Raw genomic sequence first — 144,179 nt, 5'->3', positions numbered from 1 at the left:
ATCATATCTGAGAAAGAATTTGATATAATCAGGCAGTTGCTTGAGAAAAATAGCTTGGTTTTAAGCTGGAAGAGAGTTCAAGGAACTTCAGGAAAGTTGCAAGCATTTGGCTTTTATGAGTACAAACCACCAGAATCTGTGAGCGTTAAGGTTATTGATTGAACTCCGAGTGGGAGACAAAAAGCTGCTTGAAAAAGTAGATGCAAAGACCAAAGCCCAGCTGGATAAATGGAAGGCCAAATAGAAACTGATCAATGGAGGTATTAAAAGAGAGGATTCCTCAGATGATGTTGCGAATGAGGAGACCAAGAGGAGAGATCAGATTGTAAAGGGAGCTATAGAAGAATTAATGAGAGAATACTTCAGTGAACTAAATGCATCTTCACAAGATCAAGATGTACATCCTAGAAAGAAGAAAAAGGAAAAGAGGGGGGTGACTGAAGAAGAGAATAAATGAGACCTAATTTCTTGAGAAATTAGCAAATTCAGAGATACTCACAAGAAACTAGTAAACAGAAAGTGAGATAATGAAAGACAAGAAGTAGAAAAGGTGAAGAAAGGTGTCTAGAGCTGTCAAAACCACTTCTTGCGTCTCAGAACCAAATTCTTCGACCACCACAGAGGAGGCCCTAGAACCTGAGATTGTTTCATAACTACAAGTCTCACCTGCCAAGCAGAGTGATTCCTCTTGCCAGGAAAGAAGTTACTCCACAAGAGTAAGAAAGCCTCCACAGCAATTCAGTCTTTTTAGGCCTGAATGGGACAATTTAAATTTTACTATGCTGTGGTTGTCTCTACATAGTAGTTGTTTTATATAGTATATGTATATAAGTTGAGATGCATTCTATATTGAGTTGGAGTTTATAGCTAAGCAGGGAGGTATGTTGTGTATTAAATATTTCAGTAATATTTGAGTAAATTTGTAAATATTTTGTTGATATAGTATCCTTTGTTTAAGTCATTATGGGTTATATTTATGGGTTATATGTGAACTGTGTTATCCCATGATACGTGTGCATCTCGCTTTAAGTAAAGTACAACCTAAGACCCATTCTCCTGGGTTCACGTCTTTTTCTTATAATTAGTTTTTACGTTTTGGAGTTACAAAGCATAATAGTCACATGGGTATCAAAACATTGAAACATGCAGTGAAATGTGCCATTTGCATCAACATCCAAAACAGTCTGAAGCTGTGCTGGTCGCAGCCATGCTTCCAGCATCAACAAAGCACTCCCACAACTTACTAATCCTGACCTGTGCATCTTTGGAATATGGAAAGAACCTGGACCACCCAGAAGAAGCACAAGCAATCACAGGGTGAACAAACAAACTTCTTACAGACAGCAATGGGAACTAAACCTTGATTGGTAACCACTGGTGCTAGAAAATTTTGTGCTAACCACTACACAACTGTGCCTTGCTTAGCTGGATCTAATGCCAGGTCTTACTTGCCTGGCAGCATCTAAACACCCACTGGCTACAACTCCTGTGATGTAGCCAAATGGAACAGGTTGTTGGCTTATAAGTTGCTTGAAACTCTTATGAACAATATTGGTCATTATATGAAGCTCAGCTTTGGAGAAAAAAATTGCTCTGGCTGAAGTTCATTGTGGAATGATAACTTGAAGATAAAGGTTCACCATCAAAATAGGAATCTGAAAAGTGTATCACAGGGTTGAGAATCACAGGTTTAAGGTGAGAGGGGAGAGATTTAATAGGGACCTGAGGGTCCGCTTCTTCACACTGAGGGTAGTGGGTATATGTGACAAGTTGCCTGAGAATGTGATTGAGGCAGGTACAAAACTTAAAAGACATTTGGACAGGTACATCGATTAGAAATGTTTAGAGGGTTATGAGGAAAATGGGACTACTTAAGATGGGCATCGTGGTCAGTATGGATAAGTTGGGCCAAATGGCCTGATTCTATGCTGTAGTAGCCGTAGCAAGGTGGTCACTTGAGTCAAGTATGATGTTCTCCTAGGGGATTGTCTATTGTGAATCCTTAGGAGACTGTAGAAGCGGATCCAGGATCCAGATATCTGAGATGTTAGGGTGGATTCCCCTCATGGAGATGATTTTGTTTAACATGGAAAGCTGATGCAGGGCAGCCACTACATGGTCCTTGACAGATTGGGGTCAGAGTCCAGTGGCACGGATTACAAAATGACTGGGGACACGTCACTGCTGTAGCCTTCTTCCACTTTCACTGTCATTGTGATGTGTCATCATCTTCTGCCAGCTCCACCATTGAGGGCTTGGTTCTGAACCTTACCTCCATGGGTGACCCTGTAGGGTAATGTAATTGGTAGAAATGTATCTATTTCACAATCACTGACATTGAGTTGTGGTTTCACTTTAAGAGGCTGGACTAACGTGATGATGTAGTCACATAAAGTTCTTTTACCACGCTTTGTGTTCAGTGTTTGGAGTACAATAAATAAGTTGTTATGGTTTTTCTTAAACATAAAATGTGTCTGCCATTTTTATTTGGGAAAACCTACAATCCTACAAGGAGTTAAGTGGCAGATGGCTACACTCCAAACAGCTGATGAGAGCGGCAGATAAATGGTTTTGGCATGGACTAGATGGGCTGAAGGGCCTGTTTCTATGCTGTACTTCTCTATGTCTCTATGTCTCCTGGAATTTCAGGAAATCACAAGCTCTCCTCCATAGTAAGATGATGATGCACGGGAAACTTCTGTGCTATATGACCCTGTGGTGGAACCTGGAGTTAGTTAATGAGAATGCAGGGAGAGTAAAACAAGGCAGAAATGCATTAGGGTAGATGATAGACAGTATATGGTCAACAACAGACAGAGATAGAGGACCTTCATTGTTGCCCTAAATGTCAGCAGCGTAACGGACAGGAACTGGGGTGGATGACATACTTAGTTCTGACTTAGTTATATCATGGCTGATTTGTATTATAAAACTTTCCCAGTCTCCAGCCATTGATACCCCAATCTAAAAATAAGAAAACAACACCATTTTCTAGATTTTCAATTGGTCCATCCCTAGCTTCAAAATCCATTCAGAGAGACAGGTCCTGATATCTGTGACTCTGCATGAAGACATGTTTCCTGCTATTACAGTGAATGATCTAGTTCTGGTTTTTACATTCACCTGCTGCAAATGGCAATTGATCTTAGAACCCAGCAGGGAGATGACAGGACAGAACTTTCACAACAATATGCCATGTGCTTTCCTGTAATTCAAGACAAGGACAATCATGAAAACTAGTTGCGGTCTTTTCCAGAAAAAGCTAGGAATAATCTTTGGAGGTTTTCAAAACTCTGATGTATGAAACCAGAATGTAGAACAGCACAGGAGCAGATGTCTCAGCCCACAACATCTGCCCACACCACAATACTGCAGTAAGCCCAATCTCTCTGGCCAGACGGGTGGAGGAGGGGAATGAAATAAAAAGCTGGAAGGTGATAGGTGGAAAAGGTATAGGGCTGAAGAATTTGATAGAAGAAGAGTGTGTCCATAGGAGAAAAAGGAGGAGGAAGGGCATTGGTGGGAGGTAGGGAGACGGTGTGATTATGCAGACAAGGAGAAGATGTAAGAGGCCAGATTTCAGAATTAAAGAAGTGGGAAGAGGGAGGGAGAAATATTACCAGAAGTTGGAGAAATCGATGTTCATGCCATCAGGTCGGTGGCTATCTAGATGGAAATTGAGTGTCTGTTCCTCCAACCTGAGAGTGGTCGCATCATGGCAGAAGAGGAAGCCATGAACTGACATGTTGCAATGAGAATGGAGATTGGAATTAAGATGTCTGACCACTAAGAAACCAATCCACACTTTGCAAACTTACTCCAGAAGCTTATTTCACTCTGTGTCTTGAGCTCCTTTGGCACCTGTGAGTGGGAAATGGTCATTCACTGATTGTAATGCAAGAGTTGTGTCTTCAGTGGCCACATGGGACTATTCATGTGTAGCTTCAGTATCAGTATTCAGTGCTTTGACCTAATCCATTTCTGGACTGCTTGCTGAATAACAATGTTCATGCTATGTAGTTGGCTTCTACAACAGGGAATTCTCATTGCTGACTGTAACAACGCACCATACAATTTATTTGCCTGGCTACCTATCATGCTACCTTTGTTGATTTGATTTGATGTAAATGAGAAATTTCACAGTATGTTTCAATCTGCATGTGACAATAAAGCTAATCTTAGAACAAGCTTCACACCTGTAGATTCTGTGACTGACTGTGCTCTGTGTTAAATCTAAATACATGGATGTCTTATCATAGGTATCCTTTCTCATGATGGCAAAATGGATGTTGTGTTCATTTGTAGCAAAAATACACTCAGTGGCCACTTTATTAGGTACTCCTATACACCTACTTGTTAATGCACATATCTAATCAGCCAATCACATGGCAGCAACTCAGTGCATAAAAGCATGCAGATATGGTCAAGAGGTTCAGTTGTCATTTAGACCAAACATCAGAATGAGGAAGAAATTTTAACGGTGGAATGTTTGTTGCTGCCAGATGGGATGGTTTGAGTGTCTCAAAAACTGCTGATCTCCTGGTATTTTCACACTCATTCTCTAGAGTTTACAGAGAATGATACAGAGAAAATAAAAAATATCCAGTGAATGGTTGTTCTGTGAGCCTGTTAATGAGAGAGGTCAATGGAGAATGGCCTTACTTGTTCAAGCTAACAGGAAGGTGACAGTCACTTAAATAATCATGCATTACAATGGTGGTTTTCAGAAGAGCATCCTTGAATGTACGACATATTGAAATTTGAAATGGTTGGGCTACAGCAGCTGCAGACCATAAACATAAACTCAGTGGCCACAAAGTGTATCTTACTACAAATTTTATTGCACCAATAGCTTGCACTTGTCCATCCACATAGATACCATGTCCACTAAAGGGTAGCAGTGCCTCTACTTACACAGGAGGATAAAGAAATTCAGCACATTCCCATTGACCCTTGCCAATTTTTATAGATACATCACAAAAAGCATCCTGTCTGGATATGTCATGGTTTGGTACAGTAACTGTTCTGCCTAAGGCTACAAGAAACTACAGAACGCTGTAAACCCAGCTCAGCACACCACAGAAACCAATCTTCCCTCTGTGGATTCAGTTTCTAATTCTTACTGTCTTGGAAAAGCAGACAACATAATGCAAGACCCCACTCACTCTAGGCATCCTCCATTCTCCCCACTTCCATTGGGCAGAAGATATATAGCAGGCATGCTAGGAGCCACACTCACATCCCCATCTACATCAACGGAGCTGTAGTGGAGCGTGTATCAAGCTTCAAATTCCTTGGTGTCCACATTTCTGAGGATCTCACCTGGTCCCTGAACTCCTCCATCCTGATCAAAAAGTGCAACAGTGCCTTTATTTCCTGTGGAGCATCAAGAAAGCTCATCTCTGTCCCAGGATACTGACAGACTTTTACCACTGTATCATTGAGAGCATACTCACCAACTGCACCTCAGTGCAGTATGGCAATTGTCCCTTATTGGACCGCAAAACACTCCAGCGGGTGGTGAAAACTGCCCAGCGGATTATCGGCACCCAATTGCCCACCATTGAGAACATCTACCATAAACGCTGCCTGGGCAGGGCGAAAAGCATTATCAAGGATGCATCTCATCCTAACCATGGACTTTTTACTCTCCTCCCATCCAGTAGGCGCTACAGGAGCCTCCGCTCCCACACCTGCAGGCTCAGGAAGAGCTTCTTCCCTGAGGCTGTGACCCTGCTGAACCTCACATCACAGCGCTAAGCAGTATTGCACCCATATTGTACTGTCTCAGTACTTTTATATTTGTGTGCTGTAGCACTTACTTTTTACTCACAGTTATTTTATAAATAACACTATTCTTTGCATTTCTGGTTAGACACTAACGGCATTTCATTTTGCTTTGTATCTGTACTTGGCACAATGACAATAAAGTTGAATCTAATCTAATAAGAACCTGAAAGTACGTAGCACCAGGCTCAAGAACAGCTTCTATACCTGCTATGTACCTCCTTAATCCCACAGCTTTAATGTCTCTTGAAAACCAAGGTTCCCTACTTTTGTTATCTTTGCCTTTTATTCTGACAGGCACACACAAGATTTGCACTCTCAAAATTTCACCTGTGAAGGCCTCTGACCTACCAAGTGCACTTTTGCCAGAAAGCAACCTGTCCCAATCCACACTTGCCAGATCATTTCTGATACCATCAAAATTGGCCTTTCTCCAGTTTAGAATCTCAACCTGCAGATATTTTCCTGCTAATGCTACCCTCCTCTTTTAATTCCTCCTGCTCGGTCACATCTAAAACAACAGAACTGCAGAATATTGAGATGCCAATCCTGTCCCTCCTGCAACCAGGATCTCACTAATGGCTGCAATGTTGTAACTCCAGTTCGCTCAGTTTTTCCAGATAAAATATGTTCTTAGTCCAGGAAGCATCCCAGTAAATTTCCTCCGTACCCTCTCAAAAGCTTCCACACTTTTCCAATACCGAAGCAATCAGAAATGAACAACATACACAACCTCAATCACTACCTCTGATATCTCATTCCAAATACGCACCACTATTTGTTTGAAGAAGCTGCCCCTGATGTAACTTTTAAATCTCTTGCCTCTGATTTTAAACCCTAGGACCTCTGGCTTTCAACATATCCCCTCTGGGATAAAGATGTTATGCTTTCAGCCTGTCTATGCATCTCATGATATCAGATCACCCCTCAAACTCCCACATTCCATTAATGTTGCTGTTTGTAGGCAAGCCTGTCAGGAATCCGACAGCACTTCATTCACACATGGCTGATGCTTTCCACTAATACTCTTTCTCCTTAATACACTTGCCAATCTTCTCAAAATCTCCTTTACATCAAAATATAGCAGGATATAATTTGATGCATGATGGGTTTTCATAAGTTAATCTATGATTATGGTTTTCAATAACACGAGGTGAAAATTGGTTATCTACAAACAAATGAGAAATAAAAGGAACACTTTGAAATAGAGACAGGCACCTCTGCTTGTATCAAGGAGATGGCTGAGGAGGCTGCCATTGCACTAAGACCATAAGATATCAGTGTGGCATGGTGTAGCGATTAGTGCAATCACTTTATAGTGGTAGCAAGCAGAGTTCAATACCTACTGCTCTCTGTAAAGAGTTTGTATGATCTCACTGTGACTGTGTGGGTTTCCTCCATGTACTCTGGCTCCCCCGCCACCCCACCACATTTCAAAGATGTGTGGGTTAGTAGGTTAATTAATCAAATGAGTGGCGTGGCCTTGTTAGGTGGGAAGGGCCTGTTATCATGCAGTATATCTAGATAAAAGAATAGATAAATCACAATGAGGAATAAAGTGTAACATCGACATACATGTGACAAATAAAGATAATCTTTAATATTTAACTATACCCATTTAATTAACTTTTTAACCCATATGTATTTGAAATGCAGAAGTGAACTGGAGCACTCTGAGTTAAGGTCATGAGGAGAACATGGAAACCCCTTCCAGACAGCAGCAGAATTGAACCGATGCTGGCGCTGTGGTAGCATAACGATAACAGCTGAGCTACCATGCCACCCCAGATAAATGGCTAACATTGCTGCATTCAAGCTGCAACACTGTTTGTACCTTTAAATGGCTAATAACAACATTCAAATCACAGCAGAGAAATTATAAAACTATTGACTGTCAAGTACATGATTAGCCACTCAAGACGTTTGCTGGAGGAACTTTGTAAGTCAGGCAGATCTATGGAGAAGAACAAACAGAATCAGAATTAGGTTTATTATTACCAGCATGTAACATGAAATTTGTTTACTTAGCAGCAGCTGTAGTCTAATGCAATACACGATAATAAAGAAAGAAAAAGAGATAAATAGGTAGATCAATTACAGTAAGTATATATATGTAAAATAGATTGAAATATTGCAAAACAGAAACATTATATATGAAAAAAAAATTGAAATGGTGTTCATGTTCATTTTTGAAAAGGATGGCAGAGGGGAAGAAGCTGTACCTGAATCGCTGAGTGTGTGCCTTCAGGCTTTTGTACCTCCTTCCCAACAGTAAAAATGAAAAGAGAGCAAGGTCTTGTTGATGGGGGTCCTTAATAATGGATGCTGCTTTTATAAGGCACCACTCCTTAAAGATGTCTTGGATACTACGGAGGCTAGCACCCAAGATAGAGCTGATTTTACAACTTTCTGTCACCTTTTTCATTTCTGTGCCCTAACCCCACCCCCCATTTCAGACAGTGATGTTATATGTCAGACTGCTCTCCACAGTACATCCATAGAAGTTTTCAAGTGTTTTTGGTGACAAACCAAATCTCTTCAAACTCCTAAAGAAATCTAGCCACTGTCTTGCCTTCTTTATAGCTGCATCAATATTTTGGGACTAGGTTAGATCTTCAGAGATATTGATACCCAGGAACTTGATATTGCTTACTCTCTCCACTTCTGATCCCACTATGAGGATTGATCAGTCAATGTTTTGGGCCAAGACCCTTCCCCAGGACTGAAAAGGAAGGGGGAAGAAGCCAGAATAATAAAATTGGGGAAGAGGAAGAGTACAAGCTAGCAGTAATAGGTGAAGCCAAGTGAGAATGGGGAGAATGGGGAATGAAATAAGTAGTTGGGAGGTTTTGGCATTAAAATTCACACCTGAAAGCTATTTGTGCAAGTCACATAACAAGAAAGAACTTCAGTTACAAAATTACATGTCTATATGACTGGGTTTTCTTGTGTAAATTTGAATTGAAACAGACATTCTTTATTGATGTGTTGCTTGTTCTCACAGTTGTTACACAGCAGGCATCTGTCCTGTGGCTGTATTTGTTGAGCTTACATCTCTATACATTAAAATTCCTTTAATTCTGCACACCAGCAGAATTTCAGAACTATTAAATGCTATTTCCATTAATACCCCAGTTACTATATGCCACCACACTCAAGTGCAATTCCTACCCTGGTGTTATATAAATAATACTGTGTTGTCAATTCCTTGAAAGTGAGTACTGTATATGGGTTGTGGATTCAGTTCAGAATTGAGGTGGGTGAAGTTAGCCATGCTGGTTCAGGAGCCTGATGGTTGAAGGATAACTGTTCCTAAACCTGGTGATGGGGGACCTAAGACTCCTGTACCTCCTACCACAGTAACGTAGTGACACTGGATTGATGTGTTTTCCTTCACAAACTAATAGAAATCCTTAATCTTTTAATGACAAATGATATGTAATTTGATAACTTATCATGCATGAAAGATCCTACACATCCTGCTTGAGGACTGTTTGTCCCACTTGCATCAGGACGGAGGCTAAGTAGCATCCACACCAGGACAACTAGCCTCAAAAACAGTTACTGTCACGACCTCAGAGTCTACCATGGAGTCTGTGTCCCTTCGCAGGCAGGCTGCAGAATGTGTTCAGCCATCACACTTAGAAGTATGCACGCCAACCAACCAGTGTTTAACTGTGATGGTATTTAACTCATTTCCTCTCATTCCAGTCTTTTTGAGATCTGACCAAAGGCACAGCATCAACGCTCCCTGCTCACCCTCATCCTTGTTCTGGGAAAAAAGACTGATGTTTAAATTATCACTGTAAAGGAGCAGTATTCATTTAGTATTCAGTAACTGATTCCTAGCCACTGTGTCAGTCTTAACTTTCAGCTTGAGAGGTTTAGTTAACAGCTCTGTTGGCTGAGCATTTGTTGTTTTCCTTTAATTCTGAATAGTTCTCATTAAAAGTCAATGAAATGTTCATCCACATCAGTGCCTTTCCCCCTGAACCAGGCCATAACTCCACATTGTTTCAGTTATTTTCCCCAAGCACTACGGCTAATCAATATCTCCACTCACTGACACATCCCACCATTCCTCCACCCCCAACACCACTACTGTATCATTTCCTGCCAGTCACCTCCTGTGCCTGGCATCACTTAATGGACATACAATCAATCTATGTATATAAACTATTTTATGTATTTATATTTATTGCATTTTTCTTTATTATTTTGTTCTAGATAGATAGATAGATAGATAGATAGATAGATAGATAGATAGATAGATAGATACTTTATTCATCCCCATGGGGAAATTCAACATTTTTTTTCCAATGTCCCATACACTTGTTGTAGCAAAAACTCATTACATACAATACTTAACTCAGTAATAATATGATATGCATCTAAATCACTAACTCAAAAAGCTTAATAATAGCTTTAAAAAAAAAAGATCTTATTCTAGATCTTATTCTGTTTTTTTGTGCTGCATCAGATCCAGAGTAACAATTATTTTGTTCTCTTTTACACTTGTGTACTGGAAATGACAAAAAAAAATCTTGATTCTTGAATCTTGAAACCTGAATGTACTTCAATATTTAAATATGCAACAATTCCAATAATCTGGCATGCCAAGCATTTTGATGGTGTCTGACTGGCAGATTTTCCAGACTATCAGAAGTATATCTTAATTCTCATTTACTAGTCTTTCCGATGTTACACAGCCGTATAATAAATTTTCCAGTAAAAGAAAGTTAGTGTCCTGGTTAGTGTAACACTGTCACAGCACCAACTGTAAGATCAAGGTACGGTATCCACCACTGTCTCTAAGGAGTTTGTGTGATCACCCTGTGACCTCGTGTTTCCTTTGGGTGCTCAGGTTTTCTCCCACATTCCAAGGACATTTGAATTAGGCTTTGTGAGTTGTGCACATGCTATGTTGGTGCCAGAGGCATGGTGACACTTGCAGGCTGCCCAGCACAATCTTTACTGATCTGATTTAGCATCAATTTTGCATTTCAGTGTATACTTTAATCTCCCGATGTACATGTAACAAGTCACGCAAGTTAGGAAATGGGGTGTTGGTGTTTTTCCAAGGGAGCATGGTCAGAACAACTTCTCTCCTCCACCATCAGATTGTTGAATGACACATGAACCCATTATATGCCTTTTGCACTATTTATTTAAGTAATTTTACAGTAATTTTTATGTCTTGCACTGTAGTGCTTCAACAAAAGAACAAATTTCACTGTGTATAAGGCAGTGATAATAAATCTCATTCTGATTATGGCCCAATCCCACAGCTAAAAGAATATGAACTAGTCAATGGTTAGCAACATTTCTAGCTGCAATGTGATAGGTTTACCTTATACAGGTGCTGTACAAGTGTAATGAAGTGCATGCTCATGCCCTTTGGTAGAAGGAATAAAGGCATAAACTATTTTCTTAATAGGGAGAAAATTCAAAAACCAGAGGTGCAAAGTGACCTCTGAGTCCTCGTGCAGGAATCCCTACAGGTTAAGTCGCAGGTTGAGTCACTGGTAAGAATGGTAAATGAAATGTTAGCATTAATTCTGAGAGGACTAGAACATAAGAGCAAGAATGTAACGCTGAGGCTTTATAAGGCACTGGTCAGACTGCACTTGTGAGTATTGTGAACAGTTTTTGGCTCCTTATCTCCTTGCTTTGAATGAACCCTGCATGGGAACCTTACCAAATGCTTTCCTGAAATTCATATATGCTATATCCACTGCTCTACCTTCATCAATGTGTTTTATTACATCCTCAAAGAATTTAATCAGGCTTGTAAGGTGCAAACTGCCCTCTACAAATCCATGCTGACTATCCCTAATCAGATGATGTCTCTCCAAATGCTCATAAATCCTGCTTCTCAGGATCTTCTCCTGAAGTAAGACTCACTGGTCTATAATTTCCTGGGTTATATCTACTCCTTTTCTAGAACAAAGGAACAACATTTACAACCCTCTAATCCTCTGGTACTTCTCTCGTCCCTATTGACGATGTAAAGATCATTGCTAGAGAGTCAGCAATCTCCTCCCTCACTTCCCACAGTAGCCTGGGGTATATCTCATCCAATCCAGGCAATTTATCTAACTTAATGCTTTTCAAAAGCTCCAGCACATTTTCCTTCTTAATGTCTATATGCTCAAGTGTTTCAGTCCAATGTAAGTCATCCCCACAATTGCCAAGGTCCTGTTCTCTGGTGAATACTGAATCAAAGTACTCACTAAGTACCACATCAACCTCCTCTGACTCCCTGCACGTTTCCACTATCTCACCTCATTGGACCTATTCTCACATGGCTCATCCTCTTGCTCGTCACATACTTGTAGAATACCTTGGGGTTTTCTTTAATCTGGCTTGCCAAGACCTTCTCATGGCCCCTTCTAACTCTCCTAATTTCATTCTTAAGATCCTTCCTAGCAACCTTGTAATTTTTTTAGAGCTTTAACAGTACCTAGTTTCTTGAACCTTTTGTAAGCTTTTCTGTTCTTCTTAACTAGATTTTTATGGTTCTTTTACCCTACCATCCTTTCCCTGCTTCAATAGAACATGCCTATGAAGAATGCCATGCAAATGTTCCCTGAACATTTCCCACAATTCTGCTGTGCATTTCCCTGAGAATATCCACTCCCAATTTATGCTCCCAACTCCTGCCTAATAACATCATATTTCCCTCTACTCCAATTAAATATTTTCTCAAGTTGTCTGTTCCTATCACTCTCCAGCGCTATGATAAAGGAAATGGAGTTGTGATCACTACCTGCAAAATGCTGTCCCACCAAGACATCTGAACCTGACCAGGTTCATTTCCCAATACCAGATCAAGTACAGCCTCTGTTCTAGTTGGCTTATCTACATATTGTGTCAGAAAACCTTCCTGAACACACCTAACAAACTCCACTCCATCTAAATCCCTTTCTCTAAGGAGATACCAGTCAATATTTGGAAAGTTAAAATCTCCCATCACAACAACTCGATTATTATTGCATTGTTACAGAATCTGCCTCCTTATCTGTTCCTCGATGTCCCTGTAATTATTGTGGGGTCTATAAAAAACACCCAGTAGAGTTATTGCACCCTTCCTGTTTCTGATTTCCACCCACCCTGACTCAGTAGATAATCCTTCCATGACTTCCTCCTTTTCTACAGCCATGATACTATCCCCGATTAGCAATGCCACATCACCACCTTGTTTGTCTCCATCCCTGTCCTTTTTGAAACATCTAAAACCCGGTATGTTCAGCAACCATTCCTACCCCTGAGACATCCAAGTCTCTGTAATGGTTGCAACATCATAGCTCCACGTATTGATCCATGCTCTAAGTTCATTCGCCTTGTTCATGATACTCCTTGCATTAAAATAGACACATATCAAACCATCAAGCTGAGTGCATCTTTGTTCTATCATCTGACTACCCTTCCTCACAATCTCCTTACAAGCTGTCTCTACTTGTGCACCAACCACCCTATCCTCTGCCTCCTCACTGCAGTTCCCACCCCCCTGCAAATCTAGTTTAAACCCTCCCCAGCAGCATTAGCAAAACTCCCCTCCAGGATATTGGCCCTCTCAGATTCAAGTGCAACCTTTTTGTACAGATCACACCTGCTCCAGAAAAGGTCCCAATGATCCAGAAATCTGAATCCCTTCCCCCTGCCCCAATCCTTCAGCCACACATTTATCTGCCACCTCATTCTATTCCTATCCTCACTGTCGCGTGGCACAGGCAGCTACTCTGAGATTACTACTCTTGATGTCCTGCTTCTGAGCTTCCTTCCTGTTTTCTGCTATTGTGGCCTCAATGTGACTACCCGCCTGTAGCTCCTATCAACCACCTTTTCACTTTCCCTAACAAGCTGAAGGTCATTGAGTTGCAGCTCCATTAGCCTAACTCGGTCTCTAAGAAGCTGCAGCTTGATGGCCCTGGTGCAGATGTGGCTATCAGGGAAGCTCTCCAGAAAACTGGCCTTGCAGTCATACCCACTATTCTTAAGTTGCAGGAAGAAAGAGATCTGAAAGCAACTTACCTCCTTACCTCCCCTAAGCCTGTCCTTGCCAAAGTCCTAGTACTCTGACTCATGCTACTCCGACGACCGCTCCTTCAACAACGAATCCGCTAGGCTGTGTCTCCTTTTTATCATGGAACCTTCTCAGCGGCCTTGCGTGATGATGAGCTGCTGCGTTGGTGCACTTTTCCCAATCAAATTTCCTGCTGAAAGAAACACCACTTTCCTCCCACATTCCAAAGACATATGTATTATGCAGCCATTGGGATGAATTGCAGTGCAATCAATGCAAAAAGTACCAAATACTGGACTTAAGGTGTTATACTTAAATGCACACAGCATAAGGAATAAGGTGGATGATCTTGTTGTACAGTTACAGATTGGCAGGTATGATACTGTGGCCATCACTGAGACGTGGCTAAAGGATGCATGTCTCTGGGAGCTGAACATCCAATAGAAAAAGCTTGCCAGAAGGGCAGTGTTATGATAATTGTAGGGGATTTTAACATGCGAGTGGATTGGGAAAATCAGGTTGGCACGGATATCAAGAGAGAGAATTTGTAGAATGTCTACGAGATGGCTTTTTAAAACAGCTTGTTGTTGCGCCAACTAGGGGATCGGCTGTACTGGTCTGGGTATAGTGTAATGAACCAGAGGTGATTAGAGAGATGGAAGTGAAGGAACCCTTAGGAGGTAGTGATCACAACATGATTGAGTTCACTGTGAAATTTGAGAAAGAGAAGCCGAAATCCGATCTGTCTGTATTTCAGTGGAATAAAGGAAATTACAGTGGCATGAGAGAGGAACTGGCCAAGGTTGACTGGAAAGGGACACTAGCGGGAAGGACGGCAGAGCAGCAGTAGCTGGAGTTTATGTGAGAAGTGACGAAGGTGCAAGACAGAAATATTCCAAAGAAGAAGAAATTTTCGAATGGAAAAAGGATGCAACCGTGGCTGACAAGAGAAGTCAAAGCCAAAGTAAAAGTAAAGCAGAAGGTATACAAGGAAGCAAAAATTAGTGGGAAGACAAAGAATTGGGAAGTTTTTAAAAGCTTACAAAAGGAAACTAAGAAGGTCATTAAAAGGGAAAAGATGAACTATGAAAGGAAACCGGCAAATAATATCAAAGAGGATACTAAAAGCTTTTTCAAGTATATAAAGAATAAAAGACAGGTGAGAGTAGATATAGGACCGATAGAAAATGATGCTGGAGAAATTGTAATGGGAGATAAGGAGATGGCGGAGGAGCTGAATGAGTATTTTGCATCAGTCTTCACTGAGGAAGACATCCGCAATATACCAGACATTCAAGGGTGTCACTGAAGAGAAATATGTGCAGTCACAATTACGACAGAGAAAGTACTCAGGAAGCTGAATAGTCTAAGGGTAGATAAATCTCCTGAACCAGATGGAATGCACCCTCGTGTTCTGAAGGAAGTAGCAGTGGAGATTGCGGAGGCATTAGCAATGATCTTTCAAAAGTCGATAGATTCTGGCCTGGTTCTGGAGGACTGGAAGATTGCAAATGTCACTCCGCTATTTCAGAAGGGGGCAAGGAAGCAAAAAGGAAATTATAGACCTGTTAGCTTGACAGCGGTGTTTGGGAAGTTGTTGGAGTCGATTGTCAAGGATGAGGTTACGGAGTACCTGGAGGCATATGACAAGGTAGGCAGAACTCAGCATGGTTTCCTTAAAGGAAAGTCCTGCCTGACAAACCTAGTGCAATTTTTTGAGGAAATTACAAGTAGGCTAGACAAGGGAGATGCAGTTGATGTTGTGTATTTGGATTTTCAGAAGGCCTTTGACAAGGTGCCGCACATGAGGCTGCTAAACAAGATAAGAGCCCATGGAATTACAGGAAAGTTACATACGTGGATTGAGTGTTGGTTGATTGGCAGGAAACAGAGAGTGGGAATAAAGGGATCCCATTCTGGTTGGCTGCCAGTTACCAGTGATGTTCCGCAGGGGTTTGCCTTTGGGGCCGCTTCGTTTTACATTGTATATCAACGATTTGGATTATGGAATAGATGGCTTTGTGGCTAAGTTTGCTGATGATACAAAGATAGGTGGAGGGGCCAGTAGTGCTGAGGAAACAGAGAGTCTGCAGAGAGACTTGGCTAGATTGGGGGAATGGGCAAAGTGGCAAATGAATTACAATGTTGGAAAGTGTACAGTCATGCACTTTGGTAGAAGAAATAAATGGGCAGACTATTATTTAAATGGGGAGAGAATTCAAACTTCTGAGATGCAACGGGACTTGGGAGTCCTTGTGCAGGATACCCTTAAGGTTAACCTCCAGGTTGAGTCAGTGGTGAAGAAGGCAAATGCAATGTTGGCATTCATTTCTAAAGGAATAGAGTACAGGAGCAGGGATGTGATGTTGAGGCTCTATAAGGCACTGGTAAGACCTCACTTGGAATACTGTGTGCAGTTTTGGGTTCTTTATTTAAGAAAGGACATGCTGACATTGGAGAGGGTTCAGAGAAGATTCACTAGAATTATTCCGGGAATGAGAGGGTTAACATATGAGGAACGTTTGACCGCTTTTGGACTGTACTCCTTGGAGTTTAGAAGAATGGGGAGGGACCTCATAGAAACATTTCGAATATTGAACGGCATGGACAGAGTGGATGTGACAAAGTTGATTTTCATGGTGGGGGAGTCTGGTATGAGAGGACATGACTTAAGGATAGCAGGGCGTCCATTCAGAACAGAGATGCGACAAAATTTTTTTAGCCAGAGGGTGGTGAATCAATGGAATTTGTTGCCACGGGCGGCAGTGGAGGTCAAGTCATTGGGTGTATTTAAGGCAGAGATTGATAGGTATCTGAGTAGTCAGGGCATCAAAGGTTATGGTGAGAAGGCGGGGGAATCGAATTAAAGGGGAGATTGGATCAGCTCATGATGAAATGTTGGAGCAGACTCGATGGGCCGAATGGCTGACTTCTGCTCCTTGGTCTTATGGTATTAGGATTGGTAAATTGTGCGCATATTATGTTGGCGCTGCAAACATGGTGGCACTTACGGGCTGCCCTCAGCACATCCCTGAAATGAGCAACACATTTCATTGTATTTTTGTACGTTTCAACATATCTGTGACAAATAAAGCTAATCTTTAATCATCAAAATTCCTGAATAATCGGAGAGCAGATTATTAGGATTCTGCTGTACAAATTGTATAGACAATAGGTGCAGAAGTAGACCATTCGGCCCTTCGAACCTGCACCGCCATTTTGAGATCATGGCTGATCATCTACGATCAATACCCGGTTCCTGCCTTGTCCCCATATCCCTTGATTCCCCTATCCATAAGGTACCTATCTAGCTCCTTCTTGAAAGCATCCAGAGAATTGGCCTCCACTACCTTCCGAGGCAGTGCATTCCAGACCCCCACAACTCTCTGGGAGAAGAAGTTTTTCCTTAACTCTGTCCTAAATGACCTACCCCTTATTCTCAAACCATGCCCTCTGGTACTGGACTCTCCCAGCATCTGGAACATATTTCCTGCCTCTATCTTGTCCAATCCCTTAATAATCTTATATGTTGCAGTCAGATCCCCTCTCAATCTCCTTAATTCCAGCGTGTACAAGCCCAGTCTCTCTAACCTCTCTGCGTAAGACAGTCCAGACATCCCAGGAATTAACCTCGTGAATCTACGCTGCACTTCCTCAACAGCCAGGATGTCCTTCCTTAACCCTGGAGACCAAAACTGTACACAATACTCCAGGTGTGGTCTCACCAGGGCTCTGTACAAATGCAAGAGGATTTCCTTGCTCTTGTACTCAATTCCTTTTGTAATAAAGGCCAACATTCCATTAGCCTTCTTCACTGCCTGCTGCACTTGCTCATTCACCTTCAGTGACTGATGAACAAGGACTCCTAGATCTCTTCGTATTTCTCCCTTACCTAACTCTACACCGTTCAGATAATAATCTGCCTTCCTGTTCTTACTCCCAAAGTGGATAACCTCACACTTATTCACATTAAACGTTATCTGCCAAGTATCTGCCCAGTCACCCAGCCTATCCAAGTCACCCTGAATTCTCCTAACATCCTCATCACATGTCACACTGCCACCCAGCTTAGTATCATCAGCAAATTTGCTGATGTTATTCTCAATGCCTTCATCTAAATCATTGACGTAAATTGTAAACAGCTGTGGTCCCAATACCGAGCCCTGTGGCACCCCACTAGTCACCACCTGCCATTCTGAGAAACACCCATTCACCGCTACCCTTTGCTTTCTATCTGCCAACCAGTTTTCTATCCATGTCAACGTCTTCCCCCCAATGCCATGAGCTTTGATTTTACCCACCAATCTCCTATGTGGGACCTTATCAAATGCCTTCTGAAAATCGAGGTACACTACATCCACTGGATCTCCCCTGTCTAACTTCCTGGTTACATCCTCGAAAAACTCCAACAGATTAGTCAAGCATGATTTACCCTTGGTAAATCCATGCTGGCTCGGCCCAATCCTATCACTGCTATCTAGATATGCCACTATTTCATCTTTAATAATGGACTCTAGCATCTTCCCCACTACTGATGTTAGGCTGACAGGATGATAGTTCTCTGTTTTCTCCTTCCCTCCTTTCTTAAAAAGTGGGATAATATTAGCCATTCTCCAATCCTCAGGAACTGATCCTGAATCTAAGGAACATTGGAAAATGATTACCAATACATCCGCAATTTCCAGGGCCATCTCCTTTAGTACCCTAGGATGCAGACCATCTGGACCTGGGGATTTGTCAGCCTTCAGTCCCATCAGTCTACTCATCACTGTTTCCTTCCTAATGTCAATCTGTTTCATTTCCTCTGTTACCCTATGTCCTTGGCCCATCCATACATCTGGGAGATTGCTTGTGTCTTCCTTAGTGAAGACAGATCTAAAGTACTTATTAAATTCTTCTGCCATTTCTCTGTTTCCCATAACAATTTCACCCAATTCATTCTTCAAGGGCCCAACATTGTTCTTAACTATCTTCTTTCTCTTCACATACCTAAAAAAGCTTTTGCTATCCTCCTTTATATTCCTGGCTAGCTTGCGTTCATACCTCATTTTTTCTCCCCGTATGGCCTTTTTAGTTAAGTTCTGTTGTTCCTTAAAAACTTCCCAATCATCTGTCCTCCCACTCACCTTAGCTCTGTCATACTTCCTTTTTTTTAATGCTATGCAATCTCTGACTTTCTTTGTCAACCACTGTGGCCCCTTACCCCCCTTTGAATCCTTCCTTCTCCGGGGGATGAACTGATTTTGCACCTTGTGCATTATTCCCAAGAATACCTGCCATTGCTGTTCCACTGTCTTTTCTGCTAGGATATCCATCCAGTCAACTTTGGCCAGCTCCTCCCTCATGGCTCCATAGTTTCCCCTGTTCAACTGCAACACTGACACCTCCGAGCTGCCCTTATCCTTCTCAAATTGCAGATAAAAACTTATTATATTATGATCACTACCTCCTAATGGCTCTTTTACTTCAAGATCGCTTATCAAATCCTGTTCATTACATAACACTAAATCCAGAATAGCCTTGTCCCTGGTCGGCTCTCATACAAGCTGTTCCAAGAATGCATCCCATAGGCACTCTACAAACTCCCTATCCTGGGGTCCAGCACCAACCTGATTCTCCCAGTTCACCTGCATGTTGAAATCCCCCATAACTACTGCGACATTACCTTTGCCACATGCCAATGTTAACTCCCTATTCAACTTGCACCCAATATCCATGCTACTGTTTGGTGGCCTGTAGACAACACCCATTAGGGTCCTTTTGCCCTTACTGTTCCTCAGTTCTATCCACACAGACTCTACTTCTCCTGATCCTATGTCCCCCCTTGCAAAGGACTGAATCTCATTCCTCACCAACAGGGCCACCCCACCCCCTCTGCCTACATTTCTGTCCCTACGATAGCACGTATACCCTTGTACATTCATTTCCCAGGTCTGATCTCCCTGCAGCCATGTCTCCGTTATCCCAACAACATCATAGTTACCCATTCGCACCTGAGCTTCAAGCTCATCCGCCTTATTTCTGACACTTCGTGCATTCAGATATAGAATTTTTAGCCCATTTCTCCTCTTTCTGTTTGAATCGCTGCCTATTGTGCTTAACCCAGCTCCCTGAACTCCCATCGGGCTATACGCCCCTAGAATTTTGTTGTCCTTCCTAAATTTACCTATTCTTTCTGCACATTTAACTCCATGTTCCGTCAGACCATCCTTCTGTACTTGTGTCCTCCTTATCACTTGTTCCGCCTCACCTTTCTCTACTACACACTTAATATTCCGGAACCGTGTAGTCCCCACCTGTCCTTTATTCTTCCTCTCGCTATCCTCTCTCACATTCTGGATCCCCGCCCCCTGCAAATTTAGTTTAAACCCCCCCCCCCCCCCCCAAGAAGCACTAGCAAACTTCCCTGCAAGAATGTTAGTACCGCTCCAGTTCAGGTGTAAACCATCCCTTCCCTTCGGAACAGATCCCACCTTCCCTGGAACAAAGCCCAATTATCTAAAAACCTGAAGCCCTCACTCCTGCACCATCCTCTCAGCCACGTATTAATCTGTATAATCTTTCTGTTCCTTGCCTCATTCGCACGTGGCACAGGTAACAATCCTGAGATTGTTACCCTCGAGGTCCTGCTCTTCAGCTTCGCACCTAACTCCCTGAACTCCCTACGCAGGACCCCCTCACTCATCCTACCCACATCGTTGGTCCCTACATGGATCACAACATCTGGATTCTTGCACTCCCTCTCGAGAATAACCTGCACCCGATCTGAGATGTCTCGGACCCCGGTACCAGGGAAGCAACATACCATCCGAGACTCCCGATCTTCCCCATGAAATCTTCTATCTGCCCCCCTGACTATAGAATCCCCTATCACTACCGCTCTCTTCTCTTCCCTCCTCCCCTTCCTAGTCGAGGGTCCAACCTCAGTGCCAGAGACAGGACCACTGCAACTTGTTCCTGGTAGGTCATCCCCACCAACAGTATCCAAAACGATATATACTTATTTTTGATGGGAGCGGCCACAGGGGTGCTCTGCTCTCTCTGTCTGCTCCCCCTGCCTCTCTTGATTGTCATCCATTTGCCTACCTCCTGTCTTTTCGGTGTGACTACCTCCCGATAACTCTTATCTATCTCTGCCTCTGCCTCCTGAATGATCCGTAGTTCATCCAGCTCCTGCTCCAATTCCCTAACTCGGTCTGATAGGAGCTGCAGCTGGATGCACCTTTTGCAGGTGTGGTCATCAGGGACAACTGTGTTGACCCTGACCTCCCACATACTGCATACAGAGCACACCACTGCTCTAACTGTCTCCCCCATTACCTGATCCCAGATTAGTCAGAATAAATGAAAAAAGAACCTATTATTATCTCTATTATCTCAGGAACCCTATCTATTATCTCTGTCACAACACTGAACTATAAACATTTTAAAGTTCTTTTTCTAATGCTGCTTACATTGTAATTACATGCTGGTTTTTAAGTATTTATGCACATTTTATTCAATTTCTGTACTTCAATAGAACAATCACTCAAGTTGAGTATGATGTTCTCCCCAAGGTTTCTCTTAATGGGGGACACCTTGTGTGATTTTGTTTAATGTGTGGAGGCTTATGCATGGGGAACCACAATACAGTCCTTGACAGATTAGTGTCGTGGTCCAATGGTATGGAATGGAAGATGACTGAGGACTCTACAGTCCTCTACTTTCAATGTTGTTGTGATGAGCCATCATCTTCTTCTAGCTCCACCAATGAGGTCTTGATTGGCTCGCTCTTTGTCTGAAACCTTCTCTTTGACCTTACTACCATGGATGACCTTTCATGGATGGGTGGCTAAACTCTAGATAGCATTGCTCTTGGGATCTCAGGAACTCACAAGCTTCTCCATCACAACAAAGTGACGATTGTCGAAGAAGACTTCTAAATTTATTTCTATATAATTCTTTATTCTGCATAATTGTTGAATGCTGCTGTTTTTTGTTGCATTTTGCGCCAACACACCACAGCAAATTCCCAATGCATGTAAATGGTGAATAAAGTTGATCCTTGACTGTTGAATGGAGGGATATGGACCAAGCACATTTTATTCCATAGCCATTCTTTAGTCTCAAGCACTATCTTTCATATAATTCTTCATTTTCATAATTGTTGAATGTTGTTTTTTTGCAGATCATGGCAGCACATGGCAAATTCCTAATACATGTAAATGTGTCTGATGAATAAAGTTAATCCTTGATTCTTGATTATAGTTGTTAGATAGTGAAGTCCATCACCCCTACTGGGGCATAGGCTGCCGACAACAGCTCGCCAGAGTCCTCTGTACTGGGTTAGTCTTTTGAATTTTTCCAGGTGTAGCCATCTTCTTAGTGCTAGCTTCAAGGTCACATCACCAGGTGTTCTTTGTCTGGTCTCAGGTTGATCAGCCTTGTGGCTTCCAAGAACTTGAGGCTTTCAACACACAACTTTATATGTCTTCTAGGTGAAGATCCTTCCTCTCCCTCGGATGAGGTCTGTGGAGCTTCTTTTGGAATTTTTGTAGCTTGATGTGTTTATGTGATGGGGTTGCTAGTTAAACGTTTTCATTTTGTTCCCTTGGTCACCCTCTCAGACACATTCTCTGTGAACTCTGTTTCTCTCTCCTCAGAAGCAGCCTGACCTGTTGAGTATTTCCAGAATATTGTTCTTATTTTGCAAGACACAAAGTTGAATTGTACAGTATACTCAATGACACTGTAATAGGTGCACCTGTACACCTGCTCATTAATGCAAATATCTAATCAGCCAATCATTTTGCAGGAACTCAATGCAGAAAAGCATGCAGACATGGTCAAGAGGTTAAGTTGTTGTTCAAACCAAACATCAGAATGAGAAAGGAATGTGATCTCAGTGACATTGACCATGGAATCATTGCTGGTGTCAAAAAAAGGAGGTATGAGTACCTCGGAAACTGCTGACCTTCTGGGATTTTCACACACAACAGTCTTTAGAATTTACAGAGAATGGTGTGAGAAACAAAAATATTTCTTAAATACTGTACTTCCTACTTTTCCAAATTTTGTGTCTTCAGGTATTTTGGAGAATTTGTTTGAACTAAATCCGTTTCAGAAAGGGCTAATATCAAAACTTTACAATATAATTATGAAGACACGTTCAGAGCCCTTTTATAAGACTAAAAATGATTGGGAAAGAGAACTTAACCTTACTATCCCTATTGAGAATTGGGATAAAATTCTTCAATTAGTTAATACGTCATCTATATGTGCTAAACATTCATTAATACAGTTTAAAGTTGTGCGCAGGGCTCATATGTCCAAGGATAAATTGGCTCATTTTTATTCCTATATAAATCCTATTTGCGACAGATGTCATTCTGAGATAGCGTCTTTAACTCATATGTTCTGGTCGTATCCGCTCTTGAAAAAATATTGGAAAGATATTTTTGATATTATTTCTGCGGTATTGAACATTGATTTACAACCTCATCCTATCACTGCAATTTTTGGTTTACCAATGATGGACTCACTCTATTTATCCTCTTCCGCTTGTAGAATGATTGCATTTCTTACATTAATGGCTAGAAGATCTATTTTGTTGAATTGGAAAGAAATGAATCCTCCTACCGTATTTCTCTGGTTTTCTCAAACTATGTTATGTCTAAATTTAGAAAAAATTAGAAGTGTTGTATTTGATACTTCTAGTAAATTTGAAAAGACATGGAGACCATTTATTCAATATTTTCATATGTTGTAATATGACCCTGTTCCAAGCCTATTTGTTTTTCCAGTTTCGATTTTATATATGTTGAGAGGATCAGAGTTGACGACACTGATGATTTTGTATTTTTGTGAGGTATTATAAACAGCCCTTTTTTTCATTTTTTCTTTTTCTCTTTTTTCTTTTTTTGTTGTTTTTTCCTTATTAGTTATTAGATTATTAGATTAGGTTTTTTTTGCATAATTTTTTTTCTTTTTCTTTTTTCTTTTTTTTAATATATGTATTATGATATACTTAGGTTTGCCTTGTTTATTTGTATATTGTATCGTTTATGATTTGGGAATACTCATTTATACTGTAATCATTGCTTATGTATTCTTTCATGTTCAGATGAAATGTATATGTTTATAATCCCATTATCTATGTATCAATTTTGTTTTGTTGATATTAATAATAATAATAAAAAGATTGAAAAAGAAAAGAGAAACAAAAATATCTGGTGAGCCGCAGTTCAGTGAGTGAAAATGCCTTTTCTTAATGAGAGAGGTCAGAGGAGAATGGCTAGACAGGTTCAACCTGACAGGAAGGTGACTGTAACTTAAGTAATCATGTATTGTAACAATTGTGTGCAGAAGGGCATCACTGAACACACAACAAGTTGAACCTTGAAGTGGTTAGGCTACAGCAGTAGAAAAACATGAACACACTCAATGGCCACTTTATTAGGTACAGGAGATACCTAATAAAGTGGCCTCTAAGTATATTTAATGAATATCAGTAACAATTTTATTTTGCATATGGCAATCCTTGCTAATGCAGCTAATTTAAAGCTGTTAGTAAACTTGGAGTAACTTGGCTGTTGGAGAGTTGGGCAGAATTTGGCAGATAGGATTTAACATCAGGATGTGATTTAGTTTGATGGCATACAGAGACAGGACACACACTGCAAGAGTAGGGCCTTAGGGTGCGTTAATGAACAGACAAACCTTGTGGTACAAGTCCATAAATTCTTGAAAGCAGTAACACAGGTCGGGGAGAGGTTTGTTGGTTAAGGGGCATGGAGTGCTCGTCTTCATTGCACATGGTACAGGATTTCACAGCTGGAACACATTCCACTTCATATTTAGATTTATTTGTTACATGTACATTTATTTAAGATGTGCAAAAGAAGACAGATTGTACAAATAAAAAATAATACTGAGAAAACAAGTTGTAAAGAATCCTTCACACTGAGTCTGCAGGCTGTGGAATCAGTTGAGAGTTGAGGTGAGGGTAATAACTGTTCCTGAACCTGGTGGTGTAGCAACTAAGACTTCTGTTCCTCCTGCCCGATGATAGCAGAGAGAAGAGTGCACCATCAAGGATTCCCGCCGTACATCCCTCTGAACTGATTCCACTAACTGCTTGATTCACTTTCAAAGAATTCACAACTCATGTTCTCCATATTATTTATTAATACATTTAATTATGTTTACAGTAATTATTTGACATATTTTAATTTGTACAGTTTGTTTTCTTTTGCACCTTGGTTGTTTGTCAGTTTTTGTGTGTAGTTTTTCATTGATTCTGTTGTATTTCTTTGTTCTAGCATGATTGCCTTCAAGAAAATGGATTTCAGAGTGGTATATAGCGATCTTTATGCATGTTGATAATACACTTACTTTTAAATTTGAACCATCTCAAGTCAAAGCAGCATCCATCCATACAGCATCAACACTCTCCTGTGGCAAGAACAGTGTTGCTCATACAGTAAAAACTGTGAACACCCACTGTCTGACTGTTTGGAAATCTCGATGATTTGGCAACTGGTTCCTCGGGTGATACCTGTTCCTGCTTTCCCTTCCAACTCATTGTGGTAGGTTTCCATACCTTCTGTAAATGAAACAGGGGTCTATTTGCTGAGCTCCACAAATCCTACCAGGTATACTTTCTATGGCTCTGGTAAAATTACCGGATTCCCTGGAAAATCTTTCCTTCATCATGTAAAAAAGAAGTGCACTCTGTAAAAAAAATAGTGAATACTTGTCATAGAGTTATACAGAATAGAAACAGGCCTTTGGCCCAACCCACCCTTGCTGAGCAATATACCATTTCCCTGAGTTTGGTCCATATCCCTTTAAAACTTTCCTTTCCAACCAACTGTTCAAAAGCAGAATGGGCATTGGTTCATTATTGGCACAGACTGAGATACAGTGAAAACATTGCCTTGCATACTGTACATAGAGATCAGTTTATCACACAGTGCATTGAGGTAGAACAAATTAAAACAACAACAATGGGGAATGTAGCGTAACTGCTGCTGAGAAAGAACAGTGCAGGTAAACAATAAGGGTCAGGATCATAATGAGGTAGACTGTGAGGCCAAGAGCCCAACTTCTTTTACAGCATGGTAGCATAGCACCTTAGAGCACTAGCTGTAAGAATGTGATTTGCTTCCCACTGTTGTCTGTAAGGAATTTTCACATTCTCCCAATGACTGCATGGATTTCCTCAAGATGCTCTGATTTCCTCCTGCATTTCAAAGACATTCAAGTTAGAGTTAGTAAGTTGTGGCCAAGCTTTGTTGGTGCCGGAAGCATGGTTAGACTTGTAGGCTTCCCACCGCAAATCTCAACCTAGGTTGGGGTTGCTGATGCAAAACGGCATATTTTTCTGAATGTTTCAATGTTGGGATGTACGTGTGACAAATAAAGCTAATCTCTAATCTTTTCTTATTTTAGGGAACTATGTGATAATCTTATAGTTGATATGTAACCAGAACAATATCACTACAAATAAATTCCAAAACTCCCAAAGGAGCTTCTCATGTTCTTTCAGGTGAATATTTACAATATTAGCTTGCTTCACAATAAATGTGAAAATGGTTTGGCCCAAAGCATACATTAACAGAAGCAAATCAACTGTGAGCATGATTCTGCAATGAGAATCCTAAAGCTGTCACATTCACTAAACATCTCTTTGATGAATAAATGTATCTCCAGCATTTTGCTTCTTTTTTTTTCGAAGTAGGTCTGAATTTGTCATTGTGATCTATGGATTCAATTCAGAATGGTGTGAGCACAAGGTGTCAATGCGTTTCAATGTTCAATCTCAAAATTTAAAGTAAATTTATTATCAAAGTACATCTATGTCATCATATGCATATTAGTAATATGCCAGATGTTCAAGAGTGTCAGGCAGCAGAATTGAGTGCAATTGTTATTATGAGGGAGAAGCTGCTTGGATGCTGAAAGGTCTGAAGGTGGATAAGCTACCTGGACCAGATGAACTCTACCACAGGGTTCTGAAATAAGTGGCTGGGAGACTGTGGAAGCTTTGGTAATGATCTTTCAAGAATCACTAGATTCTGGCATGGTTACACAGGACTGGAGAATTGCAAATGTCACTGCATTCTACAAAAAGGGAGGGAGGTGGAAGAAGGGAAAGTGTAGGACAGGTAGCCTGATCTCAATGGCTGGGAAGCTGTTGGAGTCTATAGTAAGGATGAGGTCTCAGTGCATTTGGAGGCACATAATAAAATAGGCCAAAGTCAACATAGTTTTCTCAAGGGAAAACTGTGCCTGACAAATCAGTTGGAATTCTTGAGGAAATAATAAGCAAGATAGACAAAGAATGTTGTGGATGTTGTGTACTTGGATTTTCAGAAGGCATGTGAACAGTGCTGTGCACGAGGATGCTTTATAAGATAAGCACATGGTAGCATGGGAAAGATACTAGCATAGATAGAGCATTGGCAGGAGGCAAAGTGTAAAACAAAGGGCATCTTTTCTGGTTGGCTGCTGGTGTTCTACAGGGGTGAGGATTGGGACCACTTCTTTTTACGTTATATGTCAATGACTTGGATAATGGAATTGATAGCTTTGTTGCAAAGTTTGCAGCTGATACGAAACTAGGTGGAGGGAAGGTAGTGTTGATAAAGCAAAGGGTCTGCAAAAGGACTTTGATAGATTAGGAGAATGGACAAAGAAGTGGCAGATGGAATATGGTGTCGGGAAGTCTATGGTCATGAACTTTGGTAGAAGAAATAAAAGCATAGACTATTTTCTAAATGGAGAGAAAATTCAAAAACTTGAGGTGTAGGAAAAGATGTGCTGGCATTAAAGAGGGCTCAGAGGAGTTTACAAGAATGATTCTGGGAATGAAAGAGTTATTGTTTGAGGAGCGTTTGATGGCTCTGAGCCAGTACTCGCTGGAATTTAGAAGAAGGAGGAAGGATCTCATTTAAACCTATTGAATGTTGAAAGGTCTAGATAGGGTGGATGTGAAGAGGATGTTTCCTATGGTGCGGGAGTCTAGGACCAGAGGGCATAGTCTCAGAATAGAGGAATGTCCATTTAGAATGGAGATGAAGTGGAACATCTTTAGCCAGAGGGTGGTGAATCTATGGACTTTGTTGCCACATGCAGCTCTGGGGAGTGGGGTTGAGAGGATTGATAAATCATCCACAATCAAATGGTGGCGCGGACTTGATGGGCTGAATAGCCTAATTCTGCTCTTATGTTTTAAGGTCTTATGCACTTATGACTATGTAGTCAGTTCCTGCTCTAACTCCACCTACGAGTTTGCAGATGACACCACCATCATGGATGCATCTCAAATAATGATGAGTGGGAATACAAGAAAATGATAGTAAGCTTAGTTACATGGTGGCAAGTAAATAAGATTTCCTTCAATGCCAACAAAAGAGCTGGCTATTGACTTCAGGAAGCAGGCTGGATCACATGTCCATGCACGTGATGCTGAGGTAGAGAAGGTTGAAATCTTTAAGTTCCTTGATGTAAATGCCACCAATAGCCTGTGCTGGGCCAACCACATAGACACCATAGCCAGGAACGCTCACCAGCATCTCTGTTTCCTCGGAATGCTACAATGGCAACCCCAGTCTCCTCTGCTCCAGGAAAAAAGCCTCAGCCTATCTAGTCTCTCCTTATAGCTCAAGCCCTCCAGTCCCAGTAACATAACTGTGAATATTTTCTGCAATCTTTCTAGATCCTAAATAATTTTGCTGTCTTCTTCACTGTCAAATTTATTTTTCTGTGTTGTGCTGTTGACAGACTTTGAAATTGAGGACATATGTCAGAGAAGCAGTTATCCTGATGCAATTTCTTTCCAAGGTGAAAATAACTGTTAATTATATTTTTGCTTTCTGTCTTACATAATTTCTTTTACTACTTTGCACTATTTCAAACTATAAGAATCAATTTTGTTAACATTGTATTTTATCTATCACTTGACTCACTTTACTTAATCCGATCACCTGTACTGGGTCATAGGCGACCAACATCAGCTCTCCAAAGTCCTCTGTCCTGGGCCAATCTTTCAAGTTGTTCCTCAGTGTAGCCCATCTTCTTGGTGTCAGATTCAAGGTCACATTGTCAGGTGTTCTTCAGCTGGCCTCCAGGTTGATTGGCCCTGTGGTTTCTACAGACTTGCAGCTTTCTTTGCCAGGGATGAGATTTTTGGAATTTCGGATGGTATTTCTATAGCTCTAGGTTGACCCATGCCCAACCTTTTACATTTCGCAGCTGAGCTTGGAACTGAACCTGGTGGAAGTTTTATCTACCACGTTATATTTCATTGAATGTTATAGAGCATTGCAGCATGGAAACAGGCCGTTCAGCCCATTGAGTCCATGCTGACCATCTCAACTCATTTACACTAATCTTACATGAAACTCCTTGCATTCACATCAAATTTCCCCAGATACTATCACTCACCTACTTACATGGGGCAATTTTACAGGAGCCTTAGGGCCCACACCACCAGAAACAGCTATTGTCATGTACCCTGGGTCATCTTGGATAACTTCACTCACCTCAACTCTGAACTGACTCCACAAACTATAGACTCAGTTTCAAGTACTCAACAACTTAAATTAACTTTTTATTTTATTATTTGAATGATTTGCCTTTTTTGCACATTGATTATTTGTCAGTCTTCATCATTTATAGTTTTTCATAAATTCTATAGTAGTTCTTTATTTTCCTGTGAATGCTTGCAAGAAAATGAATCTCAAAGGAGTATAATGTATAGTGACATAAACATACTTTTATAATAGGTTTACTTTAAACTGCTGGTGAATGTACTTCTCTGGAAAATAGAATTGAAGACATTGGAGCAAGATGGCTGTACCAGAGGGACATCAGGGACTGGTGTGTTCTTTGCTTCATGAAAACATAGCTATCCCCATTGATTTCAGATGCTGTGCTACAACTCAATGACTTTATGATTCTCCACAAAGACTGGAGAGCTGAGACTTTTAAAGGCAGATATGGTGGAGCATGCTTTATGATTAAATCATCATGGTACACAATTAACTTATGGCTTAAGATGGAAATACTGAAGACGAGTGATAATTTACTGGCAGTTCCCAAAGCAAGAAGTAAACCTGAAGACTTTATTAATAACACTGTTTCTAGTGGAAAACGATTACCGCAAACAATGAAGAGGCAAGTGAAAATGAGTCTGATTCAAGGTGTGGGTGTGACATAAAATTGCAGTGAGGTATAGGAAAAGTGCTTGGAGTGAGGTCGAGACATAGTTGAAAAGGAGTTGGAGCTATAGACAGAGTTGGAGCAAGCGAAGTGGAGGAGTTTCAGAGCCTGTCGTCTGAACCGAGTGCAAGGTCTGATTGATCGAAGTGCTAAGCCAATGAACACCACCTCAGTATTTTTCTTCCCTTTTTGCACTACTTATTTAATTTAATTTTTATATGTTTCTTATTGTAAATTATAGTTTCAATTATTATGTATTACTATATACTGCTGCCACAAAACAGCAAATTTCATGACATATGCCAGTGATATTAAACTTTAAACTTTAGGACATGGGGGGAGACCAGAGCACGTTCGCAATAATGTTCCCAGGAACATTAAAAGATTAAGAGTGTTTTATGGATCTGGGCCTCTACATGCTGTAGTTTTGAAGAATTTAATTGAAACCCACCAAATGGATGTGGAGAGGACGTTCTCAATACCGGGGGCAACTAGAACCAGATGGCACAGCCTCAGAATAGAAGCATGTCCCTTTAGAATAGAGGTGAGGAGGGTGGTGAATCTGTGGAATTCTTTGCACACAGATGGCTGTGGAGGCCAAGTCACTGGGTATATTTGAAAACATATTTATTATCAAAGAATGTATAAATTATAATTACACCTTGAGATTTTTCTGCTTACAGACAGTCACAAAGCAAGAAACCTGAGTAACTCAATTTAGAAAAAAGACCAAAAGTCGAGAAAGTGAGGGGAAAAAAACACAAATCATGCAATTAATAGAAGCAAGCCAACAGCATTCTGAACTAGACTGAGTCCCAGATCCGCTCTTGGAGCAGCCAGAGTAGGCCGAAGCCTCGGTCCCAGTTCATCACACCAACGGAGCAAAAACGCAGAACAGCTGAATCAGTTCACAGCCTCGGCACCATGGAGAAAGGAATGAACATTTGCAGGCCAGCAAGCTAAGTCAGCTCACCCTTCGCCTCCGTTCCCAAACTTGGGCTTCCAGGCTCACTGTGCCAGCTTAAAAATTGTCTAAGCACTTGGCTGTGCCTTGTTCTAGGACCTGGACCCCAGCACCACAATACCACTTGTGCCATCCAGCCTGAAGCCATTCTTGATCTCACAAAATCAGCTTGGCACTTGGAGCAATCCAATTTAGCACCCAGGTTAGGTGAACTCCTCTCCAAGTTGCTCACTCCATCCGTTGAGGAAGTGGGGTGGAGCACATGCCCCCTCTATATGGTACTGAGGTGGATGGAGATGGTTGAGAGCTTCAAGTTCCTCTGTATAAATGTCACCAATAGCTCATCCTGAGCCACTCACATAGATCCCACTGCCAGGAAAGCTCCCCAGTGTATACGTTTCCCCAGAGTGCTAATGACATTCTTTGCCCCTCATGATCTTATAAACCTCTATAATGGCACCAGCAGAAATGTGTGATAACATTTGCAGGCTTCCCTCCAGCATATTGTGAGGTTGTGTTAGTTGTTAATGTATGTGACACATTTCACTCTAAGTTTCACTGTGCATAAATGCATCTTAATCTAAATACTTGAGTTCATTCACCAGCACATTAACTTGATGTAAATATCCCCAATACTGAGCAGCGCAGTGACATAACTGTTCAAAGCTCAGTGTTCAAAGTAAATTTATTTAATATAGTACCTATATGATGATATATACAGTACTATGTTGAGATTAATTCACTTGCAGGCATTTATGGGAAAATAAAGAAATAACAAAAATATAAATAACAAACACCGACAAACAAACTGTGTGCAAAAGAAGACAAACTGTACAAAAAGTAAATAAAGCTACTGAGAGCACGAGTTGTAGAGTCCTTGAAAGTGACTCTATAGGTTGAGGAATCAGTTCAGCATTGCAGTGAGTAACTGAGGCCTCACAATTCCTCGCACTCATTTCTGACCTCAGCTGCTGTCCGAGTGGAGTTTGTACCTTATCACCTCACGACAAGAAGGATGTGGAAACCATAGAAAGAGTGCAGAGGAGACTTACAAGGATGGTGCCTGGATTGGGGAGCATGCCTTATGAGAATAGGTTGAGTGAACTCGACCTTTTCTCCTTGGAGTGACGGAGGATGAGAGGTGACCTGATAGAGGTGTAATAGATGATGAGAGGCATTGATCATGTGGAATGTCAGAGGCTTTTTCCCAGGGCTGAAATGGCTAGCACGAGAGGGCACAGTTTTAAGGTGCTTAGGAGTAGGTGCAGAGGAGATGTCAGGGGTAAGTTTTTTATGCAGAGAGTAGTGAATGCATGGAATGGGCTGCCAGCAACGGTGGTGGAGGCGGATACGATAGGGTCTTTTAAGAGACTTTTGGATAGGTACATGGAGCTTAGAAAAATAGAGGGCTATGGGTAACCCTAGTAATTTTCAAGATAGGGACATGTTCAGCACAACTTTGTGGGCCGAATGGCCTGTATTGTGCTGTAGGTTTTCTATGTTTCTATATTATCTTGGTGAACAGGTGGATTTGCTCTGAGTGCTCAGACTTCCTCCCAGATTCCAAAGACATTAAGAAAGGTAGGTTAACTGGAATTTGAATTGGGATTGATTTATTATTGTCACATGCACTGAGATACAGTGAAAAGCTTGTCTTGTGCACTATTCATACAGATCATATGATTACATTGAGGTAGAGCAAAGTAAGGCAACAACAATGCCATGGAAGTTGATAGGGTGGTTAAGAAGGTGGATGGTGTGTTGGTCTTAATTACTCGGGGAAATCGGGGAGATTGCTTTCAAGAACTGCAAGGTAATGTTGCAATTCTATAAACCCCTGGTTAGACCACATTTGGGGTACTGTGTTCAGTACTGGTCACCTTGAAAGATGTGGGAGTTTTAGAGAGCATGCAGAGGAGATTTACCCGGATGCTGTCTGGAGCATACCTCATGAAATTAAATTGAGTGAGCTAGAGCTTTTCTCTTTGGAGCATAGAACGTTGCGAGATGACTTGACAAACATAAGAACACAAGAACATAAGAAATAGGAACAGGAGTAGGCCATCTGACCCATCGAGCTTGCTCCACCATTCAATAAGATAATGGCTGACCTGTCCATGGACTCACCTTCACCAATTTGCCTTTTCCCCACAATCCTTAATTCCCCTACTAGGCAAAAATCTATCCAGCCTTGTTTTAAATATACTTACTGAGGTAGCCTCTATTGCTTCATTGGGCAGAGAATTCCACAGATTCACTACCCTCTGGGAAAAGCAGCTCCTCCTCACTCCATCCTAAATCTACTCCCCTGAACCTTGAGGCTATGCCCCTTAGTTCTAGTATCACCTACCAGTGGAAATAACTTTCCTGCCTCTGTCTTATCTATGCCTTTCATAATGTTATATGTTTCTATAAGATCTCCTCTCATTCTTCTGAATTACAGCAAGTACAGTCCCAGGCGACTGACTCTCTCCTCATAGACTAATCCCCTCATCTCTGGAATCAACCTGGTGAACCTCCTCTGCACCGCCTCCAAAGCCAGTATTTCCTTCCTCATGAGATGAGGAAGGTCAATGAGATTCCCCCTCATTCTTCTATAATCCAGAAAGTACTGGCTCAGACCCATCAAATGTTCCTCATATGTTAACCCATTCATTCCCATGATCATTAATATGAATCTTCTCCAATGCAGCACATCATATCTCAATATTCAAGACACTGTACATCAGCAAGAAATGCAGCTGTGAAAGAATGAACAGTATGTGGAACTAAGACAGGCAAGCTTTCTTTATAAACACAAAAAATTCTGCAAATGCTGGAAATCCAGAGAAATACACACAAAGTTGCTGGAAGAAATCAGCAGGTCTGGGAGAATCTATGGAGGTGAATAAGCATCATTATGATAGCTTTGAGAGATCTTTAACAAATTGCTGGTTTTGCTATCAGTGATTAACCATTGATTTCTTCCTCCCTCAGGTGCAGATCGATAACTTGCTGCAACCACAGTACCAATACCAATTTCCCAATACCATGCCCTCCAAAGCCAGTATATCCTTCCTCAAGTAAGGAGCCCAGAACTGCACATAGTAATCAAGGTACAGCATCACCAGTACCCTGTACAGTTGCAGCATAACTTCCCTGCTCTTAAATTCAATCCCTCTAGCAATGAAGGCCAACATCCATTTGTTTTCCTGATAGCCTGCTGCACCTGCAAACCAACATTTTGTGATTCATGCATGCTGCAAACTTTTACCATTTGATTAATGATCTGCTCTTTCATTTTTCCTTACAAAGTGGATGATCTCACATTTACCAAAATTGTACTCCATCTGCCAGACCCTTGCCTACTCACTTAACCTATCAACCTATCTATATCTATCTGCAGACTCTCTGTATCTTCTGTACAATTTGCTTTTCCACTTAAGTTAGTGTCATCAGGAAACTTAGATACGCTACCGTGGCTGACAAGTGAAGTCAGAGCCAAAGTAAAAGCAAAAGAGAGGGCTTACAAGGATGCCAAAGCTAGTGGGAAGACAGAGGATTGGGAAGCTTTTAAAAACTTGCAGAAGGAAACTAAGAAATTCATTAGGATGGAAAAGATGAATTATGAAAGAAAGCTGGAACTAATATCAAAGAAGATACTAAAAGCTTTTTTCAGTATATAAAGGGTAAAAGAGAGTTGAGGGTAGATATAGGACCAATAGAAAATGATGCTGGAGATATTGTAATGAGAGACACAGAGATGGCAGAGGAACTGAATGTGTATTTTGCATCAGTCTTACAGTGGAAGACATCTGCAGTATACTGGACATTCAAAAGTATCAGGGAAATGAAGTTTGTGCAATCAAAATTACCACTGAGAAGGTTTTTTTTAAACTTTTAAAATTTTTTTATTGAACACAAACAAAACGACTGGTTAGGGATGAGATTACAGAATACCTGGAGGCACATGACAAGATGGGCCAAAGCCAGTATGATTTCCTGAAAGCCGGGTAGACAAAGGAGATGTAGTAGATGTGGTGTACTTGGATCTTCAGAAGGCCTTTGACAAGGTGTCACACATGAGGATGCTTAGCAAGATAAGAGCCCATGGAATTGCAGGGGAGCTACTAGCATGGGTGCAGCATTGGCTGATCGGCAGAAAACAGAGGGTGAGAATAAAGGGATCCTATTCTGGTTGGCTGCCGGTTACCAGTGGAGCTCCGCAGGGGTCGGTATTGGGACTGCTGAATTTTACAATGTATGTCTATGATTTAGACTAGGGGATTAATGGATTTGTAGCTAAATTTGCTGATGATACAATGAGGAGCGGGTAGCGTTGACAAACAGAGAGCCTGCAGAGAGACTTAGATAGTTTAGGGGAATGGGCAAAGAAGTGGCAAATGAAATATAATAGAAAGTGTATGGTCATGCACTTTGGTGGAAGAAATAAACAGGAACACTATTATTTAGATGGGGAGAGAATTCAAAATGCAGAGTTGCAAAAGGACTTGGGAGTCCTTGTGCAAGATACCCTAAAGGTTAACCTCCAGGTTGAGTTGGTGGTGAAGAAGGCGAATGCAATTTGGCATTCATTTCTAGAGGTATAGAATACAAGAGCAGGGATGTGATGTGGAGGCTCTATAAGGCACTTGTGAGACCACACTTGGAGTATTGTGTGCAGTTTTGGGCTCCTTATTTTAGAAAGGATATACTGACTTTGGAGAGGGTTCAGAGAAGATTCACGAGAATTATTCCAGGAATGAAAGGGTTACCGTATGAGGAACATCTGGCAGCTCTTGGGCTGTTTTCCCTGGAGTTCAAGAGAATGAGGGGGGATCTCATAGAAACATTTTGAACGTTAAAAGGCCTGAACAATTTAGATATGGTAAAGCTATTTCCCATTATAGGAGAGTCTAGAACAAGAGGGCATGAATTCAGGATTGAAGAACATCCATTTGGAATAGAGATGTGGAGAAATTACTTTAGTCAGAGGGTGGTAAATCTGTGGAATTTGTTGCCACGAGCGGCTGTGGAGGCCAAGTCATTGGGTGTATTTAAGGCAGAGATAGATAGGTTCTTGATTAGCCAGGGCATCAAAGGGTATGGGCAGAGGGCAGGGGAGTGGGGATGACTGGAAGAATTGGATGAGCCTATGATTGAATGGCGGAGCAGACTCAATGGGCCGAATTGCCTACTCCAGCTCCTATGTCTTATGGTCTTGTGGTCTTATGGTCCACTCTTCCAGATTGTTAATGTATATCGTGAACAGTTGCAGGCCCAGAACCAACCCCTGTGGCACACCGCTCACAACTGCTTGCCAACCAGACTAACACCATGTATCCCAACTCTCTGCTTTCTATTAGATAACCAATTCTCTATCCATGCTAATACATTACCCCCCACTCGATGTCTCCTTATCTTATGGATGCCTTTTATGCAGCGCCTTATTGATCACCTTCTGGAAATCCAAGCTGCATCTGCCTGATGGATTAATTTCCTTCCAGATGCCTCACTACTTCTTTAATGATAGCTTCAAACTTTTTCCCAACTACAGATGTTAAACTAACAGGCCTATACAGCATCGGCAGTGTACTTTGTGTTAACAGGCCTACATCCTGTCTTTTGCCTACATCCTTTTTTGAACAGTGGTATGACATTCGTCATCTTCCAATCCACTGGGACATGCCCAGAGTCCAGAGAATTTTGGTAAATTATCACCAAAGCCTCAACTATAACTTCTGCCATTTCTTTAAGTAGTCTGGGATGCATTCCACCAGGATTAGGGGACTTATCTATCTTCAGGCCCACATGTTTGCTCAGCACTACCTCTTTAGTGATAGCTATTGTATCAAAGCCCTCATCTCCCATCATATAATAAACATCTCTTTTTGGCATGATAGATATGTCCTCTAGCATGAAGACCAACATAAATAGTCATTCAAAGCCTCTGCCATTTCTTTATTACCCAATTGTGGCGACCCACCTTCTGCGCAGGCTAACCGGCTCACAAATAGCCAGCGCGCGGGGGGGAGACTTTGGTAATACACCTCTGACATCATTTTCTGCCCGGAGAGGGTGGGCGCTAGGGATTAAATGCTAGCACCACGAAGTTTGAATAAACTAGTCTCGAAACAACTTACCGACTGCGTGTCGTTATTTCAGTGCTGTGTGTAGCACATCACTACACAATGTCAATTTCCCCTTCTCATCCTCCAAGGGACTTAAGTTAACTTTAGCCACCTTTTCTGCTTCATACAATTATAAAAACTTTTAATATCCATTTTTATATTTTGTCCTAGCTTATTTTCATAATCTAGCTTCTCTTTCTTTATTGATCACTTAATGGTTCTTTGTTGCTTTTAAAAGTTTTCCCAATCTTTCAGTTTGCCACTATTCTTGGCGGCTTTGGAAGTTACAGTCACCTATGATAAGTGCCATTCCATTCTTACAGGCCTCAGATATTTCTCTGTTTATTGCCTGTGCCACTGTAATGTTATTATTCGGTGGCTGATAGACAACTCCCACCAGTGATTTTTACCCTTCACTATTCCTAATCCCTACCCAGATGGGTTCAACATTCTGCTAGTTGGATCTTATATTGTCTCTCATTATCGCCCTGATCTCACCTTTAATTAAGAGTGCTACACTACCTCCCTTACCTTCCTGTGCCCATCCTTCCATATTACCTGATATCCTTGGATATTTAATTCTCAATCCTCTCCACCCTGCAACTACGTCTCTGTAATGGCCACTAAATCATATCCCTTTGTACTGATTTGAGCCTCAAGTTCACTGACCTTGTTTCGAATACTAAGGGCATTCAAATAAAGTGCCCTTACTCTCATTGTGCTTTAAAAATCTTGTAATCTTTTACTCTTCTGCACTTGACTTTCCTTCACTCCACTCTTACTTTTCTTTTCTTTATCTTTTGGTTTTTCTTTACCTTTATCCACACTTTTCCTTCTTATCTTAACTATACTTCTCCAATCTGTTGAACGCACTTCCCTACTATTTAGTTAAAGTCTTAATTATAGTCCTAGTTATGTGATTCGCTAGGATTTAGCTCCCATCACAGTTCAGGTGGAGACTGTCCCATTGGTACAGCTGTCTCCTTCCCCAATACTTGTGCCAATTTCCCATGAACTCAAACCCACTTCTCCCACACCAATCCTTGAGCCACGCATTTAACTCTCTAATCTTCTTGACCCTATGCCAATGCACGTGGCTCAGGTATTAATCCAATTACTATCCAATTATCAAAACTAATCCAATTAATTACTACCTTTTTGTTTCTGCTTTTTAATTTAGTTGCTAGCTGCTCAAATTCCCTCAGCAGAAACTCTTTCCTTATTCTACCTATGTCGTTTATACCCACATGGATTATAACAACTGGATCTTTCCCCTCCCAGTGCAAATTCCTCTGCAGGTCAGATAGGATGTCCTGAACCTGGGCAGCAGGCAAGCAACACAGCCTTTGGGACACTCTATCATTGCGACAAAGAATTCATCCATTCCCCTGACTATACTATCCCCAATTATCACTACATTTCTCTTCTCTCCCATCTCTTGAATGGCTCCCTGAATTTGGTGCCACAGTTAGGTTGCTTATCCTTCCCATACCTCCACTCTCATCCACACAGGGAGCATGAATCTCAGACCTGTTGGACAAGCTCAAGGGCTGAGGCTCCTACAGCACTGTCTCTGGGATCTCACTACCCGCCCTACTCACAGTCACACCCTTTTGTACCTGACCACAGACCGAATTTGATGTAGTTAATCTAATGGGTGTGACTATCTCCTGAAACAGAGAACCCAGGTAACTCTCCCCCTCCCTGATGTGCTGCAGTGTTTGAATCTCAGATTCCACATCATCAACTGTGAGCCTGAGTTCTTCGAGCAGCCAACACTTGCTGCAGATGTGGTCACTAGAAACCACAATGTGGTCCACCAGCTCCCACATCATGCAGCTACGGCACATCACCTGGTCCTGCATCATCCCTACTTTATTTAATTAGCTGTAGTTTAGTGACTTTTTTATGTAACCACTCCAAAAGGCCTACCTGTTATTTACCTGTGCCTCCTCATTGAAGCCTCAAGTTCCCACTCCTATACTAGTCCACTCATGCAATGGCCGCTCTACTTTGATCCTGCTTTACTTTTAGTTGTTCCTGCTAATGAATCGCGGATCAACTGGTCCGCTGCTAATGTGCCAATGCCTGTGAAATGCTCCTTTTTAAAACTCTTCTCCCCAACCTGTGTGAAGCTCTCGTCTAGGGTGTACAAGAGGATAAAAGGAATGGATTGAGTGGATAGCAAGAGACTTTTTCCTAGGACAGAAATGACTAATATGAGTGAGTGTAATTTTAAGGTAATTGGAAGAAAGTAAGGGGGTATGTCAGATGTAATCTTTTTTTTACATAGAGAGTGGTGAGTGAATGGAATGCCTTGTCAGGGGTGGCAGTAGAGGCAGATCCATTTGGGGCATTTAAGAGATTTTTAGAAAGGCACATGGATGATGGAAAAATAAAGGGCTATGTAGGAGGGAAGGGTTAGATTGATCTTAGAATAGGTTAAAATTCGGCACTTGCACTGTGCTGTAAAGTTCAGTATTCTATGTTCTAATGCAGAATAACGTGTAAACAACTTAGAGAAAGTGCAATGTAGATCATGATGAGGTAGATTGCAAGTTCAAGAGTCCACCTTATTGTACTAGGGAACCATTCAAGAGCTTTATAACAGTGGGAGAGAAGCTACCCTTAAGCCTGGTGTTATGATCTTTTAGGCTTTTTCCTGATGGAAGAGGGGAGAAGAGAGGATGCCTGGGGTGGTTGGGGGCTTTATTAAGGTAGAGAGAAGTATAGACTGAACCCATAGAGAGGCCACTGTACTCTGCCCCTAGTGTAGAGGTCAGTGGGAGAATCTTGGGAGAGTTGATGGGAATGAAGGGAGAATAGAGTGAGATTAGTGCAGGATCAGTGTAAATGAATGCCTGGCGGTTGGGTCAGTTTTGATGCACCAAAGGACAAGCCTTGTGCTGGCTAATGCTGCAAAAGCAGTACAATCGCTCAAGTCAACTATACGATGTTCTCCCTAGTGACTGTCTATTAATGGGTGCCCTGGTGGCTGTTGAGACCAATCCACCACATATTCTGGTGCAATGTGGGCATGAGTAAGTGGTGGCTGTGGTTAGTGGTTGTTCAGTCTCTTCGTTCACAGCTGCCCCTTGTTTTCTGTGGCATAGCAGAGGTTATTCTCATGCAGCTTAGCTCCCTCGTGAACGGATTTCCTCCAGGTCTATCTATTGAGTACAATGTCTTCCTAGATTTTAGATGTAACGTTGAATTTCTTCAGGCTCATCTTGATGTTATCTTCAAAATGTATAATTTGGCCAGCAGGGGCTCACTGACCTTTCTCCAACCGGGAGTAAAGGATCTGCTGGGGGAGATGTGGGTTATGTATCTGGATGACATGACCAATCATTAGAGTTGGTGTTGCTTTATTGTGGTGGAGATGCTGTTCACATTGGTCTCTCGGACTCTTTGGATAGGTACATGGAGAAGAGGCATATAGATGGCTATAATCTGGGTGCAGGTAAATGGGACTAGGCAGAAAAAACAGGTTGGCGTGAACTGGATAGGTCAAAGGTCCTGCTTCTGTGATGTGATGCTCTATGACTCTGTAAAGCAGAATGGTGATTCAATTTGTAACTGTGGTGGGCATTTTATATTTCTGTGAATGGATATCTGATGTTTTTTTCTCTTTTCTCCCCAACAGATAAAATCATAAAATAAGAATATGAATGAAGGTGAGGTATTTATCACTGCCTTCATTCCCAAAGTGGAAAACTGTTTGTGGTAAATAAAACAGAAAATCTGTGATTTTTTAAAAAATCTGACTTGATCTATTCAAAGGTAAGAAGATAAAAGCAAGCATCAGTGAAAGAAGGCTGTAACAATTACTTCTGAGTCAGAACAATATGCTTGCTGATCACGCACTAAAACAGAATATGATTCTCTGACAAACAAGAGAAAATCTGCAAGTGCTGGAAATCCAAAGCAACACACACAAAATGCTGGAGGAGCTCAGCAGGCCAGGCAGCATCTATGGAAAAGATGCTTGGGCCAAAATCCTTCAGTCCTGCCAAAGAGTCCCGGCCCGAAATGTCAGCTGTACTCTTTTCCATTGATGCTGCCTGACCTGTTGAGTTCCTCCTGCATTTTGTATGATTTTCTGAAATCATTTCCAAAATAAGGACCTGAGTTACAGCAGAAGGTTGAATAGATTAGGACTTTATTTCCTGGAGCATCTGAGAATGAGAGAAGATCAATATTATGAGGGATATAGAGAGGGTAATTACAAGCAGGCCTTTTCCATTCAGGTTAGATAAGGCTAGAACTAGACATCGTAGGTTAAGTGTGAAGTCTGAATCATTTAAGGGGCATATAAGGGGAAACAACTTGACTCTGAGGGTGGCGAGAGTATGGAATGGACTGCCAGTGGAAGTGGTGGATGCGGAATTGATTGAAGTTTGGCTAATTACATGGACGGGAAGAGTATTGAGGGTTACAGACACCAAAAGAATTTTTTTCCAGGGCAGAAGTAGTTAATATGAGTGGGCATAAATTTAAGGTGATTGGAGGAAAATATAGGCGGTATATCAGAGGTAATCTTTTTTTACATAGAGCGGTGAGTGCATGGAACACCCTGCCAGGGATGGTGGTAGAGGAAGATAATTAGGGACATTGAAGAAGGCACATGGAAGAATGGAGAGTTATGTAGGAGGAAAAGGTTAAATTGGTATAGAATAGGTTAAGAGGTCAGCTGAGCATCGCGGCTGGAGATGTAGGAAAGCACTATGGTGTCCTTGAGGCTGGTGGTAGGTGCTTTAATGTTCCTGTCTTCCACCGGATGAGAGTGGGGAGATGAACGAACATCCGAGATGAAAGAAGGCTGAGGGACCAGGCAAAAGCTGATCCACTCCAGTAATTACTTGTTCAATTTCCTACCATCTGGCAGATGATACAGACACATCTCTGCATGAACATTCAAACTGAGAAACAACTTTTTCCCCAGGGTTGTTATGCAACTGAAAAATGTCCCCACTAACCCATAGTCCAGGGACACTCGGGTCTGGTGCAATACATGAGCCTGTGCAATATTTGTATTTAAATAGGGCAGCTATCTTCCTTTGACTTCAGATCTCTTTTTTTTAATTCAGCTTTAATTATTGATGCCATTTTATGTTTAATAATCAGATTTTATAACATGCAAAACTTAAATGAGCATCCATTGTTGCTTTTAACTTTAGAGTTGTTTGTTTTTAATTCAGTTGTAACTTAGATGTCATTCTAAATACCTGGGATGTTATTTCAAATTTAGTCATTATGGTTTTAGCAATTGAATGAGGTACACTGCAATTTCACTGCCCTGATTAATGTCAATAAAGATCTAACTAATGCTTGAAGCTTCAATATTTCAATGCAGGGGGTATTGTAGGAAAGTAGGATAAACACATGGACTTATGACAATGTAGCCATATGTGAAGCTTCATCACAGGAGGGGCAGAACTGGCAGCTCAACGTTCCATTGTTTTAGACTTGATAGAGCGGGTGGGATTAAAAGGGAAGCCCTGTTGAGACAAAGACTTCCTACTCTGTCTCCCTCTACTCTGTCACCCGCTCTATAAATCTGTCTCCTTTAAACTCTTCTCGCTTTTCTCACTGGCTGACATCCACGTGCTACAGTCGTGCCCCAATCAAACCGCTGAAGGTAGGGTGCAGAGGACTGAAAAGCTTGAGCATATAGATATTAAGAAAGAGGATTTTCAGGAGCTTTTGGAAAGCATCAAGTTGGATAAGTCACCGGGACTGGACGAGATGTACCCCAGGCTATTGTGGGAGGTGAGGGAGGAGATTGCTGAGCCTCAGGTGCTGATCCTTGCATCATCAGTGGGGACAGGACAGGTTCCGGAGAATTGGAGGGTTGTGGATGTTGTTCCATTATTCAAGAAAGGGGGTAGAGATAGCCCAGGAAATTATAGACCAGTGAATCTTACTTCAGTGGTCAGTAAGTTGATGAAGAAGATCCTGAGAGATAGGATTTATGAATATTTGGAGAGGCATAATATGATTAGGAATAGTCGGCATGGCTTTGTAAAAGGCAGGTTGTGCCTTACGAGCCTGATTGAATGTTTTTGAGGATGTGACTAAACACGTTGATGAAAGTAGAGCAGTAGATATAGTGTATATAGATTTCAGCAAGGCATTTGACAAGGTACCCCACGCAAGGCTTATTGAGAAAGTAAGGAGGCATGGGATCCAAGGGGACATTGCTGTGTGGATCCAGAACTGGCTTGCCCACAGAAGGCAAAGTGTGGTTGTAGACAGGTCATATTCTGCATGGATGTCGGTCACCAGTGGTGTGCCTCAGGGTTCTGATGTGGGACCATTACTCTTCGTGATTTTTATAAATGACCTGGATGAAGAAGTGAGGGATGAGTTAGTAAATTTGCTGATGACACAAAGATTGGAAGTGTTGCAGATAGTGTGGAGGGCTGTCAGAGGTTACAGCGGGACATTGATAGGATGCAAAACTGGGCTGAGAAGTGTCAGATGGAGTTCAACCCAGATAAGTGTGAGGTGGTTCATTTTGGTAGGTCAAATATGATGACAGAATATAGTATTAATGACAAGACTCTTGGCAATGTGGAGGATCAGAGGGATCTTGGGATCTGAGGCCATAGGACACTTAAAGCTGCTGCGCTGGTTGACTCTGTGGTTAAGAAAGCATATGGTGCATTGGCCATCATCAATCATGGGATTGAGTTTAGGAGCCAAGAGGTAATGTTGCAGCTATATAGGACCCTGGTCAGACCCCACTTGGAGTACAGTACTCAGTTCTAGTCACCTCACTACAGGAAGGATGTGGAAACCATAGAAAGGGCACAGAAGAGATTTACAATGATGTTGCCTGGATTGGGGAGCTTGCTTTATGAGAATAGGTTGAGTGAACTCGGCCTTTTTTCCTTGGAACGATGAAGGATGAGAGGTGACCTGATAGAAGTGTAAAGATGATGAGAGGCATTGATCGTGTGGATAGTCAGAGGTTTTATCCCAGTGCTGAAATGGCTAGCACGAGAGGGCACAGTTTTAAGTTGCTGGGGAGTAGGTACAGAGGAGATGTCAGGGGTAAGTTTTTTACTCAGAGAGTGGTGAGTGCATGGAATGGGCTGCCGGCAATGGTGGAGGAGTCGGATACAATAGAGTCTTTTAAGGGACTCCTGGACAGGTATATGGAGCTCAGAAGAATAGAGGGCTATGGGTAACCCTAGGTAATTTCTCAGGTAAGGACATTTTCAGCACAGCTTTGTGGGCCAAAGGGCTTGTATTGTGCTGTAGGTTTTCTATATTTCTATGCTTCTAAATGCTCTAAAAATTAGCCAGAAGATTATAGACCAGTGAGCCTGACATCAGTAATGAGAAAGAGTCATTGAAAGGAATTCTAAGTGACTGTATATAGAAGTGTATAGATAGACAGGGACTGATTAGGGATAGTCAATATGGCTTTATGTGTGGTGGGTCATGTCTAGCCAATCTTAAAGATTTTTTTGAGGAAGTTACCAGAAAAGTTGAGGAAAGCAAGGTAATTGAAGTTAGCTGCGTGGACTTTAGCAAGGCCTTTGACAAGGTCCTGCATGGGAGGTTGGTCAAGAAGGTTCAGTCGCTTGGTAATCAAGGTGAGGTAGTAAATTGGAATAGTCGAAATACACACAAAATGCTGGAGGACATTGGAATAGGCATTGGCTTCTTCCAGGAAGAGCTGTAGATGGTTGGCTCTCTAACTGGAGGCCTATGACTCATGGTGTGCCACAGGGTCTGGGTCTGTTTTTTGTCATCTAGTATACATCAATGATCTGGATGATGATGTGGTTAACTGGATCAGCAAATTTGCGCATGACACCAAGATTGTTTGACAATGAAGCAGACTATCAAACCCAGCTGAAGGTCTGGACCAGCTGGAAAAATAGGCTGAAAAATTGCAGAAAAAATGTAATGCAGGCAGGTGTGAGGTGTTGCAATCTGGGAGGAGTAATCAGAGTAGATCTTACATGGTGAGTGTTAAGGCCCTGAGGAATGTGGTACAACAAAGGGATCTGGGAATACAGATCCATAATTCCTTGAAAGTCGTGTCTCAGGTGGAAAGGGTTATAGAGAAAGCCTTTGGTATATTGGCCTTCGTAAATCAATGGATTATATTCTAAACAGAATTAGGCAATTTGGCCCATCGAGTCAGCTCCACCATTTGAACATGGCTGATTTATTTTCCTCCTCAAACCCATTCTTCTGCCTTCTCCCCATACTCCTTTGAGACACTTACTAATCAAGAACCTATCAAATTTTGCTTTAAATATGCCCAATGACCTGGCCTCCACTTGAATCCTACAGATTCACCACTCTCTGGCTTTAGAAATACCACTTCAGCTTTGATTTGAAAGAACATTCCTCTATTTTGAGGCTGTGCCATCAGATCCATTGTGGAAACACCCACTGTGCTCCACTTCACAAAAATAAAGTTTAGCCTTATGAGGGGTGATTGATAAATTTGTGGCCTAAGGTAGAAGGAGTCAATTTTAGAAAACCTGGCACATTTATTTTTCATCATAGTCCCCTACTACATTTATACACTTAGTCTAGCAGTCATGGAGCATACGGATCTTGGACCTGTAGTCCACAGCAGGAGTGATTGATAAGTTCGTGGCCTACGGTAGAAGGAGATGAGTTATACAGCTCTTGTTACATGCACTTACAGTTCAACTCTTTGAGTGACTATGCAGAAAGTTTGAAGTTAATACCTTAGGACACAAACTTATCAATCACTAGTTATTAACTGATGAGTTTTAATGATATTTGAAATATTTCTGTCAGAGCCCCTGCTATTTCTACACTAACTTCCCTCAAGGTCCTAGGGAATATCCTGTCAGAACCTAGAGACATCCACTTTTATATTCCTTAAAAGCACCAGTACTTCCTCTTCTTTAATCATCATATTTCCATAACTTCCTTACTTGTTCCCCTTACCTTACACAATTCAATACCCTTCTCATTACTGAATACCGAAGAAAAGAAATTGTTCAAAATCTCCCCCATCTCCTTTGGCTCCACACATAGCTGTCCACTCTGATTCTCTAAGGGACCAATTTTATCCCTCACTATCCTTTTGCTATTAATATAACTGTAGAAACCCTTTAGATTTATTTTCACCTTACTTGCCAAAGCAACCTCATATCTTCTTTTGGCTTTTCTAATTTCTTTCTTAAGATTCTTTTTACATTCTTTATATTCCTCAAGCACCTCATTTACTCCATGCTGCCTATATTTATTGTAGATCTCTCTTTTTTTCCTAACCAAGTTTCCAATATCCCTTGAAAACCATGGCTCTCTTAAACTTTTAACCTTTCCTTTCAACCTAACAGGAACATAAAGATTCTGTACCCTCAAAATTTCACCTTTAAATGACCTCCATTTCTCTATTACATCCTTCCCATAAAACAAATTGTCCCAATCCACTCCTTCTAAATCCTTTCACATCTCCTCAAAGTTAGCCTTTCTCCAATCAAAAATCTCAACCCTGGGTCCAGTCCTATTCTTCTCCATAATTATATTGAAACTAATGGCATTGTGATCACTGGACCTGAAGTGCTCCCAAACACATACCTCCATCACCTGACCTATCTCATTCCCTAACAGATCCAATACTGCCCCTTGTCTAGTTGGTACCTCTATGTATTGCTGCAAAAAACTATCCTGCACACAGTTTACAAACTCCAAACCATCCAGCCCTTTTACAGTATGGGCTTCCCAGTCCATGTGTGGAAAATTAAAGTCTCCCACAATCACAACCCTGTGCTTACTACAAATATCTGCTATCTCCTTACAAATTTGCTCCTCCAATTCTCGCTCCCCATTAGGTGGTCTATAATACACCTCTATAAGTGTTATTACACCTTCCCCATTCCTCAATTCCACCCAAACTGTCTCCCTAGATGAGCCCTCTAATCTATCCTGCCAGAGCACTGCTGTAATATTTTCTCTGACAAGCAATGCAACACCTCCCCCTCTTGTCCCTCAGATTCTATCACACCTGAAGCAACGAAATCCAGGAATACTTAGTTGCCAATCACACCCGTCCTGCAACCACATTTCAGTAATAGCTACAACATCATATTTCCAGGTATCAATTCATGCTCTAAGCCCATCCACCTTTCTTACAATGCTCCTAGCATTAAAATAAATGCATTTAAGAAACTCTCCACCTCTTACTCTCTGTTTATCACTAACGGTGCAAACAACTTTACTATCTTCTTTTTCTTCCTTCTCCCATACATCTGTTCCTACACTCAGGTTCCACTCCCCACTTGTATCTAGTTTAAATCCACTGGAGCCTCTCTAGCAAACCTACCTGAAATGTCAACTGTACTTAAGAAAGAAATTAGGAAGTCTAAAAGAAGGCATGAAGTTGCTCTAGCAGACAAGGAGAAGGAGAATCCTAATGGATTCTACAGATATGTTAAGAGCAAAAGGATTGCTAGGGACAAAATTGGTCCTCTGGAAGACCAGAATGGTAATCCATGTGTGGAACCAAAACAGATGGGGGAGATCTTAAATGCATTCTTTGCATCCGTGTTTACTCAGGAGGCAAATACAGAACCTATAGAGATGAGGCAAAGTGACTGATTACAGAGGAGGAGGTATTTGCTACCCTGATGCACAACAGGGTGGAAAAGTCCCCAGGGCCTAACAAGGTGTACTCTCAGACCCTTTGGGAAGCAAGCCCAGAAATTGCTGTGGCCCTAGCAGAGATTTTTAGAACATCCTTAGTGACAGGAGAGGTACCAAAGCATTGGAGGATAGCCAATGCCTGTTGCTTAAAAAAGGCTCTAAACAGAACCAGGAAATCAAGGGCTGGTGAGCCTGTCATCAGTTGTGTGAACATTATTGGAAGGTATTCTAAGGGACCAGATATATAAGTATTTGGATAGACATGGACTGATTAAGGAGAGTCAGCATGGCTTCGTGGGCTGTAGGTCATGTCTAACCAATCTTATAGAAATTTTTGAGGAAGTTACCAGGAAAGTGGATGAAAGCAAGGTAGTGGATGTTGTTTACATGGACTTTAGTAAGGCATTTGACAAGGTCCTGCATGGGAGACTGGTCAAGAAGGTTCAATTGCTTGGCATTCAAGATGAAGTAGTAAATTGGATTAGACATTGGCTTTGTGGGAGAAGCCAGAGAATGGTTGTAGATGGTTGCCTCTCTGACTGGAGGCCTTGACCAGTGGTGTGCTGCACAAATTGGTATTGGGTCCTTTGTTGTTTGTCATCTCTATCAATGATCTGGATGATAATGTGGTTAATTGAATTAGCAAGTTTGTGGATAACACCAAGACAGGGGTGTAGTGGACAGTGAGGAAAGCCATCATGGCTTGCAGAGGGATCTACATCTGCTGGAAAAATAAGCTGAAAAATGGCAGATGGAACTTAATGCAGACAAGTGTGAAGTTTTGCATTTCAGTAGGACCAACAAGGGTAGGTCTTACACAGTGAACAGCATGGCACCGAGGAGTGTAGTAGAACAAAGGGATCTGGGAATTATGGAACATAATTTGTTGAAAGTGGCATCACAGGTAGATAGGGCCATAAGAAAGCTTTTGACCCATTGCCAGACAAAAATAAATGGTTGCCTTATGTAGGGATTGTGAGTTGTTGTACCATCCAAGCTGAGAGCGGAAGTGTTGGAGCAGTTGCATGCCAGTCATCTAGCTGTGGTCAAAATGAAAGCATTGGCTTGACGCTTTGTCTGGTGGCCTGGGATAGATCAGCAGATTGAGCTGCTTGCCATGCATTGTCCAGGATGCCTACACATCCAGAAGATGCTAAGAACAGTGTCTCTCCATCCCCGGAAATGGTCTGATTTGATGTTTTTGTCCTGGATAAGCAGTCCTGGATAGGGTCTACAGAGATGATCACAGACTGGGTACTTGAAAAGGCTAAGGACTGAACTGGGCCACTTTCCTACACAGTGGAGATTGCGTCTGATCTCATCTGGAGAAGACACAATGATCAGCTAAGGAGAGCAAAGACAATTGTTCAAGAAGAAAGGTGTTCAGAGTTGTCAGAATCACTTCCTGCAGTCAAAGAATCAATTTCTACATCCACCAGAGTGGAGGCCCCAGAACTTGTGACGGTTTCAGCCACAAACTTCACTCACCAAGCAGAGTGAACCCCCACCCCACCCCACCCCACTCAGCCCTTGGCAGGAAAGTCATTATCCCACAAGAGTAAGAAATCTTCCACAGTGATTAAATCTTAAGGCCTCAATGGGACAATTTAAAATTTACTATGTCTATATAGTAGTTATATAGTATAGTATACTGCATATCTACATCATTGCTGAAATCCATATACACTATATCTACTGCTCTACCTTCATCAATGCATTTAGTCACATCCTCAAAAAATTCAGTCAGGCTCATAAGGCACGACCTGCCTTTGACAACACTATGTTGACTATTCCTAATCATATTATGCCTCTCCAAATGTTCATAAATCCTGCCCCTCAGGATCTCCTCCATCAACTTACCAACCACTGTAAGACCGACTGATCTATAATTTCCTGAGCTATCTCTACTCCCTTGCTTGAATGAAAAAACAACATCTGCAACCCTCCAATCCTCTGGAACTTCTCCCATCACCATTGATGATGTAAAGATCATCACCAGAGGCTCAGCAATCTTCTCCCTCGCTTCCCACTGTAGCTTGGGGTATATCACATCTCGGTCCCGGCAACATATCCAACTTGATGCTTTCCAAAAGCTCCAGCACATCCTCCTTCTTAATGTCTATATACTCAAGCTTTTCAGTCCACTGTAAGTCATCCCTACTATTGCCAAGGTCCTTTTCCATAGTGAATACTGAAGCAAAGTATTCATTAAGTACCTCCGCTGCCTCCTCCGGTTCCATACACACTTTTCCACTGTCACATTTGATTGGTCCTATTCTCTCACATCTTATCTTCTTGCACTTCACATACTTATAAAATGCTTTGAGATTTTCCTTAATCCAGCTCGCCAAAGCCTTCTCATGGCCTCTTCTGGCTCTCATAATTTCATTCTTAAGCTCCTTCCTGCTAGCCTTATAATTTTTTAATCTTGGCCATTACCTAGTTTTTTGAACCTTTTGTAAGCTTTTCTTTTCTTCTTGACTAGATTTTCAACAGCCTGTGTACACCATGGTTCCTGTACCCTACCATCCTCTCCCTGCCTCATTAGAACGTACCTATGCAGAACGCCACACAAATATCCCCTGAACATTTGCCACATTTCTGCAATGAGAGCATCTGTTCCCAATTTATGCTTCCAAGTTCCTGCTTGACAGCTTCATATTTCCCCTTACTCCAATTAAACGCTTTTGTAATTGTCTGTTCCTACCCCTCTCCAATGCTATGGTAAAGGAGATAGAATTGTGATCACTATCTCCAAAATGCTCTCCCACTGAGAGATCTGACACCTGACCAGGTTCATTTCCCAATACCAGATCAAGTACAGCCTCTCCTCTTATTGGCTTATATACATATTGTATCAAGAAACCTTCCTGAACGCACCTAACAAACTCCACTCCATCTAAACCCCTTGCTCCAGGGAGACGATAATCAATATTTGGAAATTAAAATCTCCCACAACGACAACACTGTTATTATTACACCTTTCCAGAATATGTCTCCCTATCTGTTCCCTGCTGTCCTTGTTACTATTGGGTGGTCTATAAAAAACACCCAGTAGAGTTATTGACCCCTTCCTATTTCTACCTTCCACCCACAGAGACTCAGAAGACAATCCCTCCATAACTTCCTCCTTTTCTGCAGCCATGACACTATCTCTGATTAGCAGTGCCAGGCCTCCACCTCCTTTGCCTCCCTCACTGTCTTTTCTGAAACATCTAAAGCCTGGCACTCTAAGTAGCCATTCCTGCTCCTGAGCCATCTAAGTCTCTGTAATGGTCACAATATCATAGATCCAAGTACTGATCCACGCTCTAAGCTCATCTGCTTTGTTCATGAAACTCCTTGCATTAAAATAGACACATCTTAAATCATTAGTCTGAACGCATCCCTTCTCTATCACCTGCCTATCCTCTCTCGCACTCTCTAACAAGCTTTCTCAATTTGTGATCCAACTGTTCCTTCCTCCATCTCTTCAGATTGGTTCCCCCCCCCCCCCCCAGCAATTCTAGTTCAAACTCTCCCTTATAGCCTTAGGAAACCTTTCTGTCAGGATATTGGTCCCCCTCAGATTCAAGTGCAACCCATCATTTTTGTACAGGTCACACCTGCCCCAAAAGAGGTCCCAATAATCCAGAAATCTGAATCCCTGCCCCCTGCTCCAATCCCTCAGCCACATATTTATCCTCCACCTCATTCCATTCCTATTCTCACTGTCATGTGGCACAGGCAGTAATCCCAAGATCACTACCTTTGAGCTCCTGCTTCTCAACTTCCTTCCTAACTCCCTGTAGTCTGTTTTCAGGACCTCCTCCCTTTTGCTACCTCTGTCATTGGTATCAGTATGTACCATGACCTCTGGCTGTTCTCCTTCCCACTTCAGGATATTGTGGACGCAATCAGAAACATCCCGGACCCTGGCACCTGGGAGGCAAACTACCACCCGTGTTTCTTTCCTGGTCGCTAACTTTGGGAACAATGCACTCACTTCCCATTGCAAGTGGACACACTCTGGACAGATCATGTTCATTCCTCTCCAGATGAAAGCACAAGCACACTGGAGTTATGTGCAAGCATAAATACTCCTGAGCATACACTCAGTCACCTCTTTATTAGGTGCAGGTGGTAAGCAGAGAGTGGTACGGACAGACCAGTGCATCTGTAGATGTGAACTTCCCTCCATTAAGGACATTTATATCAACAGGTGCAGGAAGAAGGCCTGGAAACCACCCCCACCCATAAACTGTTTCAGCTGCTTCTATCGGGCAAACACCACTGCAACATTAAAGCCAGGACCAACAGGCTATGGGACAGCTTCTTTCTACAAGCCAAAGACAAGACTTTTTAACATAGTCAGGACCTTTTCTGAATTACTTTCAAAATCTTTGATTTGTTATCAAGAACAGATGTTGACTAATAATATGTTTTACTATATGATAAGGATTTTTTTCATTTTTCTTTCTTTACCAAACAGCTTTTCTCGGTAGTGGGTTTAGATTTTTTTGTATAATAATAAAATTATTACTTTTCAATATTACAATTCAATTTAATTTACATGAAAATGGGGTAATGAAACTATAAGTGTGATTCACATATATTGTAATTGATATATGATATACTTCCTCCTGTACTCTGTATTCTTTTTTGTAAGAAATCAATAAAAATATTGAAAAAGAAAATCTGGCTGAGTGGTGCTACCACAAGAACCTCTTGCTGAATGTCAGCAAGACCAAGGAGCAGATTATTGACTTCAGGAGGTGGAGCCCAGAGGTCCACAAGCCAGTCCTCTTCCAAGGATCAGAGGTGGTTCGGATCAGCAACTTTAAATTCCTCAGTTTTATCATTTCAGAGGACCCGTCCTGGGCCCAGAAGCATAAGTGAAATTACAAGGGTAGCACGGCAGCACCACTACTTCCTTGGGAGTTTGTCAAGATTCTGCATGACATCTAAGACTTTGACAAACTTCTTTAGAGGCGTAGGTGGAAAGTATATTGATAGGCTAATTCATAGCCTGCTAAGGAAACACCAATGTTCTTGAATGGATAATCCTACCAGAAGTAATGGTTGTGCCCCAGTCCATCACAGGTGAAGCCCTCACTACCACTGAGCACATCTACATGGAGCGTTGTTGCAGGAAAGCAGCATCGATCATCAGGGACCTCCACCACCCAGAACATGCTCTCCTCTCACAGTTGCCATGAGGAAGAAGGTATGGGAGCCTCAGGACTCACACCAGCAGTTTCAGGTACAGTTGTTCTGCCTCAACCATCATGCTCATCAGCCAGATGTCATGGTCCATGTAGCGACCAATGACATGGATAGGAAGAAGGAGGAGGTCCTGCAAAGAAAGTTTAGGGAGTTAGGTGCAAAGTTAAAGGCAGGACTTCCAGGGTTGCAATTTCAGGATTCCTACCCATGCCACATGCTAGTGAGGCTAGAAAGAGGAAGACAATGCAGCTAAATACGTGGCTAAGGAGTTGGTGCAGGAGGGAGGGCTTCATATTTTTGGACAATTGGGCCTTGTTGCAGGGAAGGTGGGACCTGTTCCAATGGGACAGGTTGCACCTGAACTGGAGGGGGACTAATACCCTTGGGGGAAGGTTTGCTAGTGCTACTCCGGGGGTTTAAACTAGATTAGCAGGGTGAGGGGAACCAGAGTGTTAGAGCAGATAGTGAGGTTTGTGGAGGATAAAGGTCATGCAAGAACTGCAAGTATAGTGCATGGAGTAAAGCCAGATCTAACATATAAAGAAGCTTTGAGGAAAGAGAAGCAGAATAAAGGGTGTAAAGGGAGTAAGGTAGAAGGGCTAAAGTGTGTGTACTTCAATGCAAGAAGCATCAGGAACAAAGGTGATGAACTGAGAGCTTGGATACATACATGGAATTATGATGTAGTGGCCATGACAGAGACTTGGCTAGCACCAGGGCAGGAATGGATTCTCAATATTCCTGGATTTCAGTGCTTTCAAAGGGATAGAGGGGGGGGGGGGAAGGGGAGGAGGGGTGGCATTACTGGTCAGGGATACTATTACAGCTGAAGAAAGGGTGAGTAATGTAGCAGGATCCTCTTTTGAGTCAGTATGGGTGAAAGTCAGGAACAGGAAGGGAGCAGTTACTCTATTGGGGGTATTCTATAGGCCCCCTGGTAGCAGCAGAGGTACAAAGGAGCAGATTGGGAGGCAGATTTTGGAAAGGTGCAAAAATAACAGGATTGTTATCATGGGTGACTTTAACTTCCCTAATATTGATTGGCACCTGATTAGTTCCAATGGTTTAGATGGGGCAGAGTTTGATAAGTGTGTCCAGGACGGATTCCTGTCACAGTATGTTGACAGGCCAACTAGGGGGAATGCCATACTAGATCTAGTATTAGGTAACGAACTGGGTCAGGTCACAGATCTGTCAGTGGGTGAGCATCTGGGGGACAGTGACCACCGCTCCTTGACCTTTAGCATTATCATGGAAATGGATAGAATCAGAGAGGACAGGAAAATTTTTAATTGGGGAAGGGCAAATTATGAGGCTATAAGGCTAGAACTTGTGGATGTGAATTGGGATGAAGTTTTTGCAGGGAAATGTACTATGGACATGTGGTCGATGTTTAGGGATCTCTTGTAGGATGTTAGGAATAAATTTATCCTGGTGAGAAAGATAAAGAATGGTAGGGTGAAGGACCATGGGTGACAAGTGAGGTGGAAAATCTAGTCAGGTGGAAGAAGGCAGCATACATGAGGTTTAGGGAGCAAGGATCAGATGGGTCTATTGAGGAATGTAGAGTAGCAAGGAAGGAGCTTAAGAAGGGGCTGAGGATAGCAAGAAGGGGGCATGAGAAGACCTTGGCGAGTAGGATAAAGGAAAACCCCAAGGCATTCTTCAATTATGTGAAGAACAAAAGGATGACTGGAGTGAAGGTAGGACTGATTAGAGATAAAGGTGGGAAGACATGCCTGGAGGCTGTGGAAGTGAGCAAGGTTCTCAATGAAAACTTTTCTTCGGTATTCACCAATGAGAGGGAACTCGATGATGGTGAGGACAATATGAGTGAGGTTGATGTTCTGGAGCATGTTTATATTAAGAGAGAGGAGGTGTTGGAGTTGTTAAAGTACATTAGGTTGGATAAGTCCCCGGGGCCTGATGGAATATTCCCCAGGCTGCTCCACAAGGCAAGGGAAGAGATTGCTGAGCCTCTGGCTAGGATCTTTATGTCCTTATTGTCCACGGGAATGGTACCGGGGGATTGGAGGGAGGCAAATGTTGTCGCCTTATTCAAAAAAGTAGCAGGGATAGTCCGGGCAATTATAGACCAGTGAGCCTTAGGTCTGTGGTGGGAAAGCTGTTGGAAAATATTCTTGGAGATAGGATCTATGGGCATTTAGAGAATCATGGTCTGATCAAGAACAGTCAGCATGGCTTTGTGAAGGGCAGATCATGTCTAACAAGCCTGATAGAGTTTTTTGAGGAGGTGACCAGGCATATAGATGAGGGTAGTGTAGTGGATGTGATCTACGTGGATTTTAGTAAGGCATTTGATAAGGTTCCACACAGTAGGCTTATTCAGAAAGTCAGAAGGCATGGAATCCAGGGAAATTTGACCAGGTGGATTCAGAATTGGCTTGCCTGCAGAAAGCAGAGGGTCATGGTGGAGGGAGTACATTCGGATTGGAGGGTTGTGACTAGTGGTGTCCAACAAGGATTGGTTGTGGGACCCCTACCTTTCGTGATTTTTATTAACAACCTGGATGTGGGGGTAGAAGGGTGGGTTGGCAAGTTTGCAGACGACACAAAGGTTGGTGGTGTTGTGGATAGTGTAGAGGATTATTGAAGAGTGCAGAGAGACATTGATAGTATACAGCAGTGGGCTGAGAAGCGGCAGATGGAGTTCAACCCAGAGAAGTGTGAAGTGGTACACTTTGGAAGGACAAAGTAAATGGCAGGATACTCGGTAGTGTGGAGGAGCAGAGGGATCTGGGGGTACATGTCCACAGATCCCTGAAAGTTGCCTCACAGGTAGATAGGGTAGTTAAGAAAGCTTATGGGGTGTTACCTTTCATAAGTTGAGGGATAGCGAGTTTAAGAGTCGCGAGGTAATGATGCAGCTCTATAAAACTCTGGTTAGGCCACACTTGGAGTATTGTGTCCAGTTCTGGTCACCTCACTATAGGAAGGATGTGGAGGCATTGGAAAGGGTACTGTCCTGGTCCGGTCCGTGAAATCCACATGTCGGTTCATGGTCCAGTCCATGTTCCTTATTCCAGGTTTTCCGGGTTTCCCCAGGTTCTATTGAGGCAGCTGATTCTTGTTTGGTCTGGCTTCATAAATAGCTTCAGGAGTCAGCCTCTGGCTGCTGGATTGTTCTTGTTTAAACCCCCTGTCTGTATTTTGGCTTGGAGCTGTGCCCTGTTTGGAACTGGCTGTCTGTGTCCATGCCTTTGCTTGGTAGGTCTGGCTGTTTTGCTGCTACCTAGTGTTGGGAACTGTCTTGTTGTGTTCAGCATTGTGTAATGAGTCCTGGCCCTACGTCCTGTATCCATGGAGGGGTCCTGGCTCTGTGTTTTGTGTTCCTGTTTCTTCCTTGACCAAGTCTAGTCTTTGGGGTCTTGTCCAGTCCTAGTCATGTCCAAGGTCCTTGTCCTGTCCAAGCCATGGCTTTGTGTTCTTGTCATGTCTATGTGCCTTGCCCAGCCTGGTGCTGGGGTTCCCTTGTCCTGTCCAGGAGTCTCATGTCCAGTCTGGTGTCTCTCCTTGTCCTGTAGCCATGTCTTGTCCTTGCCTGGTTCTGGAGTCTGAGCCTGAGTCAAGACCCAGGTTCTGGGTCTTTGTCTGGTCTCTGCTTGGAGTCCAAGCCCAGGCTCCTAGTTCCCAGTTCCATGCCCTGGTTCAGCTATTCTCATCAAGACTTAGCACAGGCCTGGAATCCTTGTCTCATCCAGGGCCTGTGTCTTGTCTGGTGTCCTCTCTTTCCTTGCTTCCTTCTCACACCTAGTCTTGTTCCTGGTTGTTCAGTGTCTATCTTGCTTTTGGGTCTGCCCCAATGCCCCTCCCTTATGACAGGTACAGAGGAGATTCACCAGGATGCTGCCTGGTTTAGAGAGTATGCATTATGATCAGGGGTTAGGGGAGCTAGGGCTTTACTCTTTGGAGAGAAAGAGAATGAGAGGAGACATGATAGAGGTGTACAAGATATTAAGAGGAATAGGCAGAGTGGACAGCCAGTGCCTCTTCCCCAGGGCACCACTGCTCGGTACAAGAGGACATGGCTTTAAGGTAAGGGGAGGGAAGTTCAAGGGGGATATTAGAGGAAGGTTTTTTACTCAGAGTGGTTGGTGCGTGGAATACACTGCCTGAGTCAGTGGTGGAGGCAGATACACTAGTGAAGTTTAAGAGACTACTAGACAGGTATATGGAGGAATTTAAGGTGGGGGGGGGGTATATGGGAGGCGGGGTTTAAGGGTTGGCACAACATTGTGGGCTGAAATGCCTGTACTGTTCTATGTTCTAATTATATATTATATATTTTTTGCATAGTTTGTCTGTTTTCACATTAGTTGTCAGTCCTTGTGTTTAGTTTTTAATTGATTCTATTGTATTTCTTTACTATAATGCCCACAGGGAATTTAATCTCAGGATAGTATATATTGACATTTATGAATTTTGAAAATAAGTTTACATTAACTTTGAGCTTGTATAAACGGGACATGACCCAAATACATATGCAGGTAAGCATCGCCCATTAGTATATAGTTAAAAGCGCATATCCCAAGGCATGGTAGTGTAGTGTTTAGTGTAAAGCTTTATAGCACCAGCGATTGATGTTGAAATTCCTACCGCTGCCGGTAAGGAATTTGTATATTCTCCCGCATGAGCTTATGGGTTTCCTCCGAGTCCTCCAATTCCCTCACACATCCCAAGCACAAGGCTATGTTGGCGCCAGAAGTATGGCGACTCCTGTGGGCTGCCCCCAGCACATCGTCGGTCTGGTGACAGCTGTGTTGGTCATTGAGGCAAAATTACACGTTTCACTATGTTTCGATGTACATGTGGTAGATAAAGCTAACCTTTTAAAAAAAAAAAATTGTGCATGCCTCTGAATATACTATGTAATTAAGAGCTCATGTCCCCAACTAAATATGCAAGTGAATATGCCTCCCTAGATACATTTGCAGAAATGTCCACGTATGCGCACCCCCACCCCCGTGAATATGTAAGTAAAGGTGCATGTCTGTAAGTATAGATATAAGTCTGTGTGCCTCCCATACTCCCCGGATCGATACGCAGGAGCATAAGCCTCCCTCCCTGTGACTGTCGTATCACTTATGACTCTAAGACTTTGTGGCTCCCGGTTACGCCCCTTTCTGTGTGTTAGTGTACCTGAGCCCAAGGCAGTCGGCGAGCCCCCCCCCCCCCCAAGAGTGGTTGGTTTCGCTGCATGTCCCGTTTCCACAGACACTTTCCTGAACTGCTGCCTATCTTTTTATAAATGTCATGCGAAGACTGGATTCCAACAGATGGAATGGGGCAATTTCCCCCTCCGATGCAATTTTTTAAAATTCTGAAGAGTCCGAGTTTTCCCTGGGAGCGGCATCTTCCGGGGCGCTTTCACCGGCGGTGTCAGTGCTGGAGACGGGGTGAGGGAAGGCTGTGGTGAGTAGTCTTTGGGCTCCCAACAAGGTGTCTTTGGGCTCCCACCGGGCAGCAGTACCCCAAGGACAAAGATTTTTTCGCTGGGAGAATAGGAAAGCCACTCCGGAAGAATCGGCTGACAGTTGGTTGAGATCTTTCTCCATCATCTCTCTCCTCCTCCCGTTCTGGAACATCTTCCCTTCACTGGTAGTTTTAACGGACCCTGAACTGCGAGTGAGATGGAGAGGACGACCGATCTGTTACCGACCAATGACACCAACGGCAGCGTAGACCTTCAGCTCAGCGCCGACTACGACCAGGAGTTCATTCGCTACCTATGGAAGGAATACTTGTACCCCAAGGAATACGAGTGGGTGCTGATCGTCGCCTACATCGTAGTTTTCATCGTCGCTCTGGTTGGGAATATACTAGGTGAGAAACCCCTACCTCTTCACCCGCTCCTGTCCCTCACAGCACCCCCGCCCCCTTGTCTTAGAAGTGCGAAGCAGCCGGAGTTCGAGCTCCCCAGTGTTTATTCTTTCAGTCCCCAATGGGTCCACAGAGGGTACAGCTTCGTCGCTGTAAGACAAGTGCAGTGATCCACAGCCGCTTCTTGTGCGCTCAGAGCTCGCAAGCTCGGTACCAGCGCTCACAGAGCACCGCTTGGACTTTAGATGACGCAGGGGTGGCGGGCGCAAGAGTCCGCAGTGGCTGGGATGTCAGGGGCAATAGGACACATGCTGGAGAAACTCAAATACATGAGATTCTGCAGATGCTGGAAATCCTCACTCACTGTCCTGAGTGGGTGTTGAGGGGAAGGTAATGAGGTGGTTGTTGCAATAGAACATAGAAGTTGTAATTGTGCAGCACAGTTCACGCCCTTTAGCCCATGATGTTGTGCTGACCTTTTTGTCTACTCTAAGACTGATCTAACCCTTCCCTCCTACATAACCCTGCATGTTAGCATTTACAGTATTTCAAGAGACTAGAATATAAAAGCAAGGGTGTAGTTCTGATGCTTTATAAAACATTGGTCAGACTGAATTTGGAGTAGTGTGAGCAGTTTTGGACCCCTTATCCGAGAAAAGATGTGTTTGCATTGGAGAGGGTTCTGAGGAGGTTCATGAGAATGAATCTGGGAATTGAAGTGTTAATGTATGAGGCGCGTTTGACTCTGGGTCTGTACTCACTAGAGTTTAGAAGAATGATCGCATTTAGAAGAATCACATTGAAACCCATTGAATATTGAAAGGTTTAGAGAAAGTGGGTGTGGAGAAGATGTTTCCTATACTGAGGGATTCTAGGCACAGCCTCAGAATAGAAGGACATCCCCTTAGAACAGAGATGAAAAGTAATTTCTTTAGCCAGAAGATGGTGAGTCTATGGAATTCATTGCCACAGATAGCTGTGGAGGCCAAGTCATTGGGTATATTTAAAATGGAAGTTGATAGGTTCTTTAATTGAGTGTCAAGGGTTACAAGGAGAAGGCAGGAGAATAGTGGTGAGAGGGGGGAAAAAATCAGCCTTGATGAAATAGTGGAGTAGACTTGATGGAGTAAATGGCTTAATTCTGCTCCTATATCTTGTGGACATGGTCTTGCTCTAAGATAATTTTAACCCTTATTATAGAGCCCTCCAATTTTCTATCATTCATGTGCATATCCAAGTTTCTTAAATGCTTCTAATATATCCAGCTCTACTACCACCCATAGCAGGGGGTCCCACACACCTACCACTCTCAGTGTATCTCTGATATCCCCCATAAAATTCCTCTAATCACCTTTAAGGTAACCCCCTTGGTCTGCTCCTGTAGATCCTGTGACTGACTGTGCTCTGTGTTAAATCTAAGTAAGTAAATGTTTTGTTCTTATGATGGCAAAATGGACATTGTGTTAATTTTTTAGCAAAAATACACTCAGTAGCCACCAGTACACCTGCTTAGTAATGCAGATCTTATCAGCCAATCATGTGGTAGCAAACTCAATGCATTAAAGCACACAGATATGGTTGAGGTTCAGTTGTTCAGACCAAATATCAGAATGGGGAAGAAAGGTAACTTTGACTGTAAAATGATTGTTGGTGCCAGAAGAGGTGATTTGAGTATCTCGGATCTCCTGGAATTTTAGACCATAAGATCATAAGATCATAAGATTTGGAAGCAGAATTAGGCCATTTGGCTCATCAAGTCTGCTCCACCATTCAATCACATCTGACCCTTTTTTCTTTCCTCCTCAACCCCATTTCCTGGCCTTCTCCCTGTAACCTTTGATCCCATGTCCAATCAAGAACCTATCAATCTCTGCTTTAAATACACCCAATGACCTGGCCTCCATAGCTGCCTGTGGTAATAAATTCCACATTCATCACCCTCTGGCTAAATACATTTCTCTGCATCTGTTTTGAATGGACACCCCTCTATCCTGAGGCTGTGCTCTCTTGTCCTAAACTCCCCCACCATGGGAAACATCCTTTCCACATCTACTCTCTCCAGGCCTTTCAACATTTGAAAGGTTTTAATTAGATCCCCCCTCATCCTTTTAAATTCCAGCAAGTACAGACCCAGAGCCATCAAACATTCCTTATGTGATAACCCTTTGATTCCTGGAATCATCCTTGTGAACCTCCTCTTGATCCTCTCTTCTGTGATGAGGGGCCCAAAACTGTGCACAATACTCAAGATGAGGCCTCACCAGTCCCTTAAAGCCTCAGCATCACATCCTTGCTCTTGCACTCAGATCTCTTGAAATTAATGCGAACATTGCATTTGCCTTCCTCACCACTGACTCAACTTGCAAGTTAACCTTTAGGGTATTCTGCACAAGGACTTCCAAGTCCTTTTGTATCTCAGATTTCTGGATTGTTTCCTGTTTTTTTAAAAAGAAAAATAATCCACACATTTGCTTCTATTACTGAAGTGCATGACCACAACATTTTCACACACAGCAGTCTAGAGTTTACAGAGAATGGTGTGAAAAACAAAACAAAACAAAAATCCAGTGAGTGGCAGTCCTGTGGGCAAAATCATGTTAAGGAGAGATCAGAGAACAATGGCCAGACTGCTTCAAACTGGCAGTCAGGCAACAATAACTCAAATAACCAGGTGTAACAACAGTGGTGTGTAGAAGAGTATCTCTGAACACATAACACACCAAACGAAGTGGATGGGCCGCAGCAGCAGAAGTCCATGAACAGGAGGTCCCTAATAGTGTCCACTGAATGTATGTAATGTGTAATACATTGTTTTATGTCAGCAGTATAGTGCAAGACTTAGTCAGAAAAATATAGTGCAAAAGAGGGAAAAGGAGATAGTGCTCATGGGTCCATGGCCGGTTCAGAAATCTGAGAGTAGAAGGAAAGAAGCTGCTTCTTGAAGCTAGAGGTTCTTAATTAGTAAGGAATCAAAGGTTAATGGAAGAAGGAAGGAGAACTAAAAAGTCAAAACTAAATCAGATGCAAACTGGAAAAGCAAAACTTTGCAAATGCTAACAATCTGAAGTTAATTCAGAGATATTCAAACAAAATGGAAGTCAGGCAGCATCTATGGAGGGGAATAAGCAGTTGATGGTTTGGGTTGAGACCTGCAGGCTTTCAGACCTTTTATCAGGGCCTGATTCAGATGTCCCGGAAATACAAAGGGCCAGGCAGCCTCTGTGGAGAGAAGGTGATTACAGTTTAAGTCAATGACTTCAGGAGCAGTTCTGAAATGAACAGGGATGGCTTGTTATCTGAAATTGTGTACGTTAAGGATTGTGATGTGCTAAGTTAGCAGATGAGATGATCCTTGAGTTTACTTTGATATAATATTGGTTTACAGGTTTATTATTGACATAAGGTACAATGAAAAACTTGTCCTGCAAACTTTTGGCTCCTGTTGGAATAATGTAAGAGAACATTAAGATAAAATTAGCTTTATTTGTCACATGTACATTAAAAGATTGAAACATACAATGAAATGTATCATTTGCATTAACAACCAACACAGTGTGAAGATATGTAATGGACTGCCTACGTGTCACCACACTTTCAGCACCGACATAGCATGTCTACAGCTCACAAGCCCTAATCTGTACATCTTTGGACTGTGGAAGGATACTAGAGCACCTGGAGGAAACAATGCAGTCATGGGGAGAACATATGAGGCCAGAACAGGCAACAGTAGGAACTGAAACTGGATTGATGGCACTGTACAGTTTTACATTAACTGCCACGCTACCATGCCACACTTCATTGCTGTATTTTCATCTCCCTTCCCACTATCCAGGCACTTGTAGATAAAACAGGGATTAAACAAGTATGTCCAATTCAGTGCCCTGTATTCAATGTTCAAACATGGGGCACACCAAACACAGGTCACTTTGTAGAACACTTCTGACCCTGGGCTTCCATTTACCTCTCACTTCAACTCTTCACCTCATATCCTCTCTGAGCTCTCTGCCTTTGGCCTCATATGCTGTCCTATGAAAGCCCATATGACAGTACCTCATCTTCAAACCAGGAACCTTACAAGCCCATCTTCATCCTGAGAAACCAGACTTCAACCAACTTAGATTTAAAGATAATTGGCTTTATTTGTCAAATGTACATTGAAACATACAGTGAAATGCCTAGTTTGTGTCAGGAAGACTACACAGTGTGAGGGTGGTGCTGGGGCTAGTCTACAAGTGTTGCCATGCTTCTGCCACCAACATGATCACAGGGAGAATGTACAGACTTCTTACAGACAGTGGCATGAATCAAATGCAGGTGGGGGATCCCTGGCACTGTGCTACCCTGGCTGCCCTTCTCACTCCATGTGACACTGGAGGGCAGCTGGAAGCACAGTATTCCTCAGAGGCTGTAGAGTTACACCACATCCAGATGGTAGTTTTGCAGCCCATTACTAGCCATGCATCTACCCTGCCTTCCCCAGCTCTTCTGCATTCTCTGCCAGCCAACCATGTGGAACAGTGGTAATTGGTAGTTGATTTATTATACTCTGAGATACAGTGAAAGGCTGTATTTTGCATCTCATCCAGACAGATTAGTCCAAACACATTAAGGTAATAGAAGCAATAACAGAATGCAGAATATAGTGTTACAGTCACAGAGAATGCAGTGCAAATAGACAAGATGCAAATGGGCCATAAGGCGGATCAAAAGATGAAGGCTTCATTTCTATTTGACAAGATATCTGTTTGATGCTCTTAAAACAGCAAAATAGAAGCTGTCCTTGATCCTGGTGAAGGGTTGTTTCAAACTTTTGTATCTTCTTGCTCAGGTATGTCCTGTCCACAGAAAGCAAGACAATTTCCTTCCAGATGACCATTTCACAATTAAGAGATAAGATTTGCTTTACTTGTCATGTGTACATTGAAACATTGACACACGTGTCATTTGTGTCAATGACCAAAATAGACTAGGGGTATAGTCTATCACTATAATGGACTATAACTAGAGGTAGGTAGTAGATGCAGAAGAGAGGAAACTGTGTGGACTAGGTTAAGGCTGGGGCACTGTGCACTAAACAAAACATTGAAAATGATAGGGAAACACCAGACAGGACTGTGTGAGGAATGTCAGGAAGAGGAGTCAGTAGAACATGTAATTCTGAGTTGCAGGAAGTATGGGATACAGAGAGAGATGATGAGCATTAATCTAAGGGAACTGGGGGTGCAGGAATTCACATTAAAAGGGTTACTGGGCATGGGTGAGGGCACAGGTTGATGCACCATCAATAACTCTGAGACATGGGTTAAGGTAGGCTTTTATTGGCTGGAAGAAAGCACAAGCAGCAAATGACCATCACACAACATCCTGGAGACTGAGGAAGGGTCTGTGCCTCCAATCGCCTTTATACCGGGGTCTGTGGGAGGAGCCACAGGAGCAGTCAGCAGGGGGGGCATGTCCAGACAGGTATATGTAGTTCACCACACAGGTCAGGGTACTTTTAGCTTTCTTAAGGGTTTTTTTAATAGGATATGATGGATAAGAATGAATAGAGTACTAGGATGGCCAAAGAACGAAAGATAAATTGTAGATTAGGGTATGTGTGTTTGTGAATGGGTGAAGGGATTTAGAATGTAAGTCTATCGTCTGATCCACATTCTGGAGCAGAAGGTGGTAGTAATGCACCATTAAACTGGCTGCCAACTACCATAATACAAGTAGTAGTAGTCTAGGGGTATGCTGGGGACACCCCGGAAGTGTCACCATATTTCTGGCACACCATAACATGCCAACTCTCTACTACCCACATGTCATTGGAAGAAATGTGGGAGAAAAGCGAAACAGCCAGAGGAAGCTAATGCCATCCCTGGGAGAACATACAAACCCTGCTCCTGCTCTGACACCCCCCACCCATCAGGTTTATGAATCAACGAGACCAGAGAGCTGATGATATGCGGTGTTTGGCTTACAGCAAAGATAACATTCATTCTGATGTCCAAAAAGCTCAATTTTGGTTTCGGCAGACCATAGAACCTTCTCCTAGCTGACTTCAGAGGCTTGCATATGCCTTCTGGCAAACTCTAGCTGAGATTTCATGTGAGTTGATTTCAACAGTGGCTTTGTCTTATGGGAATAAAGCTATGACTGAGAATTGAGGGTCAAATTGGAGGTCCAGAATTTGAGGCCTTGTTGGCCAGAGGTGAGTATGTGAATTTCTGCCAAGTGTTTGTAGGTCCAAGTTCACAGGAGACAGGAAGCTGGAGACCAGTCCTGGAGTAAAAGGACTGTCTACATGCATGGGGGATAGAAGAGAGAAATAGAGCTTGTTTTGTTGTTGCTGTTTTGTTCTGAGTTGTCCTGGCAGATATTATGGGCATGTTATTTTTGCACCAAAATGTGTGGTAACACTTGTGGCTTGCCCCCAGCACACCCTCGAATTTGATCAGTGTGTGCAAAAATCTTGTGCAATTTTTTTCCCAATGACAATAACATATGTGCACTGAATTTTATATAAAGAGGTATTTATATTAACAGCTAGCAAAACACTGTCAATGAAACTTTGATCTCCTCTGGGTTTTCATTCTCACAAAGCATATGTAGCAGGCCTGTAGTGGGTAATGAAGGATTTTCTTGCCGGAGCTTTTGCACATTGTCCATATGTGATTTGCTTGCTAAATGACCCTTTAAAAAGTCAAGTTTCCAAATATTGCTCCATTTCTCCCCACTCACGAATTCTCCAGCAACTTTTGCATCATGACAATACACGCAGGTAACGCCAGTTTCTGTATCGTACGTAAATATTTCTCGTAGCTGCACGTTCCTGACCTCATGAGCTTTTGGTTTAGCAGTTTCTACTGCTTTAAGTCATTCTGTGCTAAATAAACTAGCAGTTCTTTTGCGCTTCACGCTCTTTGCCTCTTTGGAATTCAACATAGTGAACTGATAATTTCTTCAGTAAAAACAGTATAAATAAGCCAGTTCTAAAATCTTCAGGCAAATCATCGTGAGCTCCACGTTGTCAATACCAGCTGCATCAGAAACCGGAAAAGGAAATATGATTGTGTTTGATCGTGAAATATACTTAACATCCCAACGAGGTACTACCTTTTTTGTGCAGTTTAAAATTCTTTTGTGCACTAGTAGCAAAAGATATGTGTGTGCACACACCTTGGGGAGAAAATTGGTCATTAATGCAAATGACACATTTCATTGCATGTTTCAATGCATGTTGACAAATGAGCTTCAATCTTGAATCCTTGCAGACATTGGCAGGAACTGAACCCCGATCACTGGCTCTGTAAAGCGTTGTGCTAAGCTCAATGCTACCATGCTGATTCTTGAAAAAGTAAAGAGTAAAACAATGACCAGAACACACACATACTGAATCACATTCATGTTGGCTACCTGCCCTGACCATTCTTGGTAGAGTCATTGAGGTCCTTCATCATATGGGGAGAATGGAGCCACAGAAAAACCTGATGGCATTTTGACAGCCGATCCTATCAAAGGCCCTATCGTCCCTTCACACATGATCAGAGGTAATTAGGAACAGCTGAATAAAATCATGAAAGAATTTAACAGTATTAAATTTTACTAAAAAGCTCATCATTTTTAACAATTAGGCTGGTGTTCAAAGTTGAAAGTAAAGTTATCAAAATACATGTATGTTACCATATACTACCTCGAGATTCACTTCAGTTTCTTGCAGGCATTTATAGGAAAAATAAAGAAATAAAATATAATTAATGAAAAACCATGCATAAAATAACAACACTTTAATTGATTTTTATTTTAGTATATATATTTTTAAAAAACAAAGTTATATTTACCTTTAATATCAATCTCAAAAATTACAGTTCAGGGCTTTTCTACTAACATCATATCTGGCACAGTATTTTCCTTCACTGTCTTGTATGTAATTAGAGGTGCCTTGGTAGCATAGGTCAGCAAGGCACATTTACAGCTTTTAGTGTCAGAGTTCAATTCCGGTGCCATCTGTGAGGTGTTTGTACGTTCTCCCCATGGCTATTTACGCTTCTTCCCAGTGCCCCTGTTTCCTCCCATGTTCCAAAGATGCACCAGTTATAAGGTTAATTAGTCATTGTCAATTAGACTAGTGTTAAATAGATGGCTGGCTCGTTGAGCCGGAAGGGCCTGTTCTGTGCTGTATTTCTAAAATTTAATAACTAACGTATGCATGATTCATGTTCTGTGTGCTGTTGTTGGAGTCCACGGGCCTGTGATGCTGCTACAAGCAAGTATCTTTATTGTACCTGTACCTCACCATACTTGTGCACGTGGCAATAAACTTTGCTTGGCTTTGTTGACGTGTATAATATCACGAGGGACATAGACAAAGTGAATGGTCACAGTCTTTCACCAGTGGTAGGTGACTCCAGAGCTAGAGAGCATAGTTTAAGGTAAGAGGGAAAGATTTAAGTGAAATCCAAAGGGCATAGTGTTCACACAGAGAATGATGCAACAAACTACCAGAGGAAGAGGTAGGGCTAGGTATAATTATAACATTTAAATGGACAGGTACGTGGATGGATAGAAAAAGTTTAGAAGGATATGGGCCAAATGCAGACAAATGGGATTATTTGAGATGAGCCAGCATGGACCAGTGGGGCCAAAGGGCCTGTTTCTATGATGTAGGACTCTGAATCTATTAAAATGTCCCCACATTCCCTGCCGCCTCTTAATTGCTCTTCACAGACTAACTGGCATGGCTTCCATTTAAGGCAGAGATTGATAGGTTCTTGATTAGTCAGGTTGTCAAAGGTTATGGGGATAAGGCAGGAGAATGGGTTGAGAGGGTTAATAAATCAGCCATGATGGACTGGAGGAGCAGACTCATTCCACTCCTGCGTCCTATGATCTTACACTGACTTGTCCTGGCCACAGAAAGGACAGGTGGACGAGGCATCGGTGAACCGGTTCAGAGGTCTGTGGCATGGTACTGCTCTATGCAATACCTTCCACCCTAGGTCCCCAATGTTCAGCTGTAACAGAATACAGAGAAAATAGGGTGTGTTGTTGTCAGATTCAGGAGGATTTCCTGGGGCTAGAATTGCTGAAACAATCTAGTGCTAAATTTAAAGTGCTATTTCTGTTCTTTACACTAACAAGATAATGATTCAGACAGATTCATTTATTTATCACATACTTCGAAACATGAGGTGAAATTTGTCATTTGCATTAGCAACCAACACAGCCAAAGGTATGTTGGGGATGACCTGCAAATATCACCACATATTCCAGCACCAACACAGCAAGCCCATAATATTTGGCAGAACAATACAGAACACCACAAGCAACAAAACAAAAACTACAAAACAAGCCTCTTTGCTCCCTCCAATACATACAGACATCCCTCCAACCCCAGGCCTCCAGTCTCTAGGCTTTAGCCATTGGGCTTTGACTTCAGGATTTTTATCAACCATCAGTCTTCAACTTGCAGTCAGTGAGAGAGGCACCATGGCCGGTGAGGCAGTGTGAGCCTGAACTCCAGTCTCACTGACTCATTGACCCTTGTGCAACAGCTTCCATGAACATCCAGTCCTGGGAACCACCAACCCGAGACAACCTGATGTCATTTGTCACATGTGCACATTGCTGGCTGTTGAGGGGAGCAGCGATGCTCATCGTGCTGGCCATTCCAGCCGTGGACTGGTCTCCAACTATCCTTCATTGCACATCGGCATTGTTAACCTTTGGAGCACAGAGCAGAGGCTAACATTCTGGATATCATTCATTACCCATCCACACCACTGGCCTTTGAATGTGGAGCACAGAGTGAAGACCTGACCTCTGACTCCACTAAGCCTCTGACTATAAACCCTAACCTTAACCATAACTCCTCTCTCTATGCCCACAGCCATCCCTGCAAACTGAAAAAAAAACAACTAAATCTGTGACGACCTTGATTGAGATGGCAGCTCAGCACCATCCAGACCAACTGCAGTGACTTCTGAGGTTGCAGAAGACCTGACTGTGATTTAAAGTTCAAAGTAAATTTATTATAAAAATATGTTTATGTTAAAGTATAGAAACATAGAAAACAATAAGCACAATACAAGCCCTTTGGCCCACAAAGCTGTGCCGAACACATCCTTACCTTGGAACTACCTGGGCTTTCCCATAGCCCTCTATTTTCTTATGCTCCATGTACCCATCCAGGAGTTTTTTAAAATACCCAATTGTTTCCGCCTCCACCACCACCACTCTCTGCGTTAATTTTAAAAAAAACTTACCCCTGACATCTCCTCTGTACCTACTTCCAAACACCTTAAAAGTATGTCCTCATGTGCTAGCCATTTCAGCCCTGGGAAAAAGCCTCTGACTATCTACATGATCAATGCCTCTCATCATCTTATACACCTCTATCAGGTCACCTTTCATCCTCCATTGCTCCAAGGAGAAAAGACCAAGTTCACTCAACCTATTCTCATAAGGCAAGCTCCACATGCTACCCTGAGATAAGTTTTCTTGCAGGGATTTACATGACAACAAAGAGATACAATAGAAGCAAAGAAAAACTACACATATTCAAAGACTGACAAGTAACCAGTGTGCAAAAACAAAATACAAAAATAAATAAATAAATCGATTAATAACAAATACTGAGACCATGAGTTGTAGAGTCCTTGAGAGCAAGTCCATAGTTTGTGTTCAATTCGAGTTCAGTGCTGTACCCTCTTCTCACTGTTACCATCAGGAAGGAGGTACAGAAGCCTGAAGGCACATACTCAGTGATTCAGGAACAGATTCTTCTCCTCTGTCATCTGATTCCTAAATAGACATTGAATGCATGAACACTACCTCACTTTTTAATATTATTTTTGTTTTGCACTATTTTTAATTTACCTATTTAATACACACACACATATATATATACCCATTGTACTTGAATTTATTTTTTCTATATTATCATGATATTGCATTGTACTGCTGCCACTAAATTAACAAATTTCATGACATATGCTGGTGATATTAAATCTGATTCTGATACTGCTTGAAGGGAGTTATCCACAGTGGTAAACATGGACAGACCTTACACAGTGCATATAAAAAGTGTCCCCCCCCCCCCGTCCCCCTTGGAAGTTTTCATGTTTTATTGTTTTACAACATTGAATCACAACATTGGATTTAATTTGGGTTTTTCTGACACAGGGATCAACAGAAAAAGACTGTTTAGCATCAACATGAAAACAGATCTCTATAAAGTGATCTAAATTAATTACAAATATAAAACATAAAATAATTGATTGCATAAGCATTCACCCCCTTTAAAGTGACACCAAATCATCACTTGTGCAGTCAGTTGGTTTTAGAAGTCACATAATCAGTTAAATGTGACTAATTCTGTGTGCAGTCAAGGAGTTTCAATTGATTGTGGTAAAAATACACCTGTGTCTGGAAGCTCCAACTGCTGGTGAGTCAGTATCCTGGCAAAAACTACACCATGAAGGAGACCTGGGAAGGAGGGAAGATATAAAAAGGAGAGAAGGAGTGAGGTAGTTCTCTTTTGGAAGAGGACAGCGAGGCTTTGAGAAGAAGTGCGGCGGCGGCCATTTTCAAATTGCTTCTCAGATCGGAGTTCTGAGAGGCGGGACTGCGCAGGCGCGTGAAGGAGACCTGGGAAGGAGGGAAGATATAAAAAGAACGCAGCCTTAAGTAGCGGGCAGCTTCGTTTGCGGGCAGCGGAGTGAGCCGGGAGCAGAGTGTAGGGCTTGGGCTCAGAGGGCTTAGGCAGAAGAGGGCACAGTAGGCTTATCTTTTAGTTCTTGTTATTTTCAGTTATTCGGGAAGTATGAGTGTGAGGGCAGCTTGTTGTTCTCGGTGTCGGATGTGGGAGGTCCTGGAGTCTCCGAGCCTCCCGGACGTCCACATCTGCGACAGGTGTGTCGAACTGCAGCTCCTGAGGGACCGAGTTAGGGAACTGGAGCTGCAGCTCGATGACCTTCGCCTGGTCAGGGAGAGTGAGGAGGTGATAGAGAGGAGTTACAGGCAGGTGGTCACTCCGGGGCCACGGGAGGCAGATAGGTGGGTCACGGTCAGGAAGGGGAAGGGGCAGGTACTAGAGAGTACCCCAGTGGCTGTACCCCTTGACAATAAGTACTCATGTTTGAGTACTGTTGGGGGGGACAGCCTACCTGGAGGAAGTGACAGTGGCCGGGCCTCCGGCACAGAGGACGGCCCTGTAGCTCAGAAGGGTAGGGATAGAAGAAAGAGGACCATAGTAATAGGGGACTCGATAGTCAGGGGTTCAGACAGGCGGTTCTGTGGAGGTGATCGGGAGTCCCGGATGGTAGTTTGCCTCCCTGGTGCCAGGGTCCGGGATGTTTCTGATCGCGTCCAAGATATCCTGAAGTGGGAGGGTGAGGAGCCAGAGGTCGTGGTACATGTAGGTACCAATGACATAGGTAGGAAAGGGGAAGAGGTCCTGAAACGAGAGTATAGGGAGTTAGGAAGGCAGTTAAGAAGAAGGACCGCAAAGGTAGTAATCTCGGGATTACTGCCTGTGCCACGCGACAGTGAGAGTAGGAATGGAATTAGGTGGAGGATAAATGCGTGGTTGAGGGATTGGAGCAGGGGGCAGGGATTCAAGTTTCTGGATCATTGGGACCTCTTCTGGGGCAGGCGTGACCTGTTCAAGAAGGACGGGTTACACTTGAATCCTGGGGGGACCAATATCCTAGCGGGGAGGTTTGCTAGGGCTACAGGGCAGACTTTAAACTAGTAAGATGGGAGGGCGGAAATCAATTTGAGGAAACTATGAGAGAGGAGGTTAGTTCACCAGTAGAGCAAGTAAGTAGACAGTGTGTGAGGGAGGAAAGGCAGGTGATGGAGAAGGGATGCGCTCAGCCCAAAGTTGTAGGGGAGAAGAAAGAAAAGGATAATAAATTTGAATGCATTGCTAGGGATGAAAAGAGAGGAGGAGGCGGAGAGTATCTTAAATGTATCTATTTTAATGCTAGGAGCATTGTAAGAAAGGTGGATGAGCTTAAAGTGTGGATTGATACCTGGAATTATGATGTTGTAGCTATTAGTGAAACATGGTTGCAGGAAGGGTGTGATTGGCAACTAAATATTCCTGGATTTAGTTGCTTCAGGTGTGATAGAGTAGGAGGGGCCAGAGGAGGAGGTGTTGCATTGCTTGTCCGAGAAAATCTTATGGCGGTGCTTTGGAAGGATAGATTACAGAGCTCCTCTAGGGAGGCTATTTGGGTGGAATGGGAAAGGTGTAGTAACATTGATAGGAGTGTATTATAGGCCACCTAATGGGGAGCGTGAGTTGGAAGAGCAAATGTGTAAGGAGATAGCAGATATTTGTAGTAAACACAAGGTGGTGATTGTGGGAGATTTTAATTTTCCACACATAGTTTGGGAAGCTCATTCTGTAAAAGGGCTGGATGGTTTAGAGTTTGTGAAATGTGTGCAGGATAGTTTTTTGCAACAATACATAGAAGTACTGACTAGAGATGGGGCAGTGTTGGATCTCCTGTTAGGGAATGCGATAGGTCAGCTGACAGATGTATGTGTTGGGGAGCACTTCGGGTCCAGTGATCACAATAGCATTAGCTTCAATATAATTATGGAGAAGGACAGGACTGGACCTAGAGTTGAGATTTTTGATTGGAGAAAGGCTAACTTTGAGGAGATGCGCAGGGATTTAGAGAGAGTGGATTGGGTCAAGTTGTTTTATGGGAAGGATGTAATAGAGAAATGGAGGTCATTTAAGGGTGAAATTATGAGGGTACAGAATCTTTATGTTCCTGTTCGGTTGAAAGGAAAGGTTAAAGGTTTAAAAGCACCATGGCTTTCAAGGGATATTTGAAACTTGGTTCGAAAAAAGAGGGATGTCTACAATAGATATAGGCAGCATGGAGTAAAGGAATTGCTCGAGGAATATAAAGAATGTAAAAGGAAACTTAAGAAAGAGATTAGAAAAGCTAAAAGAAGTTACGAGTTTGGTTTGGCAAATAAGGTGGAAGTAAATCCGAAAGGCTTCTACAGTTATATTAAAAGCAAGAGGATAGTGAGGGATAAAATTGGTCCCTTAGAGAATCAGGTTGGTCAGCTATGTGTGGAGCCGAGGGAGATGGAGAGATTTTGAACAATTTCTTCTCTTCGGTATTCACTAAGGAGAAGGATATTGAATGGTGTAAGGTGTGGGAAACAAGTAAGGAAGTTATGGAACCTATGACAATTAAAGAGGTGGAAGTACTGGCGCTTTTAAGAAATTTAAAAGTGGATAAATCTCCGGGTCCTGACCGGATATTCCCCAGGACCTTGAGGGAAGTTTGTGTAGAGATAGCAGGAGCTCTGACGGAGATCTTTCAGATGTCATTAGAAACGGGGATTGTGCCGGAGGATTGGCGTATTGCTCATGTGGTTCCATTGTTTAAAAAGGGTTCTAGAAGTAAGCCTGGCAATTATAGATCTGTCAGTTTGACATCAGTGGTGGGTAAATTAATGGAAAGTATTCTTAGAGATAGTATTTATAATTATCTGGATAGACAGGATCTGATTAGGAGTAGCCAGCATGGATTTGTGCGTGGAAGGTCATGTTTGACAAACATTATTGAATTTTTTGAAGTAGTTATGAGGAATGTTGACGAGGGTAAGGCAGTGGATGTAGTCTATATGGACTTCAGCAAGGCCTTTGACAAAGTTCCACATGGAAGGTTAGTTAAGAAGGTTCAGTCATTAGGTATTAATGCTGGAGTAATAAAATGGATTCAACAGTGGCTAGATGGGAGATGCCAGAGAGTAGTGGTGGGTAATTGTTTATCGGGATGGAGGCCGGTGACTAGCGGGGTGCCTCAGGGATCTGTTTTGGGCCCAATGTTGTTTGTAATATACATTAATGATCTGGATGATGGGGTGGTAAATTGGATTTGTAAGTATGCTGATGATACTAAGGTAGGAGGTGATGTGGATAATGAGGTGGGTTTTCAAAGCTTGCAGGGAGATTTATGCCAGTTAGAAGAATGGGCTGAACGTTGGCAGATGGAGTTTAATGCTGAGAAGTGTGAGGTTCTACATTTTGGCAGGAATAATCCAAATAGAACATACAGGGTAAATGGTAGGGCATTGAGGAATGCAGTGGAACAGAGAGATCTAGGAATAACAGTGCATAGTTCCCTGAAGGTGGAGTCTCATGTAGATAGGGTGGTGAAGAAGGCTTTTGGAACGCTGGCCTTTATAAATCAGAGCATTGAGTACAGAAGTTGGGATGTAATGTTAAAATTGTACAAGGCATTGGTAAGGCCAAATTTGGAATATTGTGTACAGTTCTGGTCACCGAATTATAGGAAAGATATCAATAAATTAGAGAGAGTGCAGAGACGATTTACTAGGATGTTACCTGGGTTTCAGCACTTAAGTTACAGAGAAAGGTTGAACAAGTTAGGTCTCTATTCATTGGAGCGTAGAAGGTTGAGGGGGGATTTGATCGAGGTATTTAAAATGTTGAGAGGGATAGATAGAGTTGACGTGAATAGGCTGTTTCCATTGAGAGTAGGGGAGATTCAAACGAGAGGACATGATTTGAGAGTTAGGGGGCAAAAGTTTAAGGGAAACACAAGGGGGTATTTCTTTACTCAGAGGGTGATAGCTGTGTGGAATGAGCTTCCTGTAGAAGTAGTAGAGGCCAGTTCAGTTGTGTCATTTAAGGTAAAATTGGATAGGTATATGGACAGGAAAGGAGTGGAGGGTTATGGGCTGAGTGCGGGTAGGTGGGACTAGGTGAGATTAAGAGTTCGGCACAGACTAGGAGGGCCGGAATGGCCTGTTTCCGTGCTGTGATTGTTATATGGTTATATGGTTATATGAAGAGAAAAGAACACTCTAAGTAACTCTGAAAAAAGGTTATTGAAAAGCACACATCAGGAGGTGAATACAAGAACATTTCAAAGTCACTAAATATCCCTTGGAGAACAATTACGGCAATTATCAAGAAGTGGGAAAAAAAGCACAGCTGTAAATCTGCCTATAGCAGGCCGTCCTCAAAAACTGAGTGAATATGCAAGAAGGGGACTACTGAGGGAGGTCACCAAGTGACCTATGACAACTCTGGATGAGCTACAAGCTTCAGAGGCTGAGATGGGAGAAACTGTGCATACAACTGTTGCTTGGGTGCTTCACCAGTCGCAGCTTTATGGAAGAGTGGCAAAGAGAAAGCCACTGTTGAAAACAAACACATGAGATCTCAGCTAGAGTTTGCCAGAAGGCATGTGGGAGATTCTGACGTCAGCTAGAAAAAGGTTCTATGGTTTGATGAAACCGAAATTGAGCTTTTTGACCATCAGACTAAATGTTATGTTTGCCATAAGCTAAACACCACACATCATCAAAACACATCATCCCTTCCATGAAGCATGGTGGTGGCTGCATCATGCTGTGGGGATGCTTCACTGCAGCAGGTTCTGGGATGGTCGTGAAGGTAGAGGGTAAAATGAATTTAGCAAAATACAGAAGTGGCTTAAAAAACAAAGTTAATGTCTGGGAGTGGCCAGATCAAAGTCCAGAAGTCAATCTAATGGAGAATTTGTGGTTGGACTTGAAAAGGGCTGTTCACTCATGATCCCCATGCAATCTAACAAAGCTTGAGCAGTTTTGTAAAGAAAAATGGGGAAAATTGCATTGTCCAGATGTTCCAAGCTGATAGAGACCTATCCACACAGGCTTAAGACTGTAATTGCTGACTTAACCTGTTCTTCAACAGATTTGACACTGGCCCCTGCCCATCCCCCACATGATTCATCTGATGTCGGCCTCAAACCAACACATACTCCACTCTCCCCTCCTACCCCTCCTCACAGCCCCCCACCCTGCTCTCATGACTACACCCCTCCCACACCTGAAACCACCACAGTGGGCTTCACAGCTGAACAGGTGAGAAGACAGCTGGAATATCTCCACCCAAGCAAGGCTGCAGGTCCGGATGGTGTCAGCCCCAGGGTGCTCAAAGCCTGTGCCCCCTAGCTAAATGGAGTACTTCACCATGTCTTCAGCCTGAGCCTGAGTCTCCAGAGGGTTCCTGTGCTGTGGAAGACGTCCTGCCTCGTTCTTGTACCAAAGACGCCGTGCCCCAGTGGCTCCAATGACTACAGACCGGTGGCATTGACCCACATCATGAAGATCCTGGAGAGACTTGTTCTAGAGCAGCTCCGGCCTATGGTTAGGCCACACTTAGACCCCCTCCAGTTCACCTATCAGCTCCGTCTAGGAGTTGAGGTTGCCATCATTTACCTGCTGAACCGTGTCTACACCCACCTGGACAAGCCAGCGAACACTGTGATGGTCATGTATTTTTACCTCTCCAGTGCATTCAACACCATCCGCCCTGCTCTGCTGGGTGAGAAGCTGACAGTGATGCAGGTGGATGCTTCCCCGGTGTTATGGATTATTGATTACCTGACTGGCAGACCACAGTATGTGCGCTTGCAACACTGTGTGTCAGACAGAGTGGTCAGCAGCACTGGGGCTCCACAGGGGACTGTCCTGTCTCCCTTTCTCTTCACCATCTACACCTCGGACTTCAACTACTGCACAGTCTTGCCATCTTCAGAAGTTTTCTGATGACTCTGCCATAGTTGGATGCATCAGCAAGGGAGATGAGGCTGAGTACAGGGCTATGGTGGGAAACTTTGTCACATGGTGTGAGCAGAATCATCTGCAGCTTAATGTGAAAAAGACTAAGGAGCTGGTGGTGGACCTGAGGAGGGCTAAAGCACCGGTGACCCCTGTTTCCATCCAAGGGGTCAGTGTGGACATGGTGGAGGATTACAAATATCTGGGGATATGAATTGACAATAAACTGGCCTGGTCAAAGAACACTGAGGCTGTCTACAAGAAGGGTCAGAACTGTCTCTATTTCCTGAGGAGACTGAGGTCCTTTAACATCTGCCAGACAATGTTGAGCATGTTCTACGAGTCTGTGGTGGCCAGTGCTATCATGTTTGCTGTTGTGTGCTGGGGCAGCAGGCTGAGGGTAGCAGACACCAACAGGATCAACAAACTCATTCGTAAGGCTAGTGATGTTGTGGGGGTGGAACTGGACTCTCTGACGGTGGTGTCTGAAAAGAGGATGCTGTCCAAGTTGCATGCCATCTTGGACAATGACTCCCATCCACTCCATAATGTACTGGTTAGGCACAGGAGTACATTCAGCCAGAGACTCATTCCACCGAGATGTAACACTGAGCGTCATAGGAAGTCATTCCTACCTGTGGCCATCAAACTTTACTACTCCTCCCTCGGAGTGTCAGACATCCTGAGCCAATAGGCTGGTCCTGGACTTATTTCCACTTGGCATAATTAACTTAGTATTTAATTATTTATGGTTTTATATTGCTATATTTCTACACTATTCTTGGTTGGTGCGGCTGTAATGAAACCCAATTTCCCTCGGGATCAATAAAGTCTGTCTGTCTGTCTGTCAAAGGTGCACTTACTAAATACTGACTTGAAGGGGAAGAGTAATTACACAATCAATTATTTTGTGTGTAATAATTGTAATAAATTTAGACCAATTTGTAGAAATTTCACTTTGATGTGAAAGAGTCTTTTTTGTTGATCAGTGTCAAAAAAAGGCCAAATTAAATCCGTTGTGATTCAATGTTGTGATTCAATGTTATGAAACAATAAAACATCAAAACTTCTGTTGGGGGGGAAATACTTTTTATAGGCACTATATGTTTCAGTAGTTTATTTACGGATAATTCAGGCTGAACATGGAATGAAAGATGTATAGGAAGAGTATGCAGAGTGATGGAGAGACAGGTAGCTCTAGAACACCGACATTTCTACCTTACAGAAAAATCCATTGACAGAGTTCTCAGCAACAAAATCCTTACAGGGACTACTAAACTTTACAACTGTTTTTCAGCTGAATGGAATGAAAGACAAATTTTTCACTGTGTATGTGACAAAAGCAATTAATCTATTAAGCATGAAAATTTAGCTGAAGTTTATGTTTGTGATTCCCAATTGTCGCTCTCTCACGATATGTGAAAAGACTGGGATAGTGTTGAGCAATCTTGCAGAGGATAGGCATTGAGGAGAAATGAGTAAATCACCTCGTATAGGCAGAGAGAAAGGGTTCACATTAAGCAATTATTTCTGAAAATCTATCTCCCAATTCCATATAATTTTGCTTAGTTTTTCAGCTGTCCATTTCAAGTGAAGTGCAGTGAGCTTTGTGCATAACACATAGCCTAGGCTGTATAACAAAACCTGAAATATAGTTGAAAAATGTACGATAGTATGCAGATAATTAAGAATATGAGCCAAGATACTCGCAGGGGGCTCTGAGTGTGTGTGCTGGGTCTTCTGATGCTGTAGCCCAACCACTTCAAGAGATTTTCTTCGCACACATCTGTTGTAACATGTGTTTATTTGAGTTACTGGCTGTTCTCCTCTGACCTCTTTCATTACCAAGATATTTATGCCCACAGAATTGCAACTCACTGGATTTTTTGTTTTGTTTTTTGCATCATTCTCAAAGCTTTAAATACCATTGTGCATGAAAATTCCAGGAGACCAGCAGTTTCTGAGATACTCAAACCACCCTGTCTGGTACCAACAATCATTCCACTAAGATCACATTTCTTCACCATTCTGATGTTTGGTCTGAACAACAACAGAAATTTTCCTTGACTGCATGTTTTTATGCATAGAGGTTGATTGATTAGATAATTGCATTAACAAGCAAATGTACAGGTGTGCCTAATAAAGTGGCCACTGAGTGTAAAAATACAAGCAAATGTAGGAAAATTGAAACAAGAAGAGTACCAATTCTCTCTAATGCAGCAGTGGACAGAGTATTACCACGTTGGAACAGAGCATCTATATGCTGTACACACCAGAATGAATGTCAATAACTCGATCTTCATTCACTCTAATCCTTTAGGTCTTCTATTTTTGGATCTAACACCATTTTTTGTGACTTAAGTGATTTTGCAGTGAACGTTGCTTATCATATGCCCAGAGTAGAAGCTGAATTTCTGCTGTGCTTAACTCGATGCTCTAAATTTTTATGATTTTAAAGAGAGGCAGTCTGTTTAATGGAGAATGGCAATAAGCCTGGGGACTGATGCTGTTGTTGGAATGTTTGGAGCTGACAGGGAAATTCAGTGGGTCCAGTACAGACCACAATAGATCAGCTGGGAAGGTAGTGGGAATCTCTTTGACCCATTACCGTCAGGAAGGAGGTATCAGAGCATCAGGATTAGGACTGCCAGACTGGGTAAGACTAATACCACTACTGAGGTGTCTTCACCAGGACAGTGAGCTGTTCAATGTTTTCTCAGCTGTTTACGGTTTACCTGTGCTGCACACTATATGCATTTTGAATTGTATTTTATTAACTTGCATGTGGTAATATTTTGGGTTATGTGCTGTGTGTGATACGTTTTGTGGGTGTACTGTGGTCTGGAGGAACGTTATTTCATTTGTATTTATGTACAGTCAGGTAACAATAAACTTGAACTTTAACTTCAACTGGACTTGAAAACCGGTAGAAAGAGAAAGTGGTATCCATTTCTCAATGCATTTGGAGAAATCTAAAAGTCATTGTACAAGCATAGGAAATGCCACTAGTCCAAGCAGCTTTTACAGGGTCGAATCAGAAGTCCAGAAATCGAGCCCATAGGCCGGAGCCAAGTCAGTGAATCTTTGCTAGTCTTCTGGGGAAGTTAAAGCCCAATTTCTGCAAGCCCAAGTCCACTGGCGACCAAAGGCTGAAGGCCTATCCTAGAGTTACAGGACTGCTTGAGTGCATGGGTGGGTGGGAGGGAGGAATTGGGCTTGTTTTGCTGTTGTTTAGTTGCTTGTTGTGTTCTGTGTAGTTCTGACAAACATTGAGGGCATGCTATGTTGGCACTGCAGCATGCGGTTGCCCAAGTGCACATTCGGGTATGTTGGTTGTTGGCACAAATGACACATTTCACTGTTTGTGGCGATGCACACATGGTAAATAAACGTGAAATTTGCATCTTGGATTATTTTTAAAGCTTCAATAGGTTAAGAGGCTGGATAGGCTGAGGCATTTTTACCCTGGAGTGTAGAACACTGAGGAATGACCTTATAGATTTTTATACAATCAGGAGAGGAATAGCCAAGGTGAATAGTCACAGAGCTTATTTCCACGGTAGGTGAGTCTAAAACTAGAGGGCACAGGTTTATGGTGAGAGGGTAAAAATTTAAAGAAGATCTAAGGGTGACTTCTCACACAGAGTGCGGTGGGTACATGGAACGAGCTGCTAGTGGAAGTGGTTAGGCAGGTACCATAGTATCATTTAAGGTGCACTTGCATAGATACATAGAGGGGCAGGTCATTCTCCTACCAGTGGACAGAGCACAGTGGCTGGTGTAACACTTTACAGCACCAGTGATTGGGTTTAGATTCCCACTGCTGTCTGTAAGGAGTTTGCACGTTCTTCCCATGACCACACATTTCCTCCTGGGCTTTAGTAACATAGTAAGTATTTTATGTCTTGCACTTGGAAGGTTGTGTCTAAGATATTTTAGGAATAGTTTTTTTCCCTATGCCATCAGATTTCTGAATCTAGAAACACTACCTCATTACTTTGCTCTCTTTTTGTACCACCATTGAACATATTTGGAAAGTATTCTTAGCGATGGTATATATAATTATCTGGATAGACAGGTTCTGATTAGGAACAGTCAACATGGATTTGTGCGTGGAAGGTCATGTTTGACAAATCTTATTGAATTTTTTGAAGAGGTTACGAGGAAAGTTGGCGAGGGTAAAGTAGTGGATGTTGTCTATATGGACTTCAGTAAGGCCTTTGACAAGGTTCCGCATGGAAGGTTAGTTAGGAATTCAATCGTTAGGTATTAATATTGAAGTAGTAAAATGGATTCAACAGTGGCTGGATGGGAGATGCCAGAGAGTAATGGTGGATAACTGTTCGTCAGGTTGGGGGCCGGTGACTAGTGGTGTGCCTCAGGGATCTGTACTGGGTCCAATGTTGTTTGTCATATACATTAATGATCTGGATGATGGGGTGGTAAATTGGATTAGTAAGTATGCAGATGATACTAAGGTAGGTGGCGTTGTGGATAATGAAGTAGGTTTTCAAAGCTTGCAGAGAGATTTAGGCCAGTTAGGAGAGTGGGCTGAACGATGGCAGATGGAGTTTAATGCTGTTAAGTGTGAGGTGCTACATTTTGGTAGGAATAATCCAAATAGGACATACATGGTAAATGGTAGGGCATCGAAGAATGCAGTAGAACAGAGTGATCTAGGAATAATGGTGCATCGTTCCCTTAAAGGTGGAACCTCATGTGGATAGGGTGGTGAAGAAAGCTTTTGGTATGCTGGCCTTTATAAATCAGAGCATTGAGTATAGGAGTTGGGATGTATTGTTAAAATTGTACAAGGCATTGGTAAGGCCGAATTTGGAGTATTGTGTACAGTTCCAGTCACCGAATTATAGGAAAGATGTCAACAAAATAGAGTACAGATAAGATTTACTAGAATGTTACCTGGGTTTCAGCACTTAAGTTACAGGGAAAGGTTGAACAAGTTAGGTCTTTATTCTTTGGAGTGTAGAAGGTTGAGGGGGGACCTGACAGAGGTATTTAAAATTATGAGGGGGATAGGTAGAGTTGACGTGGATAGGCTTTTTCCGTTAAGAGTAGGGGAGATTCAAACAAGAGGACATGAGTTGAGAGTTAGGGGGCAAAAATTTAAGGGTAACACGAGGTGGAATTTCTTTACTCAGAGTGGTAGCTGTGTGGAACGAGCTTCCAGTAGAAGTGGTAGAGGTAGGTTCTGTATTGTCATTTAAAGTAAAATTGGATAGGTATATGGACAGGAAAGGAATGAAGGGTTATGGACTGAGTGCGGGTCAGTGGGACTATGTGAGAGTAAGCGTTCGGCACGGACTAGAAGGGCCGAGATGGCTTGTTTCTGTGCTGTAATTGTTATATGGTTATATATTTCTTATTGTAACTTATAATAATTTTCCTTTATGTATTTCTACCACAAAATAATAAATTCCATGGTATACATTTAGTGGCTACTTTGCAATAGAACCCGTTGAGGTCTTCTGCTGCTGGAGCCAATCCATTTTAAAGGCTCAATGTATTGTACATTCAGAGATGTTCTTCTGCACACCACTGTTTGTAACATGTGGTTATTTGAGTTACCATCCAATTTGAACCAGTATGGCCATTCTCTGGTCTCTGTCATTAACAAGGTGTTTTCACCCACAGACTGCTGCTGCTCACTGGATGTTTTCTATTTTTACATCATTGTCTGTAAAATCTAGAGAGTGTTGTGTGTGAAAATCTCAGGAGATCAGTTTCTATGATACTCAAACCACCCCGTCTGGCACTAACTATCATTCCATGGTCAAAGTCACATGTTCTGAACAACAACTGAACCTCTTGATCTTTTCTGCATGTTTTTACGTATTGACTTGCTGTCACATGATTGGCTGGTTAGATATTAGCATTAACATCAGGTGTACCTAATAAAAATGGCCACTGAGTATATACTAATATTCAAATGGTTGACATTTTTTTTAAATGTATTGCAGCCACAAAACAACTAATTTCATGACATTTCAGTGATAATAAATCTGATTCTGATATGCTGCCTCACAGTCCAATATCTGAGGTGGATTCAATAATAAATTCAACACAAACTCTGTGAATGTCTTGTTGCCATTTCACAAAGTTGTCCAGGATTCCATTTCTGTGGCTGAAATAATGGAGCAGCATCTTGGTTCACTACCACTTGGATTCTCTTTCGTGCCACTGATGAATGAAACCTAATACATCAGTCTGTACTTTTTGCAACCATTGGGATTGAGTGTAGACATTGCTCACGGCAGCGCCCAGAGCCGATGTTGGATTGGGAGTCTGAGCAGTACTAATACTCTGCACATTGACTGATGGACCTTTTTCAACCAGCACATTGATTCCCGAGTAGAAAGTGTTTCATTCTGCCCAGGCTTTGATGTGTGTGGTGAATAACAAATCCATATTCATGAACACTAGAGCTGTTTTTAATCTCTGCATTAGTTCATCACTCTCTCCATGCTCAGATATTTTTTTTAAGACTATTATTCATTTACGGACACAGCACAAAAAAGGCGATTCCAGCCCATGAGTCGCACGGCCCACAATCCACCTATCTTACCCTTGCCTAATCACAGCATACTTTGCAATGACCAATTGACCTACTAACTGTAATGGCTTTGGACTGTGGGAGAAAACTGGAGCACCCGGAGGAAACCCATGAGGTCACGGAGAGAATGTACAATCTCCTTACAGACGATGCTGGAATTGAATTCAAAAGCCCCAAGCTGTAAAGGCAGTACACTAACTGCTAGGCTATCATGGCAATTTTTCATCAGATTATAGAGAGAAGTGCTTGAGTTTTCCACAAGACTCATATAGTTTACCTTGGAAAGATATTTTGCCGTGGGTGAACAATTATCGTCACAGTTTTTTGTTCTACTATTCTTGTACTGACAACAATCAGAATCAAGATTATTGTCATGGACACATGTAGTGAAAGATTTTGATTTGTAGCAGCAGTACAGTTCAATACATAAAATGTACTATAAATTATAAGAAATACAAAATTAAACGAGTAGTGCAAGAAGAGAGCAAAAAATAATGAGATAGTGTTCATGGATTCATTGTCTGTTTGGAAATCAGATGGCAGAGGGGAAGAAGCTGTTCCTAAAACACTGAGTTTGTGTCTTCATACTCCTGCACCTCCTACCTGATTGTAACAATGAGAAGAGGCCATGTCCCTGGTGATGGGGTTCCTTAAAGATGGATGCCGCTTTTTTGAGGAATCAGCTTTCAAAGATCTCTTCTGTTATGGGGATGGAAGTGCCCGTGATGGAGCTGGCTGAGTTCACGCCTCTCTGCAGCCTTTTCCAATCCTGTCCATACGTCATGGTGGTTCAATGAGTCAGAATGTTTCCACAGCACTTTGGTAGAAATTTGTTAGGGTCTTTGGTGACGTGTACCAACAAGGGAGCATGCAGTCAATGAAATCCAGAATGATGGTGCAGATGCCCTACCTTTCACTTTGCCACTTCTGGTGAGGGGTCTTGGATCTAAAGCATTTACTGCTTCTCCTTCCTGCTTGACTGAAAAAAAGAGGGCCTTTCTGTCCATCAGACCCTTGTAGGCTCCCAGTGGAGCATTCATATCATCCTGTTCCTCCAATATTCTCTCACTTCCACATCCATTGACTGCCCTTTGACATTTTTTTACATGACCTTACACTGGTGAAACTACTCATATATCTTTGGGATATGGGAGGAAAACAGAGCACCCAGAGATTATCTGACACTTAACGGACCTCTAGTAAAATAAAGATAAACTCACGATTATACCATAAGACATAGGTGCAGAATTAGGCCATTTGGCCTACTGAGTCGGATCTGACATTTCATCACAGCTGATTTATTATCTCAACCTAGTCTCCTGCCTTCTCCCAGTAACCTTTGACACCCTTACAAATTAACCTCCACTTTAACTATGCCCAAAGACTTGGCCCTTTCAGCCATCTATAGCAACAAATTCCACAGATTCACCACCCCCCGAATTCCTCATCACCTCTGTTCTAAAAGGATGTCCTTCTGCGCTGAGGTTGTGCCTTCTGGTCCTAGACTCCCCCACTATAGGAAGCACCCTCTCTGTATCCACTCTATCTAGGCCTTTCAGTGATTTCTCAGTCTTCCCTTGTTATGGCCCTTGCATATTATTTGTCCACCTACAATTCACTTTCTCTGTAACCGTAACTTCATTTTCTCCGACGTGTTGAAGTTCCATAAGATGTTGGTGAGGCCAAATTTGGAGTTTTGTGTGGAGTTCTGGTCACCTACCTGCAGGAAAGATAACAATGAGATTGGAAAAAATACAGAGAAAGTTTACAAAGATGCTGCCCAATGCAACCTAAACAGCCCTCCACATTATCCAGAGCTCCAACAACCTTCATATCATCTACAAACTTGCTAACCTACCCTTTCATTTCCTCATCCATGTCATTTATAAAATCACAAAAGAGCAAGAGGCCTGAAGCAGATCCCTGCTGAACACCACTGGTCACCAACCTCCAGGCAGAATACACACCACCTACTACTGCCTTCGGTGGGTAAACCAATTCTGCATGCACGCAGACAAGCATGCACAGGTGCTATGGAAAATATACTTGCAGCAGCAACACATTCACATAGCATGAGATAAGCATCATTTACAAGAAAAACATAAATTATATAAAGTTATACAGGAAAGAAATCATTAAAGTCCCTTGTAGTGCAAAGTGGCAACATGGTCACTGTGGTTAGATAAGAGTTATGCCGACTCATTCAAGTACCGAATGTTTGAAGGGAAGTAACTGTTCTTGAACCTTTTGGTGTGGGACTTTAGGTTTTTGTTTCTCCTGCTCAATAGTAGCTGAGAGACGATGATGGTCTGGATAGTGCACTGATGTGATGAAGTGATCTGCATGGATGATGTGCAAAACAAGGTTTTTCATTGTACCTTGGTACAGGTGACAATAAACGTATTTATATTTTTTCATCTTTTATCCTTTTAGTCCTATGGACTAGGAGGGCCGGAATGGCCTGTTTCCGTGCTGTGATTGTTATATGGTTATCTTTTACTTTTTCTACCTATCACTTCCCACCTTCTCACTTCATCACTGTTCCCCCTCACCTGGCTTCACTTCACCTATCACCTGCCAGCTTGAATTCCTTCCCCTCTCCCCACCTTCTTATTCTGGTTTCTGTCCTCTCCCTTTCCAGTCCTGATGAACGGTCTCAGTCTGAAATGTCATCTGCATATTCCCCTCCTGACCCGCTGAGTTCCTCCAGCATTTTGTGTGTGACTCAAGATTTATGGTATCTGTAGATTCTCTTATGTTTATCAAGTTATTACCTTCTGCACCATCATGCTATCCCTAATGCTTGCAATTGTCCCCTGCTGAGTGGAGTTAGATGATAAATTTCTGCTATTCTCCTCCAATATTATGCAGAGTGGTAGCTTGCAGAGTGTCCACCCTTACCTGCTGTGTTTTGATCTCGCTAACTGAAGCGGCTCCAACAAGTTAATATGTTTTAAGAGCTTCCCATTAAAGTTGCTGTCCTCTGCCTTCTCCTATGCCTTGCATTTTTGGCTCTCTCACAAGATTGAACATTCACATTGTATCACAAGTTACTTCAGCTGTGAGCAATATTAATTATGTTTTACTTTATTTCTGAAATTGTCTCAAATGCCTGATTCTGCTGCAAAGTAAAATATGCCCTCAGCACAGTTTTACTCCTTGTGTGTAGATGGTGTTGGTAATCAAGTTTGATGTGAATGCCACAATTCTTAATCAGCATAGTCAAAGAGGAGAGTACATCTTTTATGACTTGTGATTCCAGTTGCTTTTATCAAACCTCTAAAAGTTATAAAGTCCAAAAAAATTCAAAAGTAAGTGTATTATCAAAGTACATACAGTATATAAAACCATAAGGCATAGGAGTTGAATTAGGCCACTTGGTCCATCGAGTCTACTTGGCCAGTCCATCATGGTTGTTTCCGTCAGGTGCCATGGTAACATAGTAGTTAGTGCACTGCTATTACAGCTCGGTGAGTTCCGGAGCTCAGAGTTCATTTCCGCCATTGTTCTGTAAAGAGTCTCCATTCGTCCTCCTGTAGAATGTGTGGGCTTCCTGTGGGTATTCCTGTTTCCTCCTACAGTCCAAAGACATACCAGGTGAGTTAATTTGTCATTATAAATTGTCCTGTGATTTAGTCAGTTTTGTTGGGGTTTGGTGGGCCTACTCCACACTATCACTGAATTTGAAACAAAATTTATTATTCTCAACCCCATTGTCCTGCCTTATGACTGTAGTCATTGACAACCTGACTAGTCAAGTGCCTATCTACCTCTGCTTTAATTATATTCCATGACTTGGCCTCCACAGCCATCCATTGCAATGAACTCCACAGGTGCCCTACCCTCTGGCTAAAGAAATTCCTTATCTCTGTTCTGAATCCACATCCCTCTATTCTGAGGCTGTGCCCGCTGGTTCTAGTCTCACCTACTATAAGAAACATACTCTACACACTCCCTCTATCTTGACCTTTCAATGTCGATAGATTTCAATGATATTGCCCCTCATTCTTCTAAACTCCAGCTCCCGGAATAATTCTCATGAACCTCCACTGAACTCTCTCCAATGTCAGCCCTTCTTTTCTTAGATAATGGGCCAAAAATTATTCACAATACTCCAACCGTTGTTGACCAATGCCTTATAAAGCTTCAGTATTACATCCTTGCTCTTATATTCTAGTCCTCTTGAAATAAATGCTAACACTGCATTTGTCTTCCTTACTACTGACTCAACCTGCAAGTTAACCTTTAGGGAATACTGTACAAGGACTCCCAAGATTCTTTGCACCTCTACTTTTCAAAATTTATCACATTTAGAAAATAGTCTGCACCTTTATTCCTTCTACTAAAGTGTATGACCTTACATTTCCCAACACCATATTCCATCTGTCACTTTTTTACCCTTTTTCTCCATCTGTCCAAGTACTCCTGCAGACTTGCTGCTTCCTTAACACTACCTGTCCCTTCAGATATCTTTGTACCATCTACAAACTTGACCACAAAGGCATCAATTCCATCATCCTAACCATTGACATACCAGGCGAAAAGAAGCGGCCCCAATTCCAACCCATGCATAACACCATTGTCACTAGGAACCAACCAGAATAGACTCACTTTATTCTGACTCTTTGCCTCCTGCCAATCAGCCAACACTCAACCCATGCTAGTATCTTTCCTGTAAAACCATGAGCTTTTATCTTGTTTATCAGTCTTGTGTGATACTTCGTTAAATACCTTCTGAAAATCCAAATAAGCAACATCCACTGACTCTCTTTCGTCTGTCCTGCCAGTTAATTCTTTGAAGAATTCCAACAGATTTGTCAAACAAGATTTCCCCTGAAGGAAAGCATGCTGACTTTGGCCTAGTTTATCATGCACCCCCAAGTACCCTGAAACCTCCACCTTAGTAATGGACTTCAACTTCTTCCCAACCACTTAAGTCAGGCTAACTGGACTATAATTTGCTTTCTTCTACCTCCCTCCCTTCTCAAAAAGGGGAGTGCATTTGCAATTTTCCAGTCCTTTGGAACCAATCTAGAATCTAGTGATTCATGAAAGATCCTTACTAATGCCCCTACAATCACTTCTGCTAACTTTTTTCCAGAACCCTGGAGTGTATCAAATCCCTCTGGTGCTCCTCCCCTTCCCTTTCTTCTATGGTCTCTGTCCTCTCTTATAAGTTCCCCCTTCTCCAGCCCTTTACCTTTCACCAATCCTCTTCCCAACTCTTTTCTTCACCCCATCCTCTCCTGGTTTCACCTATCACCTGCCACCTTGTACTTCATCTTCCCCCCTCCCCCACCTTCTTAGTCTGACTCATTCTCCTTCTTTTCCAATCCTGATGAAGGATTAGCCCGAAATGTTGATTCTTTACTCTTTTCCATAGATGCTGCCTGGCTTTTATGCTGTCTTTGACTTGTCTTGTCTTGTTGGCATGTCTTGTCACTTATGGTTTCCTCATTGTCCCTTTAGAATATTGTTTCATCTTTGGGATGTCTCTGTTCTTTGCCTTCTGAATTGTTGTTCTTCCATCATCCTTGCTCTGGTCCCCGTCCAATCAATTTTGGCCAGTCTCTGTCATTCCTCTGTGATTCCCTTTACTCTACCTTAATACTGATGCATCTGACTTTATCTTCCCCCTCAAGTGTGAATTCTATAATATTATGATCACTGTCTCCCAAGGTTTCCTATACCTTAAACTCCCTAAGCAAATCTAGTTTATTACACAATATCCAATCCAGAATTGCTGATCCTCTAGTGGGCTCAACCACAAGCTGCTCTAAAAAGCCATCTTGTAGGCATTCTACAAATTTCCTCTCTTGGGATCCAGCACCAACTTGATTTTCCCAAACTACCTGCATATTGAAAACCCCCATGATTATTATAACATTGTCCTTATTACATGACTTTTCTATCTCCCGTTGAAATTTATATCCCACATCTTTGCTACTGTTCAGGGCCTGTTGTAACTCTCAGTAGGATCTTTTTACCCTTGTGTTTTTCAAACTCTGTCCACAATGATTCTACATCTTATGATCCGATGTCATCTCTTTATAAAGAATTGATTTCATTTTTGTTTACCAACAGAGCCATTCTACCCCTTCTCTCTACTTCCCTGTTGTTTCAGTATAACCTATAACCTTGAATGCTAAGCTCCCAACTATGATCTTCTTTCAGCCATGTCTCAGTGATGCCCATAATGCCATACTACCAATTTCTAACTGTGTTATAAGATCATCTACCTTATCCTGTATACTGCATACATTCAAAGTATAACACCAATGAGCCTCAGAGTCACCTGAGATTCATTTTCTTGCCGGCATTCATAGTAAATACAAAGAAACATAATAGAAACAGTGAAAAACTGCACACAACAAAGACAAGCAACCAATGAGCAATGGATGACAACCAATTTTGCAAATGCACAAAATAATAAAAACAAAATAGTAATAATAATAAATAAATATTGAGAACATGAGTTGTCAAATCCTTGAAAGTGAGTCCATAGGTTGTGGAATCAGTTCAGTGCTGGGATGAGTGAAGTTGTCTACTCTAGCTCGAGAGTCTAATGGCTGTCGTGGAATAACTGTTCCTGAACCTGGTGGTATGCTCAGCGGTAGGGAGAGGTTTTCCTGTGAGGGACTCGGCGGTATCCAGTACTTTTTCTGTAGGCTTTTCTGTTCAGGATCGTTGGTGTTGGTCACTTGTAACCAACAACAGGAGCATCTGGATGGTTGTTTGTAACACACTATGGACGGTATGGCCAATGGACAAGTCAATAGTATGCAATTGTGCACAGGCTGGCTGTGTCTACAACACTGTGCATCCTCTGGTGATCCTGTGCATTGGAGACTCCATAGCAGGCTGAGTTGCAACTCGCTAGATTCACTGTATCTGTAGAAATTTGCAGAAGTCATTGTTGACCTACCAAGCTTCCAGTAACTCCTAATGAAGTAGAGATACTAGTGTGCCTTTTGGTTGTGCTGGGCAACCATTCAGTTTGCTGTGCATCATTGTTTTGGAGGACTTCACGTAGGGGAAACGCATCTCCTTCATTAACGAAAAGACTTGGCAGAAATATACTCAACAGTTAGTAAAATTCCATCTTCCCCAGAACATACTGCTGCAATACTCCAATTCCATCATAGAGAGCATTCACACATCGGCCATCACTGACTGGTTTGTTGCAGTATTCTCTCATAAATATACCAAAACTACAGCAACTAGTGTGGTCTTACATTGATTCTATTATGGTTGTTGGATTTATTGAGTACTGTATACCCACAAGAAACTGAATCTCAGGGTTGTATATAGTGACATACACGTACTTTGGTACTGAACTTACTTTGAACTTTAAAAAGGTCATTGCCCTAGACATATACAAGTCCTGCAGGTAGACTGCAGCCAAAGAAATGGGCAGAAAAATCAATGTGGACTCTGCCCACACTACAAACTTCCTCTTCACAAAAATTCTCTTCTGGAAAGTGCTATAGGCTATTAAAACAAAAATAAACCTTGCCATTTTAAGTTTCTTTTCCCAGGTGGTTAATCTAATCAACCATTCTAGTTAGCCCCCTTCCCACCAACCACTATCTATTACCCCTTCACTGCACTGTAAACACTTTAAACCATTTTTTATAATGCTGTTTACATTGTAAATACATGCTGGTATTCATGCACATTTTATTCCATAACTGTACTTAAATCTCTAACTTTATTTTTTATCAATTTTTTATTCTTTATAACTATAGACTGTTGTTTCTTGTCGCATGTTATACTACAACAGATTCATAATACATATAAATGTATATGGTAAATAAAGTTGTTCCTTAAGTATACCTCATACCTGCACAGATATCTCACTCTCTCTCTGCATCCAGAGGCTCCATTTCCATCCTCACAATTCACAGAAATCTGTATGGGTGGCATGTAAATCTTTTATATTCATCATTTTATCATGTCAGTGCACCATCCAAACTATTATCTTCACAGAGCTACCATCTGGACAGAGGCACAGAAGCCTGAAGTATCACAATACCAGTTTGAAGAACAGTTACGTCCCTTCAACCATTTGGTTCTTGAACTAGGCTGCACAACCCTAATCATTACTTCACTGACACTTTCCACTACAATGGACTTTATTTTAACCATGCTCTTTCTTGTATATTGTTCTATAATTTGTTTTTCTTGTGAATGCTGCTCTTCTGATGCTAAACACAAGAGATTTTGCAGGTGCTGGGAATCCTGTGTAACACACTGATAGTCTAAAGAATCATCTTGGCCTGAAACATTGGTTCTTTATTCTTTTCCATAGATGCTGCCTGACCTGCTGAGTTCCCCCAGCATTTTGTATGTGCTATCTGATACTATTTGCCTGTGATACTGCCACGAGTAATTTCTTCATTGCACCTGTGCATCTATGTATTCGTGCATATGGCAATAAACTCAACATTAACTTTGACTTTGTTGAGGTAAAGTGAAAAGTTCTGCATGATCTTTCTCATAATTACCTTCTAGCAACACCCTTGGTTGTAGTCCAGGGTTCTCCATTACTTTCTTGTTCCAGTCTCTGTGCCATTTGAAGAACTCTCCCTCTAACCAACTACCATCAAAGTAACATCCATCCATACAGTATCCACACTCCCCTATGGCTGGAAGAGTGTTGCTCATACAGTAAAAACTCTGTTATGTGACCATGCGTAAACACTCTGACTCTCCTACTGATGATGTTCATTCTTCGGAATGATGCTCTCAACTTTCTCGGCCTCAACACCAGTAAACAGAAGCATGTGCATTGCCCCCACCCCTTCTGAAGTCAATGACCAGCTTATTTATTGACATTGCAGGAAAGTTTGTTGTCATGACACCATCTCACTATCTCCTTCCTGTACTCGGGCTGATCATTATTTGAGATGTGGCCCACTACGGTGGTATCATCTGCAAAATGGTAGCTGGAGCTAGAATGGAATCTGCCCATGCAGGAGGCAGGAAATGGTGAGGTCAATAGTCCTTCTTGTTAAACCTCTGGAAGACCGTGCTTATGAAACTGTTCACTTTTAAGAACCTCTTGATTGTCAGAAGGCATGTAATGATGGGCTGAAACAGCTGCCAGCTGCTAATTTCCCTGACACACAAGCCTTTGAATAATCCATACAAATTAAACCGTCCTCAATAAAATATGGTGAGAAACATTTTCCCATTAATCACTAAAGAGGTTGGAGGTCCATTCAGAGTACACATCTGCGGCTGGAATCAAACAACTGTGTTCTGTTCCTCTGGTTTCTAAAACTGTGATGGGGCCATTTCTGGAGTATCACGTTCAGTTTGTGTCACTCCATTATAGAAAGAATGTGGAAGTCAAGGATCCAGTTGCAGTTGTAAATTGTGTATCGCACTGTACAATAAAACTATTTTTACAACATACGTCAGTGATATTAAACTTGATTCTAATTCTGATATGGCAATTGGGGCTGGTATCCAGAGTGTGTGTAAATTTTCTGTTCCCTTCAGACTTAACAGCTTCATAGAACATAGAACAGTACAGCACAGTACAGGCACACGATCTTGTGCCAACCTTTTAACCTGGAAAATTTATTGTGATTGAGTATAACATTTCAGGAAGACACGATGCGGCTGTATTAATGGGGTTATACTTGTAATACTGTGTGCATTTCTGGTTGCCCACGTTACAGGAAGGATACCAAGGCTTTGGAGAGGGTGCTGAAGATGTTTACTCGGATGCTGCTTGGATTAGTGCGTACGAGGTATAAGGAGAATTCAGACAGACTTTTGGGTTGTTTTCTTTGGAACAGCAGAAGCTGAAGAGAGACCTAATAGATGTTTATAAGATTATAAGAGGCATAGATAGAATTCAACAGTCTGTGCCTTTTTCGCAGTATCACACTACAAGGTATGTCCTTAATGTGAAATGGGTTAAGTTGAAAGGGGATGTGAGGGGTAAGTTTTTTCACACAGATTGGTGAGTGCATGTGGTGGTGGTAGAGGCAAATACAAACAAGATAAATGGGTGGCTGCCAGGAGAGGGAATGGAGAACATCAGATAGTGGAGATCCCCCTCAACAATAAATACCCCATTTTGAGTACTGTTTGGGGGGGGGGGGGAGCAACCTACCTGGGGGAAGCAACAGTGGCTGTGCCTCTGCCATTGAGTCTGGCCCTGTAGCTTAGAAGGATAGGGAACTGAAGAGGGTGGCAGCAGTAATGGGGGCATCTTGATGCACGATCAATAACTCCAAAAGACTGGAAATAGAGTAAATACTGAAAGGCTTTTATTATCAGTAAAACAGAGCACGTCCATGCTGGGTGACTGTGGGAGGAGCAGAGACACAATCACCTTTATCCAGGGGTCTGTGGGAGGAGCCACAGGAGCAGTCAGCAGAGGGGTGTGTCCAGACAGATGTACATGGTTTACCACACATCTGTAGTCAGGCAGACAGATATGTGATTCTGTGGACACAGAAAGGAAACACAGATGGTAGTTTGTCTCCCAGGAGCCAGGGTCTGCGATGTTTCTGAACACATCCACAATATCCTGAAAAGGGAGGGTGAGCAGCCAGAAGTCGTGGTACATATTGGTACCAACAGCATTGGTAGAAAAAGGAGGTCCTGAGAAAAGCATACAGGGAGTTGGGAAGGAAGGTATGAAGCAGGACATCAAGGGTAGTAATCTCAGCACTGCTGCCTGTGCTATGTGACACTTGTGGGTTGTCAAGCACAATTTTTGTTTATTTAATTGACACAAACAATGCATTTCACAGTGTGTTTCAAGGTTTGGGTATGCAGTACATGTGACAGATCATATCTTTAATCTTTTTCTCACTTGGGTCTTGGTAACTACCCGTAAGTTGAAACCTTTTTGGCCTGGGTGATACTTTTCCCTCATTTGCCCACAGTATGTTGCTCCATTTTCCAATGGGAATGTATCCGAGGAAGTGAATAAATGAGGAAAAGGAAAAATGCATTTAAGTGGAGAGGTTTTAAATGAGTCTTGAAGTGTTGGGCTCATGAATCAGTGAAACAGGCTGTAAATAAGCTCATTAAAATACATTTAGATGTTGGTTCCGTATCTGGAGAGAAAGGCTGTGGAAACAATGCTATAATGTGGAGTAATCCGATTAGTCTTTCAGGAATTGTATATGCAGATCACAATGCAATCACAGCAAGTAAAAATGAACAGAAAAGGTGTGTGCAGCGCACTAAGATATTTGCAGTAATGGGAGTGTCACAGTCCTACAGAGAGTCCTCATTACTATAGAATTATTGATGCTTTCAGTAGAGTACAGAAAAGTAGGAATATAAAGGGACATAAGTGAAGATAAATTGTTTCAATTCTTCAGCAAGATTAAACAAGATAGCTCAATTTTAAGATGACCATAAATCTCACAAGTTAGTTTGTCAAAATGTCCTAAAGGAAAGGATTCAAACAAAGTAGATCCAAAAGAATTTTTGATTTTGAGCCATGTACATTCAGTGGCCACTCTATTAGATACACCTCTACACCTGCTCATTAATGCAAATATCTGTTCAGCCAATCATTAGCAGTAACTCAATGCATAAAAGCATGAAGACATGATCGGGTGGTTCAGCTATTATTCTGACCAAACATCAAAATGGGGAAGAAATCTGATCTGCATGACTTTGACTGTGGAATGATTGTTGGTGCCAGATGAGGTGGTTTGAGTACCTCAGAAAATGGAATGAAAGAGAAGATTGGTAGCTTGGGTTGGCTGCTTATTTGTAGAGTTATTTGCCAAGCCTAGAGCAAGTGTTTCATCACCAGTTGAGGTGACATCAACGGTGTTCAACTGAGTGATGTTTCTATCGGGTGCTCGCGTTTCTATTGGTCCGGCTCATTGTTCTAATTGTTTGGCTGCTAGTTTCTGTTGGATCCTGGCTAACCAGATAGCTGAGTAGTTTCTACTAGCCAGTATCCCTGGTTATTGGTTATCATGAGCATTGTTTCCTCTGGTGTCTGCAGTTCACCCTTTGGCCTCAATCCTGCAAATGTATAGTTTCGTAAATTGCTCCAGCTCAATATACTGGAGTATATAATAAAGTTTTCCATTGAGAACTAGGCTTATAACAATTTGCTTGATTTCTTGTTTTGTACAACTGCCAGGAATTTTGTCGTTTCTCAGATGAACTTGTGTCCTTCTTGGTCTTCATGTACTGAGATGAGTGACAGAGGATTATGTTTTCTTATGGCTAGTTGATGTTCTTGTAGTTTCATGGATAGTTTTCTCCCCATCTGTCCTACATTGTGTTTGGGGGCAGTTTCTATATTGGATTTGGTATATTACATTTCTTCTCTCCAAATGGGCTGTTGGATCTTTGGGTCTCAAGATGAGTGTTCTGATGGTTGTGCTGAGTTTGTGTGCTACCATTATTCCACGTGGTTGGTGCAGTCCTGCCATCATTTTGGAAATATCCCTGATGTATGGTAGAGTTAGCTTTTTACTTGTCTGTTCAATAGGAATTAAAGGGTTGTTTCTCTGAATGAGACACCTTCTGATGAAGTTGTTTGGATAGCCATTGCATGTGAGTACTTTGAAAAGATGATTTTCTTTCTTCTTGAGGTCTGCACTACTGCAGTGTACTTCCACTCGGTTAAATGACGTTCAGATGCAACATAGATTGTGGCAGTTGGGTTGCTTGCTGTGTCTCCTCCTGGTTCACCTGACTCCCATCACCCCATCTATTTCACCTCCTCCATCTGCCCATCACCAGCACTTCCAAAGTTCAAAGTAAACTTATTATCAAAGTATGCATATATGACCCTGAGATTCATTTTCATTCAGGCATTTGTAGTAGAACAAAGAAATACAATAGAATCAGTGAAAAACTACACAAGTACAACCAATTTGCAAAAGAAGACAAACTGTGCAAATAAAAAATAATAAATTAATAAATAAGACTAAGTACATGAGCTGTAGAGTACTTAAAAATGAGTCAATATTTGTCAATCTTTTTTTTGTAATTTTTTTTTTATTATTGAAGTTCATCAAACAAACATTTCCATAAGATGTATTTCAGACATTGTTCATATATATCATATAATCATATATGTCACAAATCTCCACATAGTATTTATCTGAGGTATACACTTATAGAAAAGAGTGGAGACAAAAAACAAGCAAAAGGAAAAAACTATGTACAAGTAAGGAGTGATCTTTTTTTAACAACATATTCATTGATTTGTGAGAATAAAATCAGGCCTATGAGGCATTATGTCATTAAACCATTTTTCCCAATATGAATCAAATTGTTCCAGCTTATGTTTAACAGATGCTGTTATCTGCTCCATTTTGTAAATGTCCATTGTAATTTTCATCCATGCATTTAAAGTTGGGCTCTCCTGTGATAACCATTTCCTAGTAAGAGTCTTTTTATCAGCCACCGACAGTATATTCATTAAATATTTATCTCTTTTCAACCATTCTTGAGGTATATGTCCAAAATATATGGTCTTACTCTCTAAGGGTATTTCACGTCCAAAGATGTCTTGTAGGGCATTGTGTATCCCCTTCCACTAGTCTTTGATAACAGGGCAGTCCCAAAAAATATGATAATGATTTGCATTTTGATTTCCACAATTTCTCCAGCAAACAGGGAGGTTACTATCATAATGGGATTTCTGAGAGTGTGTAACAAAATATCTTATCAAGTTTTTCCATCCAAACTCCCTCCATTTCTGTGAACTGGTACACTTCCATTGATACCTCCATATTGTTGTCCATTCTTCCTCAGATATTCTCCCTCTTTCCTTCTCCCATTTTGTTTTAATGTATGAAGTCGAATGTGTTTTAAGATTTGACAACCCCTTATACATGCTTGAAATGATTCTACTACCATTATTTGAATTCTATGCCTTTCCAAATAGCTCTATCAAGCATATAATTGCCTTGGTTACATTTTTAAGCATCTTATTCACATATTGTTGCATCTGTAAATATCGATAAAAATCTTGTTTTTCTAGTAAGTGTTTCTCTTTAAGCATTTCAAAACTGAACAGTGTTCCTTCTTTCACTATGTTGCAAAGAACTGATATTCCTTTAGCTGTCCAGTCCTTAAATCTAGCATCCAATTTATTAGGTGTAAAATCCGAGTCATATGCACACCTTTTAAGAATTGCAATATTTCCTTCTAGATTATATTCTTTTATAGTAGTTTTCTATATTTTAAGAGTTATATTTCTAAGACTATATTTCACCCATGGGTTAACAATAGTATTTATGTACCTTTGCAGGTTGTTATCAGCCAAAATTGCTTGTATGGGGATGGGAAGAACCCGCTCTTCAATGTTTTTCCATTGAGCGTCATATGATGGGTTGCACCAACATATCACAGCTCTCAACTGTGCTGCAAAATAATAATCTCTAATAGGTAGGCCCCATCCCCCCTTTTCCTTTGCTAATTGCAAAGTTTTGAGATGAACTCTAGGCCTTTTACCCTGCCAAATATACCTTGATAACATCTTGTTCCATTCATTGAATTGATTTGGAGTAATCTCTATTGGTAGGGTCATAAAGAGATATACCAGTCTGGGCAGTATATTCATTTTAATAGACTCAATCCTTGAACTGAAACTGAAAAAAGGAATCAGGTTCCATCTTGCCATACCTTCCTTAATTTTTTTATATAAAGGCTGACAATTACATTCTGATAATTTTGCCAAATTTTTTGGCATAATAATGCCCAAATATTTGAAAGACTCTGTTTGCCATGAATAGTTGTCAATCTCAGAGCTCCTCCCACCGGTTCACGTCCTCCACTACTACTCTTTGCCCTCCCAATCTCCATCATTCTTTCACCTACTCTCCCTTTCTATCCCATCATAAAATATCATAAGGATACACAGCATGGAAACTGCTTTTCTGAAGTCCTCCCACTTAGCAAGTACACCTTTGGCAGAAAAACACCTGTCCTAGTCCACACTTGCCAGATACTTTCTGATACCACTAAAACTGGCCTTTTTCCCAATATAGAATCTCAACCCATCCTTTCCCATAGCTACTTTGAAACTAATGGCATTATAATCACTAGATGCAAAGTGTTCCCCTATACAAACTACTGTCACCTGCCCTGTCTCATTCATGAATAAGATATCTAGTATTGCACTTCCTCAATTTGGAACTTTAATGTACTGATTAAGGAAAAGAAACCTGCCTGAACATATTTGACAAACTCTTTCCCATCACCTGCTATCACTAACCTATGTTTCTTGCAACAGTCTGCAATGTTGGCATTCATTTCTAAAGGTATAGAATACAAGAGCAGGGATGTGATATTGAGGCAGTGTAGAGCACTTGTAAGACCACACTTGGAGTACTGTGTGCAGTTTTGGGCTCCTTATTTTAGAAAGAATATACTGACATTGGAGAGGGTTCAGAGAAGGTTCACAAGAATGATTCCAGGAATGAAAGGGTTACCATATGAGGAATGTCTGGCAGCTCTCTTGGGCTGTATTCCCTGGAGTTTAGGAGAATGAGGGAGGATCTCATAGAAACATTCCGAATGTTAAAAGGCCTGAACAGATTAGATACAGCAAAGTTATTTCCCATGATAGGGGATTCTGGGACAAGAGGGCACGACTTCAGGATTGAAGAACATCCATTTAGAACTGAGATGCGGAGAAATTACTTTAGTCAGAGGGTGGTAAATCTGTGGCATTTGATGCCACGAGTGGTTGTGGAGGCCAAGTCATTGGGTGCATTTAAAGAGAGATAGATAGGTTCTTGAAAAGCCAGGGCATCAAAGGGTATGGGGTGATGGCAGGGGAGTGGGGATGATTGGAAGAATTGGATTATCCCATGATTGAATGGTGGAGCAGACTCATTGGGCTGAATGGCCTACTTCTGCTCCAATATCTTATGGTCGCATGGTCTTATTATCTATCTAAAAATTTGCTCTGCTAAATCCCGCAGGACGTTAGATGGTCTTTCAGATAATCCCAATTACGTGGCCATGCCTTTCTTATTCCTCAATTCTAGCAAGCTCACTAACAAGCTCTCCAGCCTGTCTTGACTGAGTACTGCAGTGACACTTTCCCCTGACTGGTAATGCCACCCCTCCCCCTTAATCTCCCCACTCTATCATGTCTAAAACAACGGAACCTCAGAACATTGAGCTGCCAGTCTTGTCCCTCCTGCAACCAAGTCTCACTAATGGCTACAATGTCATAATTCCACATGCTGATCTATTGTGGTGAACTACATAGACCTGTCTGGACGGGCCCCCCCCCTGCTGACTGCTCCTGTGGCTCCTCCCACAGACCCCGGTATAAAGGCGATTGAGGCCTGAGCCCGGCCTCTCAGTCTCCAGGATGTAGTATGGTGGTCAACCACTGCTTGTTCCTTCTTCCAGTCAATAAAAGCCGATATCTCGCCTTTACGTCTCAGAGAGAGTTATTGATGGTGCATCATCCATGTTCTAAGCTCATCTGCTTTTCCTACAATACTCCTTGCATTAAAATATACGTGGCTCAGAACATTAGTCTCACTATGCTCGAACTTTTGATTCCTAAATTTGTAAACAGGCTTAACAACATCATTCTCCACAAACACTTCACTATCTGTTCCGGTACTCTGGTTCCTATACCCCTGCAACTCTAGTTTAACACCTCCCCCCATGCAGCATTAGCCAACCTTCCCACTTGCATATTAGTTCCCCTCCAGTTCAGGTACAAATTGCTCCTTCTGTGCATGTTCCACCTTCTCTGAAAGAGAGCCCAGTGATCCAAAAGACTTTATGCACCTACTTCTTAGCCACATGTTAAACTGGATGATCTTCTCATTTCATGCCTCACTGACGCATGGCTTGGGTAACAATCCTGAGATCACAACCCTGGAGATCCTGTCCTTTTACTTAGAACCTAACTCTCCACACTTTCTTTGCAGGACTTCATCACCCATCCTACCCATGTTATTGGTACTGACGTGGACCACAACCTTTGGCTGCTCACCCTCCTACTTAAAAATACCATTGACTCGATCTGAGATGTCCCTGACCCCGGCATCTGAGTGGCAACAGATCATCCAGGACTCTCATTCTTATCCATAGAGCCTCATTTTTGTACCCCAAGCCAATGAGTCCCCTATCATTACAGCTCGCCTCTTCTCCCCCCTTCCCTTCTGAGCCACAGAGCCAGATTCAGTGCCAAACACCCAACTACCGTGACTTTCTTTTGTCTCTGAACAGTATCCAAAGCAGTATACCTGTTGTTGAGGGGAATGGCCACAGTGGTACTCTGCACTGACTGCCAATCCCCTTCCCCCTCCTGACGGTCACCCTGTTACCTGTGTCCTGCACCTTGTTTTATAACTACCTCCCTGTATGTCCTGTCTATCAGCCCCTCAGCTTCCCAAATGATCCAGAGTTCATCCAGTTCCAGCTCCAACTCCTTAACACAGTCTGTTAGAAGCTATAGCTGGAGGCACTGCACTTCTTGCAGGTGTAATTATCAGGCACACTGGAGGTTCCTCTGTGTTCCCACATTTCACAAGAGGAGCAATCCAGTATCCCATCTGGCACCCGTACTGGCCTAAATATGCAATAAGAAAGAACAAATAACCAAAGAAAGTCTACCTATGCCCTATGCCTCTCCTTGAAGAAGACTCGAAGAGCCTAAGCTCCAACTCTAACACTGGTCTACTCACACAATGGTCGCCCTGCTTAAACCTAGCTTTTTTTAATTGGTCCTTGCCAAGTGCTTAATTATGCACAATCTAATGTCTCCTCGGGGACTGTGGTACATAAAATGTACTGATGGATCTTCCTCGCTACTTTTAAATGCTCTCTCCCACTATGCAATCTCCTTGATACCGTAGCATGCAAAATGTGCCTGTGGTAAACTACATATACCTGTCTGGACATGCCCCTCTGCTGACTGCTCCTGTGGCTCCTCCCACAGACCCCTGTATAAAGGCGATTGGAGGCACTGCTCCTCTCTCAGTCTCCAGGATGTTGTGTGGTGGTCTCTTGCTGCTAATAAAAGCCTATCGTTCACCTCCCGTCTCCGAGAGTTATTGCTGGTGCACCAGTGGCAACTGCCCCTGTTCGCTTCTTTTAAACTCTCTCGCCCTCTATGCAATCTAATGTCTGCTCTCCCATTCTATCATGGTTGATTTATTATCTCTTTCAGCTCCACTCTCCCGGTAACCTTTGATTCCCTTACTAATCAGGACCCTATCTACCTCCACTTTAAATATACCTAATGACTTGGCCTCCTTTGGCACCCCCTTATATCTGGTGTCTCTTCCAGACTGGTGTACAAAATTATCAAAGAACGTAAACACTATGTTGTCAGATACTACCTGGAGATTAATTTTCTTGCAGGCATTTATGAAGAAAAAGAGCAATACAAGAGAAGTAACAAAAACTATACATTCACAGACAAGGACGTTCATTTTCTTGCAGGCATTCACAGTAGAGCAAAGAATTAGAATGAAAAGCTGCACACAAGCAAAGACTGGCAAACAACTAACATGCAAAGGAAGACATTATTAAACATAAATGAGTTGTAAAGGGTCATGGAGAGTGAGTCTGTAGGTTGTAGAGCCTGTTCAGAGTTGTGGTAATTGAAGTTATCCTTGCCAGTTCAGAACCCTTCCACTTACAAACCATCCTCTGCACAAAAGTTGCCCTTAAATTGCCCATAAATCTTTTCCTTCTCACTTAAACCTATACCCTCCAGTTGTTCATTCTCCAATCCTGGTTAGAAGACCGGGCGTTCACCTGGTCTATTCCCCTCATGATTTTATAAACCTCTAAGATCACCTGCCAGTATCCTATGCTGTAAGGAATAAAGTCCCAATCTGTCCAGCCTCCTGGCAACATTCTTGTCAAGTTTTGTTTGCACTCTTCTCAGTGTATTGACTCCTCCCTATGGCAGGGTGACCAAAACTGATCACAAGTGCGGCCTTGCCAGCATTCTGTACAACTGCGTCATCCCTCCCAACTCTCAGATTCAGTGCCCTGACTGATGAAGACCAGTGTGGCACAAGCCTTCTTCACCAGCACACTGAGATGGCTTATGAATTCCCATATTGACTTCATCAAGGTTCAAAGTAAATTTATTAAGAAAGTACGATATACGTTTGTACAACCCAGAGATTCATTTTCTTGTGCGCATTCACAGAAAATACAAAGAAACACAATCACATTAATGAAAAGAACAATGAAATATGCAGAGACAAAAATAGAAAAAAATAGCAATTAATATTGAAAACAATGAGTCCTTGAAAGAAGTCTGTAGGTTGTGGGAACAGTTGGGCTCAGTGAAATTATCAGCCACAGACATTTTGGAACAGATGAAGAGGAATTTCTTTAGCCAGAGGCTGGTGAATCTGTGGAATTAATTTGCCAGATGGTTCTGGAGGCCAAGTCATTGAGTATATATACCACTGAGGTTGATAAGTTCTTGATTAGTAAGGGCATCAAAGTTTACAGGGAAAAGGCAGGGGAATGAGATGGACAGGCCACTTGACTCATCAAGTCTGCTCCATCATTCAATCATGACCAATTTCTTTTTTTAATTCCAGCTCTATTCTTGTCCCTTCTCTTTGTAATAAAGAGAAGGAAGTTGAATGCTTGACATTAGCAAAGAAAAAAGAATGAATGTGAATTTTTAATTTCTATATGTGACTATTAAAAGGCAGTGCTAAAATATTCTCACAATTTCAGCATTGTTGAATGATTTACACTTGCTTCTGTTCCCAACCATCTTCTATTTGCACTGGTCAACCACACTTGGAGTATTGTGAGCAGTTTTAGGTCCCCAAGAAAAGATGTACTGACAGTGGTGAGAGCCCAAAGGATGATCAGGAGAATGATTTTGGGAATGAAAGAGTTAACCTACGAGAAACATTTGATGGCTTTGGTTCTGTACGTGCTGCAGCTTAAAAGTCTGAGCAGGGATCTCTTGAAATCTATCGAATATTGAAAGGGCTAGATAGAGAAATTCAACACTTAGGGATTCATCTTTGAATCTGAATGAATACACCACAGTTGTCACTGACTTCATCAAAACCTGTGTGGATGATTGTGTGCCTTCAAGAACATACTGGACATACTGAAGTCAAAAGCCATGGATGAACCATGAGATTAATAGTCTGCTGAGGGCTAGATCTGTGACATTCAAGACTGGGTGGTTCAAAACTATACCAGAAGTCCAGCAATTACCATAAGAGCAAAAAGCAATTCTGATTGAGGTTAGAAATGAAATCGGATGCACGTCAGCTCTTACAAGGTTTGCAGGCCATTACTTCCTTCACAGTGAAACTTAACATAATGAATAGCAGTGATGCTCCACTCCAAGAGAGCTCAATGCCTTTTATGCACGCTTTGTAAGGAAAAACAAAACTGCAACCACCAGAGAGGAGGTCCCAGAAGCTGAGGTTGCTTCACAGCCACAAGTCTCCCCTTTGTCAGGAAAGATATTATCCCATAAGAGCAAGAAATCTTCCACAGTGATTAATGGGATAAATTTAAAATTTACTATGCTCTGACTGTCTATATAATAGCTGTATTGTATTTTATATGACAAATCTATATGCATATGTATAAACAATACACACAAAATGCTGGAAGAACTCTGCAGACCAGGCAGCATCTATGGAAAAGAATACAGTTGACCTTTCCGGCCAAGACCCTTAATCAGGGCTGGGGAAAAAAGATGAGTTGTAGTAAGAAAATACATTAAAGATACATATATACCTAAGTTGAGTTGCATTCTATATAGAGTTGAAGTTTATATATTTAAGCTGAAGAAGTTTTGTGTATTAATATTTCAGTAATATTTGAGTAATATTGTAAATATATTGCTTGATTAAGCATTCTTTGTTGTTTAAGTATTCATTACAGGTTATATGTAATAGTATGTGAATGGCATACATCATCATGCCACCATGTCATATGTACATGCCTCACTGAAAGTAAAAACAAAACTAAACCTACATGAGTTACTTCTGAGCACCTATGACTTTCTTTTGAATAGTTTATGGAGTTACAAATCATAACACTCATCATGCAAGGCATTGCAACCATCAAAGAGGAAGTACAGGAGACTATAGACACACTCAATGTTTCAGGAACAGCTTCTTCCCCTTTGCCATCAAATTTCTGAATGAACAATGAACCCATGAATACCCCTGGTATTTCTTTTCCTTTTCTTATTTTTATATACTGTATACTACTTATTGTAACTTATAGTTTTTATTTCTATGAGTTTCAATGTACTGCTGCAAAGCAAAAAATTTCATGACATATGCTGATATGATTAAACCTGAGTGGATGTGGAGAGGACATTCCTATAGTGGGTAGTCTAGGACCAGAGGGGATTCATTTAGAACAGATGAGGAGAAATTTCTTCAGCCAGAGGGTAGTGAATCTGTGGAATTCATTGTCACAACCGACTGTGGAAGCCAAGTCACTGAGTATATTTTAGCGTTACTGGGAGAAGGCAGGAAAATGGTTGAGAGGGATAGTAAATCAGCCATGATGAAATGGTGGAGCAGGTTCAATGGGCTGAATGGCCTAATTCTGCTCCTATGTTTTATGGTCTTAAGGTCCTATTTACACATGCATCAGCCAGCCAACTTAGTCCACTTTTTCTCAGCTTACAACTTCACCACATTGCTGGTGCCCACCCTATCACAAACATTCCCCTTTTCCTTCCCAATATCCACCTCCTCTACTGCTTGATTTGCAATTTTTCACAACTTCAAAAAACTCAAATTTCAAAGTAAGTTTATTATCTGGGTACATATATATTACAATATACTACACTGAAATTCATATTCTTGCGGGCGTTTACAGAAGAACAAAAAAATACAATAGAATCAGTGAAAAACCACACACAAAGACAGACAACCAATATGCAAAAGAAGACAAACTGTGCAAATGACAAAAATAATGAATAAATAAACAGATAAACAAATAAATATTGATAGATAAATAATACTGAGAACACGAGCTGCAGAGTCCTTGAAAGTGAGTCCTTAGGTTGTTTTCAATAAGTTCAGTGTTGAGGTGAATTAAGTTATCTGCGTTGGTTCAGGAGCTTGATGGTTGAAGGGTAATAACTGTTTCTGAACCTGGTGGTGTGGGATCTAAGGCTCCTGTACCTCCTTCCCGATGGCAGCAGTAAGAGGAATTCATGGCCGAAATGATGGAGGTTCTTAATGATGGATGCTGCTTTCTTAAGGCAGCAATCCTTGTAGATGTCTATAGACATTTGTCAAAGTTTTTTGTTAGCATGCAGAATCTGTGCAAACCAGTATTGAAGCAGAGGTGCTGCCAAGCCTTCTTTGTAATGGCACTTAAGTGCTGACCCAAATCAAACCCTCTGAAATGGTTACTGATCCTCTCTACTTCCAATTTCCTAATGAGGACTGGCTCATAGACCATGAGGACCTGTTTTTCATTCATTAAAATTTAACCAGGTGTAATGTGCTGTAAGGTTTCACTGCTAATATAATGGTCTCTCTGTAATGTTTCACTGCTAAGGTAATACTTTCTCAGTAGCAGCAACGTTTGGGTTATGATTAGAGATACTAGAGATAATGGCGGCTTTGGAATGTATGCTAGCAAATGAGAGGCATGTTGTTCTTTCTTGTGGGTCGGGGAACAGGGATTTCACGTTTGTTTTTAGTGAGAGATGAAGTGAGAAGTCACGAATGGGAAAAGCTAGTAGACCGCCAGATGGAGTGGACTTGGAGCGAGGGTCCAACTGTCAGCGGCGCTCAGAATAGGTTGATGGGGGTTGAATGGACGATTCCGTGAGCTCCAATATGCGCACTAGACTTTTTCATTAAAATGGGCCCTTTTTATTTTCTTTACTAACCCTATAGTCAGACTAAGATTTATAAAGTTCATTTGTTTAATTGCGTACGGTGTACTGTCTGATATTTTGCGGTTCGGATTTGTAACTGGGCAACACATCACGCAACATCCACACAGAGATCACTCAGGTTATCATCTTCATAGGTGCTGTCTGGTCTGAGAAATTGAGAGAAGGAATACGCAATTGCTAGAAGCTGTTGGCGCCACGGTAGGATGGTGGATAGTGCAATGCTGTTACAGCTCAGGATGCTGGAGTTTGGAGTTAAATCCCAGTGTCCCCTGTAAAGAATTTGCATGTCCTTCTAATGCATGGGTTTCCTCCTAGTGCTCTGGTTTTCTTTCACCATTCTACCTGTTAGCAGGTTACAAACACAAGAAAGTCTGAGATACTGGTAACATAAACCAACACACACAAAATGCAGGAGGAACTATCCTGAAATTCTCAGCCCAAAACATCGACTGTTTAATCTTTTCGATTGATACAGCCTGACCTGCTGAGTTCCTCCAGTACTCTGTGAGTGTGTGTTGCGTTGCTTCGGTTAGTAGGTTACTTGGTCATTGTAAATTGTCTTGTGATTAGACTAGGGTTAAATTGGCCTATTCCATGCTGCATCTCTGAATAAATAAATAAATATAAAGACCAGGAGTTACAATAATTTTGCTATTTCTAATTCTTTTCTTCTCTCTCAGTTTGTGTTGCAGTTTGGAAGAATCACCATATGAGGACAGTCACAAATTACTTCATTGTTAATTTGTCATTTGCCGATATTCTTGTTACAATTATTTGCCTACCTGCCAGTCTGCTTGTCGACATAACTGAGACCTGGTTCTTTGGGCATCTTCTGTGTAAGATAATTCCTTACCTCCAGGTAAGCAATAGTCAATTGGCCTTCATGTGACAATCAAGGCTTGGGCAAGTGTTTATTGCCTCGTTTATGGAATTTAAATGATGTAAACTTAAAAAACTGGAATGTAAAATTATAAAAACACAAAATGCTGGCAGAACTCAGCAGGCCAGACAGCATCTATGAGAGGAGGGAGTGACGACGTTTCAGGCCGAAACCCTTCATCAGGAGTGAAGTAACATGGGATGGTCGAGGGGGGATAAGAAGTGGGGGAAGGGATGAAGTAGAGAGCTAGGAAGTGATAGGCTGGAGGGAAATGGGCTAGGGGGAAGGTGGAGAATTATGGGAAATAAAAGAGAAAGAAAGGTAGGGCTGGGGGGAGATTCTAGTGAGGGGGGAAAAAGAGAGAGAAAGAGAACCAGACTAAAATTATAGATAAGGATGGGGTAAGGGGGGGAGGGGTATCAACGGAGGTTTGTGAGTTGAATATTCATGCCGGCAGGTAGGAGGCTGTAAAATTATATTGTGAATACTGCAGTATTAGAATAGAACTAGAAATGAGTCATAGTCTTCAGTCCATTAAGCATCCTATTAGATCAATCCATCTTTATTCTCTCCACATTTCTGTCATTTTCTCCATCATTCCATGGTTCCCCTACTCACCAGGGGAATTTGCAGAAGCCTATTGATGTAAGACAATAAGACATAGGAGCAGATTTAGGCCATTCTGACTATCAAGTCTGCTCTGCCATTCCATCATGGCTGAATTTCTTATCCCTCTCAACCCCATTTTCCTGTTTTCTCTCTGTAACCTTTGACTCCCTGACAAATCAACAACCTATCATCTTCAGCTTTAAATATACTCAGTGACTTGGCCTCCATAGCTGCCTGTGGCAATGAATTCCACTTATTCACTACACTCTGGCTAAATAAGTTTCTCCTCACCTTTGTTGTAAGTGGACATGCCTCTATTCTGAGGCTGTGCCCTCTGGTGCTAGACTCACCCACTGTAGGAAATGTCCTCTCCATAGTCAAGGCCTTTCAATGTTCAATATGTTTCAATGAGATTCCCCTTCTTTCTTCTAAGCTACAGCAAGTACAGGCCCCAGAGCTATCAAAAGGTTGAGGGTGTTATGGATAGTTTGGAGGATTGTCAGAGGTTACAGTGGGACATCGATAGGATGCAGAACTGGGCTGAGAAGTAGCAGATGGACTACAACCCAGATAAGTGTGAAGTGGTTCATTTTGGTAGGTCCAAGTTTGAAGACAGAATATAATATAAGTGGCAAGTTTCTTGGCAATGTGGATGATCTGAGAGATCTTGGAGTCCGTGTCAATAGGACACTCAAAGTTGCTGCACAGGTTGGCAGTAAGGAGGCGTATGGTGTGTTGGTATTCATCAACCATGGGATTGAGTTCAAGAAACATGAAATAATGTTACAGCTATATAAGACCTTGGTCAGACCCCACTTGGAGTACTGTGCTCAGTTCTGGTCACCTCATTACAGGAAGGATGTGTACATTTTAGAGAGAATGCAGAGGAGATTTACAAGGATGTTGCCTTGATTAGAGGGCATACCTTATGAGAATAGGTTGAGTGAACTTGGCCTTTTCTCCTTGGAGCGATGGAGGTGTACAAGATGATGAGGTGCATTGATCATGTGGATAGCCAGAGGCTTTTTCCCAGGACTGAAATGGCTAACACAAGGGGCATAGTTTTAAGGAAGGGATGTTGGGGTAAGTTTTTCACCCAGAGAGTGGTGAGTGCATGGAATGCACTGCCAGCATCAGTGGTGGAAGCGAATATAATGGGGTCTTTTAAGAGCCTCTTAGTTAGGTACATGGAGCTTAGAAAAATAGGAGGCTATGCGCTAGGGGAATTCTAGGCAATCTCTAGAGTAGGTTACATGGTTGGCACAACATTATGGGCCGAAGGGCCTGTAAAGTACTGTAAATTTCTATATTCTATGTTCTAACAATCCTCGTATGTTAACACTTTCATTCCCAGAATCATTCTCATGATCCTCCCCAATGCCAGCACATCTTTTCTTGGATAAGGGGCCCAAAGCTGCTCACCATATTCCAAGTGCAGTCTGACCAATGTCTTATAAACCCTCAGCATTACAACTTTGAACTTGTATTCTGGTCCTCTTAAAATGAATGCTAACATTGCTATTCCCTTCCTTACCATTGACTCAACCTGTAAGGACTCCCAAGTCCCTTGTGCAGGATTCCCAAAAGAAAACTGCCTCATCTGGGGAGAAATTTCAAGTTTATAGCCATTGAACCATATACATGTATACCACCAAATGAAACAAAGTTCCTCAGGGCCAAGGTAAACAACACAGTACATATAACTCACACACAATGTACAAGATAATATTAGTACAAATCAATTAACTAATAATGAAATATATTTCAGAAGATTGACATTTAGTATAAGATGCATTTACAACACAAGCTTAAAAAGTAAACAGTGTCATGTTACTACTGCTTCATACGTGATGAGATGTGGATGGTGGCAGGGGGTTTAGTAGTCTCACGGTTTAGGGGATAAAGCTGTTTCCCATCCTAACAATCCTCATCTTAATGCAAAGGTATCTCCTACCTGATGATCAGGGGTCAAAAGGTTGAGAGATTATTGGGAGGGTACCTTGCCAATGCTAAACACCCTGCATATGCAGCCCTCCTGTTAAAAATCTCAGATGGGTGAAAGAGAGGCCCTGATAATCTTCTCAGCATTCTTCGCAAGCTTTTTGAGGGTCTTGCAGTCAGATGTGTCACAATTCCCCTACCAGATGCAGCTGGTCAGAACACTCTCGATAGTGCTCCTGTAAAAATTATTTGCAATGTGGGGTGGAGCTTCACTCACACCGATCTCCTCAGAAATGGAGATGCTGTTGTGCTTTCTTGACTAAAGAGGAGATGCTAAGGACAGTATGGTTGCAAACTCCACACAGACAGCACCAGAGGTCAGGATCAAACATCAACAGCTCTACTAAATACACATCGGTACTATACTGAAACACAAGAGGGAGGAACAATGATTGAAGATAGCTAAAACATCTGCATTCTGTGCATGCTGAAGAACTTATTCTAACCAGAAAAGTAGATTAAATCTAGGATGGTTCAGTACTTTCAACTCCCAAAGCGGGTGGCATAATGCAGTTCCTTCTCTCTGTGGAAACAAAGCAAAATCACAAATTTGCTTTTATAGTGCTTATCTAAACTGACTCCAAAGATTGAAAGATTAGCTTTATTTGTCACATGTACACATAGAACAAAATGCATTAATAACCGAGACACTCTGACGATTGTGCTGGGCAGCCCATAAGTATCATAGAAAATAGAACATAGAAGAGTACAGCACAGGAACAGGCCCTTCAGCCCACAATGTGTGTTGATCCAATTAAATTAGTAACCAAATGCACAACCTAACTAATCCCTTCTGTTTACACAATGTCTGTTTTCTCCCATTTTCCTCACATTTATATGCCTATCTAAATGTCTCCAATGTATCTGCCTCTACCAGTTCTGCCAGTGCATTCCAGACACCCACCACTCTGGGGGTTTTTTTTAAACTACTTTCCCCTCACATTTCCTTTTAAATTATGCCCTCTTATCTTTAATGCATGCTGTCTGGTTTTAGACATTTCAACCCTGGGAAAAGGATACTGTCTATGTCTTTCATAATCTTATAAACCTCTATCAGATTTTCCCTCAGCCTCCAACTCTCCAGAGAAAACAACCCGTTTGTTCACCCTCTTTTGTTATAGCCTATGCCCTCTATTCCAGGCAGCATCCTTGTAAGCCTCATCTGCATCCTCTCTAAGGCCTTGACACCCTTCTTGTAATGGGTGACCCGGACTGTGTGCAATGATCTAACTAGAGTTTTATAAAGCTGAAACATACCTTCTTGACTTTTGAATTCAAAGCCTAGATTAATTGATGGCGTGCTTGCCTTTTCCCTTCTTAACCACCCTTTCAATGTAGCCGCTTTCAGGGGGCTATGAACTTGGAACCCAAGATCCCTCTGCTCATCAACACTGTTAAGGATCTTGATGAAGGGTCTCAGCTCGAAACGTCGACTGGGCTCTTTTCCATAGATGCTGCCTGGCCTGCTGAGTTCCTCCAGCAATTTGTGTGTGTTGCTTAGATTTCTAGCATCTGCAAATTCTCTCATGTTAGTGTATTGTCTCTATACATTTGACCTACCAAGGAGCAATACTTAACATTTCTCTGGGTTAAATTCCATTTGCCATTTCTTCGCCCATATCTACAACTGATCTATATCCTGCTATATTCTATTCCAAGTCTTCTACCCTATTCACAAAACCACCAATCTTCATATCATCTGCAAACTTACTAACCCACCCATGTACATTTTCATCCAGGTTATTTGTATATATCACAAACAGTAGAGGTCCCTGTGGAACACCATTGATCACAGATTTACAGCTAGAATAAGTCCCTATGACCACTATCCTCTGCTTCTATGGGCAAGCCAGTTCTGAATTCAAATAGCCAGTTCACTATTGATTTCATGCATCTTAATCTTCTGGATAATCTCCCCATGAGGGACCTTGTCAAACACCATACTAAAGTCCATGTAGACAACATTCACAGTTCTACTTTCATCAATCACCCTCAATACCTTGTCAAAAAAACTCAGTCTAGTTAGAAAGACATTACTTGCTTCACACAAAGCCATGCCATCTCTCCCTAATTAGGCCATGGTTCTCCAAATCCTCAAAATCCTATCCATAATAATTCTGTCCAGTAACTTGCCTGTCATTGATGAGAGAATCACTGGTCTATAGTTTCCAGGATTATCCCTGGTTCCCTTCTTAAATAACGGAACATTAGCTACTTGCTTTTCCTTCAGGACCTCACATGCGGCTAGAGAGATCACAAAGATATTTGTCAAGGCCCTAGCAATCACTTCTCTTGCCTCTCTCAATAACCTGAGGTATGTTGCATCAGACCACAGGGACTTATTCGCCTTAATGCTCTTTAGGAAACCCAACACAACCACCTCCTTTTCTTTGAAATGCCCTGGCATATTATTACATGATCTCCCTACTCTTCACGTCCTTCTCCTTGGTAAATACAGATTAAAGTACTCAATAATGACCTCACCCACATCCTCCTCATAGAAGCAAATGTACCTGCTTTATCCTTAAGTGGTCCTACCCTCTGCCTACTTGTTCTCTTGCTCTTGATGTATTTATAGAATGCCTTGTGATTCTCTTTAATCCCACTTTCTGTGAACTTTCCATGGTCCCTCTGGCTTCCAAATTCCCTTCTTGAGTTCTTTACTGGTTTCTTTAATCCTCAAGGGCTGTGTTTGATTCTAACTTCCTAAGCTTTACATACTTTTCCTTTATCTTCTTGACTAAATTAATCACCTCCCTTGACATTGAAAGTTCTCTACCTTGCTGTTCTTGTCCAACCTCTGACTGGAATGTACCTGTCCCATAATCTGTGCAGTTGTTCTTTAAACACGCTCCACAAGTCGGACATGGACTTGCCAAAAACAGTTGTTCCCCATTAACTCTCCCTAGTTATTATGGAAAATTATGGTCAATTATGGAAAACTCTGAACATCCTCTACATAGCACCATCCAGAGACAGAGAAGCAGTTTCAGCGACAGGTTACTGTCGATGCAATGCTCCTCAGACAGGATGAAGAGGTCAATACTCCACAATGCCATTAGGCTTTACAATTCTACCGCCAGGACTTAAGAACTTTTTAAAAGCTATTATTAGTGCTTTTTGAGATAGTGATTTGGATGCATATCATATTTTTTTGCTGAGTTAAGTATTGTATGTGGTTAGTTTTGCTACAACAAGTGTATGGGACATTGGAAAAAAGTTGAATTTCCCCACGGGGATGAATAAAGTATCTATCTATCTATCTATCTATCTATCTAGTTCCTGCCTCCAATTTGATATGCTCTCACAAGGTCGATACTTATAATTATCCACAGTTATCTTAAAACTTGAGAAGTTGAGGTTACTGATCCCTAACTGCTCACCCATTGAAAGGTGAGTCACCTAGCTAGGCTCATTATCCAACACCAGGTCCAGTTCAAACTCTCCTCTTGTTGGACATACTGAATCTACATATTGAATTAAAAAACCCTCCTGGATGCACCTAACAAATTCTTCCCCATCTAAACCTCTTGCAATACAAAGGTCCCAATTTATATTATAGAAGTTGAAGTCCTCATGACAACAACCCTATTGTTTCTATATATTTTCTTAATCTGCCTGCATATTTGTTCCTCATTCTCTTGGTGGCCATTGGTGGCCTGTAGTGTGATCCCATCAGAAGTGATTACACCCTTCTTATTTTTGAGTTTTACCCATACAGATTCAATGGGTGAGTCTTCCATTACGTCCCCTGTGAGTGCAGCTATGATATTGTCCCTAAGTAGTAATTCCCCCCACCCCTCCCCTTTTACTGCCCTCTCTATCTTTTCTAAAACATCAAAGGCTGTGTACTCAGCCCCCTGCTGTACTCACTGTACACCCATGATTGTGTAGCCAAGTTTCCATCAAACTCAATATGTAAGTTTGCTGATGACACCACAATTGTAGGCCGTATCTTGAGTAATGATGAGTCGGAGTAGAGAGGAAATTAAGAACCTGGTGGCATGGTGCAAAGACAATAACCTATCCCTCAATGTCAGCAAGATGAAGGAATTGGTTGTTGACTTCAGAAGGAGTAGCTGACCGCACAACCCTATCTACATCGGTGGTGCGCAGGTGGAACAGGTCAAAAGCTTTAAGTTCCTCTGTGTGAATATCACAAATGACCTGACTTGGTCTAACCAAGTAGAGTCCACTGCTAAGAAGACCCACCAGCACCTTTACTTCCTGAGAAAGCTGAAGAAATTTGACCTGCCCCTAAAACCCTCACTAATTTTTATAGATGCACCGTAGAAAGCATTCTTCTAGGGTGCATCACAACCTGGTATGGAAGTTGTCCTGTCCAAGACCAGAAGAAGCTGCAGAAGATGGTGAACACAGCCCAGCACATCACACAAACTGATCTTCCATCCTTGGACTCACTTTACACCGCACGCTGTCAGAGCAGTGTAAATTAGGATAATCAAGGACACGACCCACCCAGCCAACACACTTTTTGTCCCTCTTCCCTCCGGGAGAAGGTTCAGGAGCTTGAAGATTTGTATGGCCAGATTTGGGAACAGCTTCTTTCCAACTATCATAATACTGCTGAACAGATCCTGACCCAGATCTGAGCTGTACCTTCCAAATATCCAGACCTGACTTGGACTACCTTACTTTCCCTTTTCTATTTTCTAATTATGATTTATAATTTAAATTTTTATTATATTTACTTCGATTTGTACTCCAGGGAACACGAAGCACAGAATCAAATATCGCTGTGATGATTGTACGCTCTAATGTCAATTGTTTGGTGACAATGAAGTAAAGTAAAAGTAAGGTAAAACCCTGGAACGTTAAGTACCCATTCTTGTCCCTCTCACAATCAAGTCTCAGTAATGGCCACAACATCATCATTCCATGTATTATCCATGCTCTAAGTTCATCATCTTTACCCATAATACTCCTCGCATTAGAATACACAGACTTAATTCTACCTGTTCTATCATGTCTATTATTTTGTTCCTGCCTGTTTTTATTGACCCCGACATCTACCTGCTTCTCCATCCCTTCATTTTCTGAACTGGTACTCTGGTTCCCAACCCCCTACCAAACTAATTTAAACCCACCTGAATAGCACCAGCAAACCTCCCGACCAGAATATTGGTTCCCTTCCAGTTCAAATGCAACCAGTCCCCTTGTATACTGGTCACCCCTGCTCCTGAAAAGGTTCCAATGATCCAAGTAACTAAAACCTTGCTCCAAGCACCAATTCTACAGCCACTCATTCATCTGTGCTATCATTCTATTCCTGCCCTGACTAGCACATGGCTCTAGGAGTAACTCAGAGATTACTACCTTGGAGGTCCTGCTCGTCAGCCTCTTTCCTAACTCCCTATAGTCTCTGTGTTGGATCTCTTCCCCCTTTCTATCTTTGTCATTGATTGCCAATGTGCACTATGACATCTGGCTGCTCACTTTCCCCCATGGACTAAATTCTGCAGCCATTCTGAGGCATTCTGGTCTACACCTGGGAGACAACACACCTTCGGGGCTTCGTTGTTGTGGCCACTGAATCTTCTATCCATTCCCCTAACTACTGAGTCTCCTATTGCTATCACTCTGTCCCACTTTACTCTTCCCTGCTGAGCCTTAGAGCCAGCCACAGTGCCACTGGCCTGGCTGCTGCTGTGCCCTAGGTCAGAAAGTGACTAGCACCCCTCTTCACCATACTACCAACACCAATGTAGCATACCTACGACTTACTAATCCTAACCTGTACATCTTTGGAACGTGGGGAGAAACCAGAGCACCTGGAGGAAACCCACACAGACAAAGGGAGAATGTGCAGTGTGAATTGAAGCCTGATTGCTGTTGCTGTCAACTCTTAGACTAATCGCAATGCTACCGTGTCACTGATAGGTTATTGCTAGACTGAAGAGGGGTGTTGGTCTCTACCGTGTTTCCCAACTTCTTATTCTGAATTCTGCCACCTTGCTCCCCCAGTCCAGATGATGGGCCTTGTTCCAAAATGTTGAATGTTTATTCTCCTCTACAGATGCTGCCTGACCTGCTGAGTTCCTCCAGCGTTTTATGACTTTTTAGAGATTAGATTTGATAACTCCTTGCTTTTCTCTGTTGCAGACTGTGGCAGTTTCTGTGTCTGTATTGACACTGAGCTGCATTGCGCTGGATCGCTGGTATGCTATATGTCACCCTCTGATGTTCAAGAGTACAGCCAAGCGTGCACGAAGCAGCATCATAATGATATGGGTGGTGTCCTGTGTGATAATGATTCCGCAAGCAATAGTCATGGAGTGCACCATCATGGTACCTGAGTTAGCAAACAAAACTCTTCTGTTCACCATCTGCGATGAACACTGGGAAGGTAAAAACAACCTGAACTGAAATAAAGCTTATATTTTATAAATACTAGCTTAAGAATGCAGGCTGGCTGCAGGGGGCTTTTTTAAGTCATGGATTCATGGAACACTATAACACTGAAACAGAGCCTTTGGCCTGTCTAGTCATGCTGAATTATTATTCTGCCTAGTGCCATCGACCTCCACCTGGACCATAGCCCTCCATATCCCTCCTGTTCATCTACCTTTCCAAATGTCTCTTAAATGTTGAAATTGAACCTACATCCACCACTTCCACTGGCAGCTCTTTGTAACTATCATCACCTTCTGAGTGAAGCGGCTCTCCACGTGTTCCCCTTAAATTTTTCACCTTTCACCTTAATCCATGACCTCTAGTTCCACCCTCATCCAACCTCAGTGGAAAAAGCCTGTTTGCATTTACCCTATCTATGCCCCTCAGAATTTTGTATAAGGTACATCTATCAAAATTTCTGTCACTCTCCTACGCTCCAGGAAATCCTAACCCATTCAACCTTTCTCTATAACTCAGGTCCTCAAGTCCTGGCAACACCCTTGTAAATTTTCTCTGTACTCTTTCAGTCTTATTGATATCTTTCCTGTAGGTAGGTGACCAGAACTGCTCACAGTACTCCAAATTAGGCCTCACCAATGTCTTGTACAACTTTAGCATAATATCCCAACTCTTGTGCTTAATACTTTGATTTACAAAGGCCAATAAGATTCCTTTACAGCCCTACCTACCTGTGATGCCACTTTCAAGGAATTATGGATCTGTGTTCTGCAATCCCACTGTTCTATCACTTCACTGTGCAAGTCCTACCCTGGCTTGTCTTCCCAAAGTGCAACACCTCATAAGCTCTGCATTATATTCCATCTGCAATTTTCTCTAGCTAGTCCAGATCCTCCTGCAAGTTTTGATCTTCTTCACTGTCCACTATGCCCCCAATCTTGGTGTTATATGCAAATTTGATGATCCAGTTTATCAAATGTTAATAATTATGACAGTTTCAGACATTTCAAATTAACAACAATTCTGCAGCCATTTTCACTTCTTGAGCTTTATTTACTTGGAGACTCCTTATCGATAGAGTGGGAATTGAACCAGGTCCCTGGATCTGTAATCGCATTATGCTGACAACTACATTACCATTCATCTCGAGCCTTACTTAAGAAAATAGGACGTCGCCTCTCATTGAAATCTAAAATGGAAATGAATCTATGGAAGTGTTTTCAGCAACATTACATAGCAGTTAGCACAAAACTTTGCAGCACCAGCGATCACCAATCAGGATTCATTTCTGCAGATGTCTGAGGAGATTCTATGACCGTGCATTTCCTTCGGGTGCTCTGGTTTCCTCTGAAGACATACATTTAGGGTTAGTGAGTTGTGGGCATGCTGTGTTGGCACTAGAAGCATTGAGACACTTGTTTGCTGCCTCCAACACATCCTTGGACTGTGTTGGTCTATGACGCAAACAATGCATTTTACTGTATGTTTCAATGTACACATAACTAATAAAGTTAATCGTCTTAATCTTTTTACTTAATCAATGGAAGTAAAATTTAAGTTAAAACCAAACCATAGGTCAGTATTATTGTAATCTATAAAAATTGCACTAGTGTTTGTTTTTAATATGTCTTTTATAAATCTTTGTTATTTCATTGCAGATGACATTTATGCCAAAGTATATCATATCTGCTTTTTCATTGTGACATATATGGCTCCTTTGTGCCTGATGATATTGGCCTACTTTCAAATATTTCGAAAACTTTGGTGTCGACAGGTGAGTTTACTGCAAAGCAATTAACCAGAAGTTTATCATCATGTTCATTTGAGAGTTACAAAGAAAGCTTTTGGCACATTGGCCTTCATAAATCAAAATACTGAGTACGGCAGTTGGGATGTTATGTTGAAGATGTATAAAATGTTGGTGAGGCCCAATTTGCAGTATTGTGTGCAGTTTTGGTCACCAATCTACAGGAAAGATATCAATAAGATTGAAAGAGAACAGAGAAAATTTTCAAGGACAGCAGCAGGAGTTGATGACCTGGAATCTGAGCTTCAAAAACTGTGGCACATGAGGGAGGGGGAGCATTACCTGGATTCTCTGTTTCAGAAAGTAGTCACACCCATTAGATTAGCTGCCTCAACTTTGGTCTGTGGTCAGGGACAAAAGGGTGTGACTGTGAGTAGGGCGGGTAGTGAGATCCCAGAGACGGTACTGTAGGAGCCTCAGCCCTTGAGATTGTCCAACAGGTCTGAGATTCCTGCTCCCTGTGTGGATGAGAGTGGGGGCTATGGGAAGGATAAGCAACCTAACTGTGGCACCAAATTCAGGGAGCCATTCAAGAGATGGGAGAGAAGAGAAATGTAGTGATAATTGGGGATAGTATAGTCAGGGGAATAGATGAATTCTCTGTCACGAGGATAGAGTGTCCCGAAGGCTGTGTTGCCTGCCTGCTGCCCAAGTTTCAGGCATCCTATCTGACCTGCAGAGGAATTTGCACTGGGAGGGGAAAGGTCCAGCTGTCATGGTCCATGTGGGTATCAACGACATAGGTAGAATGAGGAAAGAGTTTCTGCTGAGAGAATTTGAGCAGCTAGTGCCTAAATTAAAAAGCAGAACCAAAAAGGTAGTAATCTCTGGATTAATACCTGAGCCACGTGCAAATTAGCATAGGGTCAAGAGGATTATGGAGTTAAATGGAGGGTTATGGGCTGAGTACGGGTCAGTGGGACTAGGTGAGAGTAACCGTTCAGCACGGACTAGAAGGGCCGAGATGGCCTGTTTCCGTGCTGTAATTGTTATATGGTTTATATAAATGAATGGCTCAGGGACTGGTGTGGGAGAAGTGGGTTTGAGTTCATGGGAAATTAGCACCAGTATTGGGGAAGGAGGGAGCTGTACCAATGGGACAGGCTCCACCTGAACCGTGATGAGAGCTAAATCCTAGTAAATTGCATAACTAGGACTGTGATTAGCACTTTAAACTAAATACTGCATTCAACAGATTGGAGAAGTATGGATAAGATAAAAAGGAAAAGTGTGGATAAAGGTAAAGAAAAAACAAATGATAAAGAAGAGAAAAGTAAACTTGTGGCACAAATCAGTACCAAGGGGTATGATTTAGTGACCATTACAGAGACATGGTTTCAGGGTGAGAGGATTGGGAATTAAATATCCAAGGATATCAGGTAATACAGAAGGATAGGCAGGAAGGTAAGGGAGGAGGCATAGCACTCTTAATTAAAGATCAGATCAGGGCGATATGAGAGATGATATAAGATCTAAGGAGTAGAATAGAATGTTGAATCCATCTGGGTAGAGATTAGGAATAATAAAGGAAAAAAAAACACTGGAGGGAGTTGTCTATTGGCCACTGAATAATAACATTACAGTGGCACGGGCAATAAGCAGAGAAATATCTGAGGCATGTAACAATAGAACAGCAGTTATCATGGGGGACTTTAACTTGCACATAGATTGGGTGAATCAAGTTGGTTGAGGCATTCTTGTGGAGGACTTCATAGAATGCATCCATAATAGCTTTCTTGAGCAGCATGTTACTGAACCTGCAAGGGAACATGCCATCTTAGATCTGGTCCTGTGCAATGAGACAGGTAAATTAGTGATCTTGTAGTTAGGGTTCCACTTGGACAGGGTGATCACAGCATGACTGAGTTTCTCATACAAATGGAAGGAGCAATTGTTCAATTTCAAACCAGTCTATTATGCCTAAACAATGGAGACAACAAAGGTTGGTTTGCAGGTGCAGCAGACTATGAAGAAGGCAAACAGAATGTTGCCCTTCATTGCAGAGGGAAGGAATTTAAGAGCAGGAAGGTTATGCTGCAACTGAACAGGGTACCAGTGATTCTGCACCTAGATTACTGCATGCAGTTCTGGTCTCCTTACTTGAGGAAGGATATACTGGCTTTGGAGGTAGTGCAGAGAAGGTTCAGCAGACTGATTCCAGAGATGAGGGGGTTGGATTATGAGGAGAGGTTGATTCGCCTGGGACTGTACTCTGTGGAATTCAGAAGAATGAGAGGAGATCTTATTGAAACATATAAAATTATGAAAGGCATAGATAAGACAGAGGCAGGAAAGTTATTTCCACTGGTAGGTGATACTAGAACTAGGGGACGTAGCCTTAAGATTCAGGGGGAGCATATTTAGGTTGGAGATAAGCAACATCTGTTTTTCCCAAGAGTGGTGAATTTGTGGAATTCTCTGCTCAATGAAACATTGGAAGCTACCTCAGAAAATATATTTCAGACAAGGTTGGATAGATTTTTGCTTAGTAGGGCAATTAAGGGTTATGGGACAAAGGTAGGTGGAGATGAGTCCATGGTCAGATCAGCCATGACCTTATTGAACGGCAGAGCAGGCTCGACGGGCCAGATGGCCGACTCCTGCTCCTACTTCTTATGTTCTTATGTTAAAAAGCCATCTCATAGGCATTTTAGAAATTCCCTGCCTTGGAACCCAGCATCAATCTTATTTTCCCAATATACCTGCATATTGAAGTCGTGCATGACTGTTGTAACATTGTCCTTTTGGCATGTATTGTAGCATTGCCCTTTTGGCATGTGTTTTCTATTTCCCATTGTAATTAGTAGGCCACATCCTTACTGCTGTTTGGGGTCTGTATACAGCTGCCATTAGGGTCTTTTTACCCTTGCACTTGCTTAGCAATGATTCAACACTTTCCGTCCCTATGTCACTTTGTAATGATCTGATTTCATTTTTTACCAACAGAGCAATCCCACCCCCTTCCTTCTTGCCTGTCCTTTTGATACAATGTGTGTCCTTAGACGTCAAGCTCCCAGCTACAATCTTTTAGCCATGATTCAGTGATGCCTACAACATCAGACCTGCCAATCTGTAACTGTGCTGCGTCCATCTACCTTATTCTATATACTGTGCACAATCAGATACGACACCTTTAGTCCTATATTCCTTTTCGATTTTGTTGCACCATGCTCAACCTATTGATTCCTAACTTTGTCTGAGGTCTTACCAATATCTGCCTCCACAATCTCTCCACTAATCGAGATCACAACCCTGGATGTCACAGCCCTTTAATCTGGCACCTAACTCCTTGAACTCCCTCTGCAGAACCTCGTCACTCGTCCTATCCATGTCATTGGTACCTATGTGGACCACAACTTCTGGCTGTCACCCTCCCACTTAAGAACGCTAAGGACTCGACCTGAATTATTCCAGACCCTGGCACCTGGGAGGTAACATACCATCCAGGAATCTCACACTCGCCTACAGAACCTCCTGTCCATTCCCCTAACTAAGGAATCCCCTAAAACCACAACTTGCCACTTCTTCTTCCTTCCCTTCTGAGTCACAGAGGCAGACTTAGTGCCAGATACCTGAACACTGTGACTTTTCTCTGTTAGGTCATCCCCCTGACAGTATCTAAAGTGATATACCTGTCGTTGAGGAGGTTGGCCACAGGGGGATCTGCACTGATAGAGGTATACAATATTATTTGGGATACAGTATATTATTTGGAGTGACAGAGAATGAGATGTTGCCTGATAGAGGTGAATAAGATGATGAGAGGCATTGATTGTGTGGATAGCCAAAGGCTTTTTTTCCAGGGCTGAAACGGCTAACTGGAGAGGGCATTGTTTTAATGTGCTTGGAAGTAAGTACAAGGGGGATGTCAGAGATAAGATTTTCATACAGAGGTGTTGGGTGTATGGAACAGTGGTAGAGGCAGATACAATAGGGTCTATTAAGAGACTCATAGATAGGAACATAGAGCTTAGAGAAATAGAGGGCCATGCAGTAGGGTAACTCTAGGCCGTTTCTAGAGCAAGTCACATGTTCGGCACAACATTGTGGGCCAAAGGGCCTGTAATGTGCTGTAGATTTCTATGACTCTATAATAAGATAAGAGTAAATGCAAATCAGGGTATTTCCACTGAGGTTGGGTGAGACTACAACTAGAGGTCATGCGTTAAGGGTGAAAGGTGAAACATTTAAGGGGAACATATAGGCAGAACTTGTTCAGTCAGAGAGTGGTGAGACCATGGAATGAGCTACCAATGCAAGTGGTGGATGTGGTTTTAACTTCACAACATTTAAGAGAAATTTGGATAGGTACATGGAGGTATGGAGGGCAATGATCTGGGTGCAGGTCGATGGGACCAGGCAGATTAATTGTTTGACTTGAACTAGATGGCCCAAAGGGCCTGTTTCTGTGCTATATTGCTCTATAACTCTGACTCTAAAAGCTGGTCACTCATCATGCCCTTCTGCTGAAATTGCAGATTCCAGGCACTTTATCTGTAATACAAAGAAACTGGAAGCCTCTTGCCTTGCAGTGTTCGACACAAAGCATCAGGAGAGACCAAACCAGGTCAAGAACTAAAGGAGTCACTGCAGAAATCAAACAGATCCAAGCAAGACGCAAAACAGCACGGATGCTTGTGGTGGTGTTGATATTTTTTGCTTTTTGCTACCTTCCAATCAGTGTTCTAAATATTTTAAAAAGGTGAGTTGTTGAATAATTTTTAGGAATGCAAATAACTTTACCAATTTAAATGCATTTGCAGCTGGAAACCTACTTCCATGGTGATTCTCTCCATGATTCAAGCATTCCCAGTGCTAATTTTTCTAAAGTTTGTGATGTCAGCTTCTGGGTTGTTAAAAGGAATCTGTCTGAAAACCTTACCTTATTCTGTGAGAGCAGCATATTTTCAGCTCATTTTGCATCTGTCTTCATTTACAATATGTAAGGAGTTGCAAGCCCAATCAGTTGGACACCTGCAGAGTCACTCGGACATATGCAGTGGAACAGAGCTGGGATTTGAACAAATTGGATAACTAATTATGGAGCAGACTGCTTCTGTCGATGTTCTTATTCTCTGAGTCTAATGGGAAGGATTATTCATAGGCTCTTAAGCATTAAGGTATTGGTATTGGAAATGAGATTGGTTTATTATTGTCAATATAACAAAAAGCTTGCATACTATTTATATCGCATCATTACACAGTGTATTGAGGCAGAACAAGGGAAATCAATAACAATGCAGAATAAAATAAAGCAGCTAATGAGGAAGTACAGTGTAGGTAGACACTAAGGTGAAAGATCATAACTTGGTAGATTTTGAAGTCAACCGTCCATCTTATTGCACTAGGGATCCATTTAATTCTCTTAGAACAGCTTAGTAGAACCTGCTGTTCCTGGCAGTAGCTTTTCTATCTTCTGCTGGATGGAAGAGGGGAGAACAGAGAATTTCCAGGATGGTTGGGGTCTTTGATTATACTGAATGCTTAACTGAGGCAGTGAGAAGTATAGACAGAGTCCATAGAGAGGAGGCTAGTTCCCGTGATGTGTTGAGCTGTGTCCACAGCTCTCTGTTTCTTGAGGTCATGTGTAGAGCAGTTGCCATACCAGGCCATTATGTAGCTAGATATGATGCTTTCTATGGTCCATCGATAAAACCTGGTACAGTTGATTGGGACATAACAGATTTCTGTAGCCTCTGAGGAAGTAGAGGTGTTGATTGTCTTTTTTGGCTGTGACATCTACATGGTTAGACCAGGACAGGCTGCTGGTGATGTCCACTCCTAGGAAGCTGAAGCTCTCAACCCTCTTGACTTCAACACTGTTGATGTTGACAAGAGCAGGTGTACAGCTCCCCTTCCTGACATCAATGACCAGCTTTTCTGCTTGGCTGACATTGAGGGAAAGATTGTTGTCTTGACTCCTGTAACTAAGTTCCCTGTCTCCTTCCTGCATTCTGACTCATCACTATTTGAGAGACAGCCCACTACTACAAAGTCATCTGCAAAGCAGTAGACGGGGATGCAAGATCGGTGACCATTTCTGAGTGCCAGCACAAATCTGAACATTAAAAAGTCTGATAGTTTAGAACATCCAGCACTTTGGTGGGGCCAAACTACCAGATGTTCCAGATTACTGGATGTCTAATACCCAGCGCACTTGACAGAGGAGTCTGAAGACCCACAGTCAATGATTTCTTCATTTCTTCAGTTTCTTCCCCTCCACTGATTTCTGATCAGTCCATGAACACTACCTCACTATTTCCCTTTTGCACTCTTTATTTATTTTTAACTTGTATTAATTTTTATGTTGTCTATTGTACTGCAGCTGCAAACAACAAATTTCACTTTGTAAGATATAGTTATAAACCTGATTCTTAAGGTTCAAGGTTGTTTATTGTCGTTCTTCAGTATACAAGTGTAAAGAGTGAAATGATTATTACTCTGGATCAGATGCTGCATATAAAAAAGCACAATAAGTATAAAAAACACAGTAAATATAAAAGCAATCCTATAAAACAACGTACAAGTATCTGTTGAGTGTGGCCCTAAATGCACAAGATTAGCACCCAAAGGAAACAAGTGTGGCATTATGCTAATCACTATACTACTGTACCAGCTCATGAGGGTGTACAGTATGAAGCTAAGAAAAATGTTTTTGCCCTGAGGTTATGGCTCTGCCATTCTACTGGTCTGTGATCTCTGGATCCTCAGTTGTTGAGTATATTCAAGAATGAGATTGGTAGGTGTTTGGTCTCAAAGAGAAATGTAGAAACAGGGAATAGTGTGAGGAAGTGGAGCTAATGTGAAAGGTCACCTGTATGCCCAACTCTTCTCCAAGGATCATCATCTTGTCATGGTGGACAGGCTTGTGAGTTCCTGCAATCTTAAGAGTGATGTCATCTGGAACTTAGCCATCTGGTACTTAGCTCCTGGTAGGGTCCATAGTGGTAAGGTCAAGGCTCCAGACAAAGAGTGATCCAATCAAGACTTCCAACAGTGGAGTTGGCAGAAAATGATGACATGTTAAATGGCAGTGGAGGCTGCCAGAGGAAGGCTGTAGTGGTGGAGTTGTCTTGCTCTCCATGCCGGTGGACCTCGCCCCAGCTCTGTCAAGGACCATACGGTGGCTGCCTGTGGATTAGCCTCCTCGCATTAAACAAAGTCACACAGTGAATCCTCGCTAACATCCTAACATCCCAGAACATGTGGATCCCTGCTACCTGAGGAGAACATCAAACTCAATGAGGAGTCACACCCCACTATTGAAGGTCAGCACAATTTCAGAAAACAATCCCATTTTTAAGCTCTTCATAAAACTTGGATGTTTTTATATGTACTTCATAGAACTTGGATAGGTACTTGGAGGGGCAGAGCTTGGAGGGATATGTGTTGAACACAGGAAATTGCCATTAGCTGGGTGGGCACTATGTTCAGCATTGAGTTGTTGGGCCAAAGGGCCTAACGCTTCAATACTAGTATCATACAGTCATACAGCCTATATTGCTCTATGCCTCTAAAATACGATGTATTGAAGTACAGTGGAAAAAATTTGTTTTGCATGCCATCCATGTAGATTATTTTATCATATCAGTGCATTGAGATAGTACAAGGGAATAGCAATAACAGAATATAGTATAAAGAATTACAGTTGCAGAGGAAAAGGCCTGCAGATAGACAATAAAGTGAAGGGACCCTGACAAAATATATTGTGAGGTCAAGAATCCATCTACTAAGGAACTGTTCAGTAGTCTCATAACCATAAGATAGAAGCTGTTCTTGAACGTGGAGGTACACACTTTTAGACCTTTGTATCTTCTGCCCAATGGGAGAAGGGTGAAGAAGGGATGTCTAGGGTGGGTGAAGTCTTGGATTACATTTGCTGCTTTGCAGGGGCAGCAAGAAACGTAGATAGAGTTCAAAGAGGGGAAGCTGGTTTCTGCAATGTGCTGAGCTGTGTCCACAACTCTCTGCAGCTTCTTGCAGTCATGGGCAGAGCAGATGCCAGACCAGACCAGGATGCCTCTGGATCTGGTGATTCCTATATGGTTTTGATAAAGATTACTGAGGGTCATGAGGACATGCTGAAGTTCCTTAGGAAGTAGAGGTACTGTGGCACTTTCTATGCCATGCTTATTTTGGACCGGAGCAGACTATTGATGATAGTCTCTCCTTGGAACTTGAAGCTCTCAGCCCTCACAATTTCAGCACAGCTGATGTAAATAGCAGCATGTGAACCATCCCTTTTCCTGAAGTCAATGGCCAGCTCTTTTGTTTTGCTGATGTTCAGGTAAAAGTTGTTGCCATGAATCCATGTCACTAAGCTCTCCAACTTCTTTCTGTACTCAGACTCAATACTATTTGAGATCCGGTTCTGTGGAGAAAAAATTCGAGTGAGTATTGAGATGAGGAGGAATTTATTTAGCCATAGCGTGGTGAACCTGTAGAATTTATTGCCATAGACGGCTGTGAAGGACATGTCATTGGGTATATTTAAAGCAGAGGTTGATAGGTTCTTCCTTAGTCAGGGCATCAATGGTTACAGGGAGAAGGTAGGGGAATGGGGGATAGTAAATCAGCTATGATGGAATAGCAGAGATGACTTGATTGGCTGAAAGGCCTAATTCTGCTCTTATAGACTTATGGTAATTTAGATTCAGAATCATTCACCTAACAGTTTCACTCTCTTAGCCTGCTGAGTGTTTCCAGAATTTTCTTTAATGCCTTTAACATTAGATTTACATCTGTGGTTTATTCCCATGGCTTGGCCCATCAATTGACTCTGCCTTTTGTTTGCTCACATCCACAGAGTGTTTAGGATTTTTGATAATAGTAATGACAGAGCAACACTCTACGCTTTGTTCACCTTCTCCCATTGGCTTGTCTATGCCAACAGTGCAGCAAATCCTATCATTTATAATTTTCTGAGTGGTAAGTTACCTTTTTCAAATTATTTGAATTGTGTTACATCTATAACCAAATTTGCTTCCATTATAGGTTTGCAATTAGGTTTAAATTGTTAGTAAATTGCTTGCATCGTGTTAACAAATCCATAAAGCATCATCGCTGGAATAGTGTATTTCCAAGGTTAAGGCAGCTTGTCGATGAACCAGGAGGTATGTCGTCTGCTGATCTGTGGCATTCAAATCTGACAACCCAGATCTGTACCAGAAAACCAGGTATGACTTGTGGAGGACTATTTCAAAGATGAAGAGACAATTTCAAACGAGGTTGGAGACGACATCGGATGTACAACAACTCTGGCAGGGTTTGCAAGACATTACTTCCTAGAAAACGAAACCCAATAGCATGAATGGCAGTGATGCTTCACTACCAGATGAACTCAACGCATTCTATGCCTGCTTTGAAAGGGAGAATATAACTACAGCTGTTAAGATCCCTGCTGCACCCGGTGACCCTGTGATCTCTGTCCCGGAAGCCAATGTTAGACTGTCTTTAAAGAAGGTGAATCCTCTCAAGGCAGGAAGTCCTTGAGAGGGCTCTGAAGACCTGTGTCAACCAACTGGTGGGAGTATTCAAAGACATTTTCAATCTCTCAGTGCTATGGGCGGAAGTTCCCACTTGCTTCAAAAAGGCAACAATTATACCAGTGCCTAAGAAGAAGAATGTGAGCTTACTTAATGACTATCACCCAGTAGCACTCACATTTACAGTGATGAAATGCTTTGAAAGGTTGGTCATGACCAGACTGAATTCCTGCCTCAGTAAGGACCTGGACCCATTGCAATTTGCCTACAGCCACAATAGGTCAACAGCAGATGCAGTCTCAATGGCTCTTCAGACAGCTTTGGACCACTTGGACAATACAAACTCCCATGACAGGATGCTGTTCATCGACTATAGCTCAGCATTTAACACCATCATTCCCACAATCCTGATTGAGAAGTTGCAGAACCTGGGCCTCTGTACCTCCCTCTGCAATTGGATCCTCGACTACCTATCTGGAAGACCACAATCTGTGTGGATTGGTGATAACATCTCCTCTTCGCTGATGATCAACACTGGTGTACCTCAGAGATGTGTGCTTAGCCCACTGCTCTACTCTCTTTATACCCATGACTGTGTGGCTAGGCATAGCTCAAATACCATCTTTAGATTTGCTGATGACACAGCCATTGTTGGTAGAGTCTCAGATGGAAATAAGAGGGTGTACAAGAACGAGATATGCCAACTAGGGAAGTGGTGTCACAGCAACAACCTTGCACTCAACATCAGTAAGATGAAAGAGCTGATTGTGGACTTCCGGAAGGATAAGATGGAGGAACACATACCAATCCTCATAGAGGGATTAGAAGTGGAGAGAGCAAGCACTTTCAAGTTCCTAGGTGTCAAGATCTCTGAGGACCTAACCTGGTCCCAACATATTGATGCAGTTATAAAGAGGGCAATATTTCATTAGGAGTTTGAAGAGATTTGGCATGTCAACAAATACACTCAAAAACTTCTATAAATGTACTATGGAGAGCATTCTGACAGGCTGCATCACTGTCTGGTGTGGGGCAGGGCTACTGCACAAGACTGAAAGAAGCTGCAGAAGGCTGTAAAACTAGTCAGCTCCATCTTGGGTACTAGCCTGCAAAGTACACAGGACGTCTCAGGGAGCGGTGTCTCAGAAAGGCAGTGTTCATTATTAAGGACCTCCAGCACCCAGGGCATGCCCTTTTCTCACTGCTACCATCAGGTAGGAGGTACAGAAGCCCGAAAGCACATGCTCAGTGATTCAGGAACAGCTTGTTCCCCTCTGCCATCCAATTTCTAAATAGACATTGAACCTGTGAATACTACCTCACTTTTAAAATATATATTATTTCTGTTTTTTGCATGATTTTTAATATATTCAATATACATATACTGTAATTGATATACTTATTTATTTTTCTTCTTCTATATTATGTATTACATTGAACTGCTGCTGCTAAGTTAACAAATTTCCTGACACATGCCAGTGGGAATAAACCTGATTCTGATTCCGAACTGCTTTGCAGCCTTGGCAGTAGTTGTTGCTCCAGTATTATTTCCACGGTTTAAGAAATTGTATATTCTTGCAATACAGGAAAGAGAAAAATGTTTTTCATTGTGATGTGCTCGTTTCTACTAAAATGCAAGCTCACTGCTGTTGTTGTCAGGTGAGAACAAAGTGTTTAGACAACATCTCAAGAAATAGATATTGTTTAGACAATATATCAGAACAAATAGAATTCAGAATCAGATTTATTATCACTGACTTGTACACTAATTGGCTACTTTATTAGGTAGCTCCTGGTACTTCCTGTACCTAATAACATGGCCACTGAGTGTATGTTCATGGTCTTCACTGCTGGACACCACCTACTTCAAGGTTTGAAGTGTTATGCTTTCAGAGATTCCCTTCTGCACACCACTGTTGAAACCTGAGGTTATTTGAGTTACTGTCACCTTCCTGTCTGCTGGAACCAGTCTGGCCATTCTCCTGTGACCTCTCTCATTAGAAATTAGAGACACTGGCATGCCTTCCTCATGAATGCGTTACTGTGTTGGGCCCAGGACAGGTCCTCCGAGACGTTGACGCCCAGGAACATGAAGCTGCTTTACACAACGGACTGACTTTATTCCACAGACCTAATTATTCCCATTCCCTGCTGCACGTAGACCAGACAGAGGTACATAATACCATGAGGGGTATGAACAGCGCAGAGAGGAAATGTTTCCGCATAACATACCCTGGGCAGTCTGCAAGTCAGAAATGTAGCCGCAAATCAGATTCTCGCCTGGTGGAAGATACTAGTGCTTCTGTAAAAGACTGCAGATCCACACTGCTGGAGTTTGATGTTTTTATCCAAGATTCTTTTCAAAATCAAGGAAGAGGCATAAAACTTGTTGCTTCATGATTGTTTAATTAAGCACTAATAGAATTAAGATAATTGGAAACATAGAGCTACAAATGTCTAGTAGCTAATAGCAAAGAACAGGAAAGGACTAAAAAGATAGCAGGGAAATGTGTTCAACTTTTTTATACCATAGGTAAGAAACATTCCATTCAAATTTGTAGATAAGAGTAAACCAATCAGATAGCCCATATTTAAATAATGCAAAACCAAGAGAAGCTTCCAGAATCGCACCAGGAGCTGTTACCACTGGGGACACACTGAACAGTTGCATATGCATACTGTGACCAGTAGGAATTATATTAAACAGTTACATGTAAACAGATAGTTACATAAAATATAAACAGGCAATTAGTTGTTAAACTGCAAAGAAAGTAACAATTGAACAGTCTAATTCAACAGCACCACCAGTCCCCTAATCAGCAAAACAAAATCATTGATCATTAACTTCAGGCGGGGGCGATCTCATGTTTTCTGATTTTCGTTTCGAGCTAATAATAATAACCGATTACCTGAGAGGATTTCGTGATTGATTGAAAGGGTTGTGCTCTTTTTTCAAGGCAAATTTCGGGAAGAGTTTAAGACTGCATTTTCGTGCTTTGACCGGAGCGACCGTCAGAACGAGGAGCATCTCACCAGGGGGCGGACAAGCACCGAGAGCCATAGGTCCTTGACTGCACAGATGTCACACTACAGCAACAGCTCCAGAACATCAGAGAACATAGTGCTTACAAATGTAACTACTTTACAGGCCAGCGCATTCACTGGAAATGGTGCCTGGTGACTTGTGTATCTCGACACAATGAACATCAAACGCGAAGGTGTGTCGCTGTAGGCATCAATTTTTTTAAACTTGTAACTCATATTACTAAAGCTCACCATGACAGAGAATGATGCTTCCTAAGCTGCTTTTTTAGAACTTAGAAAAACAGAGCACAATACAGGCCCTTCAGCCCATGATGTTGTGCCAACCTTTTAACCTATTCTAAGATCAGTCGATCCATTCCTTCCCCTATAGCGCTCCATTTTTCTTTTATCCACATGCCTGTTGGAGTCTCTTGTGTCCCTAATATATCTGCCTCTAACACCAACCCTGGTAGCGTGTTCCAAGCACTCACCATTCTCCAATCACCTTAATATGATGCCCACTCGTATTAGCTATTTCCACTCAGGGAAAAAGTCTCTGGCTGCCCACTCTATCTATGCCTCTTATCATCTTGTACACCTCCATCAAGTCACCTGTCATTCTCCTTCACTCCAAAGAAAAAAGCCCTAGCTCACTTAACCTTTTCTCACAGGACATGCCCTCTAGTTAAGGCAACATCCTGTTAAGTATCCTCTGCACTCCCTCTAAAGCTTCTACATCTTTCCTATAATGAGGCAATCAGAACTGAGCACCATACTCCAGGTGTGATGATATTTTCCCATATATTTTTGACCGGAATCCAGGTGAGACTGAATCCAACTTTGTCGGAATTCTGGAAGATAAAGATTAGCTTTATATTTCATATGTACATCGAAACATACTGTGAATGAAATTACTTGCATCAATGTCCAAAACAGTCCATGGATGTGCCTGGGCCAGCCTGCCAATGTCGCCACGCTGATGCCAACGTAGCATGCCCACATCTTACTAACCCTAACTGTACATCTTTGGAATGTGGTAGGAAACCCACGTGATCACATGGAGAACGTATAAGTTCCTTTCAGGCGGTAGCGGAAATTGAACTACGATTGCTGTGAAGCACTGCACTGGCCTCTACACTTGGTCCCGGTGAGGCCATGTGGCCCATCATAATCCTGCCAGTTACAACTGGGCTTGACAGACTGACTGCCTTTTCCTACCTTTGCCACGAAAGTTGTTTATCGTTGTCTGCACAAATGTTTGTATGCACAGGTGTAATGAGAAACTTACTCACAGCAGCATCACAGGCACGAAGCATCAGATAAACAGCATTCACAAGGAAAACATAAATTATGCACAAATCATATGCAATTGTTACAAGAAAGAACACACGGAGGACAAAAAAGAAGTAAATTTTAGTGCAAATTGATCATAGTGTTGCTATACTGATGTAGTAATTAGAATTGTGCAGGTAGGTTCAAGAACTGAATGATTGAAGGATAGCAACTGTTCTTGAACCTGATTGTGTGGGATTTCAGGCTTCTGTAACTCCTGCCTGATAGCAGCTGCGGGATGATAGCATGGCCTGGATGGTCGGGGTCTTTGGTGATTGGTGTTGCCTCCTGTAGATAAAACTAATGGTTGGGAGGGATGTGCTCTGCGTTGTGTTGCACAGAATTCATTATTCTCTGCAGCATTCAAAATGCTGTACCAGACTACGATGCAACCAGTCAGAACCTTTTAAACAGCCTCATTAAAGAACTGATAGCTTCTTAACAAATGAGATGAAGGTCCCAGTCTTCTCTGCTCTTTTGGCTGGTGTATTCTAGATCCTACTACCTTTTCGCGACATACCACAGTGCTGCAGCAGGTAGAGTCACTGCCTCACAGCTTCAGTTACCTGGTTCAATCCGGACCTCTGGTACTGTCTGTGTGAAGTTTGCATGCTCTCCCTGTGTCCATGTGGGTTTCCCCTGACGTCTTTACCACACGTCTGGGTTAGTAGGTTCAATAGCTATTGTAATTAAGAAGATTGGGTGGGTTGGCAGAAGATGAGTGGAACTGAGGGAAATTGGAGACTATTTTTAAAAATCTGTTAATGAGCAACACACACAAAAGTCTGGAGGAACTCAGCAGATCAGGCAGCACCTATGGAAAGGAATAGAGGTCTCGGGCTTAAACGTTGACTATTTATTCCACTCCTACTAATTAAGAACCTATCAACCTCCACTTTAAAAATACCCAATGACTTGGCATCCACAGCCATCTGTGACAATGAATTTCACAGATCGACCACTTTCTGGCTAAAGAAATTCCTCCTCATCTCTGTTCTTATTGGACATCTCTCTATTCTTAAGCTGTGCTCTCTGGTCCTAGATTCCCTCACCATAGGAAACAAACCCTCCACATCCACTCTATCATGGCCTTTCAATATTCAACATGGTTCAGTGAGATTCCCACTCATTACTCTGAACTCCAGAGAGTACAGTCCCAGAGCTATGAAACAGTCTTCATACAGTAACCCTTTCATTCCTGGGATTATTCTTGTGCACCTTCTCTGGGCCCTTTCCAATGCCAGCACATACTTTAACTATAACTCAGAAACAGTTTTTGTTTTAAAGAAGTTTAATCAGGGCTTCATAGACTATTTACAGTTTAAAATTGCAATATGATTATTAAAATCTACAACAAACTCGAGCCCTTAAGAGCCCCACATTTCCTGGGAATCCCCCATTGTGCCCATAAAGACCAGTTGCTCCTTCTCCAGGGACACCTGGGCACCGACATAACCCCAGAAGAGGGACAGGCAGTCGGCTCAGATAGATCCCTCTACTGCCCACTGCTCAGACCCAAGAAAGGCCACTTTGGCCATTCCCAAGAGCAGACCAACTCAGAGAATCTCCAAGCCAACCACTCACCTGTGCACCGGGTGGCTGCAGAGCAGGAGCTTGGGACTGAAGTGCAGTCAGAACTTGAGGAGCAGCTCCTTGAGATTACCGGATAGAGGCTGAGATCTCTCAGACTCCATGTACTCATGCACGCTGACTCCTCCTGACCACAGAACGGACAGGTGGCTGTGTGGTCACCTGAGTAGTAAGGCCAGAGGCAAATGGCCAGTCTGCTTCAAGGTGACAGGGAGATGGCAGTAATTCAAATAACCTCACATTACAGCAGTGGTGTGCAGAAGAGCATCTCTGAACAAACAACATGCCGAATCTTGAAGTGGATGGGCTACAGCAGCAGAAGACTACACCGGGCTCCACTCCTTTAAGCTAAGAACAGGGAATGGAGGCTATAGTGGGCACAGGCTCGCCAAAACCGCACAGCTGAAACATCACCTGGTATGATGATTTTTGCTGCAACGTGCAGATGGTAGGGTCAGAATTTGAATGTAAATAAGATGCATCCTGCCTTGTGTTAATGGTTCAGGCTGCTGGAGGTGTTGTAGTGGTGTGGGGAGTGGTCCATGTCGACAGCTCTAAGAAACGTTTCCAGCACCTCCTGGAATCCATACCATGAGGAAGTGAGGCTGGGGGGTCCTACCCATTACTAGTAGGTGTACCTATTGAAGTCAGTACTGAATGTGTATGTACTTTGATAATAAACTACCTTACAGACTCCATATACACATGATACAGTCTCTTCCACCCTGCAGAAGTGTCAAATGCTGGAATATCCAGGTAGCAGCTTAAGAATTTAGTACAAGACACTCTCTGTTTAACAGCTTCCACCCCAGGTCCCTAGTGCACAAGGGAAGAACCCTTGGCATGTGCCTATGGTGTGTGACACTGTTACACCGTGCAGGCGGAGTTCTTCCTCCCATGCAGCTGCAGTTTGATGAACAAACACTAGAGTGCAGTCTTTACCATCATTTCCCATAACAGCATGCTCATTGTACAGAAAAGCACCATCAGAGGCACTATTCTCAGCTGGGCAAAACCTCATGATTGTCACAGGGATTTTAACGTCAAGCCAGATAAAATGAGGTCTTATAACTTTATCTGCACAAAATGTAAGATCAAAATTCCACTTCAGGCTGCACGGCATTGTGAGCAGTTTTAGGCCCTTTATCTAAGAAAAGATGTGTTGGCATTGGAGAGGATCCAGAGGTGGTTCACAAGAAATTTCCCAGGAATGAATGGTTAACGTATGAGGATTATTTGATGGTTCTGGGCCTTTACTCACTGGAGTTTAAAAGAATGAAGGTGGGGAGGGGAAATTCTCATTGAAATCTGTTGAATATCGAAAGGCCTAGATAGAGTGGACGTGGAGAGGATGTTTCCTATAGTGGGGGAGTCTAGGACCAGAGGCTGCAGCCTCAGAGTAGAGGAGCGCTTTAAAACAGAGATGAGGTGAAATTTCTTTAGCCAGAGGTTGGTGAATCTGTGGAATTCATTGCCACAGGCAGCCTTGGATGCCAAGTCATTGGATATATTAAAGCGGAGGTCGATAGGTTCTTGAATAGTCAGGGTGTAAAAGGTTACACGGTGAGGGCAGGAGGATGGGGTTGAGGGGGATAATAAATCAGCCATGGCAGTACAGACTTGATGGACCAAATTGCCTAATTCTGCTCATGTGCCTTATAGTCTCATGGTAGTTCAGCACATAGTCTATGCTGTTACAGCAGCAGCGAGCTGGCGTTCAATTCATTCTCCCTGTGACCGTGTGGGTTTCCTCTCAATACAGGTCAGTGGATCATTGGTCATGGGTATAATTGGGCAGCATAGGCTCATTGGAAGGGCCGATTACCATACTGTGTCTATAAAATAAATATGTCAGAGTTATCAGACAAACTTTAAATTAGGGTCACAGAGTCAAATAGCACAAAAAAACAGATTAGCTTTGATTTAGATTAGCTTTATTTATCATACGTACTTTGAAACATCAGAACATAGATTGAAGTACATCATTAGTGTCAAATCAAAGCAGCGAGGATAGTGCTGGGTGATTTTGTGAGTGTTGTCAGGTTTTCAGTTCCAACATAGCGTGCCCACAACTCATTAACCCTAACCCATACACCTTTGGAAAGTGGGAGGAAACCGATGATCCCGGAGGAAACCCATTTGGTCATGGAGAAAACGTACAAACTTCTTACAGGCAATTGAGAGAATTGAACCCCGAACAGTGATCACTGGAACTGTTCTGCTGCTCCTCTACGTTAGTCTGATGCCTCTCTATATACTAATGGTGTATGAAGAGCATTTCAAAGAGATTAACTTTAATGAGCTGCTTAATCTGCTTTTGCATAGGAAGCTGATTTAAAAGCTTGTTGTGATGCATTCCAGGAGATAAATATTATACCCTAATGAAGACTTTGGAAATATGGTTTTCATTAAGAGAGCTCACGAATCCAAGTATCTGGTTTCCGATCCTGTTCTTTCATGCCTTTTCCACCCAGCTGCCAGCACAGAGATGTCTGCTCTCTGCTTGGTGCATGCTGGGTGAAGGCATCTAACTGAAGTGGGTTCAACTATTTTTGTCTCAGTGAGGAGTCAAAAGGTACTGAAACAGGCCCTTTGACCCACAAATTTTTATCAATGCACCACAGAAAGCAACCTCTCCAAAAGCATCAGAGCTTGATATGGCAGCAGCTCGTGGCTGCAAGAAACTGCAGAGGATTGTAAACGCAGGTCAGTATATTGCAGCAACCAGCTTCCCCACAATGTCTAAGTTTCTTGTTGTTTTGTTAAGACAGCAAAGATAATCAAGAGCCCCTCCCTCCCTGACTTCTCCATTGGGCAGAAGATGCAAAAACCTGAAAACATGTTGTACCAGGCTCAAGGTTGTATCAAACCCATTGATACAAGATTATTGTATGGTCCCCTTGTACAATAAGATAGACTTTTCCCTTCACAATTTACCTCATTATGATCTTGCAGCCTATTCTGTCTGCACTTTCTCCGTAACTGTGACAAGTTATGTATTTGTAACAAATAAAACTAGTCTTTAAAATGTTTTTTTTTTAAGTTTACCCTCATCTGCTTTGCATGTGATGAAAACCAGAGATTGACAGGTACAATTATAACTCAGTACTATTATGATCCATCATAGTCTGAGACCTTTCAGATCCAAGGCAGCTCCAATGAAGGGTCTTGAGTCCTTCTGCCTTCAGGGAGGATTCAGGAGCTTGAAAGCCAAGATGACCAGACTCAAGAACAGTTTCTTCCCCAGTGCTGTGAGACTCCTGAACCAGAGTCACCTCTCTCACATCCCCTTCACAGTGGTGCTGCCACATTCCTGGACTCCTAATCCACCTCTTCGGTTATTATCACTTCAGCATTACTTTTTGAACTGTTTCAGAATGCATCTTTATACTTTGCACCATTTTTTTTTGCTTTTTGCTGTATATAGTATCACCATGTGTGCATGGTACATTCACGTACTTTCATGTGAATAAGGAATTTCATTGCATGTGCAAAGGGTGCCGGAAACGCTCAGTATACACAGTAAAGCAATCGGTGACTGCGGAAAGGGAAATTATTGATGTATCAGATTCAAGATTATACACTTTATTAGGTACAGGAGGTTCCTAATAACGTGGCCACCGAGTGCATATTCATGTGCTTCTGCTGTTGTAGCCCATCATTTCAAGGTTTGATGTGTTGTGCACTCAAGATGCTCTTCTGCACACCACTATTGTAACATGTGGTTATTTGAGTTACTGTCACCTTCCTGTCAGCTTGAACCTTTCTGGCCATTCCTCTCTGACCTCTCTCATTAACAAGGTGCTTTCGCCCATTGAACTGTCACTCACTGAATTTTTGTTTTTGTTTTTTGCACCATTCTCTGTAAACTCTAGAGACTGTTGTGCTTGAAAATCCCAAGAGACCAGTAGTTTCTGGGATACTCAAACCACCCGATCTGGCACCAACAATCTTTCAACCATCAAAATCACTTAGATCACATTTCTCCTCCATTCTGATATTTGGCCTGAAAAACAATAAATCTTTTGACCATGTCTTCATGCTTTTATGCATTGTTACCAATGAGATATTTGCATTAGCGAGCAGGTGTACAGATGTATGCAATTAAGTGGCCTCTGAGTGTATATATCTGCATTGTAGCTGTATAAATATTATACCTAATCTGAATATGAATCTGATCCATCAACCATTTCTCTATCCACTGACATTGATTACTGAGTATTTCTGGCAATTTCTGTTTTTATGTGAAGTATTGCTGCCTACCCAGTCACAATCCTCACTGATTTGATTTAACACAAACAGCGCTTTTCACTGCATGTTTCAATGTCTCGATATACATGCACAAGCAGTTATTAAAAAAGTCTTTCTTGGCTATTTTCCATCATCAATTTTGGACTGGTGTCTCTTCCCACCCCCCACCACACTCTCTCTCTCTCTCTCTCTCTCTCTCTCTCTCTCTCTCTCTCTCTCACACACACACACACACACACACACACACACACACACACACACACACACACACACACACACACACACACACACACACACACACACACACACACACACACACACACACACACACACACCTCGAACCAATTGACTCTTTGCATGGGGTTTTAATCGCTTTCCGAAGATCCAGCCCAATCTATTTAAAGTCAGGTGTCCCTTTACTAAATGTTTTAACTGGTATTTCAGTTAGCTGACTTAATCCATGGCAGCTGGGCTAAATTGCATGAGGTAACTGTGGATTTTGTATGATTATCATAAATGCTACCCGCTCACTAATGCAATATGCCGGAAACATACAATCAGCTCATTGCAAACCTAGCAATAATTATTTGTATGAAATAATTGGAAATTCATTAAATTTTTCACATTTTTTCTAATTTTTACCATTCTATACATCCTTCCAGATGCCATTGAATCATAGAGTGATTCAACCATAGTCCATTCAGCCCACCAAATCTGTGCAAACCATGCACTCCTCATTAACTTTACTCTAACCTTAAACACATTTATATGTTGTATCCACACTTTACCCTCCACCCACACATTTGGGACAGTTTACAGCAGACAACTGGCACTTCTTTGGGATGTGGAAGGAGACCAGAGCATCCGAAGGAATTCCTTGTGGCCATAGAGAAAATGTGTTAACTCCAACCTGACAGCGCCCGACATCAGGACTGAACCTGGGTCTCTGGCACTCTGAGGCAGCAACTTTACTGTATGTGTCACTAGGGCACCAGATAACACCACTGGAATATAGAGTTGGGAAGCTAGAAGTTCAATCCAGTGGAACATTATAATAATACAATAGCTAGGCACAGCACAAACACCATCTATATATTCATTGAATACACAATTCAACTATTGTTAGCAGAATCTCAGACGGTGATGAGGAGACATACAGGAGTGTCATAGATCAGCTGGTTGTGTCACAACAACAACCTTGCACTCATTATCAGTAAGAACAAGGAATTGATTGTGGACTTCAGGGAAGTTGAAATTGAGGAAACACGCACCAGTCCTCATCAAGGGGTCAGCAGTGGGAAAGGTGAGCAGCTTCAAGTTCCTGGGTGTCAATATCTCTGAAGATCTATCCTGAGCCCAACATATTGATGCAATTACAAAGAAGGCATGTCAGTGGCTATATTTCATTAGGAGTTTCAGGAGATTTAGTACATCACCAAAGTCACAAGCAAATTTTAACAGCTGTACCACAGACTGAATTCTAATTGGTTGCATCACCGTCTGGTATGGAAGGACCACTGCATAGGATCAGATAAAACTGCAGAGGGTGGTACACTCAGCCAGCTCCATTATGGACACTACCCTTCCCACCAGAGAAGACACCTTCAAAAGGTGATCCTCAAATAAAAACCTCAGGTAAGGATTCCCAGAACCCAGGACACGGCATCTTCTCATTACAATGACCAGTAAGGTGATCCAAGAGCATGAAGACACACACTCAATATTTTAGGAATTGCTTCTTCCCCTCTGACTTCAGATTTCTGAATGCACAACAAACCCATGAACACTAGCTTACTATTCTTGTTTTGCTCTCTTTTTGTGTTATTTTTTAATTTATTATGCATTCAGTGGTCACTTTATTACATATCTTCTGTACCTGATAAAGTGGCCACTGAGTGTATGTTTGTGCTCATCTGCTGCTGTAGGCCATTCACTTGAAGGTTCAATGTGTTGTGCATCCAGAGATGTTCTTTTGCACACCATTGTTGTAACACTTGGTTATTTGAGTTGCTATCACCTTCCTGTCAGCATGAACGAGTCCTGTCATTCTCTTCTGACCTCTCTCATTAAAAAGGCATTTTAGCCCACAGAACTGCCACTCACTAGATTTTTTTTTCATTTCTCGCACTATTCTCCGTAAACTCTAGAGACTGTTGAGCACGTAAGTGGCAGGAGGTCAGCAGTTTCTGAGTAACAGAAACCACCCCGTCTGGCACCAACAATCATTCCACAGTCAGTCACTTAGATCACATTTCTTCCCCATTCTGCTGTTTGGACTGAACAACTGAACCTCTTGACCATGACTGCATGCTTTTATGCATTGAGTTGCTGCCACATATTGGCTGAATGCATTAACAGGTTAATGGGCAGGCATACAGGGTCCTAATCTATTCAATCTTCCCTTATATTCACTTCTTCTCCCTTATCTTTACTAATGGGCACAATCACAGAGAGCTCAAACATGCCTTCTATTTCATAAGATACAAGGAAGACTGCAGATGCTGGAAATCCTGAGCAACACACACAAAATGCTGGAGGAGCTCTGCAGGTTAGGTAGTATCTGTAGATGAAAATGAACAGCTGATGCTTTGAGCTGAGATCCTTCCAGGAATGAAAGGGTTACTGTATGAGGAACATCTGGCAACTCTTGGGCTGTATTCCCTGGAGTTCAGGAGAATGAGGGAGGATCTCATAGAAACATTCCGAATTTTAAAAGGTCTGAACATATTAGATATGGCAAAGTTATTTCCCATGGATGCGGAGTCTAGGACAAGAGGACACAACTTCAGGATTGAAGGACGTCCATTTAGAACTGAGATGTGGAGAAATTACTTTAGTCAGAGGGTGGTAAATCTGTGGAATTTGTTGGCACGAGCGGCTGTGGAGGCCAAGTTATTGGATCAATTTAAGGCAGAGATAGATAGGTTCTTGATTAGCCAAGGCATCAAAGGGTATGGGGAAAAGACAGGGGAATGGGGATGACTGGAAGAATTGGATCAGCCCATGATTGAATGGCAGAGCAGACTCAATGGGCCAAATGGCCTACTTCTGCTCCTATGTCTTATGGTCTTATGGTCTTAAAAAGACTGGGCATGAGGCAGCAGAATCCAGAATATGAAGGTAGGGGAAGGGGAGGTGTACATGTTTGCAGGTGATAGGTGATTGTGAAGTCATAACAAGGGAGATAATGAGGTCAGGAGCAAACATGAGGAAATCTGCAGATGCTGGAAATTCAAACAACACACAAAATGCTGGTGGAACACAGCAGGCCAGGCAGCATCTATAAGGAGAAGCACTGTCGACGTTTTGGGCCGAGACCCTTTGTCAGGACTAACTGAAGAGAAAGATACTAAGAGATTTGAAAGTAGTGGGGGGAGGAGGAAATGCGAAATGATATGAGAAGACTGGAGGGGGTGGGATGAAGCTAAGAGCTGGAAAGGTGTTGGCGAAAGTGATACAGAGCTGGAGAAGGGAAAGGATCATGGGACGGGAGGCCTCAGGAGAAAGAAAGGGGGAGGGGAGCACCAGAGGGAGATGGAGAACAGGCAGAGTGACGGGCAGAGAGAGAGAGAAAAAAAAACAAACAACTAAATATTGTCAGGGATGGGGTAAGAAGGGGAGGAGGGGCATTAACAGAAGTTAGAGAAGTCAATGCTCATGCCATCAGGTTGGAGGCTACCAGCCAGTATATAAGGTGTTGTTCCTCCAACCTGAGTGTGGCTTCATCTTGACAGTAGAGGAGGCCATGGATAGACATATCAGAATGGGAATGGGACATGGAATTAAGATGTGTGGCCACTGGGAGATCCTGCTTTCTCTGGCAGACCGAGCGTAGGTGTTCAGCGAAACGGTCTCCCAGTCTGCGTTGGGTCTCACCAATATATAAAAGGCCACACCAGGAGCACCAGATGCAGTATACCACACCAGCCGACTCACAGGTGAAGTGTCGCCTCACCTGGAAGGACTGTCTGGGGCCCTGAATGGTGGTGAGGGAGGAAGTGTAAGGGCAGGTGTAGCACTTGTTCCACTTACAAGGATAAGTGCCAGGAGGGAGATCGGTGGGAAGGGATGGGGGGGACGAGTGGACAAGGGAGTCGCGTAGGGAGCAATTCCTGCAGAAAGCGAGGGGTAGGGAAAGATGTGCTTGGTAGTGGGATCCCGGTGGAGGTGGTGGAAGTTACGGAGAATTATATGTTGGACCTGGAGGCTGGTGGGGTGGTAGGTGAGGACAAGGGGGAACCCTATCCCGAGTGGGGTGGCGGGTGGATGGGGTGAGGGCAGATGTGCGGGAAATGGGAGAGATGCGTTTGAGAGCTGATTTGATGGTGGAAGAAGGGAAGCCCCTTTGTTTAAAAAAGGAAGACATCTCCTTCATCCTGGAATGAAAAGCCTCATCCTGAGAGCAGATGTGGCAGAGATGGAGGAATTGTGAGAAGGAGATAGCATTTTTGTAAGAGACAGGGTGGGAAGGGGAATAGTCCAGGTAGCTGTGAGAGTCTGTAGGCTTATAGTAGATATCAGTAGATAAGTCGTCCAGAGATGGAGACAGAAAGATCAAGAAAAGGGAGGGAGGTGTCGGAAATGGACCAAGTAAATTTGAGGGCAGGGTGAAAGTTGGAGGTAAAGTTAATGAAGTCGACGAGCTCAGCATGGACTGTTCCACAAACAGTCCATGTTCCAAGTCTATACGGGTATCCGTCCCCCTCTTTTCCTTCGCTACATCGATGACTGCATTGGTGCTGCCTCCTGCACGCATGCTGAGCTTGGTCTGCCACATCCTGAAGAAATCCTGCCTTGGAGTAGCAGTTTGCACCAATGATTGCTCACTGCCTGATGGGAAGAAGATGTATCAGAGACCTGCAATCTGTGACAAGGCACGACAGAAACAGCAGAGTGAGTAAACCCTTGCAAAACCATAGGGCTTTTTGTTATCTGTGAACAGAATAAGGGCTTTACTGGTGAGACCCAACGCAAATTGGGAGACCATTTAGCTGAACACTTACGCTCGGTCCGCCAGAGAAAGCAGGATCTGCCAGTGGTCACACATTTTAATTCCACGTCCCATTCCCATTCTGATATGTCTATCCATGGCCTCCTCTACTGTCAAGATGAAGCCACACTCATATTTAGTTGTTTGTTTTTTTCTCTTTCTCTGCTCATCACTCTGCCTGTTCTCCATCTCCCTCTGGTGCTCCCCTCCCCCTTTCTTTCTCCCGAGGCCTCCCATCCCACGATCCTTTCCCTTCTCCAGCTCTGCATCACTTTTGCCAATCACTTTTCCAGCTCTTAGCTTCATCCCACCCCCTCTGGTCTTCTCCTATCATTTCGCATTTCCTCCTCCCCCCACTACTTTCAAATCTCTTAGTATCTTTCTCTTCAGTTAGTCCTGACGAAGGATCTTGGCCTGAAACATTGACAGTGCTTCTCCCTATAGATGCTGCCTGGCCTGCTGTGTTCCACTAGCATTTTGTTGTGAGGTCAGGAATCCATTTTATTGTATCGGGGGACTATTCAATTGTCTTATAACAGGGAGTCAGAAGCTAGCCTATTGAGAACTTGCAAAACTATGAACAAGGTATGACCAGGCATTCAGTTCTAGTCAATCTATTACAGGAATGATGTAGAGGATATAGAGAGGTTGGAGAGTCATAGTCATTGAACACTACAGCACAGATAAAGGTCCATCGGTCCATCTATCAGTGCCAATCTATTCATCTGTTTGTCCATCGACTTGTACCTAGATCATACCTTACCCTTCTTTGTACCTATCCAAATTTGAAATCAAACTTGAATCACCATCTTGCTGGCAGCTCATTCCACATTTTTACCACCTTCTGTGTGAAGAAGATCCCACTTCTGATCCCCTCAAACAGTTCACCTTTCAGCCATGCTCTCTAGTTGTGGTCTCACCCGACCTCAGTGGAAAAAGCCTGTTTGCATTTATCCTCATATATTATACCCTTCATAATTTTGTATACCTCTATCAAATCTCCCATCATTCTCCTACACTGTAGGGAATATAGCCCATAAACTATTCAACTTTTCCCTATAACTCACTTCCTCAAGTCCCGGTAGCGTCCTTACAAATTTTATCTGCACTCTTTCAACCCTATTGATATCCTTGTGCAGAAGTTTCCCAGGATGTTGCTTGGATTAGGGAGCATGTGCAATGAGGAGAAGTTGAAAAACTTTGGGTTGTTTTCTCTGGATCAGTGGAGACTGAGGGGGAGACCTGATCGAGGTTTATAAAATTGTGAGAGGCATAGATAGAGTCCCAGGGCTGCATTGCCTAATACTAGAGGACATTCATTTGAGATGAGAGAGAAAAAGTTCAAAGGAGATAGGCCAGGCAAAGGAGAGTATGGGTCCTTGGAATGCACTGCCAGGGTGGTGGTGGAGACAGATACAATAGAGGCATTTAAAGGACTCTTACATAGGCACATGAATAAGCTGCAAATGAAGGGATATACAGTGAACATTATGCAAGCAGAAGGGATTAGGTGCCATCATTTTGCTTAGTTTAATGCAACATGGTCAGTCTAAGGACCTGTTCCTGTGTGTATTGTTCTCTGTTCTGTAATACTGAATATTATAGAACAGAGTACAGTACCATACAGGGACAGGTCCTTAATACTTGAATGATATTATTCAAATATTGAAAGGCCTATAATAGATTTGATGTGGAGAGATGTTTCCTATCATGGGGTAGTTCAGGACCAGAGGGCACAGCCTTAGAATAAAAGGATGTCCGTTTAAAACAGAGATGAGGAGTAATTTCTTGAGCCAGACAGTAATGAATCTGTGAAATTCATTACCACATATAGCTATGGTGGCCAAGTTATTTGGTATATTTAAAGCAGAGGTTGAAAGGTTCTTGATTAGTCAGTGTGTCAAAGGTTATGGGGAGAAGGGCAGAAGAATGGGGTTGAAAAGGATAATAAATCAGCTGAGATGGAATGGTAGAACAGTCTTGATGGGCTGAATGGCCTAAGTATGTCCCTAT

General features: G+C 42.2%; 1 protein-coding gene across 1 annotated transcript; it reads left to right on the top strand.

The window, feature by feature from the left end:
- Nucleotides 1-56,071: 56,071 nt before the first annotated feature.
- Nucleotides 56,072-130,194, top strand: hcrtr2 (hypocretin (orexin) receptor 2). The gene is made up of 7 exons (XM_073055444.1): nt 56,072-56,176; nt 106,506-106,684; nt 115,439-115,682; nt 117,346-117,461; nt 121,973-122,196; nt 126,301-126,422; nt 129,937-130,194. Exons 1-7 carry the CDS (start codon nt 56,164-56,166, stop codon nt 130,158-130,160), a joined length of 1,122 nt encoding a protein of 373 aa, XP_072911545.1. The 5' UTR covers nt 56,072-56,163; the 3' UTR covers nt 130,161-130,194.
- Nucleotides 130,195-144,179: the final 13,985 nt, after the last annotated feature.

This window comes from Hemitrygon akajei, chromosome 9 (genome assembly GCF_048418815.1).
Source record: "Hemitrygon akajei chromosome 9, sHemAka1.3, whole genome shotgun sequence".
Lineage (NCBI taxonomy): Eukaryota > Metazoa > Chordata > Chondrichthyes > Myliobatiformes > Dasyatidae > Hemitrygon > Hemitrygon akajei.
The sequence above is the reverse complement of the archived record's forward strand: the minus strand, read 5'-3'. Positions and strand labels throughout refer to the sequence as shown.

Coding starts and splice junctions, on each gene's coding strand:
- hcrtr2 (XM_073055444.1), top strand. Junction 122,197..126,300: donor GTTCTAAATATTTTAAAAAG/GTGAGTTGTTGA, acceptor TCACATCCACAG/AGTGTTTAGGATTTTTGATA. Junction 126,423..129,936: donor CATTTATAATTTTCTGAGTG/GTAAGTTACCTT, acceptor TCTTTTTTCAAG/GCAAATTTCGGGAAGAGTTT.